This window comes from Panicum virgatum, chromosome 5N (assembly GCF_016808335.1).
Source record: "Panicum virgatum strain AP13 chromosome 5N, P.virgatum_v5, whole genome shotgun sequence".
NCBI classification, from domain to species: Eukaryota; Viridiplantae; Streptophyta; class Magnoliopsida; order Poales; family Poaceae; genus Panicum; species Panicum virgatum.
Genome location: NC_053149.1, coordinates 4,270,630 through 4,409,351, shown reverse-complemented (window position 1 = coordinate 4,409,351; position 138,722 = coordinate 4,270,630). Strand labels below are relative to the sequence as shown.

At 48.0% G+C, this 138,722-nt stretch overlaps 11 protein-coding genes, 3 long non-coding RNA genes and 2 pseudogenes across 21 annotated transcripts; 10 read left to right on the top strand and 6 right to left on the bottom strand.

The window, feature by feature from the left end:
- The first annotated feature begins 3,524 nt into the window (after positions 1-3,524).
- On the top strand, positions 3,525-5,746 carry LOC120675924 (annotated as a pseudogene).
- Positions 5,747-12,912: 7,166 nt separating this feature from the next.
- On the top strand, positions 12,913-14,974 carry LOC120671979. Its single transcript, XR_005673921.1, has 8 exons — positions 12,913-13,374; positions 13,455-13,551; positions 13,652-13,785; positions 13,861-13,943; positions 14,066-14,177; positions 14,266-14,423; positions 14,514-14,820; positions 14,919-14,974. It is a non-coding gene; the product is annotated as an uncharacterized LOC120671979 (long non-coding RNA).
- Positions 14,975-15,176: 202 nt separating this feature from the next.
- LOC120672723 lies at positions 15,177-15,689 on the top strand. Its single transcript, XR_005674262.1, has 2 exons — positions 15,177-15,249; positions 15,330-15,689. It is a non-coding gene; the product is annotated as an uncharacterized LOC120672723 (long non-coding RNA).
- A 441-nt stretch (positions 15,690-16,130) lies between these two features.
- On the top strand, positions 16,131-18,721 carry LOC120675670. Its single transcript, XR_005675440.1, has 3 exons — positions 16,131-17,016; positions 17,561-18,262; positions 18,364-18,721. It is a non-coding gene; the product is annotated as an uncharacterized LOC120675670 (long non-coding RNA).
- A 14,882-nt stretch (positions 18,722-33,603) lies between these two features.
- On the top strand, positions 33,604-35,235 carry LOC120676688 (auxin-responsive protein IAA2-like). Its single transcript, XM_039958017.1, has 6 exons — positions 33,604-33,809; positions 33,892-33,979; positions 34,091-34,377; positions 34,476-34,623; positions 34,707-34,770; positions 34,889-35,235. The coding sequence occupies exons 1-6, from the start codon at positions 33,719-33,721 to the stop codon at positions 34,931-34,933; spliced, it is 723 nt and encodes a 240-aa protein (XP_039813951.1). The 5' UTR covers positions 33,604-33,718; the 3' UTR covers positions 34,934-35,235.
- Positions 35,236-37,359: 2,124 nt separating this feature from the next.
- LOC120673971 lies at positions 37,360-40,214 on the top strand (annotated as a pseudogene).
- A 110-nt stretch (positions 40,215-40,324) lies between these two features.
- Positions 40,325-44,311, bottom strand: LOC120673970 (hexokinase-8-like). The gene is made up of 9 exons (XM_039955031.1): positions 43,355-44,311; positions 42,468-42,618; positions 42,212-42,394; positions 41,881-41,955; positions 41,640-41,795; positions 41,414-41,512; positions 41,205-41,335; positions 40,936-41,017; positions 40,325-40,859 (listed from the first exon to the last, which is right to left on the bottom strand). The coding sequence occupies exons 1-9, from the start codon at positions 43,543-43,545 to the stop codon at positions 40,524-40,526; spliced, it is 1,404 nt and encodes a 467-aa protein (XP_039810965.1). The 5' UTR covers positions 43,546-44,311; the 3' UTR covers positions 40,325-40,523.
- Positions 44,312-49,817: 5,506 nt separating this feature from the next.
- LOC120676816 (protein IQ-DOMAIN 14-like) lies at positions 49,818-52,153 on the top strand. Of its 2 annotated transcripts, XM_039958138.1 has the most exons (4): positions 49,818-50,433; positions 50,467-50,539; positions 50,787-50,996; positions 51,121-52,153. In XM_039958138.1, the coding sequence occupies exons 1-4, from the start codon at positions 50,030-50,032 to the stop codon at positions 51,847-51,849; spliced, it is 1,416 nt and encodes a 471-aa protein (XP_039814072.1). In that variant the 5' UTR covers positions 49,818-50,029; the 3' UTR covers positions 51,850-52,153. The 2 variants fall into 2 exon arrangements, with proteins under 2 accessions (XP_039814072.1, XP_039814071.1); XM_039958137.1 differs by having other exon boundaries at positions 49,818-50,539.
- An 11,003-nt stretch (positions 52,154-63,156) lies between these two features.
- LOC120676196 (profilin-like) lies at positions 63,157-65,493 on the bottom strand. The gene is made up of 3 exons (XM_039957427.1): positions 65,199-65,493; positions 64,289-64,426; positions 63,157-63,587 (listed from the first exon to the last, which is right to left on the bottom strand). Exons 1-3 carry the CDS (start codon positions 65,319-65,321, stop codon positions 63,453-63,455), a joined length of 396 nt encoding a protein of 131 aa, XP_039813361.1. The 5' UTR covers positions 65,322-65,493; the 3' UTR covers positions 63,157-63,452.
- Positions 65,494-71,954: 6,461 nt separating this feature from the next.
- Positions 71,955-78,075, bottom strand: LOC120672997 (NAC domain-containing protein 75-like). Of its 7 annotated transcripts, none has more exons than XM_039953659.1 (7): positions 77,957-78,075; positions 77,666-77,856; positions 77,370-77,550; positions 76,330-76,907; positions 75,457-75,711; positions 74,265-74,381; positions 71,955-72,612 (listed from the first exon to the last, which is right to left on the bottom strand). In XM_039953659.1, the coding sequence occupies exons 2-7, from the start codon at positions 77,780-77,782 to the stop codon at positions 72,532-72,534; spliced, it is 1,329 nt and encodes a 442-aa protein (XP_039809593.1). In that variant the 5' UTR covers positions 77,783-77,856; positions 77,957-78,075; the 3' UTR covers positions 71,955-72,531. The 7 variants fall into 7 exon arrangements, with proteins under 7 accessions (XP_039809593.1, XP_039809598.1, XP_039809596.1 ...); XM_039953664.1 differs by having other exon boundaries at positions 74,265-74,366; XM_039953662.1 differs by having other exon boundaries at positions 77,370-77,547.
- A 5,297-nt stretch (positions 78,076-83,372) lies between these two features.
- LOC120675563 (mitochondrial-processing peptidase subunit alpha-like) lies at positions 83,373-89,830 on the top strand. The gene is made up of 13 exons (XM_039956760.1): positions 83,373-83,539; positions 84,534-84,779; positions 84,873-85,169; positions 85,253-85,420; positions 85,513-85,680; positions 85,779-85,859; positions 85,981-86,047; positions 87,517-87,611; positions 87,865-87,937; positions 88,015-88,085; positions 88,479-88,528; positions 89,202-89,314; positions 89,397-89,830. Exons 1-13 carry the CDS (start codon positions 83,504-83,506, stop codon positions 89,447-89,449), a joined length of 1,518 nt encoding a protein of 505 aa, XP_039812694.1. The 5' UTR covers positions 83,373-83,503; the 3' UTR covers positions 89,450-89,830.
- A 3,745-nt stretch (positions 89,831-93,575) lies between these two features.
- LOC120675566 lies at positions 93,576-94,946 on the top strand. Its single transcript, XM_039956763.1, has 2 exons — positions 93,576-94,309; positions 94,384-94,946. The coding sequence occupies exons 1-2, from the start codon at positions 93,895-93,897 to the stop codon at positions 94,575-94,577; spliced, it is 609 nt and encodes a 202-aa protein (XP_039812697.1). The 5' UTR covers positions 93,576-93,894; the 3' UTR covers positions 94,578-94,946.
- A 2,768-nt stretch (positions 94,947-97,714) lies between these two features.
- LOC120675562 (ATP-dependent 6-phosphofructokinase 6-like) lies at positions 97,715-101,437 on the top strand. Its single transcript, XM_039956758.1, has 11 exons — positions 97,715-98,102; positions 98,460-98,506; positions 98,625-98,664; positions 98,760-98,960; positions 99,293-99,505; positions 99,590-99,658; positions 99,775-99,904; positions 100,015-100,055; positions 100,153-100,377; positions 100,655-100,858; positions 100,945-101,437. Exons 1-11 carry the CDS (start codon positions 97,887-97,889, stop codon positions 101,161-101,163), a joined length of 1,605 nt encoding a protein of 534 aa, XP_039812692.1. The 5' UTR covers positions 97,715-97,886; the 3' UTR covers positions 101,164-101,437.
- A 304-nt stretch (positions 101,438-101,741) lies between these two features.
- On the bottom strand, positions 101,742-106,063 carry LOC120675565 (serine/threonine-protein kinase Aurora-2). Its single transcript, XM_039956762.1, has 9 exons — positions 105,843-106,063; positions 104,974-105,084; positions 104,181-104,327; positions 103,986-104,081; positions 103,796-103,891; positions 103,614-103,710; positions 103,399-103,516; positions 102,265-102,337; positions 101,742-102,158 (listed from the first exon to the last, which is right to left on the bottom strand). The coding sequence occupies exons 1-9, from the start codon at positions 105,879-105,881 to the stop codon at positions 102,057-102,059; spliced, it is 879 nt and encodes a 292-aa protein (XP_039812696.1). The 5' UTR covers positions 105,882-106,063; the 3' UTR covers positions 101,742-102,056.
- A 3,572-nt stretch (positions 106,064-109,635) lies between these two features.
- Positions 109,636-111,025, bottom strand: LOC120675564 (transcription factor RAX1-like). Its single transcript, XM_039956761.1, has 3 exons — positions 110,696-111,025; positions 110,462-110,591; positions 109,636-110,331 (listed from the first exon to the last, which is right to left on the bottom strand). The coding sequence occupies exons 1-3, from the start codon at positions 110,829-110,831 to the stop codon at positions 109,830-109,832; spliced, it is 768 nt and encodes a 255-aa protein (XP_039812695.1). The 5' UTR covers positions 110,832-111,025; the 3' UTR covers positions 109,636-109,829.
- Positions 111,026-120,238: 9,213 nt separating this feature from the next.
- Positions 120,239-122,246, bottom strand: LOC120673308 (zinc finger CCCH domain-containing protein 2-like). Its single transcript, XM_039954085.1, has one exon. It carries the CDS (start codon positions 122,092-122,094, stop codon positions 120,964-120,966), a length of 1,131 nt encoding a protein of 376 aa, XP_039810019.1. The 5' UTR covers positions 122,095-122,246; the 3' UTR covers positions 120,239-120,963.
- Positions 122,247-138,722: the final 16,476 nt, after the last annotated feature.

The following is a 138,722-nucleotide window of genomic DNA, read 5'->3' as shown; positions in this document are numbered from 1 at the left end:
ATCCTATAAAGCTCGCGAGTGACAGGCAATCACTCGACTTTTACCGTTCCTATAAGCTTAGCAGATAGTCGAACTCAGTTCTAGTGTTCAGTACATAGGTTCCTAGGATCATGCATCTAGGGTTTCAATTCAAATCCTAAGAACTGTAAATGCACAAGTAAGTAATAACAGTAAATGATAATAATTTGAAATATGGGTTATGTCCGGGGCTTGCCTTCTCGGTAATTGCTAACTATTTCAGCGCTAGGCTCTTCCGAACTTTGGTTCGGGACTTCAGTTAGTTCCGCAGTGTTTACTTGAGCTTCGAGATCACCTCCGTCAGATTCCGGGATCAGCTCGTACGTCCCGTCCGATAAGGCAGTCGTGTCTATATGCAATGCAAGAACAACATTATAAACAAACATGGGCAATCGTTTATAGAGTAGTTAAATAACAAATTTAACTACACAAGGCATCATGATCAACAGCACAAAAGAAGTTAACTAACTTCATAAAATGAGGGGTGGTGATTCCCTATATAAATTAGCCATGGTTTGTAAATAAAACAACAACTCAGAGTACAAATAGTAATAAATTCTACCAAAATTACCCTAAACAGAACATTAACATACTAAGCTACCCTGCAAAAATCATGCCAAGACATGAAACCATTTAATCACAATAAATCATTTATGCAGGCAACACCTAGCACAAGCTTGAATTATACAGACTAAAATATAGCAAAGTAGAATCTCAAAATTTAACAGGAGATCTACACAGGGATGATTTATCTACTGTGAATTTCTCACGATTTTATCTACACAGAAATAACTCTGAGAAAATAAACAAAACAGACATCAGTTTAGAAAGATTCAATTTTAGATCCTGTTCTAGCCATTAACTGATGCTCAAACTTCCTGGACAAGTTAAGATATTCTAGATGAACACTCAGGAATATTTTCAAGATTTAACAAGAACAGAAACTATTTATCATAAATAAAGTATACTAAACAAGGATTAAATCAAATAAAAAGCTACAACAAAGAACTGATCATGAAATTTTTATAACAAAGCTAGTGTAACAAGAGTAAACTACCACCAAAATTTCAGAGCAATATCAGCTTTCAAGTATCACATAAGAAAAAGATTAAAGAACTAGTATTTATACACCTAGTAACACAAAACAACATCTACAGCAAAAACTTGCAACTAAAGCCTAACATATTATAGTTCTACTGCATAGATCTCTTCAAGAGGATTCCAAAACATCAAGATTTGCTAATTTACGAATTTTCTACGAATTGATATTGAATTTCAAAGATCACTGAAAAACATTGCAAACCAGTCCCTAAGGCACTATTGCAATGAGTCACTGACATCGCAGATAACCCCTGGGTTTTCTCAAATTCAAGTACGCGGTCCTTGGGTCGGGTCAGAGAGGGGAGGCGAGGTTTGACCGGCCGTTTCCCGGCGAGGGGCTCACCGGCGGCGAGGTAGGAGGGGTGCGTGAGCCTCACGGGTTCAAGGCGCACCTCTGGGTGCTTGGAATCGAGGCTAGGGCGGTCGGAGGTGGGGTGTCGACGGCGAGCGGCGGCTTGCGGGCTCGGAGCACGGTGGCGGGGTGGCTCCGGTGATGTTCGGGTGAGGGGAAATGGCCTAGGAGCTGCGCGAGGTCGAGGCGGTGCTAATGGTGGGGGATGTAGGGGTGGAGCGGGTCTGGGTTGGCGGCTCCGCGGTGGGGTGGAGCTCGCCGGGGTTCAAACGGGGCGGCGGCGGCGTTCTGCGGCGTGGGAGCGAGGAGAGCGAAGAAGGGCGGTAGGAATTGGTTTCTGGGGGTATTTGTAGGCCCAGGGCGCTCGCTAGAAGGGGACGGCGGCCACTGCAGCGGGCTCTCCACCGCGACGGCGAGGTGGCGGTGGCGCGGGCGCCTCTGGACTCGGCGGCGCGCGTGGCACGGCCGGGAGGCTCCAGCGTGAAGCAGCAGGAGGGGGAGGAGCTCGCCCGCGACGCGTGGGAGCCAGCGCACGGCGAAGTAATGGCCGGGAAAGCCGGGAAGGCGCTCCACGGCGGCGCTGTCGGTGGCCGGCGGCGAGAAGCAGAGCAGGGGGTTGAGGTGGAAGAAAAGGGTCGTTTTGCAATTACCAAAAGTTCCAGGGACCCCACTGTAAAACAGCGATAACTTTTAAACCAAAGCTCAAATGAAAAAGTGCCCAACATGAAAGTTGTTCAATTTTTCAAGAGCTACAACTTTGATGTTGTGCAAAAATTTATTTGACCAAAGGATAGAGAGCTAAATTTGAAAACGCAAGAGGGATTTTAAACTCTAGGAATTTTGTCTTTTTCAATGCAAAATCACTTCAAATGTAGACTTACAAGCAAAATGACTACCATGCATTAAATGCACTGAAATTTTGCACAAACACCCTCCACTAAAACTATAATTACACAACCTATTCAACACAACTGCAAAAAGGACCTTGCATAAAATCATAATTACACATATAACCTTTCATAATTACAAAAAGATCCTTTTTAAGCATTTCAAGCACAAGATGCATATCAACAAACACAATTACTGTGTAGACACCTATTTAAAATACTGTGCAAACACCCGGGGTGTTACAGACAACATCTCTTTGGTTAGGTGGATACTGCCAAATTTGTGGGCGCTTTGCTGGGTCTCTCTCCAAGAATTCAATACCTTTGAATAAAACTTGTTTATTGTTTCTCTGCACTTCTAGTTCTTCCTGATTCTGCTGCTCCAACTGAAACAAGGGTGGAGGGTGAGATGAAGGATCTTCATTGACTGGTTCTTGGTCAGTTCTTCTCCTTTTGAAATATGCATCGATTGTATTTGTATTCCCTTTAACCATGGTTAGATACTTAGATAATAGATAGTGACATCCTGCATTACAAATTACAATCACACAATATTGATGTGTGTTAATCTCCCTTTCCGCTTTCCAAAAAAATTTCCCAAATCTTAACTGAATGTAGTACAAAATTACCTGGGATTGGAAAGAGAGTTGCAGTGCTAGCTGCTGGTCACTGTTGTGGTGTTGCCGATCTGCCGCCGGCCGAACACATCAATGGAATCGACCCACCTAGACTGGTGCGGTTTGGGGAATCGGTGGCGGCGGCTCACAGGTCGCAGCAACGGACGAGCCCTGGAGCTTGGAGGGTCGGCGTTGACCTTTGGGAGCTTGGGGAAAGAAAGAAAAAGAAGACCAGAAGGTAGAAGGACAGCACGCAGGCCATTCGACTGGATACAGAGAGCATCACGTAGCTGGGCCAAAGGCAGCCACTTAAGGCCCATCGCAGGGGGGGCCAGTATAGAGTATCACGTAGCTGGGCCAAATGGTCATAAGCAAAAATTAGGAATCCAGGGGGGGACATGGCCCCTGTTGGCCCTCCTTATGCTCCGCCAGTGAGTAGGACAGTGCCAAGTGTGTGACCAACCACCCCTGCGGGCTGCTACGCTCAACAGCAGCCAGCCCAACATGGAAAACTCCCGTGAAGCCGTCCACGTTCATCCAAGGAGGCAAGGATCACTCCAATCCCAAGCAAATCCGGACACACCACGGAGCCGCCCCATCGTCCTCGTCACCGCTCTCACGGCCGCCCGCTGTCTCTCTCACGCACCCGCCCACACCGGAGGAGCGCCGAGCCCTGATGGTGAGCTACTTCCAGGACGCGCGCCTCCCGCAGCAGCGAGTCGTCGAGGGCGTCGCCTTCCCGGCGGTGCTCGTGCCGTCGCCACCGGCGGCGTCGAGGAGTTCTTGGCGGCCGTGCGGTCGGAGCGGGCGTCCCGGCTGGAGCCGCTGGTGAGGGACGCGGGGGCGCTGCTGCTGCGCGGGTTCCCGGCGCGGAGGGCGGCGGACTTCGACCGCGCCGTCGACGCCTTCGGGTACGAGGAGCTGCCGTACGTCGGAGGCGCCGCGCCGCGGACCAACGTCGTGGGGCGGGTGTTCACCGCCAACGAGTCGCCGCCCGACCAGAAGATCCCCTTCCACCACGAGATGGCCCAGGTGAGCGTCAGCCTCCGGGCCCAAGCTCATCTTCACAACCACAAGCAGCTGAATAACTGAAATTGAGGAGGCAACACAAAACGACCGATTCTATATCATAATCGTACAACATTTGAATATGCTTTGCTTCAAAGTTAGTACCCCTTTTTGATAAAAAGCATAGAAACTTTAAATGAAAGTAGTAAATGTTAACAGTCACGAGCGATTTTCTACTAACTGTAGAGTTAATTAATGTAGATGTAGTAGGGGAATGTAATTTGAGTAGTATTTTAATAGTTGAAATCCTCTAACCAATTAAAGGTCAGTCATCTGTCAGCGCTGAGCAATAAACAAATTTTTATTTAGTAGAGCTTGCCTTGCTGAAACTTAATATTTGACAGTACCGAGCTATACTAATAGTATAGAGTGCTTTTGATACCATTGTAGAATCAATCTGTAAATTTTACTGGGTGCAGATTCCATTTTGAACACATAAGCTCATTTGGTGCTGTTTTCCTGCTTAGCACTTATGGTCAATAACCATTTGTTTTTAGGTTCCAACATTTCCATCAAAACTGTTCTTTTTTTGTGAAGTTGAACCAAAGTGTGGTGGAGAAACACCAATAGTATTGAGCCATTATGTCTACAAGAGGATGAAGGAAAAATTCCCCGAATTTGTGGAGAAATTGGAGAAGGATGGACTGATATATACAAGGGTCTTGGGAGAGGGTGACGACCCATCTTCTCCAATTGGTCGTGGATGGCAATCAACATTTCTCACTAAAGATAAAGCTGTCGCTGAGGAAAGGTAACTTCATTGCAGATTTCCAATTATGAATTTACCATAATTTTGTCATGAGTTTGCAACATTTAACATTTGCATAAAAAATGATATCCATGACTAACCTAAACCAATGTACTATGCAATTATTTAGTTCCAGAGTATATATAACTAAAGTGTTTTAATGGCGTTATCAGCTTTGATCGTTCCAAAAGCTCTTTATCATGGCTTCTTCGTACCAAGCACAGACTCTGTCTCATCCTGACATCAGTGTAGGCAGTGCGGGGATGCATTCATGCCATTTCTTCAGTCCAAACACTGAATTTTTGTAGTGGACTTCCGTAGCAGTGTATCACCAACTGAAATGGACCGTGTTAAATACTCCTAGCTGAAAATTTGACCCAACCATTCTTCACAGGGCTGCCAAGCTTGGCATGAAGCTGGAATGGTCTGACGACGGCGTGAAAACGATAATGGGCCCGATACCGGCGGTGAAGCGGGACGAGAGCCGGGGCAGGAAGATCTGGTTTAACAGCATGGTAGCCGCCTACACCGGGTGGAAGGACGCCCGGAACGAACCCGTGAAGGCCGTGACCTTCGGCGACGGCTCGCCCCTGCCCGCCGACGTGATCGCCGAGTGCGGCAGGATCCTGGAGGAGGAGTGCGCCGCCGTCCCGTGGCAGCACGGCGACATCCTCCTCATCGACAACTGGGCCGTCCTGCACTCCCGCCGGTCGTTCGAGCCCCCGCGGCGCATCCTTGCTTCGCTCTGTAAATGATGTGTCATGTGTAGATGTGCCATGAATGAACCTGAAGGTGAAGGATAGGCCTGCAGTGTGTATGTCGATGTGTGATGTCGATGTGCAGTGCAGGCGCTGAACTGGGAATAATTTGTCGCGCTGGGAAGAGAGGGCTTGTAATACCAAACAGCACGTCAGGATTTAGCTCTGTTTTTGTTCACTGCTTGAATGTTTTTTTTAAAAGTTCACTGCTTGATTGGTGGTGGCGAATGTGTGATCTTGTTGCATCTTGGTCTAGTTGCCTTGATGATATAGAAGGATTCGTTTTATTCTGCCGCTGCAGAGCGGGTCCGTCTCGTTTTTATTTCCTGAGAGCGGGCCGTCTCGTTTTCGTTATACACCCAAGCCCATAGACCAGCTTACACATGGTGGGCCGGAACTTGATTTAGGCCCACCAGTTCACTTAGCGTGTCAGTGTCCCCCTGTCCGACAAACCTTCTTTCCCCTCTCTTTTTTAAGAAAACCCCTGTTTCCTCTAGTGAAAGAAACACTTGCCAAAAAAACAAAATTTGTTTCCTCTAGAAAATGAAACCTTTGTACTACTACCTAGCAAGATAATATCCTCCTCCACACCACAGGTTATCCACCCAATAATGGAATATCAAGTACCAGCACTAACAATGTCGGCACTAACGACAATGATCAGCCGCGAAGGAGGAGCGCGTCAGCATCTTGCTATCCCCAGACGCGGCGAACCGATCTATCCATCCATCCAAAAGCCATCGAGCGATGATGGGATCTAGTAGTCTAATCCCTATATAGCAAGAGACGACCGCACCTCTGGTTGCTTCGGCACTCCTGGCGTGACGCGTGGAGCCGATTAGACTCAGCTCACCGCTGGGCTTGATTTTCGGCCCACCTCGCTTCTCGCGTTGCCGCCTCTCCGCTTGGTGCCTAGGGTTGGGGCCGATCCCCCCTCCTGTCTGCTCCCTTTCTTGCGCGCCGCACTCGCTGCCTCTCTTGTGCGCCGCCCTCGGTGAAGGGCGGGAGGGGAGGGGAGGGCGAGACGAGGGTTTGGTGGACGTCGAGCTGCCGCGCCGCCTTCTTGGCCGAGGGTTCGGCTGGGGGTGGGGGGAGGACGCTACGCCGGAAGGCTGCCGGATCCAGTTGGAGCGCCGTCGCCGCCGCCGCTCCCGTTCCCTTCCGAGCCTCGGTAAGCTTCCTGCATTCTCCGTTTCCCTTCCATGCATCTTGCGCCTTTTGCCTCGCACTTGCCCCGGCTGAGATTGGTGGCTCATGGTTCCTTCTCCGTGTGTCTCGTGCGGCTGTGATGTTTCCTTGCGCCGCCGTCGTCGCTGCTGGTGGGTGTACGGGGTTGCTCCTGCCGTGGCCTTGCTTAGGTGGTGAGATCTCCCCCCGCGTGGCTTTATTCTTAATTACTCTTTGGCGATGGTTTGATATGGTTGTCTCATGTGCATACTCCTTGCTCTGTGCGCCGGATGGATTCGGGCTGTCTTCTTCCCAAAATTTTCCTGCCTGCATTGCGTCCATACAGGTTCGTACCCCCTGCTGCTACCTTTCTGTCTGAGAATACATCACCCCTGTGTTGCTTCATTATAAATTTTTAGGTTTTTTCCCAGATCTTTACACACGCCATTTGTAGGACTGCATGCTGGATCTTCAGGGACCGGTCAACAGCGCCGCGTAAACTCGCCAGATCTATTGTTCAGGTGCGTGTGCTCTGCAATGTGCCATACCTTCGATACTGTATGCCTCTTGTGTGTGTAGCAGAAATGCCTGAATTTTTATTGGCGTGCTGACTGTCTTCATGTTTTTATACAGATGTGTCGTTGTTGTTGTGCGGTCCTGGTCCTGTGCTGTATATTACTAGGATTCTCTAGATTACTGAATGCCTGAATTTTTATTTGCGTGCTGGCTGTCTTCATGTTTTTATACAGATGTGTTCTTGCTGTTGTGCGGTCATGTGCTGTATATTTCTAGGATTCTCTAGATTACTGAATAGGTATGTATGTTTAGATGGACTTGCCTGGTCCTTCTCGGCGACGGTGTAGGCAGCCTCCTATTTCAGAAGTTAGGAGAGTGCGACCTAGGCATTCTACAGCAGATTTGGTTGAATCTCGCCGGCGGAGACGGGAGCATGCCGCTGCAGCCACCGTTGCTGCTCGTGCTCACGCTGGACAGGAGTGAAATGTGCGGTCAAGGATGGCTGCCTATCACGGTCCCTCTCCCCTTGCTGTGCCTACTACTGCGGATCCCACAAACAGCCTCCCTGTTACATCTATTCCTTTCTCCAATTGTCGCTACAGTGTTGTTCGTAAGTGGTGATCCGTGTGCGCGCCCGTACATTCATACCCCTCGCTTGGTTTTCACTGTGTGCTTTCTTTCCCATTGTATCCCATTCTCTAGGAGACCAGTGGTGTCCTATTGTCCCTGCTGTAATTGCTAAGGCTAACAGACAGAGGCGAATGAAGCGAAACAAAGATAAAGATCTTATGAGGAGAGGTGGTGCCTCCTTTTACCCATCGTCTTTGACTTCCTCCTGATTGGTGTGCTGATCCTTGGTTTGAACAGGATTGATTCCTTCTGAACCCTTCATTGAACCGATCATTGCTTTTCCAAAGCAATATGCCGCTCTTCTCAAAGATTCCCACCTGTCTCCGTTACGTTCAAACCGTGTTTTGCCTGTTCTTTCTTGCTCTTCCTGTTTAACAGCCCCCCTGCATATGTGCAACACCATTGCAGAAACGTATGTTGCCCGTTCATATTATGGAGGCCCTGAATACGTTTGTGAGCATTGCAATGCTATTTTCTGGTACCAGGAGCGGGTGCTCAGCCTAAGCTCGCACCCGCAGAAATGGATTGTTTATAATTTGTGCTGTCGTGGAGGCCGTGTATCGCTTCCTAGACACCGGCAATTCCCCCAGCCCTTACGCGATCTTGTGAGTTTCAGTGGAGGCGCGCGCTCTAACAAATTCATGAAATTGATTAGGCAGTACAACTGCATGTTTGCCTTTACCTCAATGGGAGTTGATATTGATAGATCCGTTAACATTGGCCGGGGTCCTTATGTGTTCCGGATCAATGGTGTCGTGCACCATAGGATTGGTTCTCTGCTGCCCAATGAGGGAGATCCAGCGCAGTATGCACAGCTGTATATCCATGACACTTCCAATGAGGTACAAAACAGGCTTGGGATTTACTCTTCTGAATCAGCACATGATGATATGCCAGATCCAGAAATAGTTGAGTCGTTGATTGCCATGCTGGATGAGTGTAACCCCTTGGTCAAACAATTCCGTATGGCTCGTGATAGGCTGCTCTCTCCTACTACACCTGATGTGAGCATAAGGCTGGTTGGGACATCAGATACAAGCGCTGATAGGTATAGTTTACCGGCGGTTGATGAATTGGCCGCCCTTATAGTTGGCAGTGACTCTTCAGTTCCTCGCCAATTTGACATAATTGTAGAGTCACAGCAATCTAGATTCAAGCGTATCTCCCCTATTCATCCAGCCCTTATGCCATTACAATATCCACTACTCTTTCCCTATGCCGACAAGGGCTACCAGCTAGGAATCAAATTCAAAAGTAGTGCAGGGACAAACCGTGGTGCCCGTGATACTGTTAGTATGATGGAGTACCATTGCTATTACACGCATTATCGGAAAGATGAGCCAAATCCAATTCTCTGTTCAGGTCGCCTTTCCCAGCAGTATATTGTTAATGTATACTCCTGCGTTGAGGCAGACCGACTTTCTTTCCATTACCACAATCAAAAATTGTTGCGGAGTGAAACGTACCAAGGGATTTCTTATGCGATAGCGAGAGGTGCATCCACAGGGAGAGATGTCGGAGTCAAGCGAGTTCTGCCGGCTTCATATCCTGGTAGCAAATGCCATATGAACCAGAATTACCATGATTGTATGGCTATTTCAAGAGCCTACGGCCACCCAAGCCTATTTACCACATTCACTTGCAATGCTAGCTGGCCAGAGATTGAAGACGCTATGCGTTGTGAGCCTGGCCAGAAACTGCCTGATCGAGCTGATGTGTCCAGCCGTATGTTCCACATGAAGCTTCAGGAATACATAGAAGACATTAGAAGTGGCGAAACGTATGGTCATGTCACTGCATGTGAGCATTCCATTCTTGCTTTCATTTTTTTATTGCTGTGTGCACCATTGCATCGTTTCTGTATCACTTCTTTGCTCATCCTGGGCAGATGCTGATATGATAGAATTCTAGAAGCGTGGGCTTCCCCATGCCCATATATTGGTCTGGCAGGCTGATTGTGGTCCTGAACCTTCTGCTGCTTTTGTCGACCAATACATATATGCGGAGATACCCGATCCTAGGGAAGATCCGTTAGGATTTGTGCTGGTCCAAGAGTTTATGATGCACGGCCCATGCGGCGACCTTAATAAGAGCTGCCCCTATATGAAAGATGGTCGCTGCACAAAAAGATATCCAAAGACTTTCCAAAACGAAACAACCTTTGACAAAGAGGGATTTCCTATCTATCGACGTAGAGATAACGGTGTTAGAGTCCGTAAAGGTGGAGTGGATCTGGACAATAAATGGGTTGTCCCCCACAACCTGCAAGTTCTGAAAAAAATTCCAGGCCCACATCAATGTTGAGGCCTGTAACCAGTCATATTTGATCAAGTACCTATTCAAGTACTATAACAAAGGTGTAACAGCTGCAAGGATGGCCATTTCAGCCGCTCCTCCTGCAGCAAATACAGATCGGGGTGATGCTGAATAGGAGGGTGTCGATGAAATAGCTGAATACATAAAATCTAGGTACTTATCGTGGGGCGAGGCTGTATGGAGATTATTAGGCTATGAGATACATGAGAAGCAACCATCGGTAGAAAGACTCTACGTCCATATGCCCGGTCTCAATATTGTTCCTCTATCGGAGGAGGATAGCCTCGAGGCTGTAGCCCATGATTCTGACTCAACTAAAAGTACACTTACTGAGTGGTTCACTGCTAACCAAAATAGTGTAGCTGCACGACAGTATACATACTGTGAATTCCCAAGATTTTACACATGGGATCCAAAGCACAAGACTTGCTCCATTCGGAAAAGAGGTACAAACATAGGAAGGCTGCGGTACATTCATCCAGGAGTCGGTGAAGGATTCTATCTTAGAATGCTGCTTATGGTGGTGAGAGGTGCACTTTCCTACGCGGATGTACGAACCTATGAAGGCACCGTATACAATTCATTTCGAGAAGCATGTCAAACGTGTGGCCTCATTGGAGATGACACTGAATGGCTAGCCCTTTTTGATGAAGCTATTCGGTGGGCCACCTCCTTTCAGCTTAGAAGTCTATTTATAACAGTATTGGTCTACTGTGACATATGCAACGTTAGGGCTCTCTTCAACGCATATTGGAGATATATGTCTGATGACCTGCAGTACAAAATTTGAAAGACAGTTGGGAATGCCGCATATATAGTTCCAGAAAATATCCTGCTCTCTAGCTTACTTAGAGAACTTTCAAATATGTTCTTAAAGAATGGGCTGTCCATATCGTCCTATGATCTCCCTACCCCTTCTGAAAGTGCGCTCGATGATGGTGGCAATAGATTGATTCTTAAAGAACTGGCCTATGACAGGTCTAGATTGGCTGCAGAAGTTGTGTCCATGTCATTGGCTTTGAACAGTGACCAGCGAACAGTATATGACACTGTCATACGAAATATAGCCCGACACGAATCGTTCGTTTATTTCATAGCTGGACACGGGGGCACCAGAAAAACATTCCTGTGGAGGACTATTTTAGCCAAATTAAGATCGCTCGATCACATTGTGCTGGCTGTTGCATCTTCAGGAGTGGCAAGTCTGCTATTGCCTGGGGGGCGTACAACACATTCTAGATTCAAGATACCATTAGATGTCCATGAGACCAGCGTATGCAACATAGGTCGAGGAACTATGCTTGTGGCTCTAATAGAAAAAACTTCCTTGGTTATTTGGGATGAAGCACCGATGACTCACAGATTTTGCTTCGAAGCACTTGATCGCACGCTTAGAGACTTGCTGTCTGCCAGAGAACCCACCAATGCAGCTAAGCCGTTTGGCGGGCTCCCTATCTTATTTGGGGGGTGATTTCAGACAAGTGCTGCCTGTAGTCCAGGGAGCTGATTGATCTCAGATACTAAATGCTTCGCTCATTAGATCCTCCCTATGGAAGCATGTAAAGGTGTTTAAGCTATCTATTAATATGCGACTCACCAATCCGGCTCTAAGTCCTTCTGAGAGACAACATATGGCTGAGTTTGCATAGTGGGTGTTAGATGTGGGTGATGGTAAGATACCTGCACATAGAAAGGAAGGGGAAACTGAAGATGCATGGATTAATATACCTGGTGACATAGCAATCCTGCCACAAAATGATAAGATAGCAGCGATAATTGTAGCTGTGTATACTGACTTTGAGAACTCCTATTCTTTGGTTCCCTACCTTGCGGAGAGATGTATAGTATGTCCAGTCAATTCTGCAGGTTGATGAGGTCAACAAGCTTATGGTTCAGAGAATCCCAGGATCCTCTAGAGAGTACAGAAGTTTTGATCAGATTGCTAATTCTATGGAACAGCCAGCAGATTTTGAAATGTTGTATCCACCGGAAGTGTTGAATTCCATTGTCCTAAACAACTACCCACAACATCTTCTTACACTTAAAATTGATACACCTGTGGTCCTTCTGCAGAACATTGATCAAGCTCAGGGTCTTTGCAATGGGACAAGGCTTCTGATAAAGAGGCTTGGTGATCATGTGCTTCAGGCTGAGATAATGATTGGAACAAAAATTGGCATGCTGGTAGGAATTCCTAGGATAGTATTGAACGGCACCAGCCCTAGATGGCCCTTCACATTGCAGCGACGCCAATTTCCAATTAGGGTGTGCTATGCTATGACTATCAATAAGTGCCAGGGCCAAACCCTCAACTATGTTGGGGTATACCTGAGAGATCCAGTTTTTACTCATGGGATGTTATATGTTGCTATTTCAAGAGTAACCTCCCGTGATGGTCTGGCCATGGTTATAGAAGATGAGAACGAAGCAGCTACTGCGACAACTAGAAATATTGTTTATGGGGAGATACTAGCTGCTGTATAGTGACTTTTTCTTTTCACCCACAAGTCTGTGATCTTCCATTGTACTAGATAGTACCATTCACATTGTAATATTGAGAAACGACCTTAAGTCTGCATCTCATTTTGGCCTGTGTTAATGTTGCTATTTTGGTTTTCATTCATGGCAACCTAAATTTAAGTCCTACTTTGTCTCCGTGCTTTCCTAACATTATATTCCATTTTTTTAATTGCAGGATGTCTTTGACCCCGTTAAAGAAGGTTGGCCCAGAACATTCATGCTGGGAGGTGAAGGTTTGGGTGACTCGATTCTACGATCAGTTCGACCAGAAGGACCCGCCCAACATTATTAGATTCGAGTTCGTTATGCTTGATGAAGAGGTGACCTGTTCTGTTGACATGTGTGTTCAAACCTATACAGGTTACTTTGCAGAATCACCTTTCCCTTCCCTTATTTTTTCAGTATGGAACCATGGAGGCTGTGATGCCACTGAAATGGATCAAAAAACATAGAGCCTCCCTGATTGAAGACAGAGTATACAGGCTGCGCTACCTAGAGATTGTTGATGCAAGAAACAGCCACCGTCCTGTTCCTCATCCCTTCATGACTCGCCTGACAGGACACACACAGATAGTTGAGGTCACCCAAGTGCCTCAGAGTTTCCCACTATATGCATGTTCCGTCGCACCGTTCGCTACATTGCGGGCAAGATCAGATGATAGAGATGATATGTCAGGTACATTCCACAGTGCATTTTTTTACCCATGTCTGTTTCAGAGTTCTTCAGGTTGGTATGACACAGTTTTGTAACAACAGATTGCATTGGCATTTTCACTAAATGCTCACAAGTAATGAACCAGAAAACAAGATTTGGAGACAAAACACTGCTTAATGTACATATTACCGATGGACGGTGCGTACCAGCAACGCTGATATATGTTGCCTATCTACAGATCTTTGTGTTGCGTTCTTTATGATAACAATGATGGTTAAATTCTTTGTTGATGCTGTAGAGAGACTGCTGTACTTTCACTTTGGGGACCTCACGCGACCAAGTTTGAAGTTGAGTCTGAGTCGATGATACAGCTGGCCAGCAAGGCACCTGTCGTGCTTCTGTTCGTCGGTGTCATTGTGAAGATCTTCAACAGTATGTCACTTTTTTGCTATCAGCCAGTGAACCTTACCTCTATTCCTGACTGTGTCATCTTCCTTCTCCTACTAGATCGACTGGCACTTCAATGCTCCTCAGTGTGTAGGTGGTACATCAATCCTCTTCTTCCAGAAAAAAACATTGCTGCAGCAGAGGTACCATTCTTTTCATAGGACTCCACTGCTTGTTGTCTGTGCTACAAAAAGAAAATGCTCTGTGCTACTTTTGCTCCTATATTACAAATAGTTTTATATAATAATCTCAGCATCCTTTGTAGCTACGGTGTCGTAGCTGAACCCCCGCACTACATCGGCGAGGAACGCAAATCCGAGCATCAGGCTACCACTGTAAAGGAGCTTGCAAAGCTTAAAAATCCACACGATGTACAGGTACGAAGCCGTGTATTCTCATGGATGTATGGTTATGGCCTGTTGTGTTTGCAGCTTATAGCTTTCCCTTCGATTGATCAATATCCAGGGCAACAAATATGTTGTTGTTGCAAAGATAAAAGAGCTCCAGCCAGACCAGCCCTGGTGGTACATGGCATGCACCACATGCAAAAGCGGTACGAAATTCGACGGACAGCGCTACACTTGCAGAAACAGCACCTGTAATAGCACAGGTGGCATAGAAAGGTACAGATCTAAATTATGTTTGTAGTATGATCCCCAGCCATGTATATTACTACAGATTTGTGATATAGCTCTTCCTTTCTCTTTTGTCAGATACCGTATCACCTTCCTCGCAGAAGATCTAGATTCTATCGACTCTTCTGAAGAAGAAATGGTTGAGATTATCTGCTTCAGCCCCCTTGGTGATGAACTCACTGGAATAACAGCCAGCTTGTGAATGCCACCTCCCGAGTTCAAGGCTTCGTTCCAGAACAACTTACAAGACTCTATGGCCAGAAATTTGAATTCCATCTCAGTGTACAGAAGAAAGCTCTACAGAATGAGCGAACTTCCTTCAAGCTAGATCTTTTCACCAGAGTTCTGCAAATTGAACCCGACAACTCCAATGCAGGGAGTACAGGTAGATACTTCCCAGCAACAGCCAACATTATCCTTATAGCCTTCTAATTACCAAATAGATTTTCTCTCCCTACTAAGACACATCATTTCATCATGCAGATGTCAGTGGAGTCGCTCCAAACACAGCTCAAGTTTCAACCCCTCCCAAGGTATGTCTTCGCACAGCCATATCTTATTGCCTGTGAAATCTTATCTATGAATCCTAATTGCCTTATATTCAGGATGTGCTGGACCATGCTCAGCTTGAGATTATTATTCCTACTCCGAATGCAAAGGTATGTTCCGCTTTACCCCTACCATCTTTGACAACTCCCTGCAGTAAATCGCCGTACAAAAGACAGTCACTGTGCACCTTTCCATAGGAAACAAGTCATCTTCGTCGGGATGAGCATCTGAAAGAAAACTTGGAGGATAGCGACCCTGAAGAAAGGTTACCACTTATACCTATCTCTTTGGCATAGATGTTTAAGTAGATACTGATGTTCAAACTACTTTTCTTTACTGCTGCAGTCTTCCTAAAACAAAAAAAACACGCACAAGCAGAAGGCTCTCCATGTCGGCCACTGATGACGATGAGTAGAAGTTCAGGAGCTGCAGCAACAACAATGTGTGAATAGCTATCATGCCATAAACTGGCTTAACTATTTTGTAGACTGGCCTGAGGAGAAACTGTGCTCTTTTAGCCTCCTCTGTATTTTGGATCTACCCACCAAACTCCTGATGCCGTGTTAGAGTTGGCGCAGCTTTCTTTAGGTCCTGCAGCGCTACCCTAAGCTACGCTAATGATTTGTAAAAATATACCATGTATGCTAACTGCCTGTGCCATCCAGCGATGCCTTAACCGTTGGAGGATCTATTAGGCATAGGTAACTGTTTGATGGTTACTGCTGCTTCCTCAATGTAAACTGTAGGATGTCCTTAGTGGTACGAATCTGAACTTTGTTGTCTGTAATATTATTTCAGCTAGGGTCATGAACATGTTAGCTTCCTGGTCATCTATAAACCAGTAGAATATGTGATGCACAAGCAATTATCTGTGCAGACTTCCTACATCTATTTCCAGTAAATATGAGTACTGTACATCATGGGCTTCTATGGCCCAGGCCCATATAAACAAGCGCCAGGGGATGGTACTGAGGCAACCACAAAATGGCACAGTAATCCAAGCTTACCTTTGCAGCCAATGAGAGGTTGAAACGTATGGGAGATGTCAGGTAACTCTACAGTGCTATATTGTAGGCTCTATAGAGAACAGTGCTGACACTATTTGCATCCCTGCTCACTTCAGTTATTTTTCTTTGCTCCCACTGTCCCGCAAGGATGGACTGTGCCGACCTCCTCCACCCAAAGAAAAGGATGCTGAGGAGAGCCCTGGGATAGCCAGCAGATCAGGTGCTGTCTTCTTTCTTGCTTCTCATGATCCATTGTACATTTAAAGATCCTGAGATGTTCCTTTTGGTTGTTGGCGGCTTTACACATTGTGCCTTTTCTTTTCTTTGCTGAAATGTTTACACATTGTGGCACTGTGCTTTTGTTCCCTGCAGCAGACAAACATTAATCTTTGATTCCCTGTTACCTACGAGTTTCACAGCATATTCTGTTCCCATTTTTCTTTTTGACGCATTTACATAGACTTTCTCCATATTTATTGCCCCACGACAAGAACATGGACCAGAACAACAAACAGGATGCTGAAAATGTCAGCCCCAGCCTTGCCATGCAGCACCAGGAGCCTACCTCTGACTCTAAGAAACCAGTACGATGCCTGCATTTACACCTTTAGTATGAGACAATACCACCTGCTCACTTTATTTCTTCTTCTTTTCTTTCTTGCTGAAACTGCATGTACAACTTCTTAACCTGTTTCTTGCGCAGTTTAAAGATTTTAATGTGTTTCTCCCTATTCCAGGATAGCACCATAAAACCTCTTGGTCTCCAGCTCAGCGTCAAGATCGAGTATCAAGGTCCTACTTTCAGGCCAGCCAAGAAATAGGTGATACCCTTCATGCAAGACTTGATTTTCCCCCTTGCCATTTCTTTTGCTGCCCACAGCTCAATTTCGATTGCATTTGTTCAGAGCCCCACGCTGAACATAGAGAATGTTGTCACTCCACCATCACCATCTCTCCAGTCAAGACTGCAAGTTGAGCAAGTCAAATATGAAATCATTGAGAAGCCGCCTGCCATTGCTGTGGAGGTACAAAAAAATATATACACCTGTGCATGACACAGATAATCTGAAAAAAATACTGAAACCTTTAGTATCTGTTGCCCTTCTTTTCCTGTGACTGAATTAGGCTCTCCCTTACCATTAGCTTAGTTTAGATTGCATTTACATTTTCTTTTACTGCTGCTCCACAATGCTGCTATTTTTATTTACACTAAAACACTATGCCATCAAACCATCTGAGGAAATACAACATGCTTAAAGTAGCAAGTTAAGAATACTAAAGATTGCATGGACTTCTTTTCCTGTACCTGAATTAGGCTTTCCCTTACCATCAGCTTAGTTTAGATTGCATTTACATTTTCTTTTACTGCTGCTCCATATTGCTGCTATTTTTATTTACACTAAAACACTGTGTCATCAAACCATATCAGGAAATACTACATGCTTAAAGTAGCCAGTTAAACATAATGCATATTGCATGCATTGTATTCCTTTTTCCCTGCTTGCCCTGTTTCTTTTTTTTACTACCTCTGTTGTCATTCAGCTCTCCTCTATTTCTCATTAACTGCAGAACAAAGTATCAGCCTATGTTCCTCGGCGTCTAATCCTCAAAGAAGTCATGGAACAATTAAATCTCAAGGTGCATGGTACTGGAATGCTTCTTTTTGTTTTTGACCAGTACATGGCGTGGATGTCCATCAATCTGCCACGGCATGGTGAGGCTGGGAAAGATGGCGACACAATCATATACAGTGATCCTGCTCTAAATACTACGATGCAGAAGAGAATGTGGCTGAATCAGTGCTTGAGTACTACCAGAGCAACAGAAAGATTGAGATCAATGACTTCAATCAGAATGTGTTAAAAAAGAAGCAGTATGAACTCGATGTCAGTAACTTCTGCCAGGCATTTGAGGAGAAGATAGATGAGATGAGAGCCTATCCTAGAACCTACAGCAAGATGAGCACTGAGCAGTTCTACTCTGAGGCTTTTCAGGACAGCATGACTGATCTTATCAAGGAGCGCACTACAGAAACCAATCAATGCAAGGCAGTTCACCGCCGCATCATAGATGTTTGTCGCTCATTTTCTGATATCCTCCCAATCAAAGAAACACATCTTCCTGAAGGCAGCAGTGATAGTCACAGTACTCAGCTCACCTTCACAGGAGATAAAGAGAATCCTTCTTGTGTTGATCATCTTGCTCTTCTCCTCCTAGACATCCTCCGTGATGGCCACATTCATGCGGCCAAGCATGGCCATTCCATGCATTGTAAGTACTGCTCATCTGTCCTTCAAGGAACAAAAAACTTTGAGCCGCTATCTTATGATTCCACATATGTAACAATTTCTTTTTTGTACTTTGACATGCAGAGATCGCTCCGGACACCATTAACCACTGTATAAAACCGCCCATCATTGGTGCAGCCTCCAGCTAGCCTGATGCATACTTTTGTATGTTATAGCTAACACAGACCGCCTCGCCGCACTGCATCCTTTTGACCACAACATGGTGCTTTTGTTGTAGATATGCTGTGACTCAGCAAGGCCTGCTGCAGCTGATCTGAAACCCTACTCATACAGGGCCAGCTTCTTTTGTGTTCTGCATTGTGAGCACTTAATCCTCAGCCCAGGCCAAGCAAGGTAAGCTCATCAGTTCAGGAGCAGATCCATGATTTCTCCGATACAAATAGCAACCAGGCTACTAATCGGCACATCTCACCCTGTGTGACGCAACTTAAACTCTCAGCTCATAGATTTATGGCATGGTTGTTCATCTGTATCAAGAGTGATCATATATGACTCCTGTAGTAACATCCTGTCTGCTATGAATGAAGGCAGTCACGCTATGAACATCTCATCATTCTCTTAGTGTTCTTTTACTTTGCCTGTTATTTCTATTCTTTTATTGTGCATACTGTTCTCTGAATGTTATTGTTTGCATTGGAATCGCTGGAAACCACATGCAGCGCTTTGAGAAAATAACTTAAAATACCAAGTACCAAGTGACATGCTCTCTATTGCTCGGTACATGATGACACAAACTAGCCTCTTTACGCAATACACATACACAAAATGCATAACCAGCATCCAGCACATGACGGCAAATTAAACCTACTCTAAGATACACATCAGTGCTTACTTAGACATGGACACTCCACGCACAAATTTATTCATCTCCACATTTCACATGCTGAGCTTTGCCAGCTGCTCTGTAACATCATCCGTCCCAACTTTCAGATTCACGTTCATGGCAGAGAGCAGAGCATCTGCAACACTCTCCTCGGCTTCATCCTTTGTTCTTCTACCTCCTTTAACATCCCGAAAACTCACCAATTTAAATCGTGCTCTAAAATTGTTTTTCGTCGTTGAGCTCGACCCCCCTAAACCCTGAACCCTAGTCTCAGAATTTCTCCTGAACAACCCGACACCCGAATTCAATTCACGTCCCATCCATTTCCCACCCAGCGCGATGCGTCGCGTCCGACCGCCGCGAATCTCGCCCCTCTTTTTTCCTCTCTCCTTTTTCCTCCCTTCCCTCCTGGCCGCGTGCCCATCCCCGTGGCCCGCACTCGCGTGGCGACGCCACGCGTGGCCGACCGCGGCCGCAGTCGCCGCTGGCGCGCACCGCCCCCCCTCCTTTTCCTTTCCCTCTTTCCCTTTTCCCCCATTTTCTTTTTCTTCATTTCTTTTTCCTATTTTTTCCTTTTTCCTTCACCCTTTTTCCTTTTTCCTCTTTTCTTTCTTTTCCTTCCCCCTTCTCTCTTTCCTCCCTTCCTTCCCCGTCGCGCCTGCCCGAGCCGCACCATGCCACCACGCGCGTGCCTGCCCGGGCTGCTACCGGTGCGCACGCCTCCCCTCCTCCCCGAGCCGAGCGGCCTGACCACCGCGCCGGCCTCGCGCGCGCCACGCCGCCCCGCTCCGGCCTGCTCCTACCGGTCGCGTTCGCGCGCACCGCAGCGCCCCGCCCCGGCCAAACGTGCGCCCGCGCGCGCACGCTCGTGTCGCGCCGAGCTGCGACGCGCACGCGCACTGCGTGCCCGCGCCGCTCGCCGTGCCTGCGTGCGTGCCTGGCCACGCCGCGCGCCGCCCGTCGCTGCGCCGCCCCGCTCAACGCCGAGACGCCCGCCGCTAGCACCTTGCCCCGGTCCCGCTCGCCTGCGCCCACGTGCCCGCGCACTTGCCCCACCGCTGCCCCGCTCGGCGGCGTCCGCGCGCACGTGGCCACGCACAGCGCCCGCCCTCGCCGCTATCGCCACCGCTCTGGGCCGCACAGCATCACCTTGTGCTCGCCGTTGCCGCTCGCGTCCCGTCAACTGTGGCCGCCTCGCCGCCCGTGCCTCGCTCCGCGACGCCCGCAAGGGGCCAGAACGCCATCAATGGTGGCCGCAAGACTCGCCGGCCGCCATCACCGCCTCCTCCACTCCACCGCCTTCCCGCGGCTATAAAAGGGACCCTAGCCCCGCCTCCAAGCCCACCTCAACCTCGCCGACCCCTGCGCGCCTCCTCCTCACAGCTCTCAGCACCACCGCCGCACGCCGCTAGTGCCGCCGCCGCCTGCTCACGCTGACCCGCCTCCTCGCTACGCCCCGGGCCGAGGTGAGCGGGGGGATCAATCCCCCACATTCCACTGCCCCTTTTTCCCCTACCCCGAGCCGACGCCGAGCCCCCACGCCACCGAATCTCCGGCGCCGAGCGCCGCCCCCCTCCTCTCCTCTGTTCCGCGTGGGGAGAGGAAGGAGATGGCAATTAGCCCAAAAGCCCCTCCTCTTTTCCTTTATTTCTTAAAGAAACCCTCCACCCTTTTAGCCTTTTTGCAGAAACACCCCCACTCTTATTATATTCGCAAATAAACCCCCTCTAGTATAAACTTAATTTCAAATAGACCCCTGATCTCTCCAGAATAACCCAAATGCTTCCAAAAATTACAAACAGACCCCTGCCTACTCAAGATTAATTACGACTAGGACCCTAACCCCTTGGTTAACCCATAAACCTCTACACAACTTATTATTTCATGCACCTAACGAACTCTGATCAACTCGAAATTTTACCACGTCTTTTCTAACCTAGTTTCGGCCATGCCATTAAGAATCCACCCAAAAATATTACCCCAAACTCCATATTTTATGTGTTTCCGTTTCGAGCTCAACGATAAATCTTTAATTTCTGTGTCTTGATTGTGTGCTTGTTTGTTTGCATCGTAGACCACGGAGTGAACGAAGGAGAGCCCGTCAATGAGCAGTACTGTGAGCAGGAGAACAAGGACCCATTCCGCGATCCCGAGCCCGAAGGACAGGACCTCCCCAAAGGCTACGAAGACGGCAAGTTCAATCCCATCCTTTGATGCATGTTTCTGTCCTAGTTTTTATAAACACAACCCAATGGCCTGCTTTATAAAATTTCATATGTTTTGCTTGCATAAAAACACGGTTGGATAGCCACCCCATTGATTTGTGACGACCATTCCTTGACCACCTAGATTAATGTCTGTTTTTGCTTGGACGTTAATCGATATTAGAACGCTTAGGACTTTACTCATAATACGATTTACTTTATAAAGAAAATGTGTGCGTGTGGGATGGGATAAATGTGGTGTTTTTGTAAAGAAAGTGCAGACGGGATGGATGGCATTTCTACGAATTTGCCATTTGGTGTGCTCGTGCCAATGTGGCAGGGCAAAGAAGGGAGATATCCATCTTGTCGTGTCTAAGGACCGAGTTGATGTGTCATCTCACCTAACTCCACTATCGTGCAAACCACTCGACCGTTGAATGGGCAACGGCGTAGCATAAATCCCACTAGTTGGTGTGATAGCCATCAGGAGGGCTGAGAGCAACGGGTGACCAAGGAGAAGGGATATGCTCAGTGTGACTTATACCCCGGTTATACCTCAGAGATAGGTCGATGACCCCTTGGTGAATCCCGTGATGGCTGGTCAGGCTTAGCTAAGGTGGGTAATGGCTATGTTGGGATCTACACCGACACGACGGTGTTCGAGTTGTGGTATCCTACTTGTGGGTAAAGTTGCACACCTCTGCAGAGTTAAAAAGCTATTCGAATAGCCGTGCCCATGGTATTGGGCGAGTTACGGTGTGGTCACATAACTAGTGTTTCATTGGGATGGGCTGGTGTGAGTTGTTTTGGAATTGTGTCCGGCAGATGTGACGTGTGCTACGACGGACGGGGAGTCCGGTAGCAGTTTAAAACCTGAACTCTGTGTTACTCAATACAAAAACTGGTTTCTGAAATGTTTTCTACTAAACAAACCCCTGCATCAAAATTTAGCTTTCTGCAAACTAGACCGTAACCTTATCCTTGATTTACCCGTGCATGTTATTCTGATGTAACCCCTCCGTGGGTGTGGTTGGACTTGCTGAGTACGTTTGTACTCACCCCATTCTTGCTTTTTACAGAGGAAGACCCAGACTTCGTACCTGACGACGCTGAGTAGTGTTATCGTTCTGCACCCAACCTTGCCTGTGGAACCGGCCCTGTCGAGATGCCTTCGCTGTCGCAATACTCTGAGCCCGCACTAGACCCCATGTGGTTTGCGGTCTGGTGTTATGTCGTAGCTTGGCTACTTATTATTATTATCTGTATCGAGTGTCCTCCAAGATTTGTACGATTTTGAACCATCTGATGTAATAAATGTGGCATCAGCCTCCTGGAACTGGTATTTTGTATCACATTTAAGTCTTCTCTTATGAGGGGACGCTTCACTCCTCCTCTTGCATCCATCATTGAAATGACGTCGTCTCCACCAGACAAAGGAAACAGCACAAAAACCGTAGCAGTGAAGACACCATTGACCACGTCGTGATGATAGACAGGAACAGACCCGTTGAAAGCTCTGACGGCCTCACACAGGACCACCCTCCGAGAACCACAAACAGCCTCCACATCTACAGTTACAGATCAACATCAAGAATAGAAACACATCCAAACCGAGCAAGGTGACAGTGCGGCAGGAGCAGAATATGATAGGCGGATCCAGGGGGCTGGGGGCTCGAGCCCCCCTGCCCCCGGAACCTGAGCCTCCCCCCTTGATTTTTCCCTCTGCTATTGAAGAAAGCTCAAAGTTGAAGATGAACAGTGTGTAGTTGAGCCCCCTCCCTTTCTAATCTGGATCCGCCACTGGGCACACCCTACCTCCGACAGATTCTGCCATGTCGGCGTCGCTCGCCATCCTCGAATGCAAGCTGCTATCCATGGAACCACCCAGTGGCGGAGGACGGGAAAATCTTTAGGTATGGCGAAATTGACAACATAGATAGTAAGGTATAAGATACACATAGAAACGCCTTCATAATCAAGTACAAAATGGCAAAGGATGTTAAAAAACATTTAAGATACTATTGTTGTACTATATTCAAGGTGTGGCAGCTGCCATACCTTGCCACCATGGTCCTCCGCCCCTGGAACCACCTCTGCTGCCTTCTACTTTCACCAAACGCCTGAGTAAAGTGTGCCAACCACCTCACCTGTATTTAACTCCACCGGCCACACTTCAGTCGTCCCAAACTTTCCAAGCCATTAATTTGGCCCAAGGCCCATCAGCCCTACGGGGCGCGGCGAGGCGCGCGGCGCATAGGATCTATCCGGCGACCGATCCTGCCCAAGCGCTATCTGCGCAGGCGCAGACGATGCAGTCATGCAGATGCCCACTCCACTCAATTGCCCAAGACAACTCCAGATAGGAGAGGAGAGAAACGGAGCAGGTGCGGTGGCCCACGAATCATACATCCTCCGCCCCGGTGATGCTTTCTCCCCGTCCCGAAAGCGAAAGCGCCGGCGTCGCTGATCTGAAGTTCTCAACATGAGACCTGTCAGATGCTCAAAAAAAAACATGAGACCTGTCAGCTTTGCGAGGATGCTACTGTTGCTATCTGCAGCTTCGCCTCGCCGGAGCAGCGATGTGGTCTCGTATCTTCTTTCCTCCTACGTACGAGGCAGCAGCAGGAAATGCTGGCACTGATGTGCATCATGTAAACTTTTCAAAAAAAAAAGTGCATCGTGTAAATAATACCGGGACTAGTACACAATTAATAAGATCATCAAAGATGTTCATAATAATTGGCCATGCAACCGCGATGATGAGGATGCTGATTGATCTTCGTGCTCCCCTGATCCGAATCTACGAGGAAAAGTGTTCTTGGGCATCTAGAAAAGCTGGACGTAATCCCATGCATTTCCCGACAAGATTAAAAGCTATCGATACTGGAAAGGTAATCTTTTTCCGGGGGTAGATGGATGAGTCGTCAAGCATTTCTAGACCGCTCTGTGGCTCAAATTAACTAGGGGCCAGGCAAGATAACAACGAATTACTAGTAATTTGCTAGTACATTTTTTTTTTACAGCCTCTGATGAATGACCCGGGAAAACAAATCTCTGCTGAAGATCAGGCATATCGGTTCAGGGTCCCAAGCCAAATCACCATCAGCATCGGTAATTATTCCCCTTTGACGAAGAGGATTGTTTGGTACGGACCAGATCAGCTGGCGCGCCGTCCGTGCAGCTAGTTGGTGCCTTGTGAGGGGCTGGGCACCTGTTGCTGGCTGACAAGCAACAGATCTGAGGCGGCGTTCGGGGTCACTCGCGTGACCCGAGCACAGCGAAGGTGCAGGAGGAGCTGGGCCGTGAATCTTCTTGGCCGTCCGTTCACAGTTTTTTTTTCATAATTGGAACAAAATTATTTCGCTGGAACAAATTATTTCGTTGGAAAAAATTCCATTAGAATAAAAGTTTAAATTTGTTCAGTTGAATCCCATCTTATCCTTAAAAAAAATTGTTCCACTGGAATAAAATGGAAAAAAATGTTTCATTGAAACTTTAGGAGAAAAAAGGGGAAAAAAGAAAAATTCAACCCACTAGGGATTTGGCGAAACCACCCAAAAGCTGCCCAGGAGCGAGTGGACCGTGCGAGCGGGGACTTTGCGGCAGGTCCGCACGCACCCGCCCGCTCGACCCTAAGTATTTGCGTATCTAAGAATATCTCCAGCAGATTACCTATCTTATATTCTATGTATTTTCTCTCCATCACAAATGCTACTTTTTACATTTTTTTGGTAGCAAGTATTGTAACAAATTACTCAAATGATAGGATGGAGGGGAATCCCCTACTTTTGAGCAAGAGATAGATGTATTTTATCGATCATCAAAAAAATTAGTATTAGTGATATAATTGGTAATCTGTTGCGGCACTTTTAATTACCTAAAGAATAGAATTTTAATACTTTTGGTATTAGAGAGAGGGCATGAATAATATGCTGGAGATGCTACTAGAGCGTGCAGGTTTTCTTCAATCCCTTTCCGTTCCGCTGGGCCCGGCGACGAAGGAATGTAGCAGCGCATCGGGTTAACTGACATGATGTGTGTTGGTGTCCAATCGAAGCCACTGCTCCCAGGGCACGCCAAGCACACACCCACGCAGTGGCAAAGGGCCCAATCATCTACCACTCGAAGCCTGTCGCCCGCGCGCGCGCAGTGGCAAGTGGCAACAATCACCGCGCTCACCCCGCCCGGCGCGTGCCCCGGCCGTATCTGATTGATGCCTGGGAGGAGCGATGGAGGCCTTTGCCAAAGCAAGTTTTCGGTGGCTGGCTGGTCTGGCCCGGCCAGCCGGCCCCCTCTGCATGCAAGCAGGCCGCCGTGGCGCCTCGCGTTCTCGGGCACTCTAGTTCGATCCGTATGAACGGAACCTGTGGCCGCCAGCCAGAGGCCGAGACGCCGCGGATCAGCTGTGAGCTGTCGCCACCTCGCCGCGAGTGCCGTCCACTGGCGGAGGAACAGTGCACCTGCGCACGCGCACCATCGGCCGATAAGGTCAGTCGCGGAGGCAGGATTTGATCGTTGGGGAGGTGAAGCAGTGATTGGGGGACCAACAATCTTGCCGCAGTCTGCCGTTGGAGTAAGTTTCACTTTTAATAATAATGCTATAATGATATTACGGGATCATTGGGGGGCCAGGCCCCGCCCGCCCCCATTGTCTCCGCCCAGCACCGCCACTAGGCCGGCCGCCGGCGACCCGGTCGGCCGCGGCCGGGCTAAAGCGAGCAGCGGAATTGCGGCATGTGGTGCATTGCATCCGCCGTCGAGTTCGCGTCATCTGGAAACGTGCGAGATCTGGAGCGGAGTGCCCGGACCCGGACGACCGGCTGGCTCATCGTGCTAGGACTGGGAGCAGCTGTTTCTTCTTCTTCCCGGACATGATGCGCAGCGGCAGCACATGCCTTCAGCCTTCAGGGAGAGGCTTCGCCAAAAGCGGCCACCATCATGGCTTCCATGCAGTCAGGCAGGCCCCTGATCGGAGCCCTTTCTTTTTCTCTCTTTCCTCCGGCTATGATGATCATCTCATCTGTCATCTCATCTCATCGCTTGTCATACGCTAGTGGAAGTTGCCTTCCGGATCTTTCTACACTAACTACTAGCCTACTTCCCTAAAAAAAAATACTAGCATGCTGCCTGCTGCCTGCTGCCAACAAATTTTTGGGTCTTCTTTCTGCGGTCCAGGCCGCCAACTAATCCTTTCTGCGGTGTCTTCTTTGAACGGGTCTTGCTTGATCTTATCATTGCATTCCATACGGCAATGGACTGACCCGTATGAACAAGGTCCAGAGCCGAAAAACAGAGGAGCAGGCCCACCACTGTCCAGCATGAGTACACGCACACAGAACAGATCACACAGTGCAGCAAGTCCCGAATGATAAGGACTGGCCCATCTAACAGCCCAAGTGCACTTTGTAGGGCCCTCTAGACTACAGCCGGATGAAGCACCCGCCGCCGCCGCCGCCGCCGCCTGTTTCATGTGGCTCCTCTCGTTCTACCTTTCTTTTGAAAACTATCCTTCTGTCTTTCTTTCTCTTATTGAATGATACGCATGCTATTCCCCACTTTTGGAAACAGAAATGACTATTTCTCCACAGAAAAACTAGAGTCTATTTAGCCGGGTTCCAGCTCCGGCTTTCTCGACCGCTTTTGCTGGAGCCCTACCAAACACTAAAAAAGTGAGGTGACTCCATACTGTAGCATATGAGAAGGTGGAGCAGCGTCTTTGCCTACGAGGAGTTGGAGCAGATGGAGCCACAAAATCCAGCTCCACCAACTTCAGCTCCACCTGCTCCAGCTCCGGCTCCACCTTTTACCTTTTTTGTAGGGAGCCGGAGCCCTCCCAAACGGAGCCCTAGTAGAGCTAACTCTTGGTTATGCCGTTACGTTCAACATAGGGAAGGAACTAGAACAAAAAAAAAACTTGAAAATAGCATTCTTTTTCAGTGTACATTCTGAAGTTCTAGGTGTAGCTAACAATCTTTTTCCCTCCAAAACGTGAACTTCTTTCTAAAAACCAAAAACAGAAAGTGTTCCCACAAGCTCTAGATTACAAAAATAGAAAGTGTGCTCGTATTGGAGAGACTGAGCTATCACGGAAAAGAAGGCTGGTTAGGGGTTAAAACTTAAAACCTTACATGCATCAAGTCATTTTTTTCAAGAACATGCCTGGGCAATATATTTATTTCTAAAGAATAAGCAAGAGTCTTACAGAACTCAGTGGTGGACCTCATACAAAACAACAGAAAGAACCAAGACTTTTATGGAACGCCACGGGGTCATGGATTGCTGAAAGATATTCCTTCTCCATTGACATTCAACTGAAAAATTCTTCCAAGCAATCAACGAGTCGAAAGATGTGGTGGAGCTTATAAGCTCTTCCATAAGGTTTCCATTGGAATCACCATGCAAAGATGTAGTGTGCGGTCTTTCAAAATCAAACTTTGTGAGTGCCTTTCAATTCATTCTTGTCACCTCTTTGGAACACCATGGAAGCACTACTACTAAGTTGCTTTGCCTTGGGCTTTCCAAGTGGCATCTTTCTCCACCGGCTTTTACTTTTCCATGGCATTGTTTGCATCATGTAACTAGCAATCTTTTCCACCCTCTAAATGTAAAATTTGTTGCTAGGGAAAAAAATGAGTGCCACTCTCTCTGAAGACCTAGCTTTGAGTGCAAGAAGATCAATTTTTTTTTTGAAAAGGGAACTTTTATTAATTTCAAAGTGATACATCAAGATGATACACTGTTTTGAAATTTTCCCGACCTCTGCCAGAAAGACACACATCCTACAAAAAGTCTTATAAAATCGGACAAGCTAGTGACTATCAATTCTAAGACTAGATCGCTACCCATATGCCCGGGTCCGGGCAAAAAATTCCTTGGCCACCTGCTCCAAAAAATGAGACGCCGCTACAAGTACGTCCTGCCAGGTAGGCGGCTGAAGGATAGCCCACGTGTGTGGCCAGTGTGTTGTAGAGTAGACCACCTGCAAAAAGATGGTTGTTTGTTATAAAAAATCATAGAGTTTTTGCAGTGCCAAACAGATCAACACAGGGCTGCGGCGCCCACACGGACTAATTGTTTGTACTTTTTAGGTACACCAATCGTTTGATTTCCAAACATACTTGAAACATCGCGAGGCTGTGGGAGGCCCCATGCCGCATACATAGTAGCAAATAACAGCCTTGTAAACCGATAGCCAAAGAACAGATGTTGTATCGTTTCATTCTCATGACAGAAACAACACAGTTGATTTCCATTCCAGTTTCTATAAATACACGACAGGCAACGTTCAATGTTGACCGCTTAAAAAATTATAAGAAATAGCCAATGAAATATGATGGAACTTGTAATTTTTTTCCACAAGTTTAGTTTTGCATCTGAACGAAAAACAATGTGTTTTAATAGTTAAGCTAATAATGTTGGTTCAAATCAACGCCAAGGCTGCTGGTCCCTTCTTTCAAACCAGATTGAGATATTCTGTCCTTTGGCTATTCGAATGGTGTCTTTTCTACACCATCTTTTAGTTTTTTTTCCCTCCTCGCTTCTTAATAAAGGCAGTTGTTTGGTCGTAGTAGCGCAAGCTACTGTAGCAAATTTTGACCAATAATTAAAAGTACTAAATAAAGGGAGTTTACAAAACTAACTCCACAACCCCTACGCTATTTCGCGAGGTGAATCTAAAGAGGCCTTTGACCGCATTATTAGAGGTTGGTACTGTAGCATTAATGTAGCCAATTATCAATTAATTATCGTCATTAGATTCGTCGCGAAAAAATACACCCATCTATGAAAAGATTCTACAAATAAACTTTGCTACATGCAGACAAGATTCTCTCTTAACACTAGTTGCGCTAGTTGCAACCAAACAGGGCCCAAATGATATAACCTGGGAATTTAGATGTCTAGGGGAAAACGACAACGGTTTCATCTACACCAATCATTTTTGGAAAAAGAAAGTTCATGTCCACTAATTTCATAACATGCATGAAATCCCCACCCCGATTATTAACCACACTGATTTTTCGAGCAAATAACCGCATTGATTTTTCACGCACACAAGCTAGACAAATCTTTTTGGCTGTTTTTACTGTGTGGAAGCAGGCAAACCAACCATGACCTTTGGAATTGGTTCTTGTTCACATGCAGCACCACAGAAATGGAATGCCAGAAAGAACAGGAACCTTTATCTGGGTTGATGGAGGAGGGGTGGGTGGTGCTATGCTACTACTAGATTGCTACTCCTAGTGCTATGGCGCCTATTGTTCGGGGTTCCAGGGTGCGGTAGAGGGGGAATGATGGTGCTACATTTGGGGTGGCCGGGGTCAAGTCGCGACGACACAGCCTGAGCCGGTAGCCCCCCACGGCCCCCGCCCCGTCCATCGCCGGTCGCCGTCCAGCCATGTGTGCCCCGCGCTGACAATGTCAGGAAGATGGCAACACGTTTCGTCTCGGATCGGATTGAGTAAATTTCTTATGTACTATTGGAAAATATAACACATCTCCTATGTGCCAATGAAAATTAATATATCCACTCTATGCCACTGTTTTTAATTTTCAATCCCCTCAATGTCATTGCCGTCAAAAAACACTAACGGAGCTGTTAAATTGAAAAATAAAAGGACAATAATACCCCTAACTCCTATTCCTTGCCCACTATCTACCACTGACGTGTGGGACCCACACAACAGATTCATCTTCAACCTTCACTCCCGGAGCCTCGTGCTCCGCCGCCCCGTACAGCCCGCATAACGGCGGGCCCGGCAGGGGCGCGCGACCGCTCGGCGCGCGGCGGCTAGCACGACGGCAGCATGGGTGCGGCGGGGCATGGGTACGGCGGAGGAGGCAGGGGCATGGGTGCGAGACGGTAGCCGCGGGAGGGGCGCGGCGCGCGCGGCGGTCGGCGCTACGGCGGCCGGGCCGGGGCAGGGGCGCGGTGGAGGGCCCGACCAGCGGCGGAGGACGCGACGCGTGGCGGCCCACGCGCCGAGGCGCGGCCGGCTCGTACGAAGGTGGTCGCGCAAGGGCAGCACGGGCCTCCGGGGTGGAGGTTGAAGATAAAACTGTCGTGTGGATCCCACACGTCAGTGGCAGAGAGAGGGCAAGGAATAGGATCCAGGGATATTATTGTTTTTTTATCTTTCAATTTAACAGCTCTGTTAGTGTTTTTTGACGGCAATGGCATAGAGGGGATTGAAAATTAAAAACAGTGGCATAGAGGGGATGTGTTAATTTTCAATGGCACATTGGGGATAGATTATATTTTCCAATGGCATATAGGGAATTTACTCGATCGGATTCGCGGGATACGGATTCGGATATCTCGGATAATCATATTTGTGTTTCTTTCCAATTTCCATCCCTTAAGATGGAAACGGATCGGATTCGCACGGATACGAATTTGGATATCTCGGATATTTTTGGATATCCATTTTCGTGTTTCCTTACCGTTTTCATCCCTACTACTTCGCGGCCGAGGTGGGACCCGCGGAGCAGCCTCACTGTGTCACTTTACTGCCCTTCTGCAAGAGTGCTAGGATTCTAGCGCGCCTCTTCTAGTCTCCGCATGAAAGATCAAATGAAGTCTATTTGCAAAATCTTTTCAGGGATGGGTGTAATTTTTCGCGACGAATCTAACGACGATAATTAATCGATGATTTTCTACAGTAATGCTACAGTACCATCCTTTAATCGCACGGTCAAAGACCTCATTAGATTCTTCAGAGTCACTGGCGCGGGAGTTCTGAAGTTAGTTTTGTAAACTGGCTTTATTTGATACCATGATTGGCGGTTAAACTGTCACTATTCACAGCACGCTGCAAACTAGCAAACTAAACGGACCCTAGACAGTAGGCAAGGTCACACCATAACAGCCATAGCTGCCTGCCCCCATGGTTATCTTCTGACTCCTGATCGATGAACGTAACAAGATTTTCCAGGCTGATTATTAAGGTCTTAAGTTATCTTCCCCTCTCCACAATACACAGATCGAGGAATGATTGTGAACACCGGTAACCCATGGCTGCCTTTGCTCGTTCTCCATGAACCAGAATCCAGTTGGCATGGATAGCAGGAATGTAGCCTTCATCCTGTCACACAATTGTTGGCGAAAGGATAATTCTAACTTATACAAACAAAATCACTTGAAAAGAAAATGGCTATATTTGAGCTGGCTATATGAGGATGTGGAGTGCATGCATAATCGACGCGTGCTCAATCTATATACGGGACCTCTCGCTTTTTTGCGGAGTATCAATGTTTGACGCTTCGTTTGCTATACATAAATAAACTTGGCAAATCCAACTACCCAAGAACACTATTGAAGAAAAATCTCAGTTTCCTAATCAAGCTGAGGGGCATGCTAATCAGACAGCATGGCATCACATCAGAAGAAATGGAAGGTCCAAATGCAGCCATGGACAAAATGTTGAGCTTATCCAACACCGCCATTTTTGTCACACACACACACACGCATCAACCGTGATCACACGGCCCGGGGGACCCAGCGGCCACCGAGCTGCCGCATCAGCCACTCGATCGCACACTCTTTTTCCCTGCTGAAACAAGTTCTTTATTTATATTTTCCTCGATCGAGTGAAGAAAATGAATACGACAGAGTACTTTGCAACCTTTCGTTCATATTTTTTTTTTCGAGGAACCTTTTTTTAGATATATGAAGAAGAAGAGCCGTTGGTACCCTTACACCCGGTAGGATTCATAATGCGAAAGAGCAGGGAAGGATAAAGCGACGCCATTGAAGTATTGAAGAAGCAGATTCGCCCCGCTTTTCCTCCGGTTTATAAGGGCAAGAGAGCACCGCAACACCATCACACACCTGGCTCAATTTGTAGGCAGCCGTTGCTTGGCGGGGCGGCGGCCATAGCTAGCTGCTTTGCTTCCTCAGTTCATCCTGCCGCCGCTGCTGCTGCTGCGTGTGTGGGTGCTCTCGTTTCCCTTCCCGGCATCTGCGCGCCCCTGCTCCGCCCTCGGAATCTCGTCCTGCACTTATTATTCCCTATAGCCTACGACTGCGAGCTAGAGAGGTCAGAACAGAGGAGAGCTCGCCTTCTTTCCGTGCGAGTGTGCAACTGCCTACCTCACCTGCAGCTTTGAGACCCTATTTGGGGTGTGGTTAGATCCCACCCCGTAAACGCAAAAAAGCCGTAAACGCATTAAAGTGAAAAGGAATCTTGCTAATTTGAAGTACTAAATGAAGTCTATTTACAAAACTTTTTGCATGGTTGGGCTGTAAATCGCGAGACGCATCTAATGAGCCTACTTAATCCATGATTTGCAACAGTGATGCTACAGTAACCATCCGCTAATTATTGATTAATCATGGATTAATTAGCATCATTAGATTCGTCTCGCGATTTACAACCCATCTGTGCAAAAAGTTCTGTAAATAGACTTCATTTAGTACTTCAAATTGAGAGTTTACACCTTTTTGCGTTTTTGCAAAAAAGAACTAAACAGGGCCTTGTTCCATCAGCTTTTTTTAGCACCTATCACATCAAAAAAAATTTACCATTTAGAAAACATCAAATAAAATTTATTTATAAAATCTTGTTGACAGATAGATGCTAATATATGAAACGAATCTAATAAACCTAATTAATTTATAATTTGCTACATTAATACTACTGTTCACTAATTATAAATTAATATAACTCATTAAATTTGTCTCGCAATCTAATCCTAGAATTCTACAATTAATTTTATAATCAGATTTTATTTAATATTATTAAATATTAAAAAAATTGATGTGATATAATCTAAAGTTTAGAGTGCTCAGACCCTGAAAGCACTCCAGCCTTGTCCCTTGCTCGCAAAACCCTTGCCGCCTTTTGGTCACCTCGGGCTGCGCGCGGAGCAGCACCTGTGCTCTGCTCTGCCCTGTCCACCGCCTCTCCTGTTCACCGCTCTCCTGCCAGGCGGGCAGCCCTTTCCCCGCCGGTCGCCATCCTCATTTATATACACCGTTTTTACATATACGTTTTTCGAAGAGGAGAATCATGGAGTAATAAATAAAATTTATTTGTAAAAAAAATTTAAAGATGAGTGTAATTTTTCGAGACAAATTTAATGACAATAATTAATTAATCATTTACTACAGTGATGCTACAGCGACTGTTTCGGTAAAAATCTTCATTAGATTCGTCTCACGATTTACACAGAAGATTATGCAGGTGGTTTATAATTAAATTTTATTTAATATTTTAAATTAGTGGTCAAAAAGCCAACCACAAACCAAACACAGCCATAAATCCCGCTCCCCTCTGTGTACTGCTCGCGTCTCTCCCTACTCTGCTTGTGAGTCGTGTGTGACCCGTGACCGGGAGCAAGCAAGTGCTCTGCGCGCGCTGAGCAAGGTAGGAGGAGGAGGAAGGCGGCGACCATGGCGTGGCGCGGCCGGCTCGGAGAGGCCGGGGACAGTGGCCTCGAGCTCCGCCTTGGCCTCCCGGCCTACTTCGCCGCCAAGTCCTCAGGTTAGTTTGCCAAGTGCCACCTCTTGGTTTTTTTCCCCATGTTGTTTTGATCGCGACGCCAGTTTTTGCTTGGCGGCCTCAGGTTTGGACGCCGGCGATGCGCCCGGCGACGCTGCTGCTTTTGCTCTCCAAGCCGGCAAAGGGAACGATGCTTCCAATTCCAAAGCGAGGTTGGTACCCGATGTGTCTGAGTTCGTTCATTCCCGTCCCCGAGCTTTGATCTCTCTGTTCCCTTTCTGAAAAAAATGTCAAATTTTAATGGTGGCGTAATCCGTCGCCAGGGCCAGGCCAGCAGCTGCAGCTCCGGTGGTGGGGTGGCCGCCGGTCCGGTCGTTCAGGAGGAACCTGGGGTCCTCCAGGCAGTCACCCCAGTCGTCGTCCGCTCATCATCAGGACGGCGGGGTCAAGGGCGGCGACGATGGGGCCGGGGGCGCACACAAGGGCGGCCTGTTCGTGAAGATCAACATGGACGGCGTGCCGATCGGGCGGAAGGTGGACCTCAGGGCGTACGGTGGCTACGCCGAGCTCTCCGCTGCCGTCGGCAAGCTCTTCCGCGGCCTGCTCGCCGGTGAGTTTCACATCGCGCCCCGGAGAACGATGCATGCGGCTGTATCTGTGCTCGTCGTCTGATCGTGCCAAGAAAAAAAAATCCTCGCGATTGCGCAGCTCAGAGGGACCCGGCCGCCGCCGCGGTGGGCAGGCGCTGCGGCGAGAAGGCGGAGGAGGCCGAGGAGCCCACGATCGGCGGCGAGTACACGCTGGTGTACGAGGACGAGGAGGGCGACCGGGTGCTGGTCGGCGACGTCCCCTGGGAGTGAGTCGAAATTGAAAAGCATCTGTCTGCATCAGTCACGATGTCGATTTCATCGAATTCTCACGTGCCCGTCTCCGCCGCAGGATGTTCGTGGCCACCGCGAAGAGGCTGCGTGTGCTCAGGAGCTCCGACCTGCCGGCCTCGTCGGTGAGTCCCAACTCCCAAGTCCAAGTGGAGGAATTTCTGGTCCCCTACAGGTTCGGGCTTTCAGGTTCATCCACTGAACTGGATGAATTGACACGCGTGCTGTTCTCTTCTTTTGCAGCTGAGAGCAGGCGGGGGCAGGAAGAGGGTTGCAGCCGACTGCTGAACCATCCATGCTCTGTTCTGCTCCATGGATCACCAGCTTGTAGAAAAGGTCCCAAGTGGAGAACTGGCGTAGCCTGGCCTTGGCCCCTTTTTGATGTCTTTTCTGTGTTGCTGCTAATAGTAGTATATGGGAGGGAACAAGCCATGACGGTATTAGGGTCATGGAATGCAGTAGTATTAGGTGTTCATGATGAATCTATCGTCTTTCTTGCCTGCTTTGGTAAAAAAAATGCGAAACTGTGTGCGTCAATCTAATCTTAAGTGTGTTCTCGTTATTGATAAGACAGTGGAGTTAGTTCTGAACTTCTGACGATTCATAGCTGAAATCTCCTCTACTCGATCTCTGAACTCGACCGTTTGAGCGGAGCCAACACTGGAACAATGAACAATGCTGCTGGCCTGGTTGGAGGGCGTTTTTTTTTCTTTTTTATATTTAAAAATAAAAAAAATTCAAAAATATATGCCGGTTTGGGAATAGGGGGATGTGCCTGTCGCCCACCAAATAATTACCTGTGGACTCCTGATGGGGGGGGCAGTAGGGGGCGACGGGCGTGCGAACCAAACAAACATGAGCATTAGAGAACGATCCAGCTGGTAACAGGTTGCAATTATGTAGTACGAGCATGCGTAGTGTATAATTAATGTATACACGGCGACACTGGAACATGGACTTTGGGACCACTTTTAATTGGACGACTTGTCAAATCTAGTATACACGGCGACACTGGAACATGGACTTTGGGACCACTTTTAATTGGACGACTTGTCAAATCTAGTTGTCAGGTGGCCCAGTACACGCAGCTACTAGAGCTAGCATGTTTACTTTGGCATGCATGAACGCAGAAGGGACCATGTTGTTGCCTGTACATGCTCATACATTCTTGTCTGAAAGTTAATATTGAGGTCCAGAGTTAGCCTCACAAATACTACACATACTACTAGCTTAGCTCCTTGAGTCATTGGCAGAGTAGTACATGCTAGCTCTAGTAGCTGCGTGTACTGGGCCACCTGACAACTAGATTTGACAAGTCGTCCAATTAAAAGCGGTCCCAAAGTCCATGTTCCAGTGTCGCCGTGCATACATTAATTATAGGCTTCACCCCCCTGTCGCCCCCTGGACGGGCGACCGGCCCCCACACACCCTCAGGAGTCCACAGGTAATTATTTTTCTTACATATAGGTCCCTGTCGCTCCGTGGGGGGCGACAGGCCCCTGTTGCGCCTCCACTGGGCGCCAGGCCCCTATTTTGGAAATATTCCCAAACCGGCATATATTTTTGAATTTTTTTAATTTTTAAATATAAAAAAGAAAAAAAGCGGTTGGAGGCGCAGCACGGCCTTGGCCCGTTATGGAAGCCCAACACTACCTGGCCCAACTAACCTCACGCTGCCAAAAGCGGCCCACCGTAGGGGCGGACTTCTTTCTTTTTTATATTTAAAAAAACAAAATTTCAAAAATATATGTCGAATAGGGAAATTTTCAAAAATGGGTGCATGTCGCCCCCCTAATGGGCGACAGGGTGTCTGTCGCCCATCCAGTGGGCGACAGGACCTAAATGTAAAAAAAATTACATTTAGGTCCTGGCGCCCAGGGCGCGCATTAAACAGTGAACTTGTAAAATCGATATAAAATCGTAGAAAAATACAAACTCAACTGTTCTGGATTCTATGAAATAATATCTACAACTTTTGTTACATAAAGTTTTTCATTTGATCAATGTATCTAAATCAAGAAAAATAGTTCTTGTACCTAGAAAAATCTGAAATAATTCATTTGGTCTAGTTGTGCTAATCTAAAATTTACCAAACTTTTTTTATATCTCTTAGAAAATAAAATAATGGTACTGTAAAAGTTATGTCTTCTAATACTCAGTATAACAGCATGGATAAATAACCCATTTAAACTAGACATATTGCAAGATCTAATTTAAAATTTTATTCTAGAAATGTTTTCTGTGCCTACTAATTTTGTAAGCCTATGCTCACCATATGCAACACCGTGGCCAAAGATGACATGCATCCAAAGGATGTATCTTGAGATTTAAATAAAAGTGCATTAAACTGGTATTTAAAATAGAGCAAGATACATTGAACAAATGAAAAACTTTATGTAACAAAAGTTGTAGATCTTGTTTCATAGAATCCATAACATTTGATTTTGTATTTTTTTGATTTTTCTACGATTTTATATCGATTTTACAAGTTCACAATTTAATACGCCCTGGACGCCAGGACCTAAATGTAATTTTTTTTTACATTTAGGTTCTGTCGCCTACTGGATGGGCGACAGGTACCCTGTCGCCTATTAGGAGGGCGACAGACACCTATTTTTGAAAATTTCTCTATTCGGCATATATTTTTGAAATTTTATTTTTTTAAATATAAAAATGAAAAAATTCCCGTGGGGGCACGGAGCTCCGCGCGGCCCCTGATCGGTCCTGGCCCATCACGAGTAGGCGGCCCCCGTACGGTTCGCTTCTGTTCTTTCTTCTTCCCCAAACTGTGCTGCCGCCGCCGTCGACCCGAGCTCGAGGCGGTGCCAGAGTTCGTCGCTTCTTCGCTGCGCGTCTGACCCGAACCTGTTCTCAGGTGCGGTCGCGGCGCACCTCTCCGCTTTCACTTCGCGCTCTTGTTTCCTTCTTGCCTGTACGGACGGTTCACTCTGGACTCGGCGGCGGGGTAGGAGGGTTCGCCTTGCCCCGTGCTTTGATTCCGTGGCCATTGGCGGAACAAGGGGGGTGGAGGTGCTCGGTCTCCTCGATTGTTTGGTTCCATTCATCTGATTGATCGCGTATTTGTAAAATGCGCTTCTTATTAATGCTCTGGCAGATTTGAAGTTTTGAACGGCCCACGAAGCTCAAAACATGCCCCCTCCGTTGTTTGCTCGATTTGATTTTGTGTATAGATGCTGTTCGATTTGATCTGATGTAACATCTTGTTTGTGTGGTGGTGCCCACCTTATACCTGAGTAAACATGAAAACGGAACAGCAAGCATTAGTGGAATTTTATCTCAGTAGCCCTATTGCTGGAATTGAAGCGAAGCTAATGCCATAAAGGAAGCCTGACATAAGGTTTACGTAAGTGTTTTGGGGGTTGTATAGGATGGTTGCGTCAATGGATGTCCCTGCCAAGGGCGGGTTCAGCTTTGATCTGTGCCCCAGGAATGGCATGCTGGAGAAGAAGGGCCTCAAGGTTCCCGGTTTCAGAAAGACTGGGACTACAATTGTTGGTTTGGTTTTTGCGGTATGTATGGGTGCTTTCTTGGTATTTTCAGATTCCATAAGCCTTAAAAGTACTGCATAGGTAATGAAGTAGGATCATTACTGAGGTTTATCCGTTTATGTAGATCAGCTGTGGGAATTTCCTCCCACTAGTCAATTTACTTTTATTAGACGTTTAGCTCTCCGATTTGGCAGATTAGTTGATCCTGGACTCCTAGCATCTGCTCTTTATGTGCCTGTAGCAGAGTTGAGCTGTTTTAACAAGTCTAGCCTGCATTCCCATTCAGTATTAGTGATTTTTAGATGTCAGGAAATAGAGCGCCGGTTTGAGCAACTTCTTTGATTGACAAACTACTCATCCATTGTCTGTTCTTTCCATGGACATTATAGTTTAACCTTTTAGGCACATGTATGGCTGGGACGTTAACCATTATGTTACGTGGATCACTCACCGCTGTACGTTCTTTTCTAGGATGGTGTTGTTCTTGGGGCGGACACAAGGGCAACCGAGGGGCCTATAGTTGCTGACAAGAACTGTGAGAAAATTCATTATATGGCACCAAATATCTATTGCTGTGGAGCAGGAACTGCTGCTGATACAGAGGCCGTAACTGGTAGAATTAATTATACTGCACTTGTTTGTTGCATTTTTATCTATTTCATTGACAAGAAGATAATTACTATACCTTTTCCCAAGACATGGTTAGCTCCCAGCTGGAGCTCCACCGATATGCAACTGGTCGCGAATCAAGAGTTGTAACAACCCTTACACTCTTAAAGTAGCTCCACCGATATGCAACTGGTCGCGAATCAAGAGTTGTAACAACCCTTACACTCTTAAAGTCACACCTTTTTAGGTCATCCTCGCTCTCTCAGTCTCACTCAAAGTTATGTTAACTAGTATGAGCACTTTCGGTTTGGAGCTGACATCTGACTTGGTCTGTCATTTTATCGTAGATATCAAGGTCATGTTAGTGCTGCCCTTGTTCTTGGTGGAGTTGATTGTACTGGACCACATCTACACACAGTGAGTACAATTATTTGTCTGATCCACCACAAAGAAAATTTCAAGTATGGTATCATTAACTTTTTCATGCACAGGTTTATCCATATGGTTCAACAGACACACTGCCATTTGCCACAATGGGTTCAGGGTCCCTTGCTGCAATGTCAGTTTTTGAATCAAAGTACAAAGAAGGCCTGACGGTAAGTGCCACAGCATTTTTGAAAAACTTAACACTACTGTTTCTCTTGAGTGGAATCACTTGGTTGCATGTTTTGTACAAGTCAAATAAGATGATCCATATTCCAACATGTCTCTTCAAAAAATTGAAAACCTTTGTTTTATTTAATTTACTGACTTCAGAGGGAAGAGGGAATACAGCTTGTATCAGAAGCAATTTGTGCTGGTATCTTCAATGACTTGGGTAGTGGCAGCAATGTCGATGTTTGTGTAATTACCAAGGTATGGCTATATCTAACAAGAACTGCGTTCAATTAAATACACATGCTCTGGAGAGTGTAGACTGTATAGAATGAAGGATCTGTGAAGGCCCTCTGAAACAAAGGAAGCAAGTGCTTAAAATTTTAGGGTTTTTTTTTTGTATAGTTTTGTTTGATCTGTGGTAACTTATATTATGCATGAACATGATGGTGTTCCTTTACTAGAACTATTTCACAAGCGACAATTGTCCTGTACTGAGGTTGGGAATGTTTGAGAATCAGCTTACACCTTTTCTGACCAGTGTCGTAATGATGTTAGCAGGGTCAAACCGAATACTTAAGGAACCACTAGTTGCCAAATCCAAGGACATACGTCAGCTCCAAGGGATACAGCTTTGTCCAGGGACAGACTGGTAAGAACCTGCGTCAGTTCTTTTGTGTTTCGTGTAATTAGCATTGCATAAGGCTGAGGACTATAACCCATTCTTTTGTTTGTAGAGGTACTGTCGACGAAGATTACTCCCTTGAAATCCAAGGGTGAGGTTACCGTCAGTGATGCTATGGAAGAATGATCATGTATGCTGTAATGGTTATGGTCTGGTCGGCACATATCTTTTAGAAAGAAAAAAAAGAAGTCGGTACATGTGCCAGCGTTAACTCTTGTCCGGAATCCTTCAGCTCATGCATAAAAGAAATGATTAAAAGTTCAAAAGTGCGAGATTGCATGATTTGGAGATCTCTGCAACTCTGCTGTTATTGGAACTATGTATAGTCACTTCGTCAAACTTCGTTTCGGTTACAGATTGCTTCCAGCTCAGCATTGTGAACCACATGCTGGACTGTTAAGTTGCGGGGAAGAAATTCGAGCTACTAGCTAGTTAATCTTCCCTACATGTATGGCAAACACTTTTGCCAGCTATTACTATATCACACAACGTTTCTGTACTGAGACTGCGAAGCTGCTATGAGGGCAGCACCTATTCCTGAACCGTCATCTGCGTGCTTGACGGCCACTGACTTGGACGCCTCCTCTCCCAGCAACTCGCCCAGTGTGCTCTCCAAGCATTCGCGGAATCTGGTGTAGTGCTCGAACAATCCTCCGTCAATGGCAATGACTGATCGTTGCTCCTGGGCGTTGCAAACTCTCCCGAGCTTTTTGAGGATCCCTGCAAGCCCTGCAGCAGCCAGCCGGGCTGCCCTTCTTGCCACGATGTCACAGATTTCGACAACCAATTTTCGCGTCTCCAAGGATGTGCCTGTTATCTGCAAATAGAAACATATTGCTCTAGATTTTCTTCAGGTATAAAATTGTGGTACAATGATCACCAAGTCAACATACCTCTAGATTTTCTTCCAGTATTTCAGCCACAATCTTCAGATCAGGTGTTTCATCATGGTGCATTGCAGAAATATGTGGAGTCCTGTAAACCACATAAACCAATATCTATCAGCATAACCCAATATCTATCAAGGTTGAATTGAATTTGTCAGTGTTTTCAATTAGAGCATCAAATTTGCTGAAGTGCCAATGGAAACATGCATTCAGACCAATGGATCACATTGTTAATCATCAGCATTAACTCCAGGGAAGACAAGCAGACAACATACCGCAGGAGGAAATGGGTTTTGAGCTTGGCGTGATCAATATTGCCGAAAATTGAGGAGTGCAATGATATTTTAAGGAGCACCCTCCTTACAATTTCACCTAAATACATTCCTGACATTAACTTCTCGTAGATCTGAAAGGAATGTAAAGCAAGACAGCTACATGAGAAAAAAAGTATAAAAAACAGACAATCTTCTACACGAATACTTGCCTGCTCTCCCGGATTCAGGCTCTCCTCATCCAATTCTTGATCATATTCAGTGATAGGAAGATGGGATGAACAGAAGTTACCCCATTCCATGTTGATGACCTGAAACATAGGAAAAAGCAGTAAAGTTGTGTACACATTCATTTTTTATAAGAAGTAGCACAATCCAACTAATATGTGTTCTCTGGGTACTAATAGATTTAGTGCAAAGAATGGCATCAAATCTTACCATATCCCCCGAATTGGGCAACTCGCCTTCCCATTTTGGAATGGCGTTTGCCTTCTCAACATATGCTGCATTAGTGCCAGTTCCAAATATGACACCAGCAACAACATCTTTGTCATAGTATCTTGCTCCAGCCAGAGTTCCAACAGCATCATTAATCTGCTTCATCAAAAGATCTGTTGAAATCACAAGTTGTTTGATTTTATTGAAGGGGGTCCAATATAGAAAATCTATTGATACTCACCAATGCAGCTACGTGCATATCCAGACCTTGCTTCTCCATAGCTGTTTGCAATTCAGCCACTACATCTTCACCTACCTGATTTTAGAGAAATTAATGTACTGGAAGGCTTCTCAATAAACAATCAAGTTCATAACTTACATCACATAAAGTTGATCTGAAAAAAAAATAAAGTTGATCTGACAAAACATAGTTACTAAAGTAGCTTGAGAAAAGAACAAATCATTACAATCATAAGGGAAGCAGCAATACAGGATCTTTTGAAGTGCTTCATTTGACATAATTTTGACATCGAACAAAGACAAGTTGGGCCTATGGGCACATGAAGACTTACAGCATCATCAATGGAAAATGCCTTTGTCCACTTGACTAGGGTACCCGAAGCAACTGAACGTTGCTTCACTGGGAATGAAAATGTGAACCCTAGTTCTCGCTTCTTTCCATTTGATATGTTAGCGCTGTTCTCCTCATCGGCAACAAATTTGGCCAGTTCAGAAGCAATGAAACCAAAAAGCTCCTGAGATATTGAAAATGCATAATCTCAGATCCAAATCAACCGCAGTAAGTGAAATCTGAACATCTATACTTACCGAGGAGCTCCCTGACATCAACTGTGGAGGAATACTGACTTCTCTGGACTCACGGTTAACGACATGCTTCTCATTCCCACCCAACTGCACCCTCAAGACGCGGAAGTTTGTTCCTCCTAGGTCCAATCCATAGAACGATCCTTCCTCTCTCCTGAATTCAGTAGTATAAAAGTAAGCAATTGTAATGGTGCGCTCAAGACAAGGATTAATTTGCCTTGACATCTGCCATCTCCACCCAACCACCCTTAGATTATACTGGCCGTGTTTGGTTTATTTCGTGGAAATACTGTAGCACGCTTTGACCGCTAATTTAGAGTATCAAATGAAGTCTAATTACAAAACCACCTCCACAACCCCCCGTGTAAATCGCGAGACGAATCTAATGAGGCTTTTGACCGCGCGATTAGAGGATGGTTACTGTAGCATCACTGTAGCAAATCATCAAGTAATTACCACCATTAGATTCATCTCAAAAGTTGCACCCATCTCTGAAAAGTTTTTGCAAATAAACTTCATTTAGTACTCCATACGGGCATTCGTCTTTTTGTGTAATCTTGATTTGACTGATTACCAAACGCGGCCACTATCTATAAGCCACCTTGAATCTAGATAAAACACTGAGTACTAAATCTTCCATGCTACAGACACAGGAGCGCAATCAATTGAGCATGGAATGGCAAATTTCTTTCTAGTCGTACTAAATTGCCACCAGCAGAATCAGATAAATAACAGCTTGGTACTTTGTTCTCGATAATAGTGTTGATGAGCATGCAAGAATCGTATCGGGTTGTCGTAGAAACATTTTACTATCCAACTATCTCTAAAACCAAACAAGTAACAGAACAATCAAGCTTCCTCTGATCAGACTAGCAAACACAGATACTGACCCTGTGGGGAGCTTGTCAACGTAGGAGAGAAGCATCTTGACCCTGCTCCCGCCTTCCTTCTCCAGTCCCGCGCCCATCTCGTGGGCCATCGCCGACGCCACCTCGCGCAGCAGCGCCGGTGGCGTCTCACACTTCTCTCGGAGGTCCGCCGCCACCTGCTCCGCCATTGCCACCGCCGCGGCTGCCTCCATGACCCCAACTCCCAATTCGCCAATCTAGAATCGTGGATCCGGGGACTCGAACCGGGAGGAGACACGAAGGCAACAAAAGGCGGGATTTTTATACTCGAGAACCGAAGCAAAATGCTCAGAGAAGCGGGGAGAAGTGGCGGGGCATCGAAGAGTTCAGAACAGCTCGATCAAGGGGGGAAAAGCTAAGCGGAAGTCAGGAACCTTGGGATTTCTCGGGGGGCAGAATATGGCATCCACGGTTTTGGAATGGCAACTGATCGATCCTAATGAAAAGACGGGCGAGGCACGTGAAATTCGGCAATCTCCCGGCGACGGATTGGCGCGACTGGATGGGGGAAAAAGCAGGAAAAGGACGGCGGCGCCTCGTGTGCTCCTGTGTGGGCGCGGCGTTGTTTTCTTGCTACCTTCTCGGGACGTGCAGAGCGAGATGCGCGGGGGCGGATCATGCTAGCGCGCTCCAGGGATAGATCCCATCCAGGGGGCGGAGCGGCCGGATCGGGCCGGGGATCACATGGAGTTTCCTGCGTCAGGTTGCCGTGGAGGTGAAAGGAGAAGTTGGCCGGGAGCGCAGGATGGGAAGGGTCGCCCTCACCCGCGGACGGCGGCCGGTGGCCCCCCGGCTTGGGGTGAGTGGAAGCGTCAGCGTGAACGGTGAACCTGCGGGCTGCGGTTATTGGGAGGGAGAGCCGGAGAGGCTGAGGATTTGTGGGAGACGTGCTGGAGTTCTAGTCTTCCTGATGAGTGAGTGATACTCGCTGCTCCGGCCTCGAGAGTTGAGACATTTGTGAGCAGTTTCATCAGAGGAAGAAGGGGGAGGGAGGGACAGGCATCTTTCGTGGCGTCGTCGTCCGATCTGAAACGGAGCGCATCGCGCGGGCAGAGGCGCACCTGGGCGCGCGTGAGCCCAGGGCGTACCCAATTTTTTTCCGCTTTCGTGGGCTGGCGAGAGGACATCTGGCATGCGAGGTTGGCCCCCGTGTCCCACTCGGAGGAAGCAGGGAGGAGTGAGCGTTACAAAACGTTGCGTCGTGTATACGCTTTGATTGCCAGCCGCCGCCTGCGTAGTCAATTCATCATATAAGATAGAACTTTTTTCAAAACAAATATTTTGATTTTGTTGCAAAATGATTTTTTGTTGCTGAAACAATTAAAAAATTATTTTGAATAAAAAAATATTCTAGCAACAAATTCGACTAGATGATACATGCAACTAGTTTGTTGGGCTGATTTTAGGAAGAGGCTACTTGCTGCAATAGCTTGGCTCAGGGTTAAGCGCATGACCCTGAGCAACAGGGGATCATGCGCGTGACCCCGAGTCAACCCATCACGGCCAGCCCACTCTTCCACGATCCCGTGTTTTGGGTTTTAAATCAGTCCAACAAACCAGTTTATGTTTATGATTCAGTCGAATTTGTTGCTAGAACAATTGTTTTTCTTCGAAACAATTTTCAACTGTTTCAGCAATAAAAAAATTATTCCGTAACAAAAAATGTATTCCATAAGAAAAAAATTATTTCATTTTGTGATAATTTAACTATAAGTCATACCTGTAACTCATAACGAGAAATCGAGGACCAACTCGCTCTCGCTCTCACTCTCCCTCTCTGGCTCCCAACTCATGGATTTGAAATCTCCAGCCCATTTCTCTCCACTCATTCATTCGAGGCCACGAAACCCGTTATTGGCACCTCTGCGGCCTCGAAAGGCCCATTGACGACGACGGCTACCAACCTCCGGTCCAGCCCGGCAGGCACGTACGGATCTCTCGTTGCTCGTCCTGGCACCGGAATTTTGAAAGGCAACGCATTCGATGAAGGAAACAACCAATGCGCCCTGGAGGGGGAGCCACGCTTATTGGGGCCTCCTATTTTCCTAGCCGACGATAATTTGCTTCTTAGATTTAATTTAATCTAATAGCATAGTTTGATCCGTATATCAAGTAATTCGTACATTTATGGCTGTGAGTGTACGTACATTGTGAGTATTTAAGTTGCACTGTGCAACCTAAAATAGCATCAACGGGAATACCGCCATAGATAGAGTTAGAGAAAGTTGGTATAGCAAATATTTCAATTAATTTATTGTGTATAAACTCGTTCAACATTTCTTAAAGTCTTATTCAACATTTCACATAAACTAGTTCAACGTTTGATTAAAAAAAATGCTGAAACAATATATTTGCAATGTTGAAATAGTTCACCCAAAATGTTGACTTTTAAAAAATAATAAAAACTTATTCTTATCGGATATCATTGCTTTGGATTAATTCTATAGAACAAAGTGATTCAAACAAAGTTTAAAATAAGTTAAAAGTAAGTTCACCGTTTAGGAGAAAATATATTTTTAGTTCAAAATCCAAAAGTTATCTACACCTATCAGAGTGCAACATGTGTCTAGCTGATTTTCTGCATCACATGATCTCTCTCCGGCCCGCAGGCTGCTGCGCTGTATCTTTTGTCCTCATGGTACAAGTGTTTGGATCCGACAATAGTAAATCCTTGCACGAATCTTAAATATTAGAAGATAAGATGATCAATGGAATTTTTGACGCCGATTTCAATCAGCATTCAGGCAGGCAGCCGCAGCAGCGCGGGCACGGACGGATACGGACTCACGAGACAGAGCCCGCTGTAATGCTCCTGGCCTCCTGGGCCGTCGTGGACCGTGACAACGAGCACGAGCGATCACGGCAGGAAGGAACCCAAGCAACGCGAGGGCCGCCGGCGTCGGCTGCGAAGCTCGCGGATGGATAGGATAGCCTTTGATTTGATTGGGCTTAATCGGCGGCGACCCGAGGCCCGACGCGCGGGGCTTCGGTGCCCTGCACGCAGCTCCAGGCGCCCGCTCCCCAGGTTGACCGGCCCGGCGAGCATGGGCGCATGGTCCGGCGGGCGGTGGTCGCCCGCGCGCGCGGACGGGGGAACCCATACAGCAAAAGGTGGTGGTGCGAAATCTCATGGATATCCCCCCCCCCCCCCCCCCCCCCGCAGCAGGCCCTGGGGGTTCAAACTCGCATGATTGGGCTGGGCCCTTGTTTCTCTTTTGTTTAAACAACCCAGGCAAGGATTCGTACAGGAACGTGACAACCGAGAGGCGCCAAAATGGGATCATTACAATACTCACCTCACTACGAGAGTACGAGTCGTAGTCACCGACTCACTAGCGCCAAAACGAGCTCGGAAACCCTGCCACGCTCGACGCTCCCCTGGAATGAGAGGCGTGTTTGTGTTTTTGTGAGTCCAATCAGCAGCACGGGCCATGACACTGTGCACCGCCACCTTGGCCAAGGAAGCTCCGGCACGTCGGAGTGCCCGCCGTGTAACCCGAGCGCACCTACATGCCAAAACTAATCAAAGACCAGCAGCACTGTGGCTCCGTCGTCTCTGGTGGCCTGGCAGTACGAGCGAGCCACGAACCGGACGGTGGCGAGTCAAAGGTTTCAAGGCCTGGGAAACGGCGGTCTTTTATCCTCCCCAGTCACCGCGAGCTCGGGATAGGGCGAGCCAGTAGTAACTCCGCCACAAACTCCGGTTCGCTCCTCAAGTCCTGGCTGCTACGGTATCGGCGAAACGTGCCCCGGACTCGAGGACGAGTTGACTTGAGCCATCTCGCGTACGCGTCCGTCCTGCATCGGGTACGACCGAACTCCAGTGCCCCGTGCTCCGGCCGCATCAGGTGCAGTGCCTGGTGCTACAGCATGCAGTTGCCTGCATGTCATGTTCAAATCAAGCCACAGCAACAGTGGCGGTGTTTCTTTCGTGGGTGCAGAGCGCAGGGGGGCCGGGCCTGCGACTGCGAGGCCGATCGTGATCGTGATCCTGCACTGCACGTGTGGCGCTCGAGGACGACGGGAGGGCGCGCACACCCACGAGGAGGCCGGCTGGCCGGCGACGGTCATGCTTGCCTCAGCATCGGTCTCCCCACCCGCGCGGGAAGGGCGGCCTCGCCTGCTCAAACCAACAGGCTTCTTCTTCCTCCTCCCCTGGTCAAAGCCCTCCGCCTCCGCGCACAGCATAGGAGTAGGCGAACCAGTTCCCCTGTGTACACATGCAGACGGTGACACGGACTCCGTTGAGAAAGGGCCGGCGCCCGGAATTTGACGAGGATTTTTTGGGAGCCGTTAGACCGTCCACAGCGATAGGAGGAAATGGAGGAGTAAATCTACTGTTTGGCACTATAAATGCACTATTTGGCACTGTAGACAGAGAGGGCGTGGGAAACGAGGCAAGAGCAAATTTGCTCTTGCTCTTGCCATTGTGGACAGCCTTAAATTGTTAAGATATCCTTAGGATTAGGGATAATAATGAGTTTATACCGAATATGCATCTGAAGGGTTAGCTCTATATAATGGAACATATACCTATCATTATAATAAGAAGAGATTAGTTCCATCTACATTTATCTCTCTTGTGTTCTTCGTGTGCTCTACATCTTCTCCATGCCTCATCTGCTGTGGGGAAAGGGATGCGGATCGAGGGATTCGCAACGACACCTACATCTCAACAAAAGTCACCAGAGGACCTGTGGTAAAGGCAAGGAAAAGGAAGAAAGGAGAAAGGAACGGATGGATGGTCCGGCCTGTGAGAGAGAGCAGAGATGCAGCATGCAAAAGTTTAAGCAAAACATGCATGTGATGTGCGCTCCCTGGGTAGAATCTTATCATGGCGTCTCCTTTACCAGTGTGCTTCACTGATTCGTTCGTGGCTCCGACTCCGAATCCACAATATTCCGTCGACCCCGCCGTGCGCCTGTACGTGCGTGCGCGTCCACGGCGACCCGGCCGGGCGCCCTTTTATCCCGGTGACGTCCTCGCAAAGATCCTTTCGCGCAAGGCGCTTTTGCTTTGCCACTGGCTGCCCACCACCGTAGCCGAGCCCGAAGCCGAGACGAGACGAAGACGAGGGCGGCTCAGGGCGGGTGGCCACCAGCCCGCTGGCCGGCCGGCGTCCTTTTGAACGGACCAGACATACGAGCTCCAAAGTCAAATGGAGCTAGCTCACGAGGCCGCCCCGGCCGCCCGGCGCGGCGCACATCCTGACAAGTGACATCCATGCTAGCTGGTAGTACACTCGAACGAAAGCTGCCGCTGCCGCTGCTGCTGTCGCCGGGCGGGCTAGCTCATCCCAACTTTCATGAGCGGCTGGAGAGAAGATGCGATCCCCATCCATCCCCTCGTGGGTCGCTGGCGACGCTCCGACGCATGCACACAGGACGTACGCCGCCTGCGGCGTAGTGGAGTACACGTACGTACACCGTACACACGCGCTCCCCCTCCCTCTCTCTGTCTAACCTTTTCCATGCTAGCGAGTAGCGGCCTTTACCTTTCTCTGCTCTGTCCTCTCTCTCCGTCGAGCGAGCGAGATCACCTTCTCCTGCGCCGCTGTTTCGTCAAGCGATCCGGGCAGGACACAGTACGGGAGCGCCTCGTCTCGTTGCAACTCGTGGAGTCGTGTTGTGTTCATGTGTTGCCTTGCCCAGGACAGGAGGAGCTAGCTAGCTAGCTAGCCTGCCAATGTTGCCGCGCGCACTTGTGAATTGTGATGGAATGGAACACGTGAGGGGAAAAGGGAAGGACACGTCCCCAAGATGCCAAAGGCCAAAGCGCTCTAGCATTTTCACCACCGTACGTACGTGCGAATCACAACAGCGCCCACCGGGTGCTGATGATTTTTTTTGGGTCGTCTTTCCAGCAGCCCGAGCGAGTGCTCGGCAGCTGATGTGCTCACACGATACGAGTTCGTTCGATCAGAGCTGTTTTTTTGCTCTCCTTTTCCCTTTACGCCCATCACAGGCAGCTCCTACTGCAGGTGTGGCGCGCCCTGCGACTGCACGTTAGCATACGACTCGAGGTGCTAACAGAGATCATCAGACGACGTCACTGCGGCCATTAGAAAATACAAAGCGCCACGGGCGGCGGCGGCAGCTTCCTCGCCCTTTTTGAACTGATCCTGCCGCTTTTTGAACGCCGGGCACGCACCCTCTGAACCGCCATCCATCCATCTCTTGGATTTGGGTCGCACTGCAGTTGTTTACTCTGTCACTTTTAAAAAAAAAATCAACTCTTTGGTCGCATTGCATCTAGGTCCAGCGTTCGTTCGTGCAAGAAAAGTGGTTAGCATCAGTTGCAAATCCAACCAAAACCAAACAATATTCAGTTACGAGTGCGCGAGGCCCCTCCTCTGAATTCTCGCATCGTTTCCGGCCGGGAGATGGCGTATTTTGTCTGCTACTGCGAATGCCCCCCTCGGCTTCTTTTTATTCCCAACCCGCTCCCCTCCCGTTTCCCTCTCTTATCCAAACTTGGGAGCTCCACTTTTTTTTAACGCCGCCGCTCCCCGACCCTCGCGCACCTCACCTCACTCCTCTCCTTCCTTCAGTTACCGCTGCTCCGGGTTCGGAGCACGCGCCGGCGCGGTTGCGGAGGTGTCGCTGTCTCTCTTGCCGGGCGGGAGGGGGGGCGCGGGTGCCTGCGAATTCCGGGGAGATGGGCAAGGCGGCGAGGTGGCTCCGAAGCTTGCTGGGCGGGGGCGCCGGAGGGAGGAAGGAGCAGGGGAAGGACCCGCAGAGGCGGGCGTCCGCGGCACCGCCCCCCGCAGACAGGAGGCGCTGGAGCTTCGCGCGGTCGTCGCGGGACTCGGCCGAGCCGGCCGCCGCCGCCGCGGCGGAGCGGTCCGTGAAGGGCGGCGGCAGCGCGGCGATCGCGCGGGCGGCGGAGGCGGCGTGGCTCAAGTCGCTGTACGGCGACACGGAGCGGGAGCAGAGCAAGCACGCCATCGCGGTCGCCGCGGCCACCGCGGCGGCGGCGGACGCGGCCGTGGCCGCCGCGCAGGCCGCGGTCGAGGTCGTGCGCCTCACCAGCCAGGGCCCCGCGTTCGGCGGCGGCGGCAGGGGAGCCGTGCTTGACCCCCGCGGCGGCGGCAGGGGAGCCGTGCTTGACCCCCGCGGCCGCGACAGCGCCGCCGTCAAGATCCAGACGACATTCAGAGGGTTCTTGGTCAGTTGCTACCGAAAAGACCTCTCCTTTCCATCCATTCTTGACCCGCTCGTCTTCCTTCTTTGATCACACCAACACAGGGGACCATGCGACAGTCAGCTGCTTCTGATTACTGTGCACTTTCATTCAAGATTCTTTAAACTTTTTTTTGGGGCGGTTCATGTGCATGCTTATCTTTTGCCCTGCAAATTCCAAATTAACCCTCCTTAACTAGTCATTAACATGATGAATCCTTGCCACGCAACAGGCGAAGAAGGCGCTGCGGGCGCTCAAGGCCCTGGTGAAGCTGCAGGCGCTGGTGCGCGGCTACCTGGTGCGGAGGCAGGCGGCGGCCGCGCTGCAGAGCATGCACGCGCTCGTCCGCGCGCAGGCCACCGTCCGCGCGGCGCGCGGCCGTGCCGTGCCGCAGCTCCCGCCCCTCCACAGCCACCCTCCCGTCCGGCCGCGCTTCTCCTTGGTAAGTTTAAACGAACCTCGAAGCCATCCTCTCGCTTCCGGCCGAAGCAAAGCAGGCCTCGTCATCCGAGGTTGTGTGTTGTGTCGTCCCCTGACGAATCCGTGCTGGTTCCTTGTGTCGGCAGCAAGAGCGGTACGCGGAGGACACGCGGAGCGAGCACGGCGTGGCGGCGTACAGCCGGCGCCTGTCGGCGAGCATCGAGTCGGCGGCGTCGTTCGGCGGGTACGACCGGAGCCCCAAGATCGTGGAGATGGACACCGGGCGGCCCCGGTCGCGCGCGTCGTCCCTGCGCACCGACGACGACTGGTACGCGCAGTCGGTGTCGTCGCCGCTGCTGCCGTACTGCCACCTCCCCGGCGGCGCGCCCCCGCGCATCGCGGTGCCGAGCTCGCGCCACTTCCCGGAGTACGAGTGGTGCGCGCCGGAGAAGCCCCGGCCGGCGACGGCGCAGTGCACGCCCCGGTGCGCCGCCCCACTCGTCGCGCCGCCGACCCCCGCCAAGAGCGTCTGCGGCGGCGTGGGCGCGGGGCCCGACGGCGTCGCGTGCCCCGGGTACATGTCGAGCACGCAGTCGTCGGAGGCCAAGTCCCGGTCGCAGAGCGCGCCGAAGCAGCGGCCGGAGCAGCAGCCGCGGAAGCGCGTGCCGCTGAGCGAGGTGGTCCTGGAGGCCTGCCCGAGCCTGAGCGGCGTGGGCATGGCGCAGAAGCCCTGCAACAACAGCAGCAACCGCGCGGCGGCGCAGGAGGCGTTCGACTTCCGCGCCGCCGTGGTGAGCCGCTTCGAGCGCCCGCCGGACGCCGCCGCGGCGGCCGAGAGGGAGCGGGACGCGTTCTTCTTGCAGAGGAGGTGGTGACAGCGATTCAATCCACGAAGCCGCTCCTCGCCTGCTGCCCATGGTTAATCTGCGCTGCTAATAGGGATTAGTTTCCTCGTTAATTCCTTGCTACCTCTGAATCCTTTCGATCTCCATCTCGCACTTCGTGACCTCTAGTCCTCCATCTCTGCTGTTCTTGCGTAGTGCGTACAATAACTTAGTGGGAAGCAGGGAGATTTCATTTCAATTTTTTCTTCTTCTGGATTCATAGTAGAGCACCAGTTGAATCAGATGTACATTCCACCCAACCGTATCAAGAGAAGCTCTGCCTCGTTTCGAATCATCAGTGTTGCTCGAGCACTGCATGGAGATCCCAGCATTTTATTTAAATTTTATTTCAAACGGTCGTGCGGTTTGATTTTGATTCGATGCCCGGCCGTGTGGTTTGATGGTGACGGACCGATCCGATCCCGGCTCTAAAGAATTGGGAGGGGAATCTAGGACGTTTTCGAACGGGAAGCACGTCGCCGGGTCCGACATAAAACTCCAAAAAGAGCAAGGCCACAGCAAGGAGCCACCAACGCTTGGCGGGTTTTGATCGACGCGAGGCGAGATGGGCTTTTGCCTCCCTGCACTGCCCTGCCGGGCGGAAGAGCGGAGCTAGTGGCGCGCATGCAGGGCCGTATCTAGGCCCGTACGGGCCGTGCGACGGCACAGTACCTCCAAATTTTAGGGGTCCCAAAATATATAATGAGTATACTAGATATAGTCATATAATAGGTTTTGTTTTAATTATATTTTAACCCAATATGAAGCAAACTGTAGCCTAAATATATCATAGAAGAGGAAATATGCCGCTCGATCATTGTCTTTCGATCGAATCCGCAGACTGCAGTGCAGGTTTTTTCCGCTTTCACTGTAACCGCTCGCCAGGCACGACACGAGTCATGACGTCTGCACTTTCACCTTCCGAATTTCACTGGCACTCGCAGGCACAGCGACGGTAATAGGGTCCAGTTTGCCGGCCCTGCGCGCTTGTGACCATGTGGACGCCCGGGCCGGGGCCGGGAGAACACCCGCCCCGATCGCGTCCGTTCCGCGCCGGATCGGACCTGGGCGCTCCCCTGCGGTTTCTGCCCCGGAACGCCCAGTTCTTGGAGTAGCTAGCGACGGGGAATTCGTCCATCGCCGTGATTCTGAAGACGGTGCGAACACGTCCATCACGCACGGCTAGTTGCCATGTGGTCCATCACTGTGCAGGGGTGCTGCCTTGCCCTGCGTATTTATGGGTAGCTGGGCACCAGACGGGAGGGGCCCCGGGGCGGCAGTGTCCTAGGAACTGTGCGGCGAGCTGACGGCACACACACACACACAGAACAAAACGAAGTGAATGGATCCCACTGTTCCCTAACGCCCCGGAACCCGCCGACGGGACGCGGATATTCCCGCGGCGCGGCGGAAGAGGCGACATCCGGAAGAACCAGCCGGCCCGGGCGGCCCCGACCCGCACAGGAGGCAGGCACAGTGCCCCCGTCCCGTCTCGTCTCGCACGGAGCTAGCTAGCTAAAGAGCGCCTATGCCGTACGCGCACTCCGCATAGATACACTTTCCAGGCCCCAGCTGATGCGCGGATGGGCTCAGCTCGGCAGCTAGCTCGGTCATGTAACCATGTTTCGAGCGTGTTTGAAACTTGAAAGATTCACACGATATCGGTCCTGTTTAGATCTCAAAATGCAAAATACAAAATTTTTGTAAATCGCTTACATAGTGTACTAAATGTAGTAGAAAAATAAATCGCATTACACAAATGGATTGTAAATCGCGAGACGAATCTAATGAGTCTAATTAGGACGCGATTAGACATTAAATTGCTACAGTAATGCTACAATAAACATGCGCTAATGATGGATTAATTAAGCACATTCGTCTCGTAATTTACAGATGAGATCTGTAATTAGTCTACATTTAATACTTCAAATGTTGAATATTCTCTTCCAAAAATATAAAAATATAAAATATAAAATGAACTAAACAAGACCGTCTATAGAAAATGAATGACGTATAAAATAAATCCCGCTGCAGGATGGGACTACTTCCCAGCTGCTGAGGTCTGAAGTCTAAACGCAAGGCCAAGGCCTAGCTACCATTGTCATCAGCTCGACCTGATCGCAGATGTGTGCTCGCTGAGAGGCTAGCACGAGCTAGTTATAGAAACAAGCTAGCTAGACCTGCGTCATTGTGACAGTGTCTGCCGTCGCATGATCCATCCATCAAAAACGGAGATGGGCGGTCGACCGCGCGTACTCACATCAGTAGGCACTAGGTAGCCGTAGCTGGTGCCGAAAAATAAAGAAAAGATGACGTTGTACGTCATCTGTCAGGTCAATCGGGCTGGCGAGGGTGAGATCACGGTAGGCGAGCTCGATCGCCCGTCCCTCCTCCTCGGCTCCTCCTCCTCCTCCTCCTCGCCCGCCATGGCCGGGCAAGCATGTGATCGGCCATCGATCGAGCGCCCAGACCGTACCCTAGAGAGAAGGAGAAGAAGGTGCGCGTGCGTTACTGTTAACCCCAGCGGCATCGGCATGCATGCATTGTGTTTGACTGTTTGTGCCTTTGTGGTGCGGTGGCGCCGCCTGGCCGGCCGAGCTCTCGTCAGCTCAGCTAGCTAGTGGCGATTAATGATGTGAAAAAGTTCCTCTTTTTCTGGCCCGGCCTACGAGTAGCTTTCCTTTCTGCAATGATTAAGCTCTGATTTCATGGGTGAGAAAGGCCATCGAATCGACGCACTGCCCGCGCCTGCTACTGCAGCTGCTAGCCTGCTCTACTCGACGATTCTCTCGTTTAAAGCCAAGCTAGTCAGCATATTTTCCTGATGTAGAGGAGAGAAGGGAGGTAAAAAATGAGAACTTGGTTCTTTTTCTAGCACCAAATTTGACATGAAAGCATAGATATTTATGGGCCCAAATAAAAATATGTGTGAAGAAGAGTAGAAAAGAGAAAGTAAGACATGACATCACATAATAATAAAAAAGATTTTAGAGACAAATATGAGATAACTATTATATGATTTAGTTCTTAGGCCAGTCCCAGTACAAGTTTCATAGAGATTTCATGCACATTAAATGAGATGTCACATAGGAAAAAATGATGACATGGCAAGAAATTTATAAAGAGAGAAGAAATGAGTTTCATCTAGATGAAACTTGGGTTACACTGTTTCAAAGACTATAAAATTTGATGAAACTAGCATTGGGGGCTAGAGAATTTCATCTCATCTGATTTCAACCAATCATGTTCATAGTAATTGAATGCAATGGCTCGCCTATGAAATCGTGAAATGAAACTATGCATTAGGAGGTCCTATTTCATTCATAGTTTTAAAAAGTTTTTGATGATATATCACTCTTCGTAATCATGTATTGAAACTTTACACTGGGATTAGTCTTATCATTTGGCTTATAGCCAAACACTTGGCTCTACTGTTAGCCGGTTGCTCCTGCGCTCGCGTCTGCTGACTGCGGGAGTGCTGTGCTGCTGATGGGAGCTAGATAGGGCCCCAGTGTTGGGCTACTCTACTAGCGGCTAGCGCCACGAGCGCTCCGCCGCCCGATCGACCTTTCTTCGCTCTCATTGGGCTTTCCCAATTGCCATGCTTGCGTTGCTGACAGCTGCTCTCGCAGACGTACTTTTCCTTCTTGTCTTGCATGAGTACATTTGAATGTTCAAAATTTTCTGTTGGAGTAATAAATAGCCAAGGCTCCATAGGATTACTTGAGTTCGTAATTTCCCCATGAAAATATATATGGAGTTCGTAATTATCATTGCTTTGTGAGTATAGTATTTCTTTTAGGATTTTCATAATCTTAGTCAAATAAGATAGCTTGACCTAGAACAAACTTGATAGTCTGTTTGTGCACGGAAGGACAAGTATTCCAGCCTTCCAGGCATGCATGTCCAGGTTAATCCGCGTATAAACAAGGTATACACAATTTTTACAAATCTCCTGAGCCCTCTGACTAGTCGCTCTGCATGCAGCATGATTGCATCAGCCGATCATGCCCATGAAAAGTTTTAAAAACGTACTAATACGCTGCAGGCATGCGGCTCGCCTCTCGAGCCCCGTCGTCGCCCACCATCGCTGACACCGAGGGATGGCGGGAATGAAGGCATCGGTCGCTACTGGCCAAGCAGCAACAGGGTGCGCAGGCGAGGCGAGGGAGATGGAGAGCGGATGACGACGCCGGCCGGGGCGGACCAGGAGATGGGGGCGCGGGCAGAGACTTTCACCAGGCGATTCAGGCATATGACCCCAGACTACGGCCAGACCCATCACCCATGCTGCCATGCAAACGAGCGAGGCACCGGCGCGCGCGGCGGCGGCGCGCCTCTCCCTCCTCCTTGTCGCTTCGCTGCGGCCCGCCGATGGAGCGAGCCAGGCGTGTTATTCCCCGGCGTCTCCGGCGACGCATGCATGCAGCGGCAGCAGAGCGCCGCGCCGCGCCGCCTCGATCCAGCCAACAGGGCCGGCGCGCTGGTGCAAGCAGTGATGGGGGCATGGCTACAAAGAGGATTTTTCCCCTGCCGCAGTCTCGCTGCTGTGCCACTCGTGACTGCCCACTTTGGGCGGCTCCGTCGTCCTCCGCCTGCAAAGCCACCCGCTGCGCCGCGCACGCTTCTCGACGCGAGAGGCGCCCCCCTGCCGCCGCCGGAGACGACGACGATCGATCACGCTTCACGCTCCCATTGATCGCACCCCCGGCTTGGCGCGGCTTCTCGTCCAGACGTTCACGGCCTGCCCGCCTACAGTGCCCCGGCTCCTGACGTCATACAATCCGGAGTCCGGCGTGTGGTGACGTCGTATCATACCTTCGTTAGCTTCGAGACCGACCCTCCATAGACTGCACGCATACCTTGGCTGTGTTTAGATTCGTAAAATGGTAGTAAAAAAGGCCACATTGGACACTGTAGCACACTGTAGCACTTTTGATTTGTTTGTGATAATTATTGTCCTATCATGACCTAACTAGACTCAAAAGATTCGTCTCGTCGTGTACATCAAAACTATGCAATTAGTTTTTTTTATTTACCTACATTTAATGCTCCATGTATGAGGCAATAGATTTGATGCTCCAATAGTATGTATCCTGTAGCCATGCATGGATGCATGCAATGCAACAGACACATGCGCGCGTGCTGTGTCTGCAACTCTGCATGCAACGTAGAGGCAAGGCAATATACCGTACGCTTAGTTCTACTGTCTGCGGCTAGATGATGGGCATATTCTCATGGGTACCACAAAACAAGAAGCCTTATCTGCTGCGCATCTTGTCCCCTCCCCTGTCCTCTTCTCTTCTCTCTCTACATACGCACGTCGTCGTCTTTACGGACAGAGCTCGAGCGACGCGACTACAGTCACCAGTGTGTAACCTAGCTAAAGCTAACTGCTTCCACTCCCATTTTTTTTTCGAAGAATGCTTCCACTTCAAATTTCAAAAGAACGGTCACCCCTTCAAACGTACCGACAAAAAAAAAAACGCACTCCTGCGAAGATGAGGACGACGATACCACCGGAGCTTCAGGATGGGAGTTTTTTTTCCTCCCTGGAGGAAAATGCACTTGCAGGAGATGCTCGATCGATCACCTCGAGATCCGCGACGGGGCGACGTCACATGCCGCGCGCGAACAGCTCTCAGCGCAGAACCTTCCGTTTTGGGGAAACAGGTTACCTATTGGCCGCACATGAATCCGTAGGCCACCACTTGTCTCCCTCCCTAGTGCTTCCTTTTCCAACGCCGATCCTTGCAAGGAGCCCAGATCACACACACATACAGGTCCCATGCATGCATTAGCTCCAAACAGTACTGGTATTCTAGTATAAAACGATTTTTTTTGAAAGGATGCTTGCTTGTTAGGTCATGTTTAGTTCCAAAAAATTTCCTACAGTACACGTCACATCGAATCTTCAGACAGATGCATAAAGCATTAAATACAGTTAAAAAATAACTAATTATACGGTTTAACTGTTTCATACGAGATGAATCTTTTAAGTCCAATTAATCCATAATTGAACATTACTTGTCAAATAACAACAAAATGTGCTACAGTAACAAAATCTTATTTTTTCGCGAACTAAACACAACCTTAGTATTGAATAAATAAATATATGATTGATCATCATATTCAATTCGGCCGTGTCCTTTTGTTGCTTCATCTCGTCGTATTGACCCTTGCTTCTCGTGCCCTATATGTAGGCATACATGGACCTGATCTTCAGGGGCATGCAAATGTTTTGCATACCTAATAAGCTGAAACCAGAGAGCTTGAGTGGGTTTCAGAAAAAACTTTTGCGTGGCGTAGTTTTCAAACAACGAAACACGGACAAATGTTCCCAGCGATGTCAGTGGCCCGTATGTTGTTTGCATCGAGCCCAGCAATGCCGCCACACGCCAGTTCAGTTTCCTGTGTCGATGCAGTGCCACCAATTTGGTCGCATTATTTGATTATTTAAATCGGCTCGCAATGCGTGTTTTATTATATTTTGAATCCAGGTTAAATGTTGCCACTTTCTTTTAGTCCTAGCAACATATAGATACTCTCTCACACACTCTCTGGACACAAATACGTCATTTTTTTTACCAAATTGTTGTTGTAAACCTTTTTTCTTTTACCAAAAAATTACAAAATATAGCAAAACTACATCTTTATAAAACTACAACGCGAGACAAATCTACATGAATCATTTTTCAACTCTACATAAAAAGAAATAGTATGCATCTAATAACTGAAGTACTAACTTGGAATAGCTGATTTAAGACAATTATAACGACACTTATTGTTGAGTAACTAAGGGACTGCTCAGTCCGTTCAGACTCTATATATATACTACATCTGCCCTCTTGTTTCTCTTTTAGCATCCACAAATTTTAAAGATGCGCCAAATCTCCTTCTCCATTTTTTTACTGGATTAGCGGTAAAAACTGCCTGAATGCCACTTACTACATGCCTTGAGTTCATACACTTGATTTTTGAAACTCCTATATGCATGTGCAGTCCTAAATATACCCCGCCCGGGCGAATCCTACTACGTCGCGCCTATTTAATCAGCACGCGAAACGAGACGTCTTGACATAACTTTCATGTAGCCATTTGTCATTAAGCACGCATCTTATCTTTGCCCTAATCCCAACCGCTGCGCCAGTTAAACAATCACGCTCTCTCCCATTTCAAAAAGTTTGAATCCTTTGGGACCAGGTCGTGTGCCATGATTTCTATAATAAGTCAAATGCAGGCGGCTTAATCTGTTATTCTGTTAAGGTCCCGCTTGGCGTAGCTTCAGCTTCTCTTAAAACAGTTGATGAAGTAGCTTTTCTAGTGAAACTAAAGCTATTTTTTAAAAAAATGGGGAAAGAGCTTTTTCCTGGTGAATACGTCGTTTCACCATGATAGTTGGAAGCACATCATGGATGGCTTCAAGCTTAAAGCTAGTCCAAAAAAAGTTGTTTGGCATAGTTTCATATGAATCTGTTCATGAAGCCTCCAAGAAGCTATGCCAAAGGGGCCCTAAATCCCTGGAGCAGCCTAGTGTGATCCCCTCCACTGATAGATTTCACACTCCTAGTAACCTCACGGAATATACAACTCCTGTAAGCAGAAGCAGCAGTGTAGGAGCAGTAGTTTAATCCGTGCTTAAACTGCATTGGTTAGCAGGGAATTGCTTGGGGAGTACCAGCAGTTTAGAAATGCCACTTGTTCTGAATCGGGATTCTGTCCAATCAGTGAGCCTAGTACGAGAAGTATATAGCCGGCCTACCTACATTTTTCCCGTTACCGTTGCGAAGATTCGGCCGTGCTTTCAGCTTAGGCTTGTTGACTTCCACACTGTACACTTGTACAGGAGGGAGGAGGAGGATTCGAAAGCTTGCATTGGATCTGGCATTTGTTGCAACCGGCAGGAGCCATCGGGATGCATTGTGCGCTTCTTTGTTGGTTGACCTACTGCTAAACTATAGGTACTACTGTACTGCTCCAGCAGCTAGCAACATTGGATCAGCAAGACAACGGTGACTGCCAAACTGGTGAGCTGCCTCTTGTTGCAAGCAGGAAGCAGCAGGTGGTGTCCTTTGCGGTGCAGTGGTGTACGGAGTAGATAAGTTTTGCACTTCCCCCTCGCGTTCTTTCGTGAAATGAACGGTGATTTTTCTTGAATTTCCTGTAAATAAATCGGACACCGGGCAGTGAAAACCCTGCAGCCTGATGATGTGGTGCGGAACGGATTCAGAGCCATGGATGGAGCTGGATTTACGCGCCCAAGAAAGAGATCTCGCCACTGCTAGGGCTCAGATCAGCGGGCACAGGCCTTGGGTGTGGTCCGCTGCTGACGGCAGCAAATTCCTGCAGCCACCCATCCGCGCATCATGGGCGGCGCAGAGCACGGCAAGAGAGCCCGCGGCGCCGGCGGGGCCTGAAGCCGGCGCCGACGCCGCCGTGCATGCTCCCGTGCCACCCCGAGGCCGCGCCGTGCCTGAACCCACGGCTCGCGAGATCTGAAACCTGTAGAATCCTGAAGGCATCGATCAGGGTGTAGTGTACGCGACCCAGCAGCCTGTTCAGAGGGAGGGGGACACCTGAACCCGAGCCTGCCGATCCTCCGGGTCTAGCTAATTTACGGTCAATCGTACGGGAGGTTTCCGTATAGTCGATTTTCCGATAGTTTTTTTTCCGTTTTTAGAAATTTTTTTGCCGTTTTCTGAGAAAAATAAATTCAGACATTTTTTTATGAGTCAAAAAAAAATTCGGGTGAAATTTTGGTGGGTAGAAAAAAATTCAAGAAACAAATTGGTGAGATAAAAAAAATTTACGAGAAAAATTTTGACAGAGAGAAATTTTTCAAATGGAAGAAACAAAAAAAGTACATCAAAAAAAATTGTATGAAAAAAAAACTGGATCTGGGCAGGGGCGGCGCTGGTGGCGAGCGCCGCCGCCCCTGCCGGCGCACCGCTCCCCGCCGCCGCTCGCGCCGCCGGATCCGCCCGCCGCCGCTTGCTTCCGCCTGTTGCGGTGGCGCCCGTGGTGGCACCGCTCCCCGCGCCGCGCCCCGCCGCTCCCCGCCGCGGGTCGGGCCGCCGTCGTCGCCGCTTGCTTCCGCCTGCGCTTATTCGCGCCGCCGCCGCTCTCCGCCTCCGAGGCCACCCTGCTGCCGGCTTCCTCCTCGCCCATCTCCGCCTCGAGCTCCTCCTCCTCGCAGCGGGTGGTAGGGGTTGGAGAAGGTCGCCGGGATCCACTCGGGGGGAGGGGGAGTGAAGGGGGGAGGGGAGGGTCGCCGGGATCCACTCGGGAGGGGGCACGGGGGAAGGGGGAGGGATCTGGGGAGGGATCTCGATCCGTCGTGAGGGAATGGGGAGGAAAGGAAGGGGAAAGGTGCGGGGGAAGAGGAGGGAAAAAATCGACCGTAAATTACTGTAGTTACGGTTAATCTTAAACTCAGCATTGTGCGATCCTCCTGCGCTCCCTCCACCATCATTGCTCTAGCCGTGGTCAGGCACATTGATTCCCAATTAAAATCTCGAGGGCTCCCCATCACCCGGGGCTCATTTGCTCTCTTATCTCTGGGATCTGATCTGGACCACCATCTTCATCAGGCAGGGTGGCAGCGCCAACACATTTCGCGGGAATGATTCAAACGGCTGTTCCGCAGGCAAGGCGTTTGAATCGCTGCCGAGCTCAAGCCTGCGGTGCGGGTTCCGAAGCTCGGGGAATTCCACGTACGCTGCGGCCCTGGCCTGCCTGGAGGACCTCCGCATTTACTACCAAGATTGCTACCAAGACAGTGCTTACAGTTAGGCCGGGTTTAGTTCTAACGCAAAAATTTTTTGCAATGGAATCTTGCTAATTTGAAGTACTAAATAAAGTCTATTTATAAAGTTTTTTACACAGATGGATTGTAAATCGCGAGATGAATCTAATGATGCTAATTAATACATAATTAACGGATGGGCACTGTAGCATCACTGTTGCAAATCATGGATTAAGTAGGCTCATTAGATTCGTCTCGCGATTTACAGCCCATCTATGCAAAAAGTTTTGTTAATAGACTTCATTTAGTACTCCATGCATATGTCAAAACATTCGATGTGATATTTTTTTTGTTTACGGGATTTACGGGTAAAGATCTAAATAGGGCCTTAGCCCTTGTTTAGATTCCAAAACGTAAAATGTAAAATTTTTATAAATCGCTTGCATGATGTACTAAATATAGTCAAAAAATAAATCGCATTACACAAATGGACTGTAAATCAATCTAATGAGACTAATTAGGATGCGGTTAGACACTAAATTACTACAGTAATGCTACAGTAAATAAGCTCTAATGATGGATTAATTAGGCTCATTAGATTCGTCTCGTAGTTTGCAGACGAGATCTGTAATTAGTTTTGTGATTAGTCTACATTTAATACTTCAAATATTAAAGATTTTCTTCCAAAAATGCAAAAAAAAAGTGAACTAAACACACCCTAGTTTAAGAATTCAGATCTCGCAGCAGGCAACCGGGACAGGCGTCTTCAGAGCGAAAGGATCGAGAGATTCTCCCGGATACGGTTCTAACAGTAGACGTCTTCACAGGGGTACTGAAAACGTAGTCAGGGATGGTAAAGACGCGAGGATTGGAAGTTTGGAACAAAGCTTCGTTGAAGCTTTGAAGGCAAGAACAGATGTTGTATGGAAATTTCCTCATACATGAGCACCGGGCACACAAACTGGTGCGAGCATTTTTGCAAAAGGAAAGCCTTCGGTTTCTAGAATCTAGAACAGCATGTCACTGATGTCTCAACACGCAATTCAGACAGTTACAGTTGGTTACCTGCATGCCAGAATTCAAACGAGATGCGTTGCGGCTGCCATTGAGCATTGTATTCAGAGGGGGGAAAAACTGTGCTATACAAAGAAGCAATGGAGAGAGAGAGAATCTGATCTGACGATCTGCTCACTGTTTCTGAAGGATCAGGACGTCACCATTGGCTCTGGGAATGTCAGGCTGTGGCTCCCCCTCAGATCCTGCTTTCTATCCAGTGAGGGAATTTATTCCAAAGCACGAGGTTCAGTCCGTCTCAGGGCACGTAATTTCACGCCCTGTTTCGAATCCAAAACATGCCGCTGGCTGCCACATAAACGGATGCTCAGCGACCCGCCAGGATTCAGGCCCCCAGGGAGTGACGCGATTCATGTGACTCCGCCCAGAATAGGATGCCATGCGATTCGTTCTGCCTGCTGGATTTAAGAGGCATGGTACGCTGAGGCCCCTGGAGCAACAGAAACACGCAATTAATGAGATAAATTTTCTGTGAAACATTCTTATAAATGATCTGAATACCGATGAGAAAAGATGACATGCCACGCTTGCGAGTACAGATGAACTGTTTTTTAATCCTGACGTCAAAATAGTAAGCTCCAGTAAGAGGATAGACCTCCTCAAAAAAAAAAAAGGATTACATATAAGCCCCATGGAATGTTCGAAGCTGTTGCAATACAACGAGGAACCACCGGTGTTCAGTATTCGTCCAAACATTTGCTAGTTATTCATGGGATAGATGGCATATTTCAGCAAACACAAACAACCCGGATGCCACAAATTACAGATTTGGGGTTTAGAAGCCCTGATCTACAAGGTAATCACCAAGCCTCTCCACAACCATGTTGCATTGGCCAGCAGTCATTGGTTCCTCATAGATCCCAATGATTATGGCTAGATTGGTCTTCTTGATTGTAACTCCGCCTGGTCCCTGCAAAAAATCAAAAACATGGGACAGAGCCCAAATCAATATAGCTTACAGGTAGCATTCAAATTCATTGGACAGGAAACACCTATCTTTTTTGAAATAAAGAGTCTACTTAGTCTAGTTCCTGGAGGTAGGGGTCATAAGATTTGTCTGGAATTAGTTTTTCTTCCTCAAAATAAATCAATTTTTACTTTGATTGACCACCTCTCTGCTGCATCGCTCATCAGATTTGGCAAAAACAAGAGGAAGCTAGCTGATGGCCAACAACTGCAAAACCTACAATTTCTGATGGGAGTTGCTAATATGACCTACAACTGCAGAAACGAGCTCAACTAATACTATCAGACAAAAGGCCTAAGGCACAAGGATAGGTGAAATAAAGGCCCAGCACAACAACTCCTGGGAAACGAGAGGATGCCATTCTAGTTCTCCAATCCATATACACATGACACGAATAAGTTTAATGCTCCACTGTCCTTGGTTATTTCTTTATTAACTCATTTGCATTGTAAATCCATAAGGAAGTCTGTTCTGTTCAATTTTCTACGACATATGTCAACCGAACTTTGCTACAAAATTGTTCCTTTGGTGGAAACTAGCTATGTATCGTTGAGTTGTGAAAAAGGAGGCCATGAATTTTAACCGAATAGCGCAGCTTAATATAATATGCCATACAATAAGAAATGGATAACCAAACTCCTAACCTTCTTCCCTCGAATGACAGCTCCAGGTTCACCTTGGATAACCATGTATTTGCTACCACCCAGGTATAAACCAGTGGGTGCTAGAGAGCCTGGCTCATTGAAGTCATTCATTATTGCAATGATTTCTTCAGGTTTGACCTGCAAAATGCAGATTTAAATATTCATAAGAGTGTTGCAGTAAAAATAAATAAAACTCCTTTTCAAAAATAAATAAATGAAACATTTGAAAATATTTGTATGAACTGAAATGGGAATTAGTCGAAGCATCTTAGAAGTTAAAATACACTGCAAAAATTTCTGATTGTGTTTCCAGAAATAGCAGATTTTATAAAGTTCAGTGAAGGTAGACACAAATAATTAGTATAACTAAACTTAAATTTTTTGTAAACAAGTTCAAAGAGGGCAGCTTTTATATATTTTCGCAAAAAAAGGGCAGCTTTTATATAGCTGGATTAAATTTGATGATTTTTTTTTACTAATAACTGGTAAAAGATGGACCTGTGCCTTTGTCAGTAAAAGAAGGTAGAAACATCCCTACAACAAAATTTACAATTTTTTTCGTAGCTGAAGCACATAATGCTTAAATCAGAATAGGCCTCGTACCCAGACCAACAAAGAGATTTATAAAATTGTACTGGTAGCGGGGTTGATTGATCTTCCCTTTGCCACTATGCCAAGACCTGAAGTTCTCTGACGAAACTGAAGAGATGCAGGTGTAGGGCAGTTCTTCAGTTTTGTCAGAGAACTTGAGGAGTTGACACACAACTACACTAGCAACCTGCACCCGAGACGATCTCATATCCCAATTACCGTAGTCAAGGCAACATTAGCGTCCACGACAGTCAGCTTAAGGATCTGCCTGCTTGCCCTATCGCGACAAAATGAATGGGGGCCGGCGAGGGAGCCTGACCTGCGGGAAGGCGTCGGACTGGGCCCAGACGGCGCCATCGTGGCCGAGGATGGCGGCGGCGGCGAGGCGCTGGCTGTCGATGTCGCAGAGCAGGTGGTCGTCCACGTACGCCTGCCACGACATGCCGCTGCCTCCCTCCGGCTTTCCTGGCCCGGTCTGCGTCGGTCCGCTCGATCTTGGACTCGCAGTCGCCGCCGCTGCCTCCTCCTCTCGGTCCTCTGCTCTACTTATGCGAGCGCAGCAGCCGCAGCTCGCCGATGCCGCTCCGTCCACATCCTCGCCTCGCCTCCGCTCAATGTGGGCATCGTTGTTCTCTGACGCATGGTGGTGCAAAAAAGCAGGCGTCTTTAGTTTTTAATTGTTTCTCTCCCCCCGGATTTGCTTCCTGAATGGCTGAACTGCGTTTTCCACGATTCGATGCTTCCGTCCGCGCCACCATGGACGGCCGATATCTGATCCAGCGTCATCTCCAATATGATGCTACTTGTTGCTGCGATGATGTCAGGGCCGGTCGATCCTAGCGAAATCCTGCGGGCGGTAGCCGTCTCGGTCTCACTGTTCCCCAAGATTTGATCCGTTTTTGCTTTCGGCTTCCGCGTCGCGTCGCACCGAATCGAATCGAATCCCTTCACATGGGCTTCCAAGGTCAGCGATGGCTGCTCCATGGCTGGAAAGATTCAGTGGGAGACGTCCATTCCTGAACCATGAAGATTAGTCTGACGAAGAAAAAGGGAAATGGCTCTACATCCACGGCCTTGGAAGCTTGGAGCAAAAAAGAGCAGGCAGGCAAGTGGTCCAGAGAGGAATGCGCAAGCCACGGAACACGGCCCACCAATGGGACATTACGCTACCAGGCCTCGTGGTCGGCCGCTCGGATCTGATACAGGCCCAGCTAGCTTAGATGGGCCGTACCCAGATACACCGCTGACGAAGAACAAAAACTGAGAGGCCCAGCTTTCTAGACGAAGAAGACTGATGATGATGAGCCCACCCCTGCTGGACAAATATGAGCGTGCCCATAGATTTGAGGCCTGCTGGGCCCATAAAACTGTACAAAAGCGCACGGCCCACTTGAGGCATCGTACTTACAGTTCATGGAATTTGATCATGTTAATACCCCTAAAAAAATGATCATGTTAACACTGCCGTTTCTGCTGATTAAACACAAGTTCTTCAGGCCGTACAATATTGTAAGCTGAGTTCGACAAGCCTGCACTACTGTGGTACAGAGAGCTACGGTCCGCACAAAACGTACGCCATTTTCAGACAAGATGCGAAGAGGTCATCTCGAGCACTTTCACTGTTTCACATCTGGCACCACAACAAAATTCCACCATGGTTTAATCTGCCTGCAGTGCAGATCTTCAGACAATAGGCGTGTATATACTCCCCGCATCCGCATATGCCCAAATGCCAAGAGCAAATTAAGTAAGGAGTATCAGCTGTTTGTTCTTAGTCCCCAAAAGACTTCAAGCATGTTGTTTAGTGACTTTAGTGTTGCCGCAAATTAAAGCTTTTGATCAGCTGTTCGGCTTCATCCCATTACTAACTTCACTTACCTAATTGTGTCCCAGCACTAAATTATAGGCAGCGGAATCGCATCGGAGCATGATCTGAACCACCTTTGAGCTCTATCAGCGGGCAGATGATGATGATGATTAGAGAACAATCGCTTAAAGGGAAAGAAAGAAGATCAGCTAGCAGGCAAAGCTAGCTCAACGTGCCATTGCGCGAGAGAATCCAAAAAGGGAGAGGGAGGCCATGTTCGATTATGCTCAATCCCACTAACACAAAATTCTCCTTGCAACTTCTTTTTGGGACCGAATCAACCACACATGCATGGGAGCCCTATAGCAAGGTACATGTGCACTGAATTTGGTTTCTTTTGTTCCTTTCCTTTTTCATTGATGGATTGTTTATTTATATGTATATGTTTCTTTTTCGTTGATGGGAGCCCTATATCTTATTTTTGTCGGTTAAAATAAAATTAAAGTTGAATGGGATTTTAAAAAATAGGTGTATATATAGGTAGCAGCTTTCCCCTCGATCGAAGGGAGTGAGGGAGCAAGAGCCAAGAGACACGGCATTCTGTTCCTCTTCCGTCCCCTTGTCTCTTTCTTTTCTATGCTTTCTATCTCCTGTGGAAAGGGACAGACAGATGCGCCACTATACAAGGTGCTTCATCATGTACTTGAAATAATTGGCATTTTCTCTGCTATCAGAGGTTGATGGTTGATGATCCATATAAACGTCTTATCTGAGCATCACTGTTCCAGGGCCTATATGCACATACAGATACGACAAATATGTACACATGCATGCATGATCAACTTGTTGAGCAATTTCTATGACCTGGAGGCATCTGGCTGCATGCATATATATGTCTGCAGCTGCAAAGTAGTGCAGGATCAATAATACATACATGCTAGGCTCAACTAGAAAAAGACTACTGTAATATGTTTTGAATTTGTTAAGTAGATTATCTTATTAGCTTGCAACATTCTTGCAATATGAACAACTGATCGATGAGAAATAAATTAAACATCAGTAGATGTCTCCGTGGAGAACCTTTCCTTTACCTAATTCATTGGTGAGTGCTGCTAAAGAGTTTTATGAGAAAAGGCAAGGCATATGTTCTCTTAGTACAAGGATTCTAGGCAGCAGCTATAAAAGTAGCAATATACCCTAGAAAGAAGAGCCCCATTAGCTCGTGCACACATATATGATCAGACCAAGTGCAGAAGCATCTGCCAAATCAAATTCCATGATACATAGCTGATGCCTGATGGTACAGAAAGGATTTGCATTTGTATCAGATAAAGAGATCATATTCCAAGCATACACTGCATTAAACTGCAAGCGCTACCTAGCTAGTTAGGTTAGGATCAACCCCATACGATCAATCTGGTGAAGCCAATGCAAGAATCTCCATCGTCAAATGATAGATAGCGTGTGTGTGTGTTGTACTGTTGTTGTTGTTTTTTTGGGGGGGGGGGGGGGGGGGGGGGGGGTAATAATGCTGCTTGTCTCGTATGTTCCTACTAGCACCGAATCAGAATATCAGACTGATTAATTAACTAATTGTTAGGAACAAACATCAGCTATATATATATATATATATATATATATATATATATATATATATATATATATATATTGCTTTTCTTTTCAGTGAAACACACTATGTACTACATAAAGGCTCCTATACACGCATGTATTCTCACCCTATAATAAACGTACATAGTCACATCCTAACTCCTATCTATGAGCATCTAAAAGAGACTGGGACTAATTAATGACAAATTCATCCTACTCAAATTTTAAAGAAAAACATTGACCCGATCAATTCTCAAATATATGATGCTTGGGGTTCGATGCGTGACCAAATATTAGAAACTTTTGGTCACTATAATATTGTCGGTGTCCTGACCCGGGGGTCCGGATCCCAACTATTAAATGCTGCGTGTTTCCTCGTCCCAGATGTTGATGCAAGAGGCAACACAGTAACACACGGGTTTATCCTGGTTCCGGCCGCGGGGCCGTACGTTCAGCAAGAGGGTGTGCGAGGGCACTGTATTATCTTGCACCCGGAGTGCTTGTAGTAGGGGGTACAAGCTAGGCGAGAGAGGGAGGGAGGCTCCCAAGTCTCTACTAGAAGAGGAGTTGAGCGTGGCGAGTAGCGATGTTGGGGCTAGAAGCGAGTATGTGCTCTGTGAGTGGTGTAATGCCTAGAGAGCCGACCGACCCCCTTAAGGGAAGCCCGCCTCCTCCTTTTATAGACACAAGGAGGGACGGGTACATGTACAGGGGATCGCGGAAGTCGTCGTTTCTCCCCGAGCTGTGGGGATACAACAGTCGAGTACTGTGGGAAGTACATTGTGGGGTATGGCGTCGGGCGTGGCGGTCGTCCTGGGTATCATCATTGGTCTTGCGGAGATCGCGCCGGCGTCCCACCAGCCCCAGCAGGCGGTGTGGTCGTCGTTGTAGGGTGTACAGTCCTCCAGATGTAGCGTGGTGGCGTTCCGTGGGCCCTGCAGGTCAGGGTTTTGCGTGCTCCAGTGGTAACGGGGCATGTGGCGACCCCGGACCCCCCTGGACAAAGTGCTGGCGTGCGCACTAAGGAGGTCCGAAGGTCGCGTGGAGGTCCCGGACCCCTCGAGGGGGAGGTCCGGGCCTCCGGCTGCTGGTGCCGAGCGTCCCTCCTTGAGGGGCGCGTGGCGACACCGGGCCCCTTCCCGAGCAGGAGGTGGGCCCGAGGCCATACGTGCGGGTGAGGTGGAGTCCGGACAGCCGGAGTTGGTAGAATAGTGATGGGAACAGTGCCGAGCGCGCTTCGTCCCACGTCGCAGGTCTCACAGTATTGCCACAGCGCCCGGGATGGCGGAGCAGTGACCGGAGTTGGCGGATGGGACTCCGGTCACAGCCACTGTGGGGAATGGCGGCCTGACGCCGTCTGTCCTGGGCACTGTGGAGTGGTTGGCACTTAATGCCTCCCGTACGACGGGTGGGTAAGCGGCAGAGCCATTTGTCCCTTACGCCAAGGGGTGGCCTCGAGCGAGGTGGGAGATGAGTTGCCCGCTCGAGGGCAGGTTCGCTACCCTCGAGCGAGGCGGGGGATGAGTTGCCTGCTCGAGGGTAGATTCGCTACCCTCGAGCGAGGCGGAGATGCGGGGCGCAATCGAGGGTCCCGATGGGAGCCCTCGAGCAGGGCGGAGATCGCCCCGCGGGTCCGAGGGGGGTGCGAATGGGCCGCATGCTGGGCTTTTTTGAGTCATTTCATTTCTTCTAGATTGGAAGGAGGCCGTGGGCCTTCGTGGGCCCCGTTGCCTAACATGTGTTTGCGTTTTTTGGGGTGACCTTAGTACCCCGATTAGAGTGTCCCTAATCGTGGTACCCGACAAATATACACAAGAAAAATTACATTTGTAATAACATCGAATAGACAAAGGGTGGGCCTAGTGCAACGGTTGAGCCTACCGTGTGTAACCGGAAGGTCCTGGGTTCGAGCCCCAGCCTCTACACATTTATGTGGGAAAGACTTGGTGCTTAAAACAACCCTTCCCCAGACCCCACATAGCGCAGGAATCCTACAACACTGGGTATGTCCTTTAAAAAAATCGAATAGACATTAATAGATTGTCATTTTAGCACTTTCAATTGATTAAGCAATGGCAAAATTATGAAAAATGTATGGATTAATCCATGCACTTTGCATGTCTTTCTCTCACAGACACCCTCTGAAACTAGTTTCTCAATTTCTCATTATCAGAAACCACAATACTCATGTTCTAAATGTATACCGACTAGTGTTCTCTTTTTTTTCCCACTTGGGATATATCAAATAATTTTTCACAGGCAGGACTGCCACCAAGAGGCGTCGACTCTCTTTAGTTCTATCTATTGACCTATTTTTTAAAAGTGTGGCTGAATTTAAGAAACTGGTTCAATTAATTAAGTTAAATAGAGTCGGTGATGACCCTTAGCAGCACTAATTTGAACCCCTAAGGCTCGGTACTTTCCATGCGGAACAATGCATCATGAATATTCTTAAACCTTTTCTAATTCATATGGAATTGATGGAACTTTGTAAGATGACCGATGCACTCCCCATTGGATAAAAAAGAAAGATCATCAGCAGTGCACTTAATATGATTATATTCATCCTATAATCGCCTATGTAATGTACCTGATATTCTTGTCATTGGAAAAATTGTGCAGGTTACTTCTCGAATACCAAGTTGAAAATATGTATCATAAAAGTTTAAAATAGCTTCACCACCATATTTTAAGCAATACCATATTCAAAACTTGACTCCCCATTAGGGAAAAAAAAGGTCTCCCTTTTACCTTGAATACCATATGCATTCCCATCCTTATTAGTCGCACATTTATATTCATTTAGTATAATTACTTCGAGACGAACACACAAATATGTAAGAAAATAATTGGGCTAGGTGGTACAAAATATAAATTATGCTTATTCTAGCGACAACCTTAAGACAAGCGTGGACATGCCTGCCGTCTTTATTCCATGCCATGCTTTAAATTAGTAGAATACAAAGGATGCTTTACGGATTAAATGAAAAAATGACAACAAACCTAGCTCTGGGCTATTAGAAACATGTGAATTTACACGAGTAACATTTTCATTGCATCCTAACAAATCAAACAATTCTAGTTTAAGTTTACTACATCCTAGCTAATGTTGAATTTTATTTTGGATGGTATGATAATCAAGCACCATACGATGACATTGTCTTTCTATGAGTCCCAAATATAATACTACTCCATTTTTAAATATATGATATGACATTTAGGGGAAGCAAAATAGTCTTGTCCTATACTTGATGATTGATGCACTCTTCAAAAACATTTACATGTATAACTAATTTAATATGACATAGTAATGAAATAAATACTGAAGTATGTTGAATTAAATTAAAAGAAGACTCATGTGCATGGAATAATCATAATTACAAATAAATTTAAGTACCTGTTATTAATACTCGTTCGTTCTTAAAATGTATGGTGGGTTTAGGACAAGTTAACGAGTTAAAAAAATGAACTGATGATTACTTTGTCCCAAATGTCGTACAAGAGTAGTTAGCTCAGCATATGCAAGTGCAACTTAATAGACTTATAACATAATAGTAATTATTTAGACAATGTACATGATAAATACAGTAATCATATGGCTCTATTCATTCCTTTCAAAAAATTATAGTTTTAATTCTACTTTCTAATAAAGAAGTACACTAACACTACCAAAATATAAACAATGTTTCTGCATCTAGAGATGTAAAACAAACAAAAACTACTGGCGATGCATATTTGTAGAACAAATTAACAAAGGGGAAATAAGTATAGAGATTCAGAAACCAAAGAAGGGACCGGGTTAATGTACATGCAAACAATATACTACTTTTTACAATTGAAAAATAGCTAATACAAATGAAAAAACTGTGATAAACGAAGGATTGATTGTAGTTATACTTGATTAAGTTGCACTAATACGGGTTGCATTGTCTGGGCCAGCTATGCTCCGTTTTGATGTCAGGCACAACAATACCTTTCCTCCCATCGATCTTTCTTCTTTTATTTTTGTTCACACTTTCTCTTCTGCCTTGAAGAGTTCACAACTAATTTTATCATCTTCTTTTCATTGAGGGATAGATCTGTGTAGATCCGTTTTCTTTATCTTCTCCCAACAGCAGTACATTCTCCAAGAAATTAAAGCAAGGCCCAGTATATTCAAGGGGACAAAGACCAACCCATTGAAAGTGGTGTGGTTAGTTTTGGTATTGATTGCCACTATTTAACAGCCTTGTTGCTACTATCCATGATGATCTTGGTTGTCAGGCGGCCAGTATGGGTAAGGCCATTCTGTCTCTTGGGACTGAGGAATTGAAGTTTCCTGCAATAGAATAGGAAAAAGGGGGTCAAAAAGGAACTGCTAATTCACTGCTTCGGTGGAGTGCAATAGTCGTTGAATAGGGTGAGAAAGGTAGCATCGCTGGAAGGAGAGCAGCACACTGCACACATATATGTCAGGCAGTGAAAACATAACATTGTGCTTATGTATGATAGAGATTCATATCTATAGCAAATGTACCGACTGTTTAGTTCTGTGTTTATGCTCAAGATGGGACTATATTATTTGAGCTGTTACTATTTTCGGTAACTGAAACGCGTAGCCAAAGGAAATAAAAAAGAACTGTTCGAGAAGGACCTCTTTTTATTCTATGAAACGTATTTCATAGTACATTAAACGAGTTGGGAGCCGGCCGGGTAACCTTGAGGTATCTGTTTGACCTTTCTAATCATCAAAAGCAGTTTCAACCCAACCTCCTGTCCTATATAACTAAATTGATGTGTTCGTCAACTGTCGGTCTCGACCAGGGTTCACATTCCCGGTCCGGGAAGGCCGAAAACCGGGAAAATTTCCCGTTCCCGGTGATGACCGGGAGGTGAAAACCGATCCGGTTTTTAATATTTTTCGGTTCAAAATTTAAAAATATAAAAGTCAAATTTTTTAAAATAAACGATTTTCGCTACAGTAGCACCGGGAATGTGAACCCTGGTCTGGACAACACTATCCCGGCCGGGAAACAGTAATATGAGACCATGTGCATGCATGCATGGTTTTCGTGTGAATCCACATTCATAGAAAAGAGTGGAAGAGAAGACACAAATGATATTGCCTCCTTTTGCTTGGTTCTTTTCTCAAGAGATAGCAGTAAAAAACTATTATATAGTCTGAAAAAGCAAGGATGCTACCGACACGGAGAAAAAGCTCTCGTTTTCACCTATATGGTCATGAAAGCAAGGAAAGTATGGTCTTGTTTCTACGCTGGTCTTTGGCCTCTCTCCTTTGGCACTCAAAAGCAAAGCAAAGAAGTGGTCCTTGTTTGCATATATTCATGATGTTTCTTCTATCTCACTGAGTACTACAGTATATAGATCATTCCTCTCTCTCTCTCTCTCTCACACACACACACACACACACACACAAGCACTATGCAGATCTCTCTCTCTCTCTCTCTCTCCCTCTCCCTCTCTCTCCCCCCCCCCCTCTCTCTCTCTCGTTGGCATGCATGCTGCAAAAGCACCTAAAATGATCAATTAAAAATAGGGAACCTAATTTGGAGGAAAAGCTGTCATGGTAAGGGCTTGTTTTAGAATGCTAGAACGACAAAGAGACTACGCGACCCCACACTGAAGTTTCCTCAGGACCCCCCTGGTGCAGTCTTCCTTTTCCTAGCTAGGCTATCCCTCACCTCACCTCGCTTGCATGAGAACATGCAGCTTTCTGATCTATCTATACATACTAATAATCAAGATAACATGAATGTGCACTAGCTTATAACCTTAAACTCAGTATGAGATCTATGTTCATATGCATGTGTGAATGCATTAATAATTCGTTAGATGTTTGCACATATTCTAAATTTAAACTTACAAATATGACTCATAGATCCCAGGTAATTACATGCTGATGTTGATCCTAGCTAGTTACTACCAGCATGTATGTACGTGGTTCAAAAGAATTGGGAGGAATCAACTTACCCCTTTTGTGCTTGTGGATGACGTGCAACCCATTATCAATTCTTCCAAGCCGGCAGACCTGTGGTCAAGCTTTTGCGGTGGCTGTTGTTGTTGGTGCTGATGCTGTTGGTGCATTTTCTTTGTTACCAATAATGTTGAAATGGAACAGTAAATATAAAGTAGTGTTTCGGTAAAGAATGAGGGTAAAAGGGAACTATCGGAAAGAGTATTTGGCCATGAGATGGTTCTTTCTCTACAAGCTATATAGGCCAATATGTATGCATGCAATCAGCTTAAATTTCAATAGAACATCCAAGGACATGTTACTAAAAATGGCTGCCATTGCATCAAATTAAAATCTTCAAACAAAAAAGATCATGGTCTGAAATTACAAATGTAAGCAGGTGTGGAAATATGTACATTCATGAATATATCTGGTTTAACATGCTCTGACAAATGATTATTGCAAAACAGTATACCTTATATGGTGTCCTTGAGAATTTTTTTTCATTTTAATACAAATTTACAAGTTCCTACCCTGCTTCTTGGGAATATATAAACATGATGCAGCGGTGTGTGGTATACTAAAGAATACAAGTGAATATTATTAAATACACACACAAACACACACACACACACACACACACACACGAAAATAGCTATTTTAAATACATTGTATTTTTGTACATGTATCTTTAAAACTAGTGCAAATATAATAAGTGAAAAGATTATTTTGTGATATGATTATACAAAATCTGGGGTAAGAATACAGTGCTAGGATCGTGTAGACAATAAAGCAAATTAAAGAAAGCAACTCCTTCTAAGACTCTTGACATTTTCCATTTTGGTTGCAAAACATACTTTTCTAAAAAGAAGAAAGAAAAGAAGAAAGAGGAATAGGCCACCACCATTCAATTAAAATGGATAAAATGTACGTTGTAGAATGGTTTGGACTTATGTTAAAAACATTTTTTTTGAACGGGATATGTTAAAAACATTTAGGGTGGCAAAAAGATCGGGTCGAAAATAAGAAACAACAACAAAGATACGCTAATTAAGAAAACATTCATATGCATTCATGTAATTTATTTGGTCGTTCCAAACTCGTGTGCAAAATCTAATTGCAAACCCATTGTGCAATATCTTAATTAATTAATTTGTCTCGGAAATGCATGAAAGAAATAAAACATGCCAAGATGGATTAATTAATCACCTGAAATTTGTCGTGGTGATGTAGAAGGATTGCTGGCACATGGAACTGATCATGATCGAGAACAACTGACGTGTGCTGCATTGCAGGTGGCACAATAGTCGAGACAGGGTTCGATGGCCTACTGATCAGGAAAGCCGTGGCTGGGACGGCCGTGGTCGCGAGCACCGGGCGGTGTGGCTGCTGCTCCTGGACGGCATGATGCTGTTCTGATCGTCCAAGCTGATTAGATGGTACCTGATCACCACCTACACCAACCTGCTCCGTACATATACACGTACAAATCAAACTCGATTAGATATATATTATTTGACGTTACTTTCTATTTACATATTTATTTTCGCATTCCATTTCAGTTATGCTGTTACATACTGTGCTCTTTTTGTGTGTGTGTATAAGAGAATAGGACGTATCAATTATTCAAAAGGAATTTATTGGTAGTTTTTGCTTTCACGGTGGGTGGATGGTTCCTAGGTCGGGTTGCTTGCAATATGAGTAAAATGATGTGAGACTCGAACCACTTAAACGGGTCCATACTCTGTGATGTGTAGCTCATCTTTTGCTTTAGACTGGCACCTGCACATTTGGTCAGCTACCCAAACGCCCATGCATATATATGCAACAAGCTAGCTCATCTAATCAAACAGAAAGTAAGTATATCCACACCAAAATAAAAGAGGGAGAAAAAAAGCAGGAGCCTGCATGGGTGCATGGGAATGGATCGTGGATGATCTGCGTGATGTTCTCCCCAACCTAACCAGCAGAAGTTTTCATATAGACACTTCGACACTACCCCAGTCCTCTCTAAGAGCAAAAACCTGCACTAGTCCCATGTACTTCCAGAGCTTATCAAGAAGAATGGTGGTTAATTATTACCTCCTGATCGAAAGTCTTCCTGAAAGGCGCGAAGCTGAAATGGTCCGCGGAGTGCTGCTTCATATGCTGCTGCATCTCGACGGCCGTGGTGACCGTGTATCCGGCCTGGAATGATGTAGCCGACACATCGTGGTCCCTCGACGAGCAGCTTCCGCTGCCGCTATCCCTCCTACGCTGCTCCTGTACTGTCGTTGCTGCCATGGCAGCAGCGGCGGCGGCGCCCCGTTCGGAAGACCAGCTGCACTGCCTGGGTTGCGTCTGGTAGAAGATCTTGCACACCACCAGCTCCCCCTCCTTCTCCTCTTCGAGGTCGCCGAGGTGGTACTGGTGCATCACCCAGTTCGTCTTCTCCGGCTTGCGGTGCTTGCCGAAGTTGGTGTACAGCACCAGAATCTTCTTGCACCCCTTCTGCCGGCCGTTCACCATCACCGGCCGCGTCTTTCCGGTCTTGTGCCACCTCGTCTCGCCCTTGTGGACGTCGCACTCCGTCTGTATCTTCCTCCTCTTCCTCGTGCCCGTCGTATAGGCCTTGGATGGCCGGTGGAAGAAGTGCTTGCTCAGGCCATCCCTGGTCACACCTGACGATCATCAGCACAAGGCATATAGATGCAAGAACTGTGTTAGAACCTGAGATGGGTGGGTGGCCTATGTTTCTTGAAAGATGCAACAAACCTCTTTAAAAGATAAGAGATAGAAAGGAAAGAAACCTATTTGGAAACTTCAGAAGCATCTTACCATCATGACTTAGAGGAGAGAGGTAGATCAGGGTAGGCACAACTTTCCATAAACAATAATTCTCTGTGCATATACCCGAGAGCACATGTGGAGAACACTAAGAATAGAGGGGAGAGCACACCGAGAACAATGGAATATGTTCCATATCCCAAATCCAAACCACAGCACATAATTCATTGCAATACAATCCCAACATACAATATATCACTCCATGAAAAGCAAAGCTCGAAAAGCCAGGAATATGTCGTATAAGTATACGGTTCAGTAATATTTCAGCTCATGTCTAGCTTAGATAGCTCTCTCACCTGGAAGTTTCTCGGGGTGGGTGTAACATATACCGTCCTCCCCATCTATTGTGGGTATGAACTCGTCGATGAGAGGGTGAGATCTCGAGCCTTCATCCTTCACTTTCGCCTCGAGGTGCTCGATCAGCTCCTGGTCAGTTGGATCGAACTTGACTCCGGCCGGCAGCCCCACCCAATCCTTCTTGCAGTTACAGCAATTAATCCCATCAGAAAAGGTTGCACCAAGTATCACAGTACTGATGCTAGAGAGGAGTGCAACAAGGCAAAACGAAATTGTCAACTTCACATATGCATACCGGCTTGCTGTCGATTTTCTCACCGCAGTGGGGGCAGTGCTTGGCGGTGGAGATCCGGTGTTCCTCAAGCTTCTCGTTGATGAGCTTCGAGGAGCTGCTGCTGTGGCCCTTATTCATGTCTGATTCATATGCGGCGCGAGGAGGCGGTGCTCATGCATGAGTAGTAGGGGATTCTTCTATGTCTTGCTGCGCTGCCAAGTAAATCAAACAAGCATATGGCCATCAGGCACAATTCGGCGAGAACACAAGATTGAAACGAGTGAAAGGAGATAGAAGAAAAGAGAAGCAAACCGAAGAGCGCAAGGAGGAGCAGTACTAGCGGTGCAAAGGAGAGAGTAAGGAGTGAGGGAGAGGCATACATATAAAAAAAATCGAGGCAGGCAGGCAGCTGCTTTCACCGGTTTAATACAAGAGAGAGCAGAATTCCTGCCTACTTTAACTGAAGCCACACACCCCATGAGGAAAAGTTAAAGGGCCCCTCCTCCCTAGCTAGCCCCTCTCTCTCTATCTCTTTCTCTCTCTATCGCTTAAGCACAACACAAGACATGGACACCTTTCATCTACGCTAAATTAAACTGCCCGTAAGATGGTGCCGCGCCATGCACCTTTGCCTTAGACGTTCTACCGTTGATGCAAGTATATTTTATCGGGCTTCAGACTTTCAAAGTTCAGGGACTGTCTGGCTGGCAAGCTAGGACAACCAAAAGCAAAAGGTATGTAGAGAACTGCTACCTCCACAGCTGTTACTGCAGATTCCACACACTGCGCTGCACTCACTCCCACGCGGAGAGAGATTGTATCTATTGTCTAGGGATTTAGTAGACTCAAAATAGCAGCAGCATCAGAAATGCTCAAATGCATGCATATATATATCAAACACACAAATCTGACATCAGCAAGAACTAAACGGCTTAGGTTATCTATAAGTACACCGGAAAAGGCCGGGTCTAGTAATCAAGATGCACGTAAAAGTAAACATTTGAATATTGGTCAAGGGAAAACTGTTTCGATTTTCTTTTCTCTAGCTGCATTGCATGCATGGGGGATGATGGAAAGGGAATTTTTCTTTCCACTGCACAATAATGAAGTTTGCAAATTGCAGGAGCAAGAAATAGCAGAGATAAGAGGTCTCACATGGGCATATGGAGGAGGGCCTTGTGCTCGAATGATGATCCTTTTTGCCATGAGAGTGCGTGATGCTGGACAGAAAGAGAGGCAGGGGTGAATCCCAGAGCTTGCTTCCTACCCAAGGCAAATGGAGCAGTACAACACTTGATAGACCCCAACAGATCACATACTACTAAAACCTGGGTAGATGGTAGAGCACATAAAAATATGCTCGTGCTGCATCGCGTGCCCAGACAAAGGAGCAAGGAACAACCTTCTCCTACAAGCACGACCCTGAATGCAGTCTCCTGCTAGCACCGATACGGATAGGCGTATCAGTATCAGCCCGATACGGATACGTGGATACGTCAAATTTCTACAAAACTTAAAAGGCACAAAGGTGTATCGGAGTATCGGATACGGATACACGGATACGTATCGGATACGTGATACGGGGTCATGTTGAAGTATCGGGGTTACAGAGGTCTCCCGTTGGTCGGATCATGGACATCCAAAACCCATTCTGAATCGGCGCAGCTCGATTGCCGGGATTTCAAAGAACCCACTGGCATGGAATCGAATGGTTCTGAAAAATTCATGACAATCGTTCAGATGCGTCAAGCTTAAATACTAAAAGCACAGAAATAATGGGCTAGAAACTGAAAACCCCTAGCAGAAGATAAAATGAAGTGCGTTATCTAATTTCCAGATTCCATTCATCCAAAATGCGCACATAGTTTTAAGCAGTCAATTGAAATTACTTTTGCAGATGGTTGGACCTAAGTTTGCCAAACATTATTTTTGCCTATCTTATTACCAAAGTTGCAGCAAAGAAAATAGAAGCCACGAGCAAGATTGTCAGAGAGAATCTCACCACATCTCCTTGTCCACATGACATGAGTCTGGATGATATATAAAAAAAAAAGGTTGGACGGGTATATGTGGCTAGAAGCCAAATACAGAAATACTGGTGCTGTGGGCAAATTCCGCTTCAAGCAGATACCCTTTTGCTTTAATGCTAACCTCAAATTCAATCCAAGCTGAACAAGGCACAAATCGAAATCAACTAAGTCCGTCCAGCTGGGGCCCAGGTGCCACTTGCCCAACATCGTTCTGCAATCCCTGTGGCTCCCATTGCTGTCATGGAGACCCCAGACACCAGAGCAGAGCATGGCCCTGAACAGTGAACACAGTAGCAGAGCTGGTGCCCCCGGTCCCACTTGCAGAGGGTCACGAGGTGGGCCCAACCTGCTCGGACTGGCAGTACTACATGCCTAGGTAAGTAGGCTCGCTTGTCCCCGCGTGGGCGCGCGACCGCGACGGCGACCGCGGCGGCTTCGTCGTCGGCGTCCGAGAAGCGCGAAAAGGCAAGCAGGTTCGGTTGTTCAACTACACCTGGACACCGGCAGCTCCCAGTCCCGGCCTCCGGGTCGCTGGTCTTCTTCCCTTCCGCCTCACTCCATCCAAGGGGGGCAAAAAGGGAAGGAAAGAAAGACCCAGCTGCCCCCGCCTGCCCCCAATCCAATCCAACCGATCTCTCGACCAGTCCACCTCCCCGTGTGTTGCATAGTGCCTCTCACGGCCAAATCAGGCCATTATGACCTGATAACCCCTGCCAATGCCGACACGACATCTCGCAGGACGACGCCCCCCGGGGCCGCGAGGAGAATTAACTCCCGTCTACTCTCGCGTGGCATTTCTGCGGAGGAGATCAAGATCGATCCACGCATCGTCGTCATCATCTGGCAAGTTAATTTAATGGCGCCGGGCCTCATTGTCAGCACTCAGCACAGTGATATAGCAGTGGCTGGGCTCACTAATGCTGCCACCAATGGCTAATCATGTTTGACTAATGCACACCAGAACAATGCAAAATCAACACGAGTTGTTTGGAAGGAGAGGAGAGGTCTGTCTGTGTACAGGTGTACGTACATGTACACTTGGACTCTTGGAGTCGCCGTTCTGGCCAACCGACGGATCTGTCGCAACCTCACCATAATTGCGATCGCGCTTGCTTGGTAGGCGCGCAAACGCTGATGCTGAAGTCGCAGCAAATACGTATCCTAATACTAGTACCAACGGATGGAGTATGGTAAATATTTTATTTTTCTTTCAGACTAAAGGGATGGAGTTCCCTGCTTAACTGAAACCAACAACTAAAAAGGCCAATAATGCAGTACTGAAGTGTGGAGTATTATTAATTAGTGCAATCTATTATGTGTTTGACTAATCAGTAATTTATCAATCAGCAGAAGAGAAGTAACGAGTACCTGGAGGGAGCCTGGGATACTGGATTCATCATCTCTCCGGGTTGGACTCCACGGATTGATGGATGCAGCCGCACTCCCACGTAAGACTTGAACATCCATCTTTCTGAAAACCGACCGTTCACCTGAATACGCAGTAGACGTCTGGCGGTGTGTTATTCAACGGTTTGCCGTAGATATCTTCTTCGCGCAATGCCACCTGTGCGCATATAGTGATGTAGCGAAAGTCAGGTCGCATTATCGATCTCAACACATTCTGTGACAATATATAGGCACCTAATGAGGGTGAAAGGAAGATGAAAACAGCCATCAGCTCCAGGAATTAAGTGTTAGCGCGTCGCAGTTTTTACAGTTGATCGACAGGCTAACCTGCATGCCACGCGAAGATGACAGCGGATGCAGGCGGGATGCCAAGGTCATATATAAAACCATGCGTGCTGCTCGCACCTGCTGTGGTCATGCTCAGCAGAGAGTACAGGTCCCCTCCCATGCGCCATGAGGACTTTTAAACATCATCAAGCACAAGCTTCAGGCACATGCTTCCCTTGATTTATTTTAAGTGTATGCCTATTGGACAAAAAGGGGAGCAGCAATCATTAGCTGATCACACTGCAACAGCTACTGCTTTATCGAAAGAAGCAACATTACATGAGGAAATGCATGAGGCATAAGCGACTGAGAAAACAGAGATAATTTACCAATGCCACCCCTTGTCTTTCTTAAACAATTGGATTTCACTGGGTGTGCTGTTTTGCAGACAACATTATGCCCTACTTCAGAATATTGTATTTCTTAGTTCTAAAAGGGGAATATGAAAGGTTTGTTCAAGCTATGGGATATGTCCAACCACTTCAGAACTGGGTGTGCTAGGTCTCTTGAAGCTATTTTAACGCTCAGACAAAACAGGGGTGTAGGAAAGGTTTGTTCATGGAGCCAACAGCTAATTGAAGATCACTGGACCTTGTACTCCATTACTGTTAGAAAAAGAGTGAACAACTCATGAAAGCTCAAAGCGAAATGACCAGCTATCTATTTTGCCCCACAAGCTAACCAACAAGTGGCACAGTTTGGTGGCATTTTGTCAGATTTATAATGTAATGATAAAAGTTCTGTTTGGACTCACCAATTGACCATTGGCAGGGGATATTCTTTATTGACTATGGAAGTAACATCAATAGACTAGCTAACTAGTAACCTGTAGCTGCCTTTACATTCCTACATCACAACCACAAACACTGAATTGTAAGTTCAGTAAAACCGTATCATCTTTAGCTAGAGAGGACTATCATGCATTAGATCATGTACAGTCGCATGCCTGATCTGTGCCTTCCACCAGATACGATATTGTGATCTCCGATCAAAGCACTAATAAGTAATAACTGCTAATGGAGGAACGATCCAAATGGCTAACGACACTGTACCTACGCTCACAACGACCAATCACCTGCATATACCAACCCTATTCATGCACCAAAGTCGTGTCCAAAATCCAAACCTCGATTTGTCCATGCCATGGCAACTTGGCCCATATCATCATGTTGATGTCCAACACAAACAGATACAGCCCAACAAGCAGCATGGACCATCTGACAGCCTTGTGCGAGACAGATCTTCAGGGACCAAAAGAAAAAAAAATGCAAGCCACCTGCAATGCTGCAACTACTATTTATGAATTGACATCTGCATTTCATCGAGCAGGTGATCGAAGCTATACGCATGCCTAGCGTGATGATTTTCAACCCATTGTCATTACTCGGTAGCTGAATGAGAACGGCCCCGGAAGTCGATCTCCACGTCTCTACAATGGAGAGCAACCTACTGCGCTGATGGAACAATCTCACCAAACACAACGGAAAATGCAACGAAATTAACGAGATAACAAGTCGCAGCAAATCGATAGACTGAGAGCGGAGTCACAAAAGCAGGCTACGGAATCCCTAATCAGCAATCGATCAAACAACTAACCTGCTCGAACTTTGAAGCCAGGCCCGGGGGACTGCGGGCCCATTGCGCACCTCAATCTACTCCCGGCGGCGATCGACACCGGTAACCTCCCGCTCGCGGAGTGAGCCTCCACCATCCTCGCTGCACGCCGTGACCCGACCCTCGCGTCGCCACCGTCGCCGAGGACGTTGGAGCCGAGCCACCTCGCGGCGCCGTTGGCCGCCTCGCCCCCATCTCGTCGTTGCCATGGTGGCCAACAGCGATGGACCGTCGGCCCAACAGAACTAACAGAGTTGGGCCTAGTAAACCCACGACGTTTCGAGGCCCAAACGGAGTGGGCCGACCACACACGCGGCCTCTCTCGATATGTTGTTGCTTCAAGAGCATTTTCCGATTCGTCGCCGTCCACTTGTCTCAGCAGCCATCTCCTCCCTTCCGCATCTCCGCCCCCAGCCATCCTCCCCCTCCACGCCGCCGGTGACGACTCCGTCGAGCCACTCCGCAGCAGGCGCCGGCGACCATGCACCGCGCCGTATCGGGCCTCAGCGCCCTCAAGGTTAGCCGGCCCCGCCTGGAACCCTATCTATTCTTACCTCACCTCCTTCCATTTCCGGTAGATCTGGGCGCGCTCCGCGCTGCGATTCGCCCGATCCGCGACGCTGTCGATTGTGGTCGCGTTGCGAGGTTGCGGATCCTTACTGGGCACCCGTCAGTGGCGCGAGCACGCGCGGACTTGATGCGTGAGCGTGGGAGTTGAGGGCATTTCTGGCGCTGCATGTGAGGATCGTTGTTTGAATGTTTGCCCCTGTCCTGTTGAGTTGGGAACGTATTGCTTTGAGATGCGATGATGAATGCTCTGGAGATTGTTTGTAGAATCGATATGTGAACGTGTAGGACAAGTGAACCCTGTGCTTCTGGCATGAAAGCTTTGTGTAGAATGAGTTTGGATCGATGCAGGTTAATTGCTATCTCCTTGTCGCAAATTCGTGAAAGAAGCGGTTATGCTAGTTGTTTGATACCTGAAATATAATGTTAGTGACTTAATGTATTATACATGAACTCTTTAAATCCATCCCAGAGTTCGTTCCCATTTTAATACTTCCTTTCTGTTTTACACTGGCCCTTTTTTATGTGTTTAGGTTGCATCAAGTGAAGTATAAGATTTCGAAAAACCTAGTTAGGCCTCTTGTGATTCAGTCTTTATGAGTTTTTTTTTCTTGTGCTGACTGAATAAGAAGTTATCCCTCTCAAACAACAGTGTTTACTTCACATGACCGTATGTTCACGCTTTATCTGTTCAGTACATTTGCTTCAAACTCTTTGAATATAGAACCACATTGTTTAATGAGATAACCTTTTCTATGTGAGGATATATAAAACTTCATCATCCAGATTCGAATATTTCTCCGCACTAAAGGCTTTTACTGTAATAACTAATAATTGACAAAACAAAGAGATATGTTGATTTTCTTGGAGTGAATTTAAAGTGGACAGATTAGCTTTAGGCCTTTGACCACTGAACTCAATCTTTGTTGTTTTTTTTATTGCAGCGGCATAGGGCAGATGCTCAAATGATGAATATTGCAATTAGGTCTGCCAGCACAAGTGTTGCACAGAGCTCATCAGGCGGCTTCTGGACTTGGTTGACTGGTGCACGGTCAAATGCATTACCTCCTCCAGATTTCGCGCTTCCAGGAGTGACTATTCCTCCTCCTCTACCTGACCTCGTGGAGCCTGGCAAGACAAAAATCACAACACTTTCGAATGGTGTAAAAATAGCCTCTGAGACATCTGCAGTATGTGCTCTTTATTTTCATATATGGCTACTTGTTTCATCCATGTCCTCGTCGGCAACTGGTGATAATGGTTGCTTTCTATTTCCTATCCAGGGATCATCTTGTTCTGTTGGAGTTTATATTGATTGTGGTTCTGTATATGAGGCACCTGAGACAACAGGTGTCAGTCAGCTGTTGAAGACAATGGCCTTTGCAACCACTACCAACAGGAGTGAATTGCGCGTTGTGCGTGAAATTGAGGCGATAGGTGGCAGTGCCAAAGCATCTGCAAGCCGTGAGATGATGAGCTACACTTATGGAGCGCTGAAAACATACATGCCTGAAATGGTTGAGGTGCTTGTTGACTGTGTACGCAATCCTGCTTTTCTTGATTGGGAGGTTAAGGAGCAGGTATTTCATCTTCTATCTTCTCCCTCCACTTCTGTCAATTGGATTAATAGATTATGTTCTTTGCTAACTTGTTTCCTTTGTAGATTTTGAGGCTCAAGGCAGAGCTTGCAAAAGCATCAAGTAACCCTGAAAATTTCCTTTTGGAGGCTCTTCATTCTACTGGCTATTCTGGTGCTTTGGCAAACCCTCTGATTGCATCAGAATCTTCGATTAGCAGATTGAGTACAGATGTCCTGGAACAGTTTATATTTGTAAGATTCATCTCCAAATTTTGTTTAGCATTCTTTACGTGCAGGTATCCTTATTGACGTGCTATCTGGTCTTTTTATTGCTTGGGTATCAGGAGAACTACACTGCTCCCCGAATTGTTCTAGCTGCATCAGGTGTTGATCATGATGAATTGGTATCTATTGCTGAACCGCTTCTGTCTGACATTCCCAGTGTAACTGGAACCACAAGGCCGAAGTCTACTTATGTTGGCGGCGAATATAGACGAACTGCAGATTCATCGGTAGGCATTTTGATTTTGTCCACATATCAAGTGATTTATGCAACGTCTTTCATCACTTAAATTATTTATTCTTACATTTTTGTTTCCTTTCAAAATAGAACACAGATGTCGCGTTGGCATTTGAGGTCCCTGGTGGTTGGCTCAAAGAAAAAGATTTTGCCACTGTATCAGTTCTTCAGGTTCAGTAGACAATTTGTTGAGAGATTCTGAGATTCACAATTTTACCGAACAAGACAGATTTGAATTTTCTAGAACATTCTGGTTTGACTCATCAAGAGCTCTTTAATTTTTTTTTTTCAGACACTTCTGGGTGGTGGTGGCACGTTTTCTTGGGGAAGGCAGGGAAAGGGATTGCATTCACGTCTAAGTAAGTAGAACATATGTTTATGTTTTGACCCTCTAGGATGCATGTCAGATAACATATACTTCATTTTGAGTAAATATAGGTCTTTTGGAGAGGTTGATAGGTGATGTAAACAATACTATTACAGGACTGAACTTAATCATTTTCTGGCTGATAATTCAAGTAGGATTTGTTCCCAGGCTGTATACCTCCCTCCCTCGGTTTGGATATTCTTTGTCAAGATATTATAGGGCAAAGCAACCTAAATTGTTAAATATCTAGTTCACCTTCTTCTATCATTTCCTTTAAGATAAGATTGTCATTATAATGGGAAGCATTGTAAAATAATATCATGAATCCAGATAGTCATAATCTATGTATTTGGCCTTTCTTATATACACATTTGATTGAATGATATGCCCATGGTTTTAAAGGCGTCGCCTAGGCGACGCCTAGGCGTCCGGGCGCTGCAGGTTGCTGGGCGTCCAAGCCGCCTAGCTATCCTCGCGTATGGCGTCCGCCTTCCCCTGTTTGGCGTCTGTTTGGCGTCGGCGGGACGCCAACCACCCTTTGGCAGACGCTCTGCTCGCGAGATGGAGAGGTTGCTGCCCGCCAGCCCCCAAAATCGTTCCCGCGCGTGGAAGGGAGGGTTCCCGCACAGTACTTCCCGCCTGTCCGCTGCCGCGCAGGAAGAATCGGAGAGGGATAGAGATTAGGCGGAAGATTGGGACGAGAAATAGGGAGCCAGAGAGGAAAGGGATCTGGCCGACGAAGCTTCTCACCGGCGCATCCTTGGGCGCCGGCAGCTCTACGCCTCCGCCTCCCTCCCTTCCAGCCGCCGGCGCATCCGCATCCCACCAGCTGCTCTTCGCCTCCATCTCCCTCCCATCCAGCCGCCAGCACGTCAGATCTGGCCGTCTCTGCATGTCCTCCTCCGGCTCTGCGCCTCTGCGTGTCTCCCTCTCTCTCTCTCTCTCTCTCTCTCTCTCTCTCTCTCTCTCTCTCTCTCTCTCTCTCTCTCTCTCTCTCTCTCTCTCTCTCTCTCTCTCTCTCTCTCTCCCCTGCCTGGCCTCCTCTTTATGCTGTGCTTGCATATAAAACAGAGCATGGGTCTGCTACTGCACTTTGGTTTGTCCATTTGCTGCTATGCTTTGTCCCCTTTGGCCCTTTGTTTATTAGCTGGTAGTAATTAGTAAGATCGCTGATTAGGATATTAGCTGCTCAGTTTTTATGCTAATTGATCTTTTTTATATGGTATTTGCTTAGTTTATATGCTGATTGCTATGTTTTAAGAACCAAAATAAATAACTAATTAGGATATTACTTTATATTCAGTTTATATTCTGAATTTTGTGTATGTTTGTATAGCGTCGCCTCGCCTATCACCTAGTTCGCCTAGGCGTCCGGGCGGGGGTCGCTCGCCTAGCCTTGCCTTACCGCCTTAAGAACCATGGATATGCCTGAATTTGATGTATTCTTTATGGCTTGTGCAGATCACCTTGTAACTGAATTCGACCAAATCAAGTCAATCTCTGCTTTCAAGGATGTTCACAGTAACACTGGCATCTTTGGAATTCATACATCCACTGTAAGTATTATTATATTCACTTGCACAAGCTAATTAGTTAGTGACACGCAATGCTACTGTTTATGTAACTATCATTTACCTGTTCAATGTGAATCACCAGTTGGAAATGGTTGCAATTGTATCTGTATTTTATCCTTTTGACCTTTTGTATCCGGTGACTTAAATCATGCTCACATTAAACACTCAGTCACATTTGAGGAGTTAAAACAGTTTATATTAGTATGGTCCATAATGAAAGTGTTGTCATAATCAGGATGCATCATTTGTTCCTAAAGCTATTGACCTGGCAGCCAGAGAGCTCACTTCCCTTGCAACTCCTGGACAAGGTATCCTACCTATCCTATCTTGGTTCCTGCTTCCATATTACTTACTTGCCTGAAACTTCAATTTCTTCTTATTGCAGTTGACCAAAGCCAACTGGATCGTGCTAAAGCCTCAGCTAAATCTGCAATATTAGTGAACCTTGAATCAAAGGTGCATACAAAACTACAAATGCTATACATTTGAGTTAATTTACCAAAACCACAACTATCCATGCGTAACTATCAATGAACTACAGATTTTGAGATCAATTTCGCATACTTACAACTACTTGTGCCCTTAGTTTCACAAACCTAAAACATTTGGACCTACATGCCAGCCACACAAGACCACATGTAGGTTCACACATAACTTGTGCAGCTGATATATGGGCCTACGGCAATTGCTCTATATCTGTGAAAGAGAAGGAACGAGTAGTTGTAATTCAGTTGATTCCAAGATGTGTTGCTCCTTGATAGTTAGGCATGAACATTTGTAGTTTTGTGATATCAACTCTACAATTCTGCAACTGCACTGATGATTCACTCTAATAGTTCAAACTTACAGGCATCACTAACAGAAGACATGGGGCGACAAGTACTGGCATTTGGTGAAAGGTACTGTGTTGTATTGTAACTGTTGCTGTGATAAAACCATATACTTCCGATACATATGATTATTCCCTTCAAGGTCATGACAGAATACTGCTATGATATAGCTTCAGAGAAAGGCATAAATCAAATGATTGATTCCAATATTTTAGAAACTAAGTTCTGGGATATTCAGATGTCCTGTGCAACTTTTATCTCGAACCTGCCTTGTTGTAGGACTAAAGTGTAATTCTAAAACTATATTAGATGCCATGGAGCATTCAGAGCTTACTCTTTTAAGTTTGAGTTAGCTCTTATTGTGGAAGGTGAGGAGGCATTGCCCATTGAGTGTACTTGGTTTATATTAGTGACTAGAGGCAAACAGGTGTTTGTACATGGTAAATCTTTTAGATTGAATTCTGCGGTACTAGGCTTCTAGCTGAAACTATGTAGAGTACCGGTAGTAACTGAGAGAATGATTCTTTTAAAGACCTGTAATGAGTTCTCCTAGCGCATAGTCATAAACTTGCATTGAAGTTTTAGAAGATAACAAACTCTACATGCATGACCAGTTAAGCTTGTGTAAATCGCTGTGCATAGTCAGTTAAAATAAATTGAATCATTAATGATTTCCTATTATCTTATCTCTGTATCATACTTCCACTGGTCCACCTAATCTTGGCTTCATAAAACCTCTCAGGAAACCTGTTGAGCACCTTCTCAAGGCTGTTGATGGTGTTACTCTGAAAGACGTAACAACAGTTGCTGAAAAGATCATTTCATCACCGCTGACAATGGCATCCCATGGAAACGGTGAGTTTATTTCCAAATGACTAACCTGTACAAAGTGCAACATCAACTGCAGTTTTCTGATTCCATCGCTTGCATTGTGCAGTTCTGAATATGCCAACTTACGAGTCGGTCAGTGGCAAGTTCAGCTCGAAATGAGTACATGGGCGTTTCTATTTCTCTGTCTGGACAAGTTTAACAGCCCGTATTTTCCACACCTAGGCCATTATTCTCGGTCAAAGTTTCATCAGAAAAATAAGGAACCTCATACAATTTTGTTCGTTAAATCTTTGCTCACTTTGCAATTACTTGTTCCCCTCCACTTCTTTTTGCGGAAACATTCGTCCACTTGGTGGTTATTGCTGGTGATAGGCCAGTCATGTGTTTGTAAATTTAACTGATACCGGGGCTACTCTTTCGTTTACAAGGCCCAAAGAGTGTACAAAATACCATTGTCTGGTCCTAAAATCTTTGACAAGAAAGTCGAAGCACATGAATAATGATTCTACTGGGCTGTGAAATTTTGCAAGGTCCGTGTTCTGAACAGGTTCTATTGTAGCCCGACTCCTATATCTGGCTGTTTATTCACATATTTTCTGTCTGTTAATCGGAGTCATGGAAATAAGGCGCACAGAAGATTAATCGAATCAACGGATTTAGTTTCGAACACTGTACTTTTCAGTGGTGAGTATCTCTAGGATGTAGTATGGGCACCGCACGAAAGAGGCTGCTGGACTCTGCTGCCTCTGCCTTGCTTACAGAAGCTGAAGCTCTGCGAGATGGTCTTCGGTTAATTCCTCAGGGAACACTGGAGCGGGTGATAGTTGAGGCAGATTCTCAGGAGGTGGTGTCTCTTTGGCGAACACGCGGAGAGGACAGGTCTGAGCTAACTGCAATCTTCTCTGATGTTTAGGATCTTTCGGCAACGCTTACATCTTTTGAGCTTGTTCATGTGAGGAGATCGGCAAACTATGCTGCTCATTTATGCGCTAGAAATGGATGTAATTCTAGTTCAGCTTTAGTTTGGGTTGAGCAACCCCCTAGCTTCTTGCAGCACTGCCTGCTAAATGATTGTAATGATGCTGCTTAATCAATGAGCAAGTTATGTTCCCAAAAAAAAAAGGAGGCTGCTGGTAAAAAGTTTCATGGGAATGAGGCAGGCGGTAAAAGATTTATAGAAGGGACGGCACCCTTCCCTGACTCGAGGGAGCGGTCACGGTCACGATCCGGTGGCCCATGGAATGGGAGCCGCCAGTCTCCAGATGGCGACACCATTGGCGTGCCTCTTGTTTTCCCGAGTCGCCGTTTCTGACCCGGAGGTCGGGGACGGCGGGAAGGGGCGGCGGACGCTGGGAAGCAACGTCGGAGGAAGGAAACGACGCGGTGGTCCTGGCGGATGTGCTGGTCTTTGTTGGCTCCTGGCCTCCAGCTAGGCAGGGCCATTGACCCATTGTGGGCGGGTGCACGGGTGGTTGGCGCCTGCGTCGGCGTCGCCTGCTGCCTCTATACTGCCTGCCGGAGAACGGGAGAGGCGCCGGCGTTTTTCCGCGGCGCCAAGAGCCTGCCCATGGTTTTCACTTTTTCAGCCGTCGCAGCTCGCGATCGCTTCATGTCCCTCTCTTTGGACGCCAAGGGTCAAGGTATCACAGCTTCACGAGCCTGCTGATAGCGGCTCAAGCTTATCACTATTCGGTATTTATAATCATAAACCGTTTTTTTACAGTATAAAATGTAAAAAATAGAGTTTAAAGGTCTAATTTTCTATTGACCTCCCTCTTCAACAAAAAAAAACTATTGACGGCCATCCTGAATAGACTTATGCCAGCCGGTTAGCATAGTACAGCTCAATAACATCCTAAGACAATATCGTTAGCATAGTACGCATGCTTCAAAAAGAGTAGATTTCACAGGACCCATCAAGGCATCAACACTGATTTAACTATCACAAAGTTTTGCTTTTGAGCAGCAGTTCATTTGATAGAGCCAACTTGGGTAAAGAAAGCTAAACAAGTAAACATTATGGAGATGCTACGTCAAAAGGTGGCAATTATACGTTTTTCTATGTTGCGCAGATGCTATTTGATGATTACGAGTATTTAAACGTAATTATGCAAGGTGCTACAGGTGGATGTAGTTTTCGCTTACTTCATCCCCGGTTGGAACTTATGCAGTTTATACATATATCAAACCTTTAACTGGCACCCATGGATAGAGATCAAATCAAACATGTTACATGAAGGCAGCCATCAAGTGACATGCTTGGCGAATAATAACTAGCAGTGTGCAACGAAATGCAAACATCACTGCTTATAATAATAAACGAAGCATGCTACTTTTCAAGTTGATTTCTGCTCCTTCCACTTGATTAGGAGTGCATGATCGCCTACAACATACTCCTTCCATTTGTCTTTACAGGGCTCATTTTGTTTTGTTCGAACAAGTCTTTAACCAGCAATTAGTCAATGAACACATATACAATTCTTTTGACACAAAGTTGGTGTTACTATATTTGTATGCAAACATACTTGCTTATGAATATAACTTTGTATCACATAAATAAACTACAATTGACTAATTATAGATTAAACCCAATGAATTATTGCTCTGTCAAAAAACGAGATGGTCTATATATGACATGTGGGCCACGGTAACTTTGAACCGTGAGTTGCTAGATCTCCTGGGGTTAAGTGTTAATGCCAACTATTTTTGCAGTGTTATCGACATGATTTTCAATTCAAAATGGATCAAAACATCGAATGGAACTCATCATCCATCCAATTGATTAAGTGGCTGGTGTCGTTGCATCCTTTTGGATCCAGTTGGAATGGTAAGCAAGGGAATTGGCAAGCTTGACTTCGCCTCTAGCTAAAATCTTTCTTTATTTTCTATAGAAGGATCATCACTGGATTATTAATTCTCTTCCGATAAACTTCTTTCTCTTTTCGTAGAGGAATTCCTCTTTGGCCTCTCGCTACCATTTGTCGTGTGTCGTAGCTTTCGTGAATCTCGAGCAAACCCAAGGGGATCGGAAGAAGCAGATGGCACGCATATTGATGGACGCCACGTTTTTGGGGGTGATATATAATAGCAGTAGTCAATTTCAGATAGCGAATGGTCATTTTTATTGTATCATATGATAATCAACTATATATACAACTGCATATGGATTCCGTGCTGGAATTTTTCATGTAGGAAATTAGCTCACCACACGGCAAATTCCATTTCTTAGAAATATAGGGATGATGAAATATAGGGATGAAAGTTTCTCCAAAGCGTGCAACTTTTCAAGTTGGCTAATCTTTTTTTTTTGGTGGTGGTGGGGGGGGGGGGGGGGGGGGGGGGGGTAATTCTCCAAAAGTTACCTGGTTAATTCAGCCTCGAATATATTCACCCAAAGGTTAACATTACTATACATGAACAACACGCAGGTAGGGCGAGCCAACAGCCAAGGTCCTAGTAGAAAGAGGGGCTTGGATTATTAGGTCGACAAATAAAGAAGAATATTAGTACCAGTGCCCTAAGCTGCTATTAAACTAGTCGCCCCTGTTTATCAAAAAAAACTAGTCACCCAAACCTAATCTCTCATAATACTCTAGCTGATTGCCGAATATCCAATCAAGTGTCAGGCGCAGGGCATCTTCCGGGGAATCATGCTCCTGTCCTGCCTGCACTTGCTGGATGATGACACCGTACCATTGGCGGGCGAAAACGAGGGGCAGGCAGCCTATCACCTGGCAAGCAACGAGCTTATCACAAAACCATGCGAGAGCTTATCAAAAGCCCGCTGGTTTTGACCACAGATCACCAATTATTCTACCTTTTTATAATGTTCCGATGCTTTTGTACGAGTGGCTGTTACGAGTACCTCAAAACTTTTTATTTGTTCTTGATTGCTCATCAGGATCAAAGAAGAAAAAAAGAAAGGTTTATTTTTATATTCGTTGGAGGAAGCAAAGAAAGTTTTAGCGTACGCAGCAGCTGGGCTGCTGGTGGGCGGTTGAGGAAGCCAAGACGTATCGCACATAGTAGCCTCCCGATAAAATGATGAAGAGAAAAAAAACAGAGAAAAAGTTGGGGTGCTCTTCGATTCAGTAGCTGTCCACTTCACGCGGCGGCGACTGAAGAACATGCGTGGCCGGCCGGCCGTGGCTTCTTCCAGTGGTGTGATGCACATGTGGGCGATGCAGAGCGCACGCAATGGAACAAAATGCCATGAAGATTTTTTTTTTTGCAGCCAATAGTAATGGGCGTGCATGCCTTGGTGCTCAAGAATGTTGTTCTAGATAGTTAGTTGGCCGCGTACACACGTTCAATAACAACGTAACCGCGTGGATTGGGGAAGGAGTAATGATGCATCAGGAAACCGGAACTAGCACTGATCACGGTCAAACAAAGCGTCAAAAACAACGTCCTCCTCCTCCTCCTCCGTGTGCGCAGTTTTGGCAGCATTTTGTTTCAGCATCATCGATAATCTAGTGCGTGTTCCGCTATTTACGATTTATTAAAGCAAGTGACCACCCTTTTTTTTTCCTTTTCCATGAATTTGGTAGAGATTAAGGGCATGTACAACGTAGAGACGACCTCGTCGACTTCCCTCGGACGCGATGAAATACGACGACCCGAGCCTCATTAATCATGGAGAGAGAGCGAAGCCGTCGTCTTGTTCGACTACGGCAGCAGCCCGTGCTCCAACGCGAATCGACGACTCCACGCACCCGTTGTACCACCCGCTCCCGGTCGTCGTCGCCGTCGCAGATCCGATGCGCGCGGGGGCAATTTTTGCTTCCTGCGCAGCAAATCTCGCGCCATTGCAAACCCCCCAAATCCCCCTCCAAGCGGAGGCCCAAGGCGGCGTCGCAGAAGCGGCAGGCCATGGCGGGAGCTGCTGCGGCACCGGAGCAGACGGAATCGCCATGGAGTTCCAATACCGCGCCGGCGACGAGCGCCGCAGCCGGTCCCCGCCTCTGCCCACGCCCTCGCCACCAGCGGCGCTGAGTACTTCCGGCTCAGGGTCGGCAGGTGAGATCTCCCCTCCGGCCTGGTCCAGGACGATTCTACATCGGTTAGTTCATGATATGTTTGTGCGATTCCAGATGCCCAGGGCAGCGACGACATCCCGGCAGAGCGCATGAGGGATGCGGCCTTGGTGCCGTGGCAGGCTCCTCCGCTCCCACCGCCGGATGTGGCGGTGTCCGACTCCGCCGACGAGCTGCGGCGCCAGGCGGAGAAGGCGAGGATCAGGGAGCGGAGCGGATCCTGCAAGAGGAGGACAAGTGCTTGGAGCTAGAGCTGGAGGTGCGGCGCAGTCCAGGAAGGGGTCCTCGGCGTTGCCCATGTGCCGGAGCAGAACGGAGCGAGCGGGTATGGCGCAGCTACTCCTCCAATTTTCTTCACGGACGGAAGCTGCTTCTTGGACGGTGCCGGCAGCTTCTTTGGCAGCACATCTGCTGGCAATGGCACGGCTCCTCTACGCCGCCGCGCATCTCCGCCTGTCGACGAGGCCACTGCCCCGTGCAGCCCAGCCTCCTCTACGCCACATCTGCTGGCCAATGGTCCGGCTCCTTTGCGCCACGTCTGCTTGTGCTGGCTTCTGTTTGCTTGTGCGAATCCTCAGTTCGTCCGCAGCCTCATGCGGCCCTCTGCAAAACTCTGCTTGATTACCTTCAATTTCAATCACTATTCAGTTAGCAATTTTGTATTTTTACAGCACTATTAAGATAGCAAAGGTACAAGGAGACTGAATTTTGCACTATGAACTTCCTGTGAACTGAAGTGCCTGTTCTGTTATCTAGCATGAATTAAAAATGAATCTTCTATCTCTATGCCTATTCTCTCATGTGAATTATTTGAATATATTATGCATTCTCTCATGTATGCAACATAAATAGCTACAAAGATTGAATTATGTACTGGATCACCATAATTTATGTGCCAAAGGATGGATTAAATATCTTGCGGACAGTCAAATAGACGACTTATTGTACAAGCTGTCTCTTTAGCTGACTGTGTGTGTCAAATAGACAGCAGCCGTATGTACTGTTGTACATGCCCTAAAAAACCCTCGCCAGTACTAGCTAGTACTAGCTTCTCCTAGCGTCTTGGAAACCAGAATTGTATCTGATCTTTTACTCCATTATTATATACTACTACTCCGAATAATATTTCCATTTTCATTATCCTAAAGAAGACAATCCGAATAACTATTTTCCTTACGAGAAGCAGGCATGTGGGCCCGTGAGGCCGTGACGCCCACGGGCACGCGGCATGCTGTGCCCATGGCCAAGCAGCCACGCGTCAGCCCGAAAGCAACGGCGATAACCTCCCGTTATTTTTGTGCCAACCCCAGCCAATCACAGCCACAGCATGCTTAGCCAATAAAACGCTCCTCCAAAGCCCCAACCTGAAAGTGATGATGCTAATCTGCATGCTGCATAGTGGCCGATCCGGAGGGTCCACATCGGCGAGCAAATGGACGGTGGAGAATGAAGATTGCAGAGAGGGAAAGGAGAGGATGTAGAGAAATGGCCGGGGTTGCATCCCCATGTGTGGATCATCTCGATCATGGTGAGCCGCTGTTCGGCCCTCTGCTACAAGGTCTTGAATGTTGCATGCGTAATCATCGTGCTCTAGAAGTGAATTTTTCTTCCATGTCCATGGTGTGCCGCAGACCCGCAGTGGTGATCTAGAAGAAAAAGAAAGCACCAATATTTTTTCTGGTCTGTGATCGTTTTCACTTCGTTCGGCAGCTAACTCTAGCTCCAGCTCCAGCCCAACAATATTTTCTTCTCACATCACTCCAGCCACCAGCTCCAACCAATCTAATATTATTTTTCTCTCACACCATTCCAGCTCCAATCTCTGCTCTTTTGATGAGTTGAATCCCGTGCACCGCGGGTCTCTCGCCTCTCACAGCGGCTGATCCTTCTAGGTGACACTGACACGACAACCTCAAGTATTCGCCCGGAATGGCGCCTGGGTTGGACACCAACAATCCGTACTGACTGTTTTGCCCTTCTCCTTCCAACTTTGGTGGGTGCGGAGGTGGTGGGTCCCGCGGCGGGAGGGCCCGCGGGTCAATGTTAAGCGGTGTCCTGCGAGAAACAAAAGGAAAAGCAGCAGCCTAGCAGGCTGTCTAGCAGTAGCAGCCTTCCATTTATGCCCCTGGTTTGCAAAAAAAAAAAAAAGGCCCTGGCACCAATCTTCTAATCCGTGCGTGGAACACAAGAGCAGACGGCCGAATTCTATTGCCCATACAGTTTGATTGGTACGCTTCAAAAATGTTAAAAATGCTAAAATCTACAAATTTTGACACTCATTTTGTTTGATTGAAGGTCCGAAAAGTAGTCTAGCTAGCCAAATGCTATTCTAGAAAATTTGCTATGTTCTGATAAAAAAATGGTAATACCTATATTTTAGTATGCCAATATTTTAACATCTAACTAAGCCGATCCATATATATGATATAGCTAGCCAGTGTAGGCATGACACATGACATGATGCCCATACTTTTGTACTAGATGAACCTTGCGTGAGCACCTTAGGCCAAACCACATTTATCGACCAAGAAGTAATCCCCCCCTCCCGGTAAAGTAAAACTCACAACAAAGCTCGACATGCTGACACGGTCGAAATATCTAGTGTTGCATAACCTTTCGATCTGCCGAGCTAGATCACGGGGACAATTTTGATACTATTTGAGAACGTGTTTTAAGGCATGTATTTCATTAAAAAAAGTAGAGCAGTTTACAGACAAATCTTAATAAGATTATGAGCTCGATGTTGGACACACCACAATAAACATACTTTATTACCATGAGAAACTACACTAAAGTATGATTCGGTACGCGCTTGTTTGATATAGGTGTGCAAAATGGATATTTGGTTATCTTGTTTATCTAACATGGTATTTAAAGTATTCATTGCATTTTGGTAGATTATTTGTTTTGTATGGTACTAATAAACCACGCCTAATCATATTAACCGTACCAATGTGACATTTTTTTTCTAAAAAAAATGTGCCATGTATTTTTGGAAAAAATAAAAAATCCACCATAGTGCGAGTTATTTACATTTGCTCAATTCCTTATATACTAAAAAAAAGTTACACATTTTTTACCAGAATAATCAAGAATATTAGACACAATATTATGTCATCCACTAACCAATCCTAATCCCAATTAAAAATAGGGAAGAAAAACTTCTTTAAAAAATAATGTCTCGGAGGAGTATTCCACTTTCTATAGGCGCCGGAACATTTCTTCCTCTCCAAACCGTACGGCACGCAACGAAATGGCATACCTGCAAATAAACGAAAATCCCAGCCCCTCTCCACGCCCGCGAACCTTCTGTTCTCTCCCCTGCCCCCCTCCGGTCCGCCTCCGTCGCCGTCGTCAAACGCGACGTTTAACGGCGGCGCCGGTCGCTAATCCAGCCCAAACCCGATATATAAGCTCGCGCCGCTTCCCCAGCCGCCAAGAACATCACCAGATTACTCGCATAAAGATTTAGATAGCCGCGCCATCGGACTGCAATTGTTGATCGCAGACCAGGCGGACAAGAACCTTTCTTAGTATTCACTGACACGGGGCCCCCTGCGATGGAAGCCGTCGGCGTCGCTCCTGCGCCCGTGGCGGCGCCGGTGAAGAAGAAGCTCCTTGACCTGGAGAAACCTTTCCCCGCCGCCGCCGCCGCGAACGGCGCGAAGGCGTCCCCGGCGGGGAAGTGGGCGATGAAGAAGAAGCTGGTGGGCGGCGACGCGGGCTACGTCCTCGAGGACGTCCCGCACCTCACGGATTACCTGCCCGAGCTCCCGGTGCGTGCGAGAGTCTCCCATGTTCTTGGTGTCTCAAGTTGTGGTCAGTTGGTTTCCTGACGGTTAGTTCTCGGCGTGGAAAGCTCTTGACTCTTTTCGGTCTGTGCCATTTTTTCTTGGAAAAGGCGATATTTTTTTCTGCCTTCTTGGTTCCTTTTGCTCTAACTTTGGTTCAGGGCATGCTGATTCTAGGTTGGATTTTCTTTATCACGTATTGATCTCCAGTAAAAGTGGTTAGTTCGTCCGATGGAGTTTGCAGCATAGGGGAGAATCAGCATCTGAAAGACTGAAATAGCATACCAACTTTTAGCTTTATGTTCACTGATTACTGATTTCATTGGTGTTGTCGATCTGCAGACTTTCCCGAATCCCCTCCAAGACAATCCTGCGTATTCGGTCGTCAAGTAAGAATTCTCCTCATTTCGTGCTTCCATTCTACTGTTTCCATCCGATTTTGATTCTTATCCATCCAGACACGGATGTTCCAAAGCTGACCTTTCTTCCCACCACGTGTTCTCCCAGGCAGTATTTCGTCAACCCAGACGACACCGTCACGCAAAAGGTGAGGCTTCTTCTTCTTCTTTTTGCAGTAAACAGTGAATTGAAGACTTCAGAGTGATTTTTCTTGGGGCTAATCTTGTGCATCACTGATTGCAGATTGTTGTTCATAAGACCAGTGCGAGGGGCACTCACTTCCGGCGTGCCGGGCCGCGGCAGAGGGTGTATTTCCAGTCCGATGAGGTGAACGCGGCCATTGTCACCTGCGGAGGCCTCTGCCCCGGGCTGAACACGGTCGTCCGCGAGCTTGTTTGCGGGTTGTACGATATGTATGGTGTCACCAGCGTTGTTGGAATAGAGGTGAGCAGCTTTAGAGTGGCTGCCTTGTGAAAACTTTTTAATTCTTTCGCATGTGGAAGTTACAATGCCCCTAATTAGATTTTTAGGTGTATCTAACTGCTTTGTTACGATGCTAACAATGTTCACTAGTTAACTTGCCCCGTTTTTTAACTGCTTATTTCGTTGGGTTAGCTAAGGTTTCAATTATTGACCGTAACAACAATGGTAAACATTTCCTGCTGCCACTGGGCCCCATGATGTTCTTGTGTAATATCATATGAATATAATACTTGTCAACATTTGGATCTGTCTTATTTCAGTTTTTCTGGACTAATTATGTGTGTGATATGTAGGGTGGATACAAGGGGTTTTATTCTAAAAATACTATTCCATTGACACCAAAATCGGTGAACGACATCCACAAGAGAGGCGGGACTGTCCTTGGAACTTCAAGAGGTGGGCATGACACTGCCAAAATTGTCGATTGTCTTCAGGACCGTGGTATTAACCAGGTTTATATTATTGGAGGTGATGGTACTCAGAAAGGTGCCTCTGTAATTTATGAGGTACAGGCATGCAGATCATTCTTGAAATAGCTTGTCAGATGCCAAAACATTGTGTGACTCAGAACTTTTGAAACATGATTTCAGGAAGTCCGTAGACGGGGCCTAAAATGTTCTGTTGTTGGTATCCCAAAGACCATCGATAATGACATCGCGGTATTTTCTAGTGGCCCTGCATCTTTAAAAAATAGCAATTCATTGTTCATACTTGAGTATAACTTGATGTTTTTTTAATGGGAACAGTATAACTTGATATTGAATTGCTTACACAGGTGATTGACAAGTCTTTTGGATTTGACACTGCCGTGGAGGAGGCCCAGAGAGCCATCAATGCTGCTCATGTCGAGGCTGAAAGTGCAGAAAATGGCATTGGTGTTGTGAAGCTAATGGGCCGCAACAGTGGTATGTTTATCTTCTTATGCAAACTTGCTGCAACTTCTTGTGTCAATTCCCGCATATTTTGCGGCATTTGGTTATAAGTTACTAAAGGGCGTTAAATTCTACTGATGCAGGGTTTATTGCAATGTATGCTACTCTAGCCAGTCGCGATGTGGTATGCTCATATCAGTCTGCTAATTCATCTCATTATTTCAACTTGAGAATAATATAGAGTTAAATGGCTGACAACTTCATTCTACTTGTTACCTCAGGATTGTTGCTTAATCCCAGAGTCACCCTTCTACCTTGAAGGGAAGGGAGGGCTCCTTGAGTTCATCGAGAGACGGCTCAAGGACAATGGTCATATGGCCATTGTAGTGGCTGAGGGTGCTGGGCAGGATCTCATCGCGAAAAGCATGAATTTCGTGGACACTCAGGATGCTTCTGGAAATAAGCTGCTTCTGGATGTTGGCCTTTGGCTATCCCAGAAGATAAAGGTCAGATTTGTGGTCCAAGTCTTCATTTCCTTGTCAATGTGGGGACAGGCAATGCTATCTGCCTCATTAACCCATCAAGCATTCTATCATAAAAGGACAACTCCCCAGTCCCCATTTTCAGTAGTTTTGAACAAAGAGAGTTCTTCTGGGAACTTAGTGTGATGTAGAATTGAATGCTGTCTTGTTTCTCTCTGTCCTTTTCTTGAGCAAGAACATAGTGTGCCTGATCAGTGATCACATTCCAATACTGAATTCATATCCTTTCTCTGTCATGCAGGATCATTTCAAGAAGAAGCCCCACTTCCCCATAACTCTCAAATACATCGACCCGACTTACATGATCCGTGCTGTCAAATCAAACGCATCCGACAACGTCTACTGCACCCTGCTGGCTCACAGCGCCCTCCATGGCGCCATGGCAGGGTACACTGGCTTCACCGTCACTCCGATTAATGGCAGACATGCCTACATCCCATTCTATGTAAGTCCAGGACCCTCTGTCCAATCGAGCTCTGCTCCTGATCACCACTTGTGCAGGTAGTCTGAAACTTGGACAATATTTTGCAGAGGATCACCGAGAAGCAGAACAAGGTGGTGATCACGGACCGGATGTGGGCGAGGGTGCTGTGCTCGACGAACCAGCCCTGCTTCCTGAGCCACGAGGACGTGGAGAACATGAAGCACGACGACGACGAGCATCACCTGCACAACACGCAGCTCTTGGAAGGTGAGAGCTCGCCGATGAAGAACTCGGCCAAGTGCAATGGGTCGGCAGCGGTAGTGTGAGGGGCACAAAGAGTACGCCAAGTATTACACATGTAATTATAGATGATCATGTTTACCTTCTTTTCTGATTTTTGTTTTGGGTGCTGGCGTTGTAGAGAGACCACTACGATAGAATTGAATCTACTGTGAGCATGGTCGTAATAACATGCTTCGCCACAGTAAGCTCAGTTTTGTTGCTGAATGGACTATTAGTGTTGTATGCCTTCCTCGATCAAGGTAATGGTGCATACGGATCAAAAGTATATAACTTGAGCTCTACATGAATTATATTGTTTATGAACGATATTTTGTTAAAATGTCATCCAGGTTCAAAGTGCCCAGAAACACCCATAAGTTCTTTTGAGAACTTTGAACGTAGATCATTCGCCAAGTTTGAGGATCGAGTATGCATTTTCAAAGTTTACGTACCTCGACACAAGTGGCGAGTTTAAGGATTTGAGTATGCATTTTTCAGATTTCATGTACAGACACAAGTTCAAGAACCATCCGTGCTTTTTTTTTTCTCCAAAAACCACAACCATCCTTAGTTCATAACTGGACGTGCAAGATTTTTTTGAACCAACTGGACTCTCGCATCGGATGTTAAATTTTCAGAATCGATATTCATATGGACGAGTAAGAATATTGTTCAACAGGAAATGCTACAATAGTACAGGGCATTTGCCGTATGAGATCACGGCCCCATGACACATACACACTCTAATCCACATTGCTTGGAATTTCCGTTGAGCTACACAGCACTACAAGATGTCTACAACTCGGGGTGGGTGGGAAAGCTAGGGCCATAGAAGCTCTAGTGGGCAGGGCCGAAGCTTTTCACAAACAAGTAAATAATCCCACTCCCCTCGAATTGGGGAGTGGAGGGCGCTGCAGTGATCCGCCAGTGCAGTGTTCTACCCTCTGTACACGCCGGAGGGGTCAGCGTTCAGGACAATCCACGGGTGCTCAAGAACTTTGTGAAGAGGGAGCCGGTGTGCCGAGTTCTTTACAAGCATCTGCACAAAAAAAATTGGTGAAATCTAGGGGAGGTTCTGGCAATCTGAATCTGAACACAAGCATTTTATGGTCGCCATCAAGGTTGGGAAGACGGTAACCTCTTACCTGAGAAATGAGGTCCTTTGCAGCAGGCGAAACGAATGGTTTCAACGGAAACTTCAGGTCAACTTTCACTATCCTGTATCGTAAATGTGACAGATTCAGAAACAGCAGTTTGCTTCAAGTCACAAACGGGAAGGTTGAGGATTCGTATACAACAACAACAACATAGCCTTTTTCCCCAAGCAAGTTGGGGTAGGCTAGAGATGAAATCCGAAAGAAATAAGTTCAAGGTTCAGCCACATTGATAGCTAGTCTCCAAGCGCTCCTATCCAAAGCTATCTCTTTAGAGATATTCCAATTCTTAAGGTCTCTCTTAACCGACTCATCCCACGTCAGTTTAGGTCTACCTCTACCCCTCTTTACATTATCGACCCGCTCAAGAACCTCATTACGCACCGGCGCCTCAGGAGGCCTTCGTTGGACATGTCCAAACCATCTCAGCCGATGCTGGGTAAGTTTCTCCTCAATTGGTGCCACCCCGACCCTATCCGGAATAACTTCGTTCCAGACTCTATCCCTCCTTGTGTGCCCGCAAAACCACCGCAACATCAGCATACTTTCAGCACCGTAAAACAAAGGATGCCAGAAGCTTGCCGCCATTTCAACCAGCCAGCTGAAAAGTCGCCATCCTTTTGTAGCACCGATCCTAAATACCGAAAAGTATTCTTCTGGACCACCACTTGGCCATCTAGACTAACGTCTCCCCCCTCATGCCTAGTCGTGCTGAAATCGCACATCATGTACTCGGTCTTGGTCCTACTAAGTCTGAACCCTTTCGACTCTAACGTGCGTCTCCACAGCTCTAACTTCTTATTAACCCCTGCCCTACTCTCGTCAACTAGCACCACATCATCAGCAAAGAGCATGCACCAAGGGATCTCACTCCCCTTGAGGACTCGTATGATACACAAAAAAACCTATGATCACATAATTCATGGAGTTGTGCAGAACTGCCAATGAGAGAGAGAAGAAATCATGGATCTAGAAGCATGTGCAGCAGTGGTGATCAATACATCACTTATCAGAGTATTACTCAACGTCAGAAGAAATTTCAGGAACATTGGATTAAGGGAGAAGCACATATAAAGACATTAGTGACGAAATTGCTGCATATTAAATTCAGAGTTGTGGAGTTACCTTCGGTATGTCTCTGAATGCTCTTTGGCTTCAAAAGGTGGGACCCCATAAAGAAATTCATAGCACAGTATACCCAAGCTCCAGATATCAACATGGTAGTCATGCTCTGTCTTCTCAACTGGACAAATGACAACAGGTCTTAGAGCCAAGGAAATCAAACTAGGCCACTAAAAATCATGAATCAATTTATAAAAGGAAAATGGTTAGCAAAGTACCCATTTCAGGAGGCAGGTAATCTAGAGTTCCACACATTGTCCGCCTTCGGTTGAAGGTGTGGACAGACCACCCAAAGTCTGCAATTTTCAGCTCGCCCTGTTCAATGGAAGCATACAACAATTTTAAGTATCCAGACCATACAGTCCCAGGTTAGTAGGACCAAAAATCATAATATAAGTACCTGTGCTCCAATCAAAAGATTCTCTGGTTTAATGTCCCTATGGATGACATGCTTCCCATGAAGGTAGATAAGAGCTCTTGCGAGTGATGCAATATACTAAAAAAAAAAGGAAATCTCCATTACTACTTCATTGGAAGTAAAGATGGGCTGCAGACAATTCACCAAGTAAACGTGTGGAGCATCAACTTACAGTTGCAGAGCGCCTCTCAGAAAAATGCTTGCATCTTGTCAACTCCTTATAAAGTTCTCCCTTGGCAGCATATTCCAAGATCAGGTAAACACGAGTCTGCGAATTCAGTATCACAGACAAATAATGATCAATCCGGCATATAATTATATAAATGAAGCAATGAGTACATCCATATTAGAAATGTGTATGTTTTACCTGATCATAGAAATATCCATAAAGGCGAAGAATATTAGGATGGCGAAGATGACTTTGAATCTCCACTTCACGGCGCAGCTGATGTTCGACCTGAGACTGTTTGAGCTGGCTCTTGAAAAGAACTTTCAAAGCGACAATCTGATTACTCTGTTCCATAAACGCAAATACTGTCAGCCCTTGCTGCTCACTAGAATGATTAACCAAAGAACACAAATGGCAAAAGCATACGAAAGTATACATTTCCAGTGTTCACATTCAGCACATTTAATGTGGGCATATTAAGGGCCAGATGAACAGATCATTAATCTCAAGGGTACATAATGGTTCTCCGGTCTCCCATCTCAAAGGGTCACGGCATAATGAAAAGTTGCATTAACCATATTTTCCCAATTTATGTCTTATCATGCAGCATAAAAAATTCTACCGCAAAGTATTACATACAAAATTATGATGGCAAATATTATGTTCCTGAACTTGGATTAAAAAAAACAACTGAAACATGTAGATAAGCATTTTTGTTCTTATAAACCAAAAAGGTGATCGGCACCATATTTTTCTCTAGAACAAGTGCAACTGAGTTGTGACCATAACATTAGCTACGGCTGTAATATTTGCTGACTATACCATAAATCCATAACATTGAAAGTGCAGCTAAGTAGATGACCACATGTTACAAATACAATACTGAGCTCATAAACTCCCAGCTGCAGCAAACCATTTGCTTAGTTTAGATATATCTAATTACAGTGCCAACTGCCAAGTTAACAGAAGAAAGCTTAAGAATCTTGTTTACCCTCTTTTCTCTGGCCAAATAAACATGGCCAAACTTGCCCCTCCCAAGTGGTTTGCCAACTTCAAAATCAGACAAGACCCACCTCTTCTCCTCATTTGCCTGGGTTGAAGCCTGCAAACGGAAACAAAATACGTCATTATCTTACCAACACTGCAGCCTGCAGGAGTTCACAGAACAGATACAAAGCTTGCGACCACTGCCACAGTGCCCGGAAGGTGCAAATGCTAACCAAGCAAACCATCAGTAGAAGCTGAAATAGTCATGAATCCTTGTTTGCAAAATCACCCAAATGGAGCGAACTTTAGGGACAACCAGACCAAGCACGAAATGAAGGGGTACCCAAAATTCTAACCCAAGGTTTTCATGGACCTCAAACACAAACGACCAAAAACGAGAGGTTTATTCACTTCATTGACGCTGGAAGCCTGTAACCAACCAAGCAAAGGGGGCGCAAATGCTTGCACGAATGGAGGTCAAACCCTAACTATGACTACGCAGAAGGATTCCGTGGAGATGGACTGGACAACTAATAAAAGCAGCGATATCTTAATACAAGCATCCTGCTGAATATTTCACCCACGAAAATAAGGAAAGTCTCCTTGACTCTGCCGGCTGCCGCGTCCACAGCCTACAGCACCCACGAAAAGGGGGCGGAAAAAGTCGGGGAAAATCCCCTACATTTGGCGGACCGGGAGGCTAAACACCCACCAATTTGACCACGAACACGACGATAATCAGCCATCACAAGGCTACTAGCACGCGAATCGCTCGCCGAATCCCACGACGACCCCCGAATCCTCCCACGACAACGGCAGCGGGATCCGAGCAGGGAGGGGGGAAGGGGACGGAGACGAGGCGTAGCGGCGTACCTTGTCCTCGCTGCCGCGCGGCTCGGTGCCGATTGCCATGGCTGGAGCAGCGGGGAGCGCCGAGGCGGGTTTGGAATTGGGGCCGATCTGGGGGCTGCTCGGGGACTCGGACACGGGGGCTTTTAAGATTTGGGCGGAGAGCGCAACGGTCGAATCCTTCGCTCGCCTCGCCTCGCCTCGCCTCGCCTCGCTGGGCGCTGGCGCCTGGCGGCTGTACGCTGCCCGTGCCGCTCACGTGCGGGGCCGCGAGCCGTTGTTCGGAGTCAAAGCCGAGACGGAGTTGGACCGGGCTTACATGCTGAGACGTCTATGGCTGCCGAATTGAATGATGGGCTGCGCGACTGCAGTATTGGTACTGTGGAGTGGGCTGGGCCGTTAAATTTTCTGTGGGGGAGTCACCGTTGGATTTCCTTTCCACTCTGGGCTGGAGCTGGAGCTGGTGGCTGGATTGGTGTGAGAAAAAAATACTGTTGGCTGGCTGGTGGCTGGAAGCTAGTGCTGGAGCGGTGTGAGAGAAAAATACTGTTGGACTGGAGACTGCTGGAGCTGCCGAACAGAGTGAAAAAAACACACGATCGTGGTGGCATTGGGAAAATTGAATTCTTGGAATGGATGCACTCAGCACATAAATCTCCGTGCATGCATATGACTTCTTCTTTTTTCCTGTTAGTAGATGGAGAAGGTCGCCAACCATTTCTTTCTTTACAGTCTTTCTACACATGCAACCTACTTGGACAACCCATCTACACAACTGAAGCATTTTGTCTTGATTCTCACCAATACCTCTTTGAAACAGATTCAATCATTGGCTCAAGTCGTCGTCATCATACTTGCGAAAACTATAGCACACTGACACAAGTGGAACGAGCTTATACCCGAGTTGACGACGCTTCAGAAAGCAACACATCGTTAGCTGCATCACCGGGAAAAACCAGTATAATACACACATTAACAAACCGCAACTTGGGCGCCTACATAAAGTACGTGTTTATACGCTTGCGCTTGTACTGCATATGCAAATATAGTAGCACGCTGCACGCCCAAGACGCTACCGATCCACCAGTTATCCCGCGCATAATGACACCGCGGAACGGATCCGCGATGAGATTAAGAAATCGTCGCCCTCGCGCCTTATCATTTCGGAGGCCAAGTCAGACAACCAGCCAGCCAGGCCAAAGCAGGCTCCGGCAGTCCGGCAGGTGACTAATCTATTCTCCCACGGACAAGTGCGGGCAAACAGAGCTCCTTGTCGACTTGGGACGCTCCGGATCACCATCATCATTGACTTAAATTTCTATAAAAATGGAACAATTTTGCTGCACAGATGCATTGTTTGTTATTTTCTGATGAAGAAAAACGAGGTTCAGTTGACGAAGAGGGTGCCAGATTCTTCTCCATTTTTACCCCCCGCCGGCATGGTTGAACGTACATTGTTTTTGGACAGACGTCGCCACAAAGCCTATCTTAAGCTGCACCACGCGCTGTGTTCGCTTGGCTGTGGTTGATGGCTGGTGCTGATTTGTTACGAGAGAATAATACTACTAACTGGCTGGTAGTTGGTGACTGGTGCTGATTTATTATGAGAGAACAGTATTGCTGGCTGGTTGCCTGACAAGCCAAGTAAACACAAGCACATGTTGCCTGAAGTCTAATGTTCAGATAGAAGACAAACTCTGCGTTTTAGTAGAAGCAACAATCCATTGTGCATCCTCTCTCCAAAAAAAAAACAATCCTCCTGCAGCAAGTCAACTTTGAACCTCCTGCAGCAGCTACGGACGACGCAGCGCTTCCAACATTAACGGACATCTCTTGGAAGGACCGGGGATCTCACTTCCAGCCCATCGCAGCCCCTGTTTTTATCTGCTTTGAGAACCGTTCTCCGGCACTCTCGTGTTCTCCTCCTGTATGAAGCCACAACCCACATCATCCGAGAGGTTCATAGGCGGTCACAGTTTGGGGCAGAGCGAAGCCTTGATCTGGTAGTATAGAATCCTAGGACGGAGGACAAGTCTAGAACGCCAAGATGCGTGCACATCAAGGTCCATGCTCACCGGTACCGGTACGGCGAGTCTTTGACTTGATCGAAAGCTACACGCATGTCGACTTAGGAGCGAGTCTCTACCAAAGAGATGTCGTGTCGCTTTCTCGTGTGGGAATATTCAGAAAACCGGCGTCATGACAGGAGCCCCGGGCGGTGGAACCTCGCTGTCAGACCCAGCAAGTCCGCTCAGCCCCTCTTGCAGACTTGCAGTCTTGTTTAATTAAGCATATACGCTGGGCTAATTCAAAGGCGCCTCTCCTCGGCTCCTCCTCCTCCTGGCCTTTTGTGCTCCCCGGCCGTGTGATTCATGCGCGACGTGACCTGTCTAGCTTAACGGGGCGATGAGCTTGAGCGGATATGATCAGGGGGGGTTTTGGAGGGGATGTGATTAGGGAATAGGGAAGGTTTGGTGTCCAACTGTTTGGGCGACAAGTCGATGGAACTCTATCTCGTGATGTGCCTTTGTTTCTTCTCCTTTTGCTTTGCTTAAAAAAAAAGAGGGTTTGCTTCAAAAAAATGAGGGTTTGCTGTTCTTGAGAAAGGAAGTGGAGGAGAAATCAGTAACCGTGGTGTATACCCTTACACGCTCGCAACGGCCGGCCACACGAAGCATCATCTTCTGGTTCTCCAACGCATCAATTCTCATGCCTGTTCAACCAGAATTGTTTCTCTAGAATTGTTGGCTGCTGACTGGTTTTGAGAATTCTTTCTATTTGGCGAAGTGGGCTTCAGTTTACCACAGGTAAAAAGGAGTTAGGGCCCTCACCGTAATAAAATTAAAAACTGAATATAAGAACATGACCTTTGATTCCAGGTCTTTGGTGGTGAGTAATCTCCCCTTGCTTTTGTCAGCTGATGCAAACACAGCTCCGTGATCGATCACGCCAGAGCCTGCTGATAAGGATAAGCCCTCATCTCGCTCTTGTTTAACCAACCTCATCAGAGCTTCCTCTGTCCCTTTGCGTGGACCCCACCCCCCGTCCATCCAGTTTTGTTCTCCGGTGCGCCCATCACTGTCCCCTCCTCTTGATTTTCTGTTTCTCTTCTGTTTCGTCCCTAGGAGAGGACAGGGAGAGAGACACACACCTTGTGATCTTGTCATCATCATCAGTTCATCACCAAGGAAAAGCGAATCTTCAGATTGACGATGAACGGTGATCTTCAGCTAGCAGTCTAGTCACGCCGTGCGGCATGCAAATTTCGTGCTAAGGAATTGGCACGGGCATTCACAGATTCAAACATGCTGATGTCTACCCATCACGAAATTAGACAAAGCACAGCAGCAGCAACAGTGTAACCATTTGCAACAGGGTTTCCAATCGAACACGCACAGGAGTAGGCAGAACAAGATTCAGTGCGGTGGAGATGAGTTCGTCAGAGAGGCAGCTCCTCCAGCACAAGATATGAACAATCTCTTCTGGTAAGTACAATTTCCAGATTTCCACAAGCAACGAGATTGGGAGAGAGGACACTAATGTGGGTATGAGTAAGAGTAATTGAGGACGATGCCCGGCGTGGGAAAACTGAACATCTCTGAAAGCCATCACTCATGCACAGACTAGACACCAATTCAGACGCAAAAGCAAGAGCAAGATTTTTCAACTGAACCCACAACAGCTTGTATTTTCAGGTTGGGGGCATTTTAAAGTGAAGCGAGGATGAAAAATTCAAAGCACAAGTTAGTAATCACGAAAGAACATGTTTTTTTTCCAGATTTTTGCTAGAACGCGCCACATGGCAACACAAGCAACCGAAATGAACACCGCACGCGTTTGAAACTTTAGCGACGGCTATTTTTCTTTCCAGATGGCAATTGAATGTTTCAGCCAGAAAGTTCTCATGGCGACAAGAGTACGCGAGTTGCATGTGTCTGATAATCGAAGCGATCCCAAGAACATGTGCATGTTACCGATCCTACCGCTACTGTGATTTGAACACCGGTGGAGCTATACCAGCGACAAATTCGGGTCGAGAGGGTAGTAGTAGCCGCCGGGGAGCTGGAGGTGGTCGTCGGCGGCGCCGAGGCCGGAGCCGGCGCAGAAGTCCAGGAGGAACGACCCCTCGCCGCCGCCCACAGCACCGTTGTCCGCCGACCAGTTGGATGCCGACGACGCCGCGGAGGCCGAGGTGGAGCCGTCGGCGGCGGCGAACGGGTCGTCCCGGAACGCGGCCGGCGCCAGGAAGTCGTCGCAGGTGTACATCTCGGTCTTCACGGTCGGGATGGCGAGCAACGGGAACAGCGATGGCGCGTGCGTGGTGACGGTGGCCGCGGCCGGAGGTGCCGAGGCCGGCGCCGCCGGTAGCCGCGGAACGGATGGCGGGGAGCGGGTGGAGACGATGCCGGCGGTGGCTGCGGCGGCGAGGAGGCGCCTCTTGAGCTTGGTGTTCCAGTAGTTCTTGACGTCGTTGTCCGTCCTCCCCTCCAGCTGCGAGGCGATCAGCGACCACCTGCGTGCCCGCGCGCGCGCGTTGGTCAAAGACATGGCATCGTGGCATGACAAAAAAACGATCGAGAACCTCCATTTGCCGCTTGCTTGTTGAACGGGCAGAGAGAGGTGAGAGGAGGAGCGCGACTCACTTGCTACCAAGCTGGCTGTAGAGGGAGATGATGACGGCGTCCTCCTCGTCGGTGAAGCCGCCGTGGCGGATGTCCGGGCGGAGATAGTTGAGCCAGCGCAGCCTGCAGCTCTTGCCGCACCGCTTGAGCCCTGCGTCCGCGGGCGGCGATCGACGCACGCACGCACCAGTCAGTCGAGATCACTAGCGGATGACGCGTGCATAGTACCCGGCAGGGATCGATCAGGTAGCTCACCGGCTTTCTTGGGCATGGAGATCCAGTTGCCGCCGCTGCCGTGCCGCAGGACGTAGCTGCGCAGCGCCTCATCCTCCTCCGGCGACCAGGGGCCCCGCTTCACGGCCGCCCTGTCGCAGCACGGCGTCCTCCCCATTGGCGCACCCCCGTCCTGCGCGCTCCTCCTACGCGCGCGAGCAAGAGGGAGAGGACGAGGAGAAGAGAGGACACGGCGGCTGGGAGAGGAGAGGTGAGGACACCGGCTGTTGTGCTGGGGGAGCAGGTGCCAGGTGGTACTTGTACCTGTCCTTGCATTGTGGGTCTGTGGTTCGATGCAGCAGCCATCTCTCTCGTTCTCTACTGCAGGAGCGCAAGCAGAGTCTTTCAAAAATGGTGGTGCTTGGACAAACGAGGTGAAAGCTGAAACTGAAAGGAAGAGACAACAGAGCGTGTCGGGGGAAAAGACGTGTGGACTGACCGATCCTGCAGCGCGGTTTTCCCATCCCGAAATTGATCCCCCTTTCTTCCCCCCTTGTCGGCCTGCCTGGGCAGTTTCTGCCGCTTTTCACAGCACCCTTTTTGCAGTTGCAGGTTGCAGCCCTTCTGGGCGATCAAGGAGTTCAGGATCAACTTTTGGTACAAGTATCACTGACATGATCACGCGCACGGCACCCTGGGGTTAAGTAGAAAACCACCAACAGCAACAACGTTTCACTAATCAAATTACAGAGATCCTGCTAATTACTACTGCTGGTCAGGATTCATGCTCAGTACCAGATCACCTCTCAGGTCTCACAGATGATCACACAGAGAGAGAAAAGGCAAGAAAGTAGTATCACTAGAGTAATAACCTCCCTTTCTGTTTTGTTTGAGGAGAAACTGGTACCAACTGCATGCAACCAGTCAGGAGGAGATGATACAAAAGCAAGCGAGAATCAAAGTATCAAAGTGCTTTGGGGGATATGGTTAAAGCATGGTGTGCGTGCAAGTTTAAGGGGGGACGGGGACCCACGCACGGTCCAAGTCACGCCTGCAGTTTCAGTTTTTGCTCCTCAGCCGGCCGGCACGCGCAGGCACGGCGTGGCAGAAATGCCTGCTCCAAGTTGGAGAGCGCCCGGTACTCTCGTCATCGACTGACCGCCTGGTCGTGGCCATATCCTTTCCTGCAGCTGCAGGCTGGCACGAACACGCCGCTCGAGTTCCACAACTTGATCCTTTGGCTTCGCTCTCATTCTCGCAGAGTTTTGCCGTTCCCCCTTCTTTAAGAACAGAGCTACTATCCCGGAACCCTGCAGTTCTTTTTTTTTTTTTGAAATAAAGCAGGAGCACTGCTATGGTATATAAGAAGGAAGGAAGCAAGTGAGTGTTACAGTAGGTTTAATATTATATGAAACAAGACGAACTCAAACTGACACACGCTCCCTGAACGGACAGAAACAAATACAGGGACACAAAACAACTCAGAGACAAACACTACGTGAAAGGATAAAATCTTCATGGGGAACCCAGCAGTTCATGGCTTCATGCAGATTTACAATGCTGCAATGCATCATGAGATGGTCCCGGGTCCCAACAGAACAAGCAACTTTTAGCAGAAAATCGACTCCAAAATCAACTGATCAGGTACAGCCGTACAGGTGAGTTCTTTTTAGCAGCCATACATTTCTTTTTACAGTTGGAGGTGATTCTTTCAGCTAGGGCTTATGGAGATGATTTTTTTTTGAAAAGTTGCTTATGGAGATGATTACTTGGATCTTAAAAAAAATCTTTTTTTTGCCAAATGATTACAGACCCGTAGACAGTCTGTAGTAATGCAGTTCTTGTAGCTTTCCGGTGTTTTTTTTGAAGCAAATAGCTTTCCGGTGTTGCAGCCCATCATTACAGGCACCAATCATGCGATTTGGTTTGGATTAGAGCCCATCAGTGTCGCCATTGTCTGTCTGTCATCTCCAAAGGGGACTAATCTTCAAAAAAAAAATCTCCAAAGGGGACAAAAATCGGTAGAATTGCAGGGGCGTCCCGATCAAATTGGGGGCCCTGTGCGAAATCCTAAGATGAGGCTCTAATAGTCTAGTAAAATCAAATAACAGTAATAAGTAACATATAAATAGGATATTTCAAGAATTTTCGTACCTGTTTTTCACTTGAAGAACTTTATTCTTTGGGCATTCTTTGAAATAAAATCTTCAATGATGCGCTCATAATTAATCTTCTCCAGCATATCACTCTCAAGTGCTATCATAGCCAAATCATTGAGCCTTTCTTGTGTCATTGTAGAACGCAAGTAGGACTTTAATAGCTTCAATTTTGAAAAGCTTCGTTCCGCTGATGCAACAGTTACAGGAATAGTCAACAAAACTCTATAAGCAATACTTGCATTTAGAAAAAGCAATCATGTCGCTTCAAAAATTTCAGAATTTCAACTGGCCCCATATTATCTTTAGGGATGAAATCTTTAAGGAACCTCAACTCCACATATAGTTCACTAGCATCAATATCGGATTTTCCATCTTTTGTAAGGGCAGCCTCAAGATTCTGACAAGATGATTTCAAGCTCTTAGTATCCAATGATTTCACTTACTAGGACATCAAAAAGACCTTGCCCAGCTGTATCATTTACATCCAAAAATCCCATAAATGATTCTTCAATTTTGACATCATTTGAAGATAAATCCACATATCTTATGATCAAAGACATTTGTTCTTGGTGGCTTGCATCAGGGGTACAATCAAGAAGGACAGAGAAATACTTTGCACTCTTTATTTTCTTAATAGTTTCAAACTTAATAGCAGAAGCAAGTAGGTGTATCAACTCATTCTGAATTCTAGGTCCCAGATAATGGACATGAGTTTCTTCGTTCATAATACGACGAACATGCTCTTGAATAACTGGATCAAATTCAGCCAACATTTCAATCAAACCCAAAATATTTCCATTACTATCATCATATAGTTTGCTATTATGGCCACGAAATGCTAGACTATGCTTGGCTAGAAATTTTACAATAGCCACTATTCTGAAGAGAACTTTTCTCCAGTGCTCTTTTTCTTTCTCAAGTTGTCGTTGAGCAGCCTTATCAATACCTCTACCCTTTTCCAAGTTATTACGGAGATCATACCAGGTAGTCATATTCAAAACATGATCAGAACTTGTTTCATGCTCTCTAAGTCTTTCATAAAGATGTGTCCAATCATTAAACCCATCATTTGCCAACTGACCTTTCTGATGCCCATTTGTAAATAATTTACAGCTGAAGCAAAAAATTCTATCTAGATATTTGGAATAAACAAGCCAATCTCTATTGCACTCCTCCCTATTTGGTAGGATTCTAGTATAGGATCGTGCAGAAAATCTTCTATTATATTTATCCTTAGGACCTTTCTTAATGGATAAATCTCTTTTAGGAACCTTTAGTGCTAAAATGTCAACCTGCCTAGGATCAAGGGAATCCCAATACCTTGGATCAAATATGTCAGGCGAAAAAGAAGTATCATCAACATTGGTATCATGAGAAGAACTATCCAAGTTAACATCAATGCTAGTGCCATCCATGTAATCACCATTGTTAGGAACTTCCTCAATGTTTTCTATCTCTATCTCATCTGTAGGAACAATGTTTTCTACATGTGTCTCACCATCATTTGGTTCATTGGCATCGGGAACACTAGTATTTTGTGTAGTGCCCTGCTCTTGATCAAGTGTCTGATTATTCTCGGGGTGAGAAACTTGTGGCTCTTTTCTAATAAACCTTTCCATTGCCCCTTTCTGAGATTCAATTAATTAATCTATTCTTTGTTTCTTTCTACGCTTTTGATAGCCGGAATCATATTTTCTATGTTGTTTTGCCGACGACATGACTTGCATTTGCAATGGAAAGAACAAAATTAATCGATGTATTTTAATCATCAAGACATCAACATAATTAAACGAGGAAAGAAGAAAATAATACGGAATTAAATCTTACTCTTGGGCTGGCCTTCCTCCTTGGCGAGTGCCTCTGCAGGTGCAGCCAATTGCAAATGCAAGCAAGGATGAAACACACTTGTGACCTGCAAGGGAATTGGAAACGGAATTTTATTATTTGAATGCAGATGGGCGTTGGGTGGTTTGGGCCCTGACACGAGAGACGAATCCTACTCAGTACTCACCCGTCAATGTCACTGGCGCCACCGGCCGCGATGCTGCTTGCCTGCTTGCTTTGGAGTTGGACGTAGCGCACGTGCAGGGGCTAAGGGCGATGGCCGATGGGGCGATGGGCTGCCGGCCGGCAGGGGCGATGCCTGCTGCGAGCGCGATGGCGATGGCGAGGAACGGAGGAAGCCAAAGCGTCAGTTAGATTTCCCGTCGTGCGTGCGCCCAGAGAATTGGAAGGCTTCCGATCGGTTCAGCTTCCATCAATTTGGGCCTTGTTTTTATACAAAATGGGTTGCAAACTCATGGAATTGAAATCTCCTATACTACTATATACTAAGATGTACTTAATATTTTAGGGGCCCTTCAAATTTGGGGGCCCTGTGCGGGTCGCACAGCCCACACGGGCCCTAGGACGCCCCTGTAGAATTGTTTACGACTTTGTGCGCAAGACGAACGGGGGGATAGGATAAGGAAACGACTAAGAATCGGTGCAAGGGCAGACGATTAAGAATCGGTGCAAGGAAGGACCCAGCACCGATCGTGGGCCCGCAACCGAAGGCCCTGATTGTGACATGACCTGGGCTTTCATGGCACGAAAGAACTCCCCGGCCCCGACCGAGGCGGCTCGTGGGCCATCCTCATCGCAGATTTAGAGCGGGCCGCTTTTCCTTGTGCTGGGCCTAGGCCTGGCAGCTTGCCCGTGAACTAAAACGTGTCCTCCGGCCCATGTAATTTTAGCCCCGCGCTCTCCGTGTTCGACGGCCGATACAGCCGTTGCTCGGCTGCAGTTTTACGAGTACCGAGTTTGTTGTAGCTGGCCCCACCACCAACTACTAGAGCATCGCAGCCACGCAGGAAGTAGCTCGCGGAGTAGCGTCCTTCAATTCGCCGCCACAAGACAACGGCGTAGTTTGCATGACGTGCCACAGGTCGAGAAGTTGAGATTCGATAGAGGCGACGGAGGAGACAGCGGAGCAGCCAACACGATGAGCGTGCCAAAACAGCAAAAGCAAAAAAAGCCAAAAACTGCACGAGTTCCGACTTCGGAGTTGTGGCCGTAACTGCCAGTACAGTCTCTCTCCATCCGGTGTCGGCTACAAACTTGCGATACAGTTTTTCAAAGAGAAAAAAAAAGAGTTGCAAATTGCAATACAGGCTGGATGGCAGCTCCGGCTCACGATCATCCGCAGCATAGGATGTGGAGCCATCCATCGGCCCGCGGCCCGCGGGCCGCGCCATGCATTAGCATCAGCTCTTCCGCCTCTTACGGTTTGGTTCGCGCTCGGTACCGCCCGCTTACGGACGCCGTACGCGGGGGCAGGGCACGTGACCCGGCTGGGAGCACCACCTCCACCCGTACCCCATGCAGGCTAGGGCAACCTTATCCACACATGACACAACACACGCCCACGCACCCATCCACGGCGTGCAACGCATGCGCTGCTGCACCTCACGTGCTCCGTACGTGCGCGTACATGTCCGGCTGCCTCGCTAGCGGACAAGCCACCACGATGGACCGACCGACGGGTGGGGTTGCTGCTCCTGGTACTGCAGCGCCGCACACGAATCCAGCAATCCTCCTACCACTAGCTACCAGCGGCACGCCGAGCTCAGCCTGGGTGCCACGTCCGGGTGGGAGATATTTTCGAGTGGCCAACGTGGCAGCCCGACCCGTTCGGCCGTCGCCCTCCGCGCCGCGGCCCGCGGCGACCCAAGTTGGCCTTCCTCATCCTGTGGGTCTGCTGGTTGGTTAGTTACTGGTTTGTCCGTTAGCGAGGCGGATCGACTTGAGAAGGTACCAGCACTACTCTCGCTCGGCCCGGCCGGTCGTCCCTTCCTCACGCTCCGGCAACCACCTGCCCCGGCGCCATTCCGATCGCTGAAGCAAGGGCGGGGGCTGCATCGCCTCTGTCGCCGTCGTCCCGTCGGGATCGAGCCTCCCAAAGGCTACGGGCTTCGCTTCAGCGTGCCGTGTCTACCGGCGGCTGCCTGCCTGTAGGGAACGAACACCGGCCGAGCGGAAAAAGAACACCCCTCCAAATAAGCTCCTCCAATAAACCTTGGTGTTTGGAGGTCAAAAAATTTAGTTGGAGCTTATTTGGAGGTGCTAAAGTTCTATAGCATGCATGAATGCTGCAACGACCACCTGAGCGCTGGCCATTTCCGGTTTTCACCCGGCGGTGCGGCACGGAAAAGGTCGCCGCGGCGCGGGTCCAGCGGCAGCAGATTCGGGGACGGGATTTTCTCACGCGACGGCGACGTGCCCCCCTCCCTGTTGCAGCGCTGCAAGTAGCCTGGCCAGGGCGGACGTTCCAGTTGCCCCTGTTGCGGCGGATGCGGATAAGGATAACCACCGTGAGTCACCAGCGCGGGCGCCGGCGCACGCCCCCGCCCCTGGACGCGGTCCTGCAATCCTGCATGCCGGTGCCGGCGCGCGCTCGTCAGTCGTCGCGCCGGGCCTCTCTCCCCCGGCCGTGTGGTTTGTCGGATATCTAGCGGCAGCCCGTTCACGCCCTCAGGTTGTGCGGCCGATTCGAGACGTTCGAGCACCCATCCGGCCGTCGGGGCACCCGAGCGGCGAACCGGCCGGGGCGGGCCTGTGCTCTCGGACTTTACTGCGGCCAACACCAAACATGTGGACGGGGGCCGCCGATGGAGCGCAAGACGCCAAGAATCAAAGCAAGACGCGGACGCATCAAGTGGTCGTACTGCTTTGTGCTTGCATCTTGCTAGTCAAGTCAGTAGAGGAGCCCTCGCCCCTCGCCCCTCGCCATGGCGTCGTACGTACACTAGTTATCCTCTCCGGCTCTCGCTCCGTCGCTTTCTGCTCCGTCGTCCACCGCACACCGGATTGGGTTGCTTTGGCTTTTTTGCCACGCTTTTCTGCCGTACGGACAGCTGAGTAGTGGTGTGCTGTGTGGGGATGGAGGGGTAGGCCGGGCCTTCCCCTCTCGGTGCCGATGTCGATGATATCCTCTGCACTTGCATGGCTGCGTGGCTGCGCCTGCATCTGGGCCTTGTTTGGGTACGCTAGGAAACTAGCGCGCACGAATCCCGAAAAAAGAATCTCGCATACATGAAGCACTAAATGAAGTCTATTTGCAAAATCTTTTTAGGGATGGGTGTAACTTTTCGCGACGAATCTAATGACGGTAATTAATCGATGATTTGCTACAGTGATGCTACAGTAACCATCCTCTAATCGCGCGGTCAAAGACCTCATTAGATTCTTTAGGGTCACTAGCGCGGGGGTTCTGGAATTGGTTTTGTAAACTGGCTTTATTTAACACTGTAATTAACAGTCAAAGTGGCACTATATTTACTAGCGCTGGAATCCTAGCGCGCATCCAAACAAGGCCTCCCGAAGTTGGAGGATCAGGGAAGATGGCGCCCATATTGACTCTCGGCCAGATCTCATCCTCATGGTTCATGCATGCAAGGCCCTGCTACTTCCTCATTACCACTACTACTTCCTCACCAGCCCCGTCAAGGCCTGTCAAGTGTCAACTTTTACAGAAACAGCGGGAGATTGTCCGCTGGAACACAACTGGCATGTACTTTTCATAAGATAAACTTACGCCTTGCATGTAAAACATTGTATCACTTTTATTTGTATTTAATAATTATTATTCCACCATGAGTTAACTAGGGTCAAAAGATTCGTCTCGCAAATTATAGACAAAGTGTATAATTAGTTATTTTATTTTGCTACATTTAATATTTCATGCATACGTTCAAAGATTTGATGTGATATGAAATCTTGTAAAAATTTGGAATTTTGAAGACATCTAAATAAGAGCTTACTGGAGACTCACAAAGAACAGTTCTATTACTGCATTTTGCAAATAGAAGAAAAAAAATAAGAAATAGAGGTTATACTGGGAGTTTTTTTTTTTTGACTTGGGTTATACTGGGAGTTGATAAAGCTAGAGAAGGTAAAAACTGAGAGACCATGCCTGTCTCGTAAAACCAGACAGCCTACTCCACACGAGGACACCGCATGGCCACGAAGAACTCCGACCCCAGCCCAGCCGCACCCACCACCTGCTCCACTCCAGCCAGGCCTACGCGGCGAAAGCCGAGAGCCACAGGTGCAGTGCAACAGAAACAGGTTCCTCGCATTGCATTGCCTCGATTGCACTGGCACGTTCCGAGCGTCCTACAGTCTTTACAGCCAGCCCACCATCCACACCCTACGCCTGCTGCTGCTTGCTCCATGCTCCTGCCAAGCCGAAGATGGCCATCCACGCCACCCAACAGTGGACGCGCTGTGCGGCGGCCGGCGTGCGTGCCGGCGAAACGGAAGAAAAGTCGTCGCGATCCAGACGTCGCGTCGGATCGGACCTATCAGAGCCCCGGAGCTCAGGTCTCAGGAGCTGGTCTGGTCCGGCCGGGAGCGTTGCGCTTCGTTGTTGTAGCCATTATTGACCGTGTTTTGTAAAATTAAAAAAAAAACGAATATATGTATAGAGCACTAAACTAAATTTATTTGCGAAACTTTTTCATATATGAACGTAATTTTTTGAGATGAATTTAATGAGCCAAATTCCATCATGATTGGCTACAGTGATGCTTCGGTAACTGCGTCTAATCATGCTCTAATATACGATTAAAAACATCATTAGGTACAATAACTACTGCAGTGCCATAGTTGTTAAGTTGATTTTGTAATTACAGATCATTCAATACTTTGAATTAGTGGTAAAGAGCCAAAAAAAATTTCTGAAAAGTTTTACCCACCTCCCACCAAACACCGCCATTGTCCCCTCCGATCTTGCCCGATGCTGCCTCGTTGCATCTGGGCGACGCGACGTCCATCAGACCATCAGCCCCCGCTTCGTCCCCATCGCCGGCCCCAGCCGCGCGCTCGCCTCCCCGTCTCCGACGGCGGCGACAGCTCTGCCCCGCGCCACCGCCGCACCGCACTCCTGTACGCGCACTGCTGCTCTACAGATCGCGGACGTCACAACAGTCGGCGCCGAGCGCCGAGCGCCGAGCGCCGAACGCGTCCTTTTTTTTGTGTGTGTTGTGGAGCTTGTTCGGCGCGCAGTGGGTCTTGGAGCGCCGGAGCCCGGAGGGGAGGCCATCTGTGTGGCGGAGGACCAGCGGCAGCGGGCAGCGTACCGCGGCGCATGTGCAGCGGCGACCGACAGCGACGGCACGCGGCCGCGCGAACTTTTTTTTCCCCCCGCCGCGGGGGAAAATGACCGGCCGGCGACTCCCGTGAAGCCGGGGGCGGGGGCACCCGCCGGTCGCGCTCGCGGGAGTTTCGACGGCACCATCGCCGCCACTGTTCCAACCATCAACGCTGCACTGCACTTGGCCTTGGCCGTCAGAAGACTACAAGAATCTCCACCAGGCACATCGAAGAATGCTCTATACAAACTTAAAAAAGAACATAGTACCACAGAAGAGAAACGCGGATCATCGGTGCGATAAACAAGGATTGGCCATTCACATGAGCAAAAGATTACACGGGAAATTCACCTCCAATAGCGGGTGAATGAGATTACATCTACTAAACAAAGCTGGTACAAAATATGCTGTTGGGAATGAGGATCTTAATAAACAGAGATTAGATCAACAAAATGTGGGTAGTAATCAACAAGGTTGAAATCGATCAACTAGCCGATGCATGATAATGCACAAACGATGAACTTTAAACATCATCAAACTAGCATACTCCGGAATCATAGAAATTAAGCAGCTAGAGCGGGCGGCCGGCCGCCGCCGTGCCCGCTTGAAATCCGGCCGTCTTCCGTCCGTCTTGATGGGCCACCATCAACCGCCCGCCATGCTTGCCTCCACACCCTATGCACAACAGAGGACACAGACCACCACCTAATACATTTCTACTTACTTTTTTCTCGACTATTTTTTTGGATATTTTCCACTACCTCAAGAACCCCAAAACAAATCCACCCCTCCTTCCACCAGCTTGCATCCTTCTTCTACCGGCCAAGAATATTCACAAGGCGATAGATATGTACAGGGGGAATTAGCGCATGAAACTGGAAGCAACAAAAGAAGACCGATTTTTTTTTGGATGCCATTCTTCTCGATCACGGCTTACCACCACCTTTCTCCAAGCCATTGCCGTCGCCATGCCACCTTGCCACTCACAAAAGACGTCAAGAACGACTGACCAGCCGCCTCAGTTGATGAGATCGGAGACCCACCCCACGTCGGGGCCTCCGGTTGCGGCCGTGGCGTCGCCGGAGACGGCGCCCTCCCTGCTCAGCCTCTCGAAGACCTTCGCGCGGAGGGCTCGGCCAGACTCCACCCTCTGCACGGGCTCCTCCTCGCCGCCGATGAAGGAGACATCAAGCGGCTCCAGGTTGGCCATGAAGCCGCCCATGGTCGTCGGGGTGGAGGGCAGGCTGTAGAGCCCAGCCGCCGTGGGCGATCCGTACGCGACGGCGGAGGACGGGTAGCCGGACCACCCGCCGGCCGGGGACGAGTTGGCCTTGCTGAGGCGGAGCTGGCGCAGCGAGGCGAGGACCTCGTTCACCGGGGACACGACGCCCGGCCAGGAGCCGCGGCTGAAGGCGGCGGCCCCGTCCGGCGACAATGGCGGGGAGTCCGACGGGGGCGACTTGGGCGGCGACATGAGGGTGCTGGTGGGCGAGGACGACATGATGCTCTTGGTGAGGTAGGTCTCGAACGCCTGGCGCCGCAGCGGGGAGCCGTCGTAGGACTCGGCGAGCGGCGAGGCCGCGGCGCCGGCGCCCCTGGGGCTGGACTGCTGCGCCAGGAGCACGCGCAGCTGGTCCGGGGTGTGGGCGAAGAAGCAGACGCGGCGGCGGCAGGCGGTGCCGTCCTTGCAGGGCTGGGTGCGGTAGCGCGCCGGGTGGAGCCAGCACTCGAAGACGCCGTGCGCGAAGTCGCAGGCGTCCCCGCGCTTGCACCCGCCCTTGCGGAAGTCCGGGCAGGCGGTGCCGGAGTAGTGGTACTTGCGCGGGTCCCGGCGGCGCGCCTTCTCCCCCGGGTGCGCGAAGGGGCACTCGGTCCAGTCGTGGCTGCGGGCGCGCGCGCACCGCCGCACCTTGAACTCGTACATGCGGAACTCGTCGGAGCCGTAGCCGTCGACGCCGGCCGCCATCGCCGCCGCGGCCGCCGCCTCGTCGTCGTCGGCGCCCGCGCCGGCGTCGTTGCACGGCAGGTACTGGCGCAGCGCGGCCAGCAGGTACGGCGTCATCTCGTCACCGCCGCCGACGTCGACGCCGCTCACCGGAAGGTGTTGCGACCACGGCGGGACACCCACGCCTTCGCCCATCATCATCATGGCTGGCTGCTCACTGCTGCCTCGGCTAGGATCGTGGGGGCTTTCCCCTCCGCTCGGGTGGGTGGTCTACGGGGATCTCGTGGACTCGGCTTATCTCTCCACTGGAACTGGGACACTGCGAGGTTGGGGACGGGGGCGACGAGCCCGACGCGGCGCGCGCTTATAAACTGCCCGCTAACCACGGTCGCGCCCTCGGGGCGCGAGCTGCCCGCGGTTAGCTAACCACGGTTAAGGCGGACTGCGGAGTCCCCAAGAGCTAACGCCGTCAGTGCTCTGTTACGAGAGATAGGGCATGGCCCACGGTCAGCGGCTGTTCCGCGCAGCAGCCGGGGAGGAAAAGATCGCGCGAAGAGCGGACGCGTGGGGGGCGAGGAGGGAAGGTGTCAGTGTCAGGCATGCGGAGGGCGAGGTGGAGCCACGGGGCTGCCGGTTCGCCGGTTCGGGACACGTCGGGAGGGGAGGCGTGGGGAGCGCGGCCCCTACGATGCTTGGCGCCCCGGCAAGGAGAGCCAGGCCCAGGGAGGCAGCCGCAGGATGGAGATATTCCCGTAGGTTCCAGAAACCTGGGGTAAGGGCTAGCGCCCCTGTTTTAGACACATACGTATAGTAGTATGCCGGAGGTCAGGATGGCACCCGGCGCTTGTGGGTTCAAGGGAACGGAACCTGCATTGCCGCTGGCTGGCTTTTCGTTTGGCGGTATTCCCGTGTTGGGAAGCGGTGAAAAAATATCCAGGGCTTGTGGATAAGGATAATGTTGGCCCTTTTTTGTCTACTGTGTTATTTCTTTTGATAATTTTTTGCAGTACATATATATAACTAAATAAACCCGTTACCTACCCTAGATTTCCATCATTCTTTGCCACGCAAATTGCAGTACCAATTTCTGTTTCTTAGTGATCCAACCGTCCACGTACTACTGCACCGCGGGCGCCACGTCGGCGCGGCGCCCATGCCGGAGCCCACGCCCCGCCACACCGGGGCGCTACGTGGGCCGCGGCCCGCGGGGCGGACCACCTGCCCGTGATTTTTTTTCTATCGGGCTAAGGCCAGACGAGGGGGCTCTCCGACCCGACGACCCCAATCAGGTCCCACCACCGCGTGGTACGATGGCACCCCGTGGGAAGCCCCATGGTCTCGCAAGCGAAACCGGCGCCGGAGCCGGCGCCGGCGCCTCGTCCCGTCATGTGCCGCCCATATTCATCAATTGTTTGGAGATCTTGATGCGTGCCGCAGGATGGGCGTCCATAAGATCGGGCGGTTGTGGTCGAGCCGCGGATGTGCGGCGGCGAGGACCGGAACGGCCGGGGCAAAGGCGCCAGGACGCATGACGCGGGCAAGTTGTCTCTCCCAGCGCAGCGACCCTGCGAGCCGACGGCCGCGCTCGCGCCAGCGACGGCGGCGGCACCACACGGGCCCGTTTGGTTTACGTAGCATGAGTAGCGCAACAAAAAGCAATCTTACATACATAAAGTATTAAATGAAATTCATTTGCAAATTTTTTTCACAGATAGGTGTAATTTTTCGCGACGAATTTAATAATAATAATTAATTGATAATTTGCTACAGTAATATTACAGTAACCCATCTCTAATTGTGCGGTCAAAGACCTCATTAGATTCATCTCGCGAAGTAGCGCAGAATTGTGGAATTAGTTTTTGTAAACTGGCTTTATTTAGTACATCTAATTATTAGTCAAAATTTGTGTTATTTGTGCTATTTGTCTTCACATCACGTCACGTCACGCGCAACGGCGGCGGCGATAGCAGCAAAAGAGGCTGTCGGTTACGATGACGGCGAGACCAGACGACAAAAGCCGGGGCACGGGACGCCGGCCGCCGAACGACGGCGGTCCACGCGGCGGGGGCAATCACGAGATGTGTCGCGCGCCCTCGAGCGGAGGCGCCCTCTCCCCCCGGAACCCCGACACGCCCATGCGCCAGCGCGACGAGCCGACGACGACGCCGACTCCGCACGGAGCCCGCACGGCGCCCCTCCAAAAAGGAAAAAAAAATCACCAAGAAAGAGCGGCAAAGATAAAGATGCGCCGCTCGGGATGGCACGGCACCGCCGGTCCTGTAGCAGCAGTTGAACCCCTGTGTGTGTGGTTTCCATCGGAGACTTGAATGGGCGCGCCGTGCCGCCATAAAACAGGACCATTCCTGTTAGTGCTGACCGGCGGGGAGCAGTACGTAGCACGCACGTTAAGATGGCCCATGCTACCGCCTCTCCTCCTCTCCATTCATGGTGATCATCTTTGTCCGATCCGGTGGTGGTGTGCTAGTGCCATTGGATTGGTCGAACTCACCGCGCTTGTGTCACATGAAACCCGCCCGGCCGGCCACCATGACTGACTGCTTCAGCCTCACGCTCCCCGGATGCACGGTCCGTACGTGTTGAGGCGGAACCGATTTGTGTTCCGCTCCTTTCTTGTCGTTTATTTAATGTAAGGTGGTGGTGCTGGTACTGTGCACGCATCTACACCGACACAGTTGCTTTCCTATCAAACGACAAGAGCAACCGCATCGCTGGCTTCTCATGAATTCTTCCTCGGCGAGTCATGCAAGCAACACAGGTGCCCAGGAATCCAGGATGCCCTCGCCATGGCGGGCCGCGCGTGGCAGCTTGCAGGCTGGCTTTGCTCTGCCAGTACATGCTCCCGCGCGCTAGCTGTGTCACTTCGAGCAAGCAAGGCACCTTTGCTTGGCTTGAGCGGCTCCGCTCGCTTGCTCCCCGGCCTAGGCTCTTGTTCCCTCGCTCCCTAGCCGCCCTGCTAAAGCCGGCCGAGTGCTGTCGCGCGACCACTGAGCCCGTAGCATGGTAATGAATAGTAAATTTTGACCGCTAATTACGGTGTCAAACAAAGTCAGTTTACAAAACCAACTTTAGAACCACCGCGCTAGCGACTCTGAAGAATCTAATGAGGTCTTTGACCGCGCGATTAGAGGATGGTTACTGTAGCATCACTATAGCTAATTATCAATTAATTACCGTCATTAGATTCGTCGCGAAAAGTTACGCCCATTCCTAAAAAAATTTTGCAAATAGACTTTATTTAGTGCTTCATGCATGCTAGATTCTTTTTTCGGAATGTGTGCGTGCTAGAATTCTAGCATTGCCAAACAAGACCACTAGCACTCATCATTCCCACGCTGGACGAGGGTCTGACAAGCTCCCCCGGCTTTGCATCAATCCCGGTCCCGGCCTTCCTTATCCCTTCGAGCTCTTTCCAACCCTACAAGCAGCTTTACCCCCCGGCCCCGCGGCCCGGCCTCCTGGGGCCGCGGCACGCGCCATTCCTACTGGTTAGCACCGCAAATGGGTTGGAAACCAAACTATAACAACACCAATCCATTCTTATTAGAAAAATCAATATTACCCACATCATTCCAAACCACCTTCACCACAAACTAATTCAACCCAAACATTTCAGCTCATGATGTAATAAACTATTAGCCAACCCAATAAAAACTCATTTTCCAAAAAGAATTTGTAGTGTAGATTTTGCCATATCATTTTGCACAGAGTAGCTGTCAGTTATACTGAGCCGTCTTCAATAAATTTCCGTTAATTTCGATAAAATTTTATAGTGTGAACGTGATATTTTATTTTTAAGGTCCGGCTCTTGATATGGGACCCACGTGTGATTCCAGCCACACTGCTTTGCACAAAGTAGCTGCTAATCATACCGAGTCATCTCCAACAAATTTCAGTCAATTTTGATAAAATTTTATAGTGTGAACGCGAGGTTTTATTTTTAGGGTCCGACTCTTGATATGGGACCCACGTGTAATTCTAGCCACGTTGCGTTGCACAGAGTAGCTCCTAGTCATACTGAGTCATTTACAACAAATTTCAGTCAATTTCGATAAAATTTTATAGTGCGAACGTGATATTTTATTTTTAGGGTCCGGCTCTTACAGGACCGACATTTATATATAATCATATTGTCTTGCATAAAGAATCTATTTCAGCCCACCCAATCCATATTTACATAGAATCCACTCCACCCACCCTATTATGTAATATAACTCATTTAAATCCACTCAAACACAATTCATATTAAAATCCAATCCATTAAACTCATTTCAACCCATACCACTAGTACCGGCTGCTTGAGTGAGAGCCAAGACTCGTCGTCATTGGTCATGGACCTTGGATGCGCAAACACGGCATTGTGCCTTTGGGGCAGGCGGGTCAGCACAGAGCGCTGCAGCAGCGTGCGCCGTGAGTCACCAGCCCGGCAGCCCGTACGTACGCGTTGGGGCCTTTGCTTGCCCCGGAACGCCTTTGCTTGCCCCGGAATCGAGAGGAGAGGAGGTTCGCGAACGTTCGCTGCCCGGCCGTTTCAGGAAAATCCCGGCAGCTTTGTTCCCGTTCCTCCTGCGGTCCCTTTTCCCCTTCGCTTCGGCGATATGGCCCCTCCCCGTCCGTCCGGCTCAGCTCCCTTCCGTTGAGGCCGGCGGTGCCCACACGGCGCGCGGTGCATGCACCGGCCGGCCGGGCGGAGCGATCAGGCACGATCGTGTCGTGCCCGTCCCGGTCCGGATAAGCGCCCTGCCCGCGACGAGGGAGCATGCATGCAGGCACCGCACGCAACGGGGCACGTGCGGTACGGCTCGGCGCGGTCGCGCGGAGGATATGGGCGCCGTGATCGCGTTGGACCACGCGACCGAAGCGGCGACGGATCCGATCGAGTCCGGTGCGGTGCTCCTGGCTCGTCGTGCTTTATCCGGAGCGGCGGGGCCAGCGGCCAGCCTGCCTGCCCGCCCCCAAAGGAGGGGGGCGACGCGCGCGGTCGTACCATCACTGATACGAGTAGATTTCGTGGCCGGCCGGGTGCGCTGGGGGCCAAATGGGCAATGCGTGCCAATTTCTGTTCGTGGCCATCTTCTGCGTGCCGGAGCACTGCTAGATCGATGGACCACTCGATAGATCGATGAAATGATGTGCGCGGCAGGGGCCGGGAGCACGTACGTAGAGGGGGTTATTCATGCACCGAACAAGGACGTCCATCGTACACGTAGAATCGTTTCAAGAATTTCTTCCTCTTTTTTTCCTATGAAAGATGGTCGATTCATCAAAGATCAAGATAGTGATCAGCTGGTTGATTCATCGGGCGGGCATGGTATGCGTGAGAAGTTGTCCTACCTTACTAGTTGAGGAGGAGGTCCGCCAATATATAAATCTAAGTATGAGTATTTTACCCAACGAGAGCCATGCGATGCCAAGGAGTGGTGCGAAAGAGAATCAAAAAGTTCAACTGGTCTTTATTTAAGATTGGGGCATTACAAAATTCTTCGGCATATATATAAGCGTAGATTTGCGGTTTTCGATTATAAGATGAACGAGTTTAAACGCTTTTATTTCCCGGAAATCTGAGAGATCAGAATACGGCAGATCACATTAGTTCGCTCAAATTATTAACCGAACCGTTATTAGCGTGTGGCATCATCTTCGTCTCCCTTTGTCGAGTCCGGTTACTCTTTCACGCTAAGATTTGCCTTTCTCGCGACGCATAAACTCAGTTAGTAGCACTTAGGTCACCAATGATGATGGGTTGGCAGAACATGGTTCCGAAAGGCCATGCTTCGGGGCTTAGGATCAGTGGTTCTGGCCCTTTTGATCTTTGTCGTCTACTCATCCCCTAGACCCTACATCCTACTAGTCATGATGTGTTAGAATGTACTGTATAAAGGTAAAGGAGAACGAGATGAAGGATTCGATAACAAGATTTGGCAAGGTGCTTATTAGAAGAGCCCCAATGTTTGACCGTTTCCACCAAAGATTGCGCTACCTCGCTCGCCAGCTCTATCCGCTCGGTCGTCCTTGCACAGGCTTTGTTTTTGTTTCCCATCACATGGCCCTCGCTCGGCTCGGCCATGGCACTGCCTGCCACTAGTCGCTCGCTCGCCCTGAAAAAATCGGAAAAAGCAGCGGCATTGCCTTGTTTAGTACTGGGGCTAGTGCTAAGGCATTTTTCCGGTTTGTAGCTAGGTCGAGGTCGCAAAAGCAACCACTGGGCTGTTTGCTTAATCGCTCACCGCTTTGAGATTCTGATGGATGGAGCCTGAGCCGCGTGCACGTGTATGCGCACGAGCCAAGTGGGGGTGTTGGCATTAGGTTACTACTCTGCCCCCAGGTGAAGTACAGGTACTCCAACGCGGCGGATTCTTCCTTATCCTGCTGCTCTCCTCTCTCGCTCATCGACCTCTTTTCTCATCATGGCCCATGCAAGCGCGAAACCCGTTTTGTTATCTCGCCTCCTAATTCTCGGATGATACGGAGCCATCCCGTTGTTATCTTGCTCAACAAACTAAAGGGGTGTTTGGCAGAGCTCCACTTCAGAAATTCCACCAACTCTACCAACAAATCATGCCAAACACATTTAGCTCCAGCAACTCCAACTCCCGAAAAAACCTGGAGTTAAGGGTGAACTCTTGATTTTTGGTGGAGCTCCTCAAGGGGTACTCCAAAACACCTGTTATGTACTTTCACATGGAGTTGAGATAAAATTACCCACCAATGCCACTCTTTACACAATTTACCGGTTCACGGGAAAAAGAAGCGACACCCCCTGCGCCTCCCCCCTCTCCCGACCTTTCCTGTAGCGCCCCCAACCCTATGAGCGCCCCCCAAGGTTCGTCACCGGCGACCTCATCTCTCATGCGGAATGTGTCAGACCCGGGACAGCGGGACTGCTTACAGGCATAAAATATTCTAGAGTAAGGGATAGCTCATGGATGTACCTTACCTCTCTTGTAAACTACCCGAATAGTCGTAGAACTAGCTACAGTACAAAGAAAACTACCCGATCGTGCTATATTAGGACTCCAACTGTACTCGACTAGGACTTTCTATGTAACCCTGTCCCCCTGGATATATAAGGGTGGACAGTGACGCCCTCGAAAGTCATCAACACCTAAGCCAATACAAACCACCACACAGAACGTAGGGTATTACGCAACTCGCGGCCCGAACCTGTATAAATCTTTATGTTCCTTGCACCATCGAATTCCAGGGCCGCTGATCACTACCTACAAACCTTACTGCTAAGGGTATCCCTATGCAGGTTTGGCGGTAAACACCGATAGCTGGCGCGTTAGGTAGGGGACTCGGCGAGTTCATCGGCGAGTTCGATGGCCACCTTCGCTCTCACCACCATGACGCCTCCCCGAGGCGCCACCTTCATCTTCGGCTCGTGGGTCTGCGTCGCCAATGGTTCGGGCGGCTTCGACAGCCACCTAACTGTGACAGCACCGCCCAAATTAAACCGGCTTAAGTGCGCTAACTATCATCTTAATGGTTAATCAAGTTATTGTGCACTTAAAATGGTGTAATCCGGACGTCTCTCGAGTTAAGGATCGAAAAACACTGGAAGTCTCGCACGAGGACGAGCACAGATGATAACAAGCAGACAAAAGTTCTCAAAGTTAATTTACAAAGTAGAGCTTTACAAAATGAGGTTTAAACAAATTATTCGAGTTCAACATGCAGCGGAATTTAAATAGAAGTTTAATTTGAAAACCACGATAACTACGATGACATGAGGACGTCACATCGAGCCCACCAATGTGAATCCTGGTTAGCTCCAGCCAGCAGTAGTTACCTGAAAACAGGGTGACAACAAATCCTGAGTGTACTAATACTCAGCAAGACTTACCCGACACGGGTATACTTAGCCCACTATTAGACATGCAAAGCTTTTTGGCTCTGGATTTTGTTTTGCTGAAAAGCTACTAACACTGGATCCTTACTTTCAATATTTTAGCTCAATTTAAGTTTATCAAGTACCAACTAGATTTGCCTGAACATTTAAAACAAGCATGGTTGATCACATTAATCTTTACAGAGTACCACTAACATATCTCATCATACTTCTTTTCTCATTTTCACTTCTTTACGACGATGTGACACAGTGACAAAGGTTCTCTTAACCGAGAGAGACGGCGAATCGATCCGATTTAACCTTGCAAGGTGGACCTAACTCACACGACACGTGCAGCCACGCCGGACCACATATGTCAACCATTCCCATCATTACCCCGACGTCTGAATCACGCCTGCCAAAACCCGGGTGAAGGGTCCCTCACAGCGAACTCCCAGAGAACTAGGAGGCGATATACACTCCAACACCCGCCATCATTCCACTCCCAGAGTAGCAGGTCGCGATTCAAAGTATTGTTGCAAATCAGGTATTTAGCTTACCGGTTTCGACTACCTCCTACTTCCGGCATGTGGTTAGTACTGTTCAAACTCGGTCAGCAATGCAAACAACGGTACGGTCCTCAATCGACACAGGCGGAGGCTTACTTTCCATCCATTTCTTATCCAGAACCAATTCATCTCCGCCCGGTCTTCATTTCTCTTTCCTCATTGATTCATTCTCAAACCACATTGCCACAAGTAACAAGATCTTAAATCTCGCGAGTGACAGGAATCACTCGACTTCTACCGAGATCCTACTTAGCAGAGCATTTCTAACGACATCTGCATACTAGTATTGACCCTCAGGTACCTAGGGAGAACATGTGTAACATCCCGAAAATCCACAAAATAAATCACGCGCTAAGTTATTTTCAAAATTATTTTTCGTCGTTGAGCTCGAGATCCTCCTAATACCCTAAACCCTAGATTCCGGAAACTTCCCCCTATCCCGAACACCCGATGTCTCATCTCCTTTTTCCCGCTCCGCGCGATGCGCTGCGTGTCGACCGACAACGCGTGCGTGGCCGACCAACCAGCGGTCGCCGCCACGCGCACGATCTCTCTTCTCTCTCCCCCTTTCTCTTTTTTTTTCTTTTCTCCGTTTTGCCTTTTTCTTTTCCATTTCTTCTTTTCTTTCTCCTCTCTCTCCTTCTCCCTCCCTCCCCCTTCTGCTCTGTCCCGCTCCCGCGCACCCCCAACGCCGCTCGCGGCCACGCCCGCTCAACACCCCGGCCGCGTCACGCTCCCGGCCCGCGCAACTGTGCCACGCCGCGGCCGTCGGCCCCCGCACGCTCTCGCTCCCTGTTTCCGCATTCGCACGCGCACCTCTGCCGCGCACCGCGCGCTCCCGAGCACCGATCAAACCGCCGCTGCCCTTGCCCACGCGCTGCAGTGCGCGCCCCGGCCGACCCCACGGGCCTGCGGCCCACGCGCCCGCCACCGCTACTGCCCGCGCCGCTCGCTGCTCCCGGCCCCGTGCGCCACCGCTGCTGCCTGCGCCGCTCGCCGCGCAAGCCACTGCTGCTGCGTGCGTACTCCCAGCTCCGCTCAGCGCCGCTCGCGCGCACGCGGCCGCGCGTTGCTTCCCCCTGTCCCGTCGCCGCACACCGCACCCCGCCAAGTGACTCGCCGCCACCCTCTTGCCCTCGAGCACGCGCACGTTCGAGCCGTGACGCGCGCGCACCCGCACGCTGCGCCGCACGCTGCTGGCACCCTGCCCTACTGCTGCTCCCACGTGCAGCACCCCGCCGCTCGCGCCGTCGCAGAGCCACCGCCTCGCCGCTCGTGCCAAGCACAACGCCTCCCCCCCACGTGCCATAGTGCCGGCGCGCCGTTCGCCGCTACCCGAGGGGTCATGTCACTCCTGTGCCGCCGCGGCTCCAATCGCCATTAATGGCGCCCGTGGAGCTCGCCGGCCGGCCGCGCTATGACCACCGCCTCACGGCTCTCCCCGCCGCCTTATATCACCTATAAAAGGGACCCTCGTGTAGCCCTTTACCCCCACGACCCTCCCACCGCCGCTCCAAGTCTCCTCCCGAGCTCCCAGCGCCTCCGCCCGCCATTGCCGCCGCCACAGGATGCCGGCCACCGCGGAACTCCCCTTCCCGCTGCACACCAGCCCAGACCGAGGTAGGCACTAGAACCCCCGAGGTTACCTTCCCCTTTTCCCCCTGGTTCAGGCCGCCGACAAGCTCTGCAGTGCCACTCCCACGCTCCCCACCGTCCCGCTGCCGCTGGCCGTCGTGGCTAGGCCACCTCGGGTCGCCTCTGACCGAGCCGCGGCCGGGAATCGAACCCTCCCTCCTCCCTCTCTCTTTTCCCTCACTCCGAAGCCACCCCCGAGCCCCCAGGCCGCCGGAATCCGCGCCGCCGATGCCCCGATCCCCCTCCCCTGTTCTGTTCGGGAGGGAGGAGGGAGAAGGGGGGCATATTAGCCTAAAGTCCCCTCCCCTCTCTTTTATTTATTAAAGAGACCCTCCACCTTTTTGTCCTTTTTCAAAAGAAACCCTGTCTAAGTTTCTATTCCCAAATAAACCCTTTTCCCATATAAGCATAATTCTAATTGAGCCCTTGACCCTTTTTAGAATAACTCAAATAGTTTCTAAATTATAAACCAAGCCCCTGCCTTCTTAAATATAATTACAAATGGGCCCCTGGGCCCTGATTTAACCCTAAACCTTTCTATAACCTATCATTTCATGCGCCAAACGACCTCGGATCTATCTAAAACTTTACCACGCCACTCATGACATAATTTTGTCCATGCCATTAGGAATCCACTCAAAAATATTACTCTGAACTCCATATCTTAACTATTTCCGATTCGAGCTCAACGATAAAACTTTTATTTCTGTTTTCTTGATTGTGTGCATGTTTGTATGCGTCGTAGACCACGGTGTGAACGAAGGAGAGCCCATTGACGAGCAGTACTGCGAGCCAGCGAACGAGGACCAGTTCCGCGACCCTGTGCCCGAAGGGCAGTGCTTCAACCAGGACCTCCCCGAAGGCTTCGAAGACGGCAAGTTCAATCTCATCCTTTGATGCATGCTTTTGTCCTAGTTTTTATAAACACAACCTATTGGCCTATTTTATAAAATTGCATATGTTTTGCGTGCTGAAAACACGGTTGGATAACCACCCATTGATTTGTTATAACCATTCCTTGACCACCTAGATTAATGTCTGAATGTGTTTTGTTTGGACGTTAATCACTGCTAGAACGCTACGCTTAGGACCTTAAATTCAATACAACTGGTTTTATAAAAAAAAGGTGTGTGTGTGGGAAGGGATAAAAATGTGAGATTTCGAAAGATGTGTCTAGACGGGATGAATGACATTTCTGTGTGATTTGCCGATTGGTGTGCTCGTGCCTGTGTGGCAGGGCACGGAAGGGAGATATCCATCTTGTCACCCAAGGACTTAGGTCACCAATGATGATGGGTTGGCAGAACAAGGTTCCGAAAGGCCATGCTTCGGGGCTTAGGATCAGTGGTTCTGGCCCTTTTGATCTTTGTCGTCTACTCATCCCCTAGACCCTACATCCTACTAGTCATGATGTGTTAGAATGTACTGTATAAAGGTTAAGGAGAACGAGATGAAGGATTCGATAACAAGATTTGGCAAGGTGCTTATTAGAAGAGCCCCAATGTTTGACCGCTTCCACCAAAGATTACGCTACCTCGCTCGCCAGCTCTATCCGCTCGGTCGTTCTTGCACAGGCTTTGTTTTTGTTTCCCATCACATGGCCCTCGCTCGGCTCGGCCATGGCACTGCCTGCCACTAGTCGCTCGCTCGCCCTGAAAAAATCGGAAAAAGCAGCGGCATTGCCTTGTTTAGTACTGGGGCTAGTGCTAAGGCATTTTTCCGGTTTGTAGCTAGGTCGAGGTCGCAAAAGCAACCACTGGGCTGTTTGCTTAATCGCTCACCGCTTTGAGATTCTGATGGATGGAACCTGAGCCGCGTGCACGTGTATGCGCACGAGCCAAGTGGGGGTGTTGTCATTAGGTTACTACTCTGCCCCCAGGTGAAGTACAGGTACTCCAACGCGGCGGATTCTTCCTTATCCTGCTGCTCTCCTCTCTCGCTCATCGACCTCTTTTCTCATCATGGCCCATGCAAGCGCGAAACCCGTTTTGTTATCTCGCCTCCTAATTCTCGGATGATACGGAGCCACCCCGTTGTTATCTTGCCAAACACATTTAACTCTAGCAACTCAAACTCCGAAAAAAACCTGGAGTTAAGGGTGAACTCTTGATTTTTGGTGGAGCTCTTCAAGGGTACTCCAAAAACACCTGTTATGAACTTTCACATGGAGTTGAGGTAAAATTATTCACCAATGCCACTCTTTACACAACTTACCGGTTCTCGGGAAAAAGAAGTGACACTGTTGTCGGTCAAAATCTACCGGCGAGTAGTGACAGGCAACACGAGGAGCCGGGAGGCTGCCGGGGCGCTGGCTGGCACCAGTCCCTCGGTCAACGGCCCAGATCGTGGCACACGCCGTCGCTTACGGAGATGCAGGGCGTGCTACCTGATCTATACCCGATCAGAAGGGTGCGAACGTGCCTTTGACGATTTGCCTACAAGCACAGACACGTGTAAACATTAGGCCGAGCCGTGGTCGGCTCCCCGGGACGACTCTTGCATGGGATTTAAAGAGCCGATCGAGTCCCGGTGTCAGATTGGATCTGCATATCCAGATGGTAATGGATAAAGCAAATAACTGCAGAAACTGCTTCAATTAAATCTAGCTAATCTAATCCACGACGGTAAAAGCTTCACTGCTAGATCGGAACATCCTACACGTAGTTAGGCCTAACGAGCGTAAAAGATAACCGAACCTTGACCAGAAAAGAGGCCTAAGAACAAGCGAAAGCCGATTCCCGGGTCAATCCCTATTAAGATCAAGGCAAAGCATCTAATACGTCGCCAGATCGTCCAACCCGTTTGCAAGGCCTAAACTAGCCGATATTATGCCAATTCTTAAGTAGAAGAACTAACCATAACAGATTAGATCTAATAGATAAAAAAGGAGCAGAGTGTCATCTCTACGCGACTAATTCCATGCAACGAGAATTAGTATAAGATTAAAACATGATCGCGCAGAGATGACATGATGTTCGTAGATGATAAGCAACAAAAACACGATGAATCTACTAAAAATCATGCTACGAAAATCAGGATAACTAGCACTACTTGCCATAAAAAACGCTTCAGTACGAGTAATACCAAGGTAAAAGCAAGAACAACGCTGCTCTGATCGCAAGAAGCGATCAGGACAGCTTGACGCTTACTTGGACGAAACCCTAGAATTAGGGGTGGCGGTGCGCCGAGAGTTGTTGTTTGCAAACGTGATGATGTTCTTCCTTTACGAATATGATAGGGTACATATTTATAGTCCGGAGACTTAGAAAACAATCTAAACCAACATGTCCAAATCGGACTCTATCTCTAACCCAAACTGAACTAAATCTAAAAATATATGGCCCACATGGCCCAAACACTCACACATGAGCCGATTCACAAACCTTCTTTAATTCCTGCTCTAAGCCCAACTTGCTCGCGGCCCATTAATTAACCATTTTAATTTATGGCGATAACACATGCCCCCCAAGTTTCAAAGTATGAATGCTTTGAAACTTTGTATAGTCGATGCCTCAATCTGCATGATGGACTCAGCGCCTCGGCTCTTCTGATGCTACTCTTCTAATAGCTGATGCTTTATTGATAGCCGACGCAAAGAGACGAATCGACTTTACTCCTCCTGGTAAATAACTTGGATCTTTTGAACAGAAAATAACTTCACTCCTCAAATGATTCTCTCAAATCGCTCAATGTGTATGATTCTTCACCAAAGCATTATATTGCCTCCTCTCTCCCTATCTCTAGTATGGCTTTTTGTAGAGTTCAGGGTAGGGAATGAAGAGGTAGCATACTCGGGCCGCACATGTTGCAAAGTCAAAGACCGGATCCAATAGAGAAAGTAAGTCATACAATCAGATCAAGATGTGCATGTGTGTGGAATTTTCGTGGCTGGAACTCGCATCCCCTTTTGCAGAACTCTCCCTTTTATCTTTTGCTGAGATATGAGCTGTCTTTCATTTTTCTTTCTTCTTTTTTTCTTCTCATGTTTTTTGGGGCACGAACATTTATATTTTTTTTCTTTTTTTACATAGCCCAAATCTTTCTACATGATGAATATAAAGAGTTCTGTCAAAAAAGGAAAGGAGCATTTTGATGGATGGAAAGCATATACTTGCGTAACTTTCAGTGTAAAAGTCAGCATATGAGTGGTTGAGTACATGGAGTGTACGTGATCTTGATCTTAAAAATATGAAGCGAATCTCACAAGGATCACAAATAATTTGACAATGCTCAATGCAAACACAGGCAGCATATGTATAAAGGTTTTAAATGTGTATATATGACTCTGGTAGGAATTTAGCATATCACTGAGGAGCTAAGCTATTTAAATTCAAAATTCCCAAGTATTTTACAGTAAGAAATAAAGTTTGCTCGTCATACCGGTATCAGCAGTGTTGGCGGCATCGGCAATTTGTTGGAGATCTCCTGTAACTTCACGATGCTATCAACAATTGGCCGATAGAATAGATCCTGCTCTTTTTTTAAGTGCTGGAGGTGATGGCAACGCATCGGCTTTCCTTAATGTTACTGTTCCTGGAGGTGATGGCAACGCATCGGCTTTCCTCACTGTCCCATGAGGCGATGCCAACATATCAGCTCCCCATACTGTTCGTGGAGGTGATGGATTTCAACTCAACGTGTTGGCCTTTTATAATACAGCCAGATGGATTTCATCGGCTCTTGTTATTCGCCTTCCCACATGTTCGGAAAATATTTCTTGAGGTGTTGGCCATTGATGGCTACCGGAAACTTGACACCATCTAATTCTTCAAGCATGTACGCATTTCCAGGGAAGACTTGATCAACCTTGTACGGCCCATGCCAAGTTGGAGGCCACTTACCATACTTCCTATCTTTAGTTCCCAATGGTAGCACTGCCTCCCAAACTAGGTCTCCGACCTGGAAATCTTTTGGCTTAACCTTTTTGTTGTATGCACAAGCGACTTTAGCCTTATTTTCCTTGATCTTCTCAAGTGACCAAAGTCTTAGCTCCGTGAGATCCTCCACATTGTCGCTCATCAAGGCTGCATACTCCTCAGCCGACAGATCATTCTGGAACTCAACACGCCTCGATCCGGCCGTGATCTCCCATGGCAACACAGCGTCTTGACCGTAGACCAGATGGTATGGTGATGTCTTGATGGATCCGTGACACGAAATACGATATGCCCACAAAGCCTCTGACAACACCTCATGCCAGCGCCTAGGATATTCATCGATCTTCCTTTTGATCAGCTTGATAAGGCTCTGGTTGGATGCTTCAGCCTGTCCATTAGCCTGGGCATAATATGGGGATGATCTGATCAGCTTGAACCCCGTGTCATCGGCAAACTTTCTAAATTCCTCCGATATAAAGACCGATCCTCCATCGGTCGTAATGGTATGAGGAATACCAAACCTATGAATGATGTGCTCTTTAACAAAACTGGTCACATCTTTCGATGCCACCGACCTCATGGGTACCGCCTCCACCCATTTTGTGAAATAATACGTGACAGCTAACACCCATTGGTGACATTTGCTAGATGGCGGGTTAATCTGGCCAATCATATCCATGGCCCAACCCCTGAACGGCCATGACTTAATGATAGAATTCATTACTGATGCCGGCACCATCTAAATCTTGCTGAATCTCTGACATGCCTTACATCCCTTGTAATATTTAAAGTAGTCCTCAAACATGGTAGGCCAGTAATATCCCAATCGTCTAATCAGCCATTTCATCTTATGAGCCGATTGATGAGTACCGCAGGCTCCTTCATGAACCTCATGCAAGAGCCGATTCAACTCCGAAGGCCCCAAACATTTAAGCAGTAGTCCTTCCAAAGTCTTGTAGAACATATCGTCCCCTATCATAACATACTTCATAGCTTTGAGTCTTATCCTTCTGGGTGCCCCCCCCGAGCCGAATCCTTCAAATAATTGAAGATATCGGCTCTCCAGTCTTCAGGTTCTAGAAACTGAACCTCTACATCGACCCCATCGGTTGTTTTCTTGTATCCGGAAGCCATCTGTACCAAGTCATTGGCTTCACTGTTCAAAGTCCTTCGTATGTATTGGAAATTAATGTACCTGAATTGTGACATCAACTCACGGCACTGCATCCATATCGGAAAAAGAGGCTCGCTCTCACATTTATATTCTTCCGTGAGCTGAGAAATCACCAGTTTCGAATCCCCAAATATTTCCACTGCTTCTGCACCAGCTTCCAGGAGTAATTCCATCCCCTTGCGAACGGCCTCATACTCTACTAAATTATTGGTGCATGGAGTAGCCATCCTGATGGAAAAAGAATAAGTCGCCCCACGAGGTGATACCAAAAGAATTCCTACGCCGCACCCATCATCACAAGCCGATCCGACGAAAAACATGGCCCAGGCACGTACAAAAAGTGCAGACACGTCAGTGTTGACCCTGTCTGCAATGAGATCCGCCAGTGCCTGTCTCTTGACTGCCTTTGCAGGTTGATATCGGATATCGAATTCTGACAACGCAAACATCCATTTTCCTAGTCGGCCTTTTAGAATAGGAGCCGACAACATATGCTTGATGACATCCGATTTACATATGATGATCGTTTCCGCCGAGAGCAAAATATGTCGAAGCTTTGTACATATAAAGAATAAACAAAGGAAAAACTTTTCAATCTCAGGATACCTGGTCTCGGTGTCCAACATGCGCCTGCTGAGGTAGAAGACAACCCTCTCCTGATCGTCATGTTTCTGAATCAGAACCGAGGCGATGGAAGTGTCACCCACGGACAGGTACACGTAGAAAGG

What these genes read in the sequence shown, in the direction of transcription:
- LOC120676688 (XM_039958017.1), top strand. Translation starts at nt 33,719, where the DNA reads ATGGCGTGGCGCGGCCGGCTCGGAGAGGCCGGGGACAGTGGCCTCGAG. An exon ending in CTTCCGCGGCCTGCTCGCCG is followed by an intron (nt 34,378 to 34,475) that starts GTGAGTTTCACA and finishes GCGATTGCGCAG; the next exon opens with CTCAGAGGGACCCGGCCGCC. An exon ending in GTCGGCGACGTCCCCTGGGA is followed by an intron (nt 34,624 to 34,706) that starts GTGAGTCGAAAT and finishes TCTCCGCCGCAG; the next exon opens with GATGTTCGTGGCCACCGCGA.
- LOC120673970 (XM_039955031.1), bottom strand. Translation starts at nt 43,545, where the DNA reads ATGGAGGCAGCCGCGGCGGTGGCAATGGCGGAGCAGGTGGCGGCGGAC. An exon ending in GTTGACAAGCTCCCCACAGG is followed by an intron (nt 42,619 to 43,354) that starts GTCAGTATCTGT and finishes TACTGAATTCAG; the next exon opens with GAGAGAGGAAGGATCGTTCT. An exon ending in TACTGGAAGAAAATCTAGAG is followed by an intron (nt 40,860 to 40,935) that starts GTATGTTGACTT and finishes TTCTATTTGCAG; the next exon opens with ATAACAGGCACATCCTTGGA.
- LOC120676816 (XM_039958137.1), top strand. Translation starts at nt 50,030, where the DNA reads ATGGGCAAGGCGGCGAGGTGGCTCCGAAGCTTGCTGGGCGGGGGCGCC. An exon ending in CGACATTCAGAGGGTTCTTG is followed by an intron (nt 50,540 to 50,786) that starts GTCAGTTGCTAC and finishes GCCACGCAACAG; the next exon opens with GCGAAGAAGGCGCTGCGGGC. An exon ending in TCCGGCCGCGCTTCTCCTTG is followed by an intron (nt 50,997 to 51,120) that starts GTAAGTTTAAAC and finishes TTGTGTCGGCAG; the next exon opens with CAAGAGCGGTACGCGGAGGA.
- LOC120676196 (XM_039957427.1), bottom strand. Translation starts at nt 65,321, where the DNA reads ATGTCGTGGCAGGCGTACGTGGACGACCACCTGCTCTGCGACATCGAC. An exon ending in AGTCCGACGCCTTCCCGCAG is followed by an intron (nt 64,427 to 65,198) that starts GTCAGGCTCCCT and finishes TGCATTTTGCAG; the next exon opens with GTCAAACCTGAAGAAATCAT. An exon ending in CTGTCATTCGAGGGAAGAAG is followed by an intron (nt 63,588 to 64,288) that starts GTTAGGAGTTTG and finishes GATTTTTTGCAG; the next exon opens with GGACCAGGCGGAGTTACAAT.
- LOC120672997 (XM_039953659.1), bottom strand. Translation starts at nt 77,782, where the DNA reads ATGAATAAGGGCCACAGCAGCAGCTCCTCGAAGCTCATCAACGAGAAG. An exon ending in GGAAGACTTTCGATCAGGAG is followed by an intron (nt 75,712 to 76,329) that starts GTAATAATTAAC and finishes TGTACGGAGCAG; the next exon opens with GTTGGTGTAGGTGGTGATCA. An exon ending in ATCACCACGACAAATTTCAG is followed by an intron (nt 74,382 to 75,456) that starts GTGATTAATTAA and finishes TTGGTAACAAAG; the next exon opens with AAAATGCACCAACAGCATCA.
- LOC120675563 (XM_039956760.1), top strand. Translation starts at nt 83,504, where the DNA reads ATGCACCGCGCCGTATCGGGCCTCAGCGCCCTCAAG. An exon ending in CCTTGCAACTCCTGGACAAG is followed by an intron (nt 87,938 to 88,014) that starts GTATCCTACCTA and finishes TTCTTATTGCAG; the next exon opens with TTGACCAAAGCCAACTGGAT. An exon ending in TAGTGAACCTTGAATCAAAG is followed by an intron (nt 88,086 to 88,478) that starts GTGCATACAAAA and finishes TCAAACTTACAG; the next exon opens with GCATCACTAACAGAAGACAT.
- LOC120675566 (XM_039956763.1), top strand. Translation starts at nt 93,895, where the DNA reads ATGAAATACGACGACCCGAGCCTCATTAATCATGGAGAGAGAGCGAAG. An exon ending in TTCCGGCTCAGGGTCGGCAG is followed by an intron (nt 94,310 to 94,383) that starts GTGAGATCTCCC and finishes GTGCGATTCCAG; the next exon opens with ATGCCCAGGGCAGCGACGAC.
- LOC120675562 (XM_039956758.1), top strand. Translation starts at nt 97,887, where the DNA reads ATGGAAGCCGTCGGCGTCGCTCCTGCGCCCGTGGCGGCGCCGGTGAAG. An exon ending in CCTGCGTATTCGGTCGTCAA is followed by an intron (nt 98,507 to 98,624) that starts GTAAGAATTCTC and finishes GTGTTCTCCCAG; the next exon opens with GCAGTATTTCGTCAACCCAG. An exon ending in GGCTATCCCAGAAGATAAAG is followed by an intron (nt 100,378 to 100,654) that starts GTCAGATTTGTG and finishes TCTGTCATGCAG; the next exon opens with GATCATTTCAAGAAGAAGCC.
- LOC120675565 (XM_039956762.1), bottom strand. Translation starts at nt 105,881, where the DNA reads ATGGCAATCGGCACCGAGCCGCGCGGCAGCGAGGACAAG. An exon ending in ATGGATATTTCTATGATCAG is followed by an intron (nt 104,082 to 104,180) that starts GTAAAACATACA and finishes CTGAATTCGCAG; the next exon opens with ACTCGTGTTTACCTGATCTT. An exon ending in ATCTTTTGATTGGAGCACAG is followed by an intron (nt 103,711 to 103,795) that starts GTACTTATATTA and finishes TCCATTGAACAG; the next exon opens with GGCGAGCTGAAAATTGCAGA.
- LOC120675564 (XM_039956761.1), bottom strand. Translation starts at nt 110,831, where the DNA reads ATGGGGAGGACGCCGTGCTGCGACAGGGCGGCCGTGAAGCGGGGCCCC. An exon ending in CTCCATGCCCAAGAAAGCCG is followed by an intron (nt 110,592 to 110,695) that starts GTGAGCTACCTG and finishes CCGCGGACGCAG; the next exon opens with GGCTCAAGCGGTGCGGCAAG. An exon ending in TACAGCCAGCTTGGTAGCAA is followed by an intron (nt 110,332 to 110,461) that starts GTGAGTCGCGCT and finishes GCGGGCACGCAG; the next exon opens with GTGGTCGCTGATCGCCTCGC.
- LOC120673308 (XM_039954085.1), bottom strand. Translation starts at nt 122,094, where the DNA reads ATGATGATGATGGGCGAAGGCGTGGGTGTCCCGCCGTGGTCGCAACAC.